Genomic DNA, 121,266 nt, shown 5'->3' on the forward strand with positions numbered 1-121,266 from the left:
AGAGCAAATAAAAAAGCTGCTTTTGCTAACTTATGGAGACAATTTTTTTTTTTTTTGGTCACAACTTCAGAGTGCTGCTGACATCTAGTGGGTTAAAACTCTGTCTTAAAAAAAAAAAAAAGATGCTTCTTAAACATCCCACAATGCTGGACAGGTTCCCACAACTAAGACTTATCCAGCCCAAATATTAATAGTTTCCAAGGTTGAGAACTCTGCCTTATATCTATTTCTTAGAGGAGCTACTACTTAACTTTCAGTTTCTCAAGCAGATTTCAGAATAGTTGCCATGTTTCACTTTCTATTTCCCTTTTTCTCTAGTTTCTGTGTTTCACATCTTGATAAGAATAAATTCAAAAGACAATGCGTTACTGATTTTCCCAAGAATGCACCCAATCCAACATTCTGTGAAAAAAAAATTTCATCTAGTAATTTTAATATGTTCAACACCCACCCACCAGTCAGGTCTTTGTTTCTCTTCAAACCTGAAAATGTATATTCTTTAAATTTTTTACAGATGGTTTTTGCCTTTCTGAATTTGAATTCCCAACAATATAAGTAGACATCCAGGATTTTTTTCCTTTGATGTTTACCTCTGATTGCTTAGTTGCTAGCCATTTAAACTTTAATAAGTAAAGACCATCTCTTGGCCCAAAAGTAGCTGAGAGAAAGGAAGGAAAAGAAGTAGGAACAAAGAAGGAAACACATGATCAACACACTGGAAATTAAAAAAAAAAAATTTTTTTTTTCATTTTAGAGAGAGCAGGGGGAGGGGCAGAGGGAGACAGAGAGAGAGACAGATAATTTTAAGTAGGCTCCACACTCGGAGTGGAGCCCAACACGGGGCTGGATCCCACAACCCCGGGTCATTACCTATGCTGAAATCAAGAGTTGGACAGTTGGATATTTAAACAACTGTGTCACCCAGTTGCTCTGGAAATTTTTTCAAACACTGGACCACTATCAGATTTTTCTAATTCCGTGGGAAGGAGAAAATTCTGGTTTTATTTTTCTGCCCACAGTAAAACATTCAGGGGAGAGGAGTTAAGATGGTGGAGGAGCCGGGGGACCCTAAGTTTGCCTCATCCCTCAAACACAGCTAGATAAATATCAAACCATTCTGAACATCCAAGAAATCTATCTGAGGACTGAGAGAACAAAACTGCAAATCTACAAGTAGAAAAATGACCACCTCATGGAAGTTGGAGCTGCACAGAGTCGATATGGGGGAGTTGATAAGAACTGTGGGACCTGTGGAGGGGAGAGAGCCCTGTTTACAAGACTACTGCAAGTTATTATAAGCAGTGGAGTGTAAAATCTGAAGTTTTAGAAGTCTGCACCATCACTGGGGTTGGGTCTGGCCAGCTTAGTGGTGCTCCTGTGGGGAAGGAGGGCCAAGAGGAGCAGGTGGTGTGGTCTGAGGATCCCCTGGGTCACACAGGGAGAAACAGTTCCCCAGTTTGGAGTGCCCTTGGGAGTGGCAGCATGGCCTATCTGGGGACAGAAGAACTGGTGGTGCCAATGTGCTACACTGTTCCCCAGCATAGGAATGGGGACACTGGCTGAGGTCAGTGAGCCTTGATGCCAGCTTTCTGCTGCGCTTTACCATAAACTCCAAACTGCTGCACGCTCATGCAGCTGCTTTTCTGGGAGAAACTGGCAAATGGTAAAAGTGTGGTGAGACCCTCCACCGGAGGATCAGTGAGGGGTCACGCTGCACAAGTCCCTAAAATTTGGAGTTTTGAAATCCAGCCCTGCGCCTGAGATAAAACACAGGAGTACTGTGCCACCTGCTAGGCAGACAGCTCATTCACAGACAGGGTGAAGGCAGGCATCTGATGGAAGCTGGGGACACAAGAGCGGTGATTGCTCTTCTGTGAAGTCTTCCTGAAGAGTGGTGGGTGGGCGTGAACTCTCCACTCCAGGGATGAGACACCCAGGCAATTGACCAACTTCAGTGAACAAAACAGCACCACCAAGACACACCAAACCCTGCCCCCTGCACCCTGAAGGTGCATCTCCACTAGGGCAAGTCCACCTGGGAATCAGTGCAATAGGCCCCTTCCCCATAAGACCAGCACAAACCCTTCACATGCACCAAGTTTACTGATCATAGAGTGCTGCCAGCTGTAGGGAAAATAGGATCTCGCTTCCTTTAGATTTTTATTTTTTAATTTTTAATTTTTAAATTTTATTTTTTGGATCTAGCTTCTTTTAGCAAGAAGACCAAAACACACCTAAGATCTAGATTTTTTTTCTTTTCTTTTTTCCGGACAAAATGACAAGATGGAAGGATTCACCCCAAAAGAAAGGACAGGAAGAAGTAATGGCCAGGGATTTAATCAATACAGATATAAGTAAGATGTCTGAACTAGAATTTAAAGCAATTATAAGGATATTAACTAGGCTTGAAAGAAGCATAGTAGACCTTACTGCACATATAAAAGAACTAAAATCTAATCAGGCTGAAATTAAAAATACTATAACCGAGGGGCACCTGGGTGGCTCAGTCGGTTAAGCATCTGGCTTTGGCACAGGTCATGATCTCACAGATCATGAGTTTGAGCCCCACATCGGGCTCTGTGCTGACGACTCAGAGCTTGGAACCTATTTCAGATTCTGGGTCTCCCTTTCTCTACCCCTCCCCCACTAGCACTCTGTTTGTCTCTCTGTCTCTCAAAAATAAATAAATATTTAAAAAAAATACTATAACTGAGATGTAAATGTGAATGGATGCCATGACAATGAGGATGGATGAAACAGAAGAACAAATCAGTGATATAGAAGATGAAATTATGGAAAATAATGAAGCTGAAAAGAAGAGGGAAATAAAGTATTGGATCACAAATGTGGACTTAGGGAACTCAGCGACTTTAAAGCATAATAACACTTGTATCATAGGAGTCCCAGAAAATGAAGAGAGAAAAAAAGGAGGCAGAAGGTTTATTTGAGCAAATTATAGCTGAAAACTTTGGGGAAGGAAAACAGATGTTGAAATCTAAGAAGCACAGAGAACTCCCCTTAAATTCAACAAAAGCTGAGACATACCATAGTCACCAAGACATATCACAGTCAAATTCACAAAACACACAGATAGGGAAAGAATCCTGAAAGCAAAAAGGGGAAAACAGTCCTTAACCTACAAGGAAAGACAGATCAGGTTCACAGCAGATCTGTCCACAGAAACTTGGCAGGCCAGACAGGAGTGACAGGATATACTGAATGTGCCGAATGGGAAAAATACGTGGCCAAGAATACTCTACCCAGCATGGCTTTCATTCCGAATAGAGGGATAAATTAAACAGTTTCCCAGACAAACAAAAACTAAAGGATTTTGTGACCACTAAGCCAGCCCTGCAAGAAATATTAAAAGGGACTCTTGGGGTGGGGGGTGAAGGAGACCAAAAGCAAGGAGACTAGAAAAGAACAGAGAAGATAACCAGAAACATGAGGTTTACAAGTAACATAATGGCACTAAACTAATATCTTTCAATAATCACTCTGAATGTAATGGACTACATGCTTGAATCAAAAGACATATGGTATTAGAATGGGTAAAAAAAAATAAGACCCATGTACATGCTGCCTACAAGAGACTCATTTTAGATATAAAGACACCTGCAGATTCAGTGTGAAGGAATGGAGAACTATCTATCATGCTAATGGATGTCAAAAGAAAGACAGAGTAGCCATAAGTATATCAGACAAACTAGATTTTAAACAAAAGACTGTAACAAGAGATGAAGAAGGTCATACATTATAATTAAGGGGTCTATCCATCAAGAAGATCTAACAATTGTAAATATTTATGCCTCCAATGTCTAAATATATAAATCTAAAATATATAAATAAAATCTAAATATAAATAAATCTATAAAAAATAAATAAATCTATAAATAAATCTAAATATATAAGTCAATCACAAACATAAACAAACTCATTGGTAATAATAAATAATAGTAAGGGACTTTAACACCCCATTTACAATAATGGACAGATCATATAAGCAGAAAATCAACAAGGAAACAATGGTTTTGAATGACACACTGGACTGAATGGACTTAACAGATACATTCAGAACATTTCATACTAAAGCAAAAAAATACACATTATTTTCAAGTGCATATGGAACATTCTTCAGAGTAGATCACATAGTGGGTCACAAATCAACAAGGAAAAAAGATTGATATCATGCATATTTTCAGACCACAACACTATGAAACTTCAAGTCAATCACAAGAAAAAATTAGGAAAGACCACAAATACATGGAGGTTAAAGAAAATCCTACTAAAGAATGAACAGATTAACCAGGAAATTAAATAAGAAATTTTAAAATACATGGAAGCAAAGGAAAATGAAAACAAAACGTTTGGGATACAGCAAAGGCAGTCCTGTCCTAAGATTGAAGGATACTGCAGGGCACCTGGGTGGCTCAGTCGGTTAAGCGGCTGACTTCGGCTCAGGTTATGATCTCACAGTCTGTGAGTTTGAGCCCTGCGTCAGGCTCTGTGCTGAGAGCTCAGAGCCTGGAACCTGCTTCAGATTCTGTGGCTCCCTCTCTCTCTCAAAAATAAACATTAAAACATTTTTTTAAAAAAAAGTAATACAGGTCTACCTCAAGAAGCAAGAAAGTTCTCAAATATACAACCTAACTTTACACCTAAAGGAGCTAGAAAAGGAACAGCAAATAAAGCCTAAAGCCAGCAGAAGAAAGGAAATAATAAAGATTAGAGCAGAAATAAACACTATAGAAACAACAACAACAAAAAAACCCAGAACAGATCAATGAAACTAAGAGCTACTTTTTTGAAATAATTAGTAAAATTGATACACCCCTAGCCAAACTTATCAAAAAGTGAAAGGACCCAAATAAATAAAATCATGAATAAAAGAGAGAAATCACAACCAACACCACAGAAGTACAAATTATAAGAGAATATTATGAAAAATTATATGCCAACAAATTGGGCAATCTGGAAGAAATAGACAGAGTCCTAGAAACATACAAACTACCAAAACCGAAACAGGAAAGGATAGAATATTTGAGCAGACCCATAATCAGCAGAGAAATTGAATCAGTAATCAAAAATCTCCCCCAAAAAACAAAAGTCCAGGGCCAGATGGCTTCCCAGGAGAATCCTACCAGACATTTAAAGCAAAGTTAATACCTATTTTTCTCAAATTGTTCCAAAAAATGGAAATGGAAGGAAAACTTTCAAACTCTTTCTACAAGGCCAGCATTATCTTGTTTCCAAAACGAGACAAAGATTCCACTAAAAAGGAGAATTACAGGCCAATATCCCTGATGAACATGAATGCAAAAATTCTCAACAAGATGCTAATCAAATCCAATAGTACATTAAAAGAATTATTCACCACGATCAAGTGGGATTTATTCCTGAGCTTCAGGGGTGGTTCAGTATTTGCAAACCAATCAATGTGATATACCACATTAATAAAAGAAAGGATAAAAACCAAGTGATCCTCTCAATAGATGCAGAAAAAGAATGTGACAAAATACAGCATCCTTTCTTGATAAAAACCTTCAAGAAAGTAGGGACAGAAAGATCATAACTTAAGATCATAAAAGCTATATATAAAAGACCTATCACTAATATCATCCTCAATGGGGAAAAACTGAGATCTTTCCCCCTAAGGTCAGGAACATGACAAGGATGTCCACTCTCACCACTGTTATTCAACATAGTGTTGGAAGTTCTAGCTTCAGCAATCAGACAACACAAAGAAATAAAAGGCATCCAAATTAGCAAGGAAGAAGTCAAACTTTGACTCTTCTCAGATGACATGATACTCTACGTGGAAAACCCAAAAAACTGCTAGAACTGATCCATGAATTAAGCAAAGTTGCAGGATATAAAATCAATGTACACAAATTGGTTGCATTTCTGTACACCAATAATGAAGCAACAGAAAGAGAAATCAAGGAATCTATCCTATTTACAATAGCACCAAAAACCATAAAATACCTAGAAATAAACCTAACCAAAGAGGTGAAGATCTATACACTGAAAACTATAGAAAGCTTATGAAAGAAATTGAAGAAGACACACACACACACACACACACAAAATGGAAAAACATTCTATGCTCATGAATTGTAAGAACAAATATTGTTAAAATGTCAACACTACCCAAAGCAATCTACACATTCAGTGCAATCACTGTCAAAATAACACCAGCATTCTTCACAGAGTTAGAACAAACAATCCTAAAATTTGTATGGAACCAGAAAAGACCCTGAATAGCCAAAGCAATCTGAAAAAAGAAAACCAAAACTGGAGGCATCACAATTCTGGACTTCAAGCTGTATTACAAAGCTTTACTCATCAAGACAGTAGGGTACTGGCACAAAAATAGACACATAGATCAACGGAACAGAATAGAGAACCCAGAAATGGACCCACAAATATATGGCCAACTAATCTTTGACAAAGCAGGAAAGAATATCCAATGGAAAAAAAGACAATCTCTTCAGCAACTAGTGTTAGGAAAACTGGACAGCAACATCCAGAAGAATGAACCTGGACCACTTTCTTACACTATACACAAAAATAAACTCAAGATGGATGAAAGACCTAAACATAAGACAGGAAGCCATCAAAATCCTAGAGGAGAAAACAGGCAACAACCTCTTTGACCTTGGCTGCAGCAACTTCTTACTTGATATGTCTCCAGAAGCAAGAGAAACAAAAGCAAAAATGAACAATTGGGACCTCATCAAGATACAAAGCTTCTGCACAGTGAAGGAAACAATCAGCAAAACTAAAAGGCAACCGATGCAATGGGAGAAGATATTTGCAAATGGCATACCAGATAAAGGGTCAGTATCCACAAAATCTATAAAGAACTTATCAAATTCAACACCCAAAAAGCAAATAATCCAGTGAAGAAATGGGCAAAAGACGTGAATAGACACTTTTCCAAAGAAGACATCCAGATGGCTAACAGATACATGAAAAAAATGCTCAATATCATTCATCATCAGGAAAATAAGATCAAAACCACAATGGGATAACACCTCACACCTGTCAGAATGACTAAAATTAGCAACACAGGCAACAACAGATGTTGGTGAGAACGTGAAGAAAGAGGAACCCTTTTGCATTACTGGTGGGAATGCAAACTGGTGCAGTCACTCTGGAAAATAGTATGGAGATTCCTCAAAAAATTAAAAATAGAATTACCCTATGACCCAGCAATTGCACTACTAGGTATTTATCCAAGGGATACAGGTGTGCTGTTTCAAAGGGGCACATGAACCCCAATGTTTATATTCCAAACTTTCACTAATTGCAAATGACACGATATTCTATGTAGAAAACCTAAAAGACTCCAGTAAAAATGTGCTAGAACTAACAGATGAATTCAGCAAAGTCACAGGATATAAAATCAAAGTACAGAAATCTATTATATTCCCAAACATCAATAATGAAGCAGCAGAAAAAGAAATCAAGGAATTGATCCCATTTATAACTGCACCTAAAACAATAAGATGCTTAGTAACCTAACTAAAGAGGTGAAAGATCTATACTCTGAAAACTATAGAACACTTATGAAAGAAATTGAAGAAGACACAAAGAAATGGAAAAGCATTCCATGCTCATGGATTGGAAGAACCAACATCTTTTAAATGTCTATACTATCCAAAGCAATCTACACATTTAATGGAATCCCTATCAAAATACCACCAGCATTTTTCACAGAGCTAGAACAAACAGTCCTAACGTTTATTTGAAACACAAAATGACACCAAAGAGCCAAAACAATCCTGAAAAAGAGAAGCAAAGCTGGAGGCATCATGATTTTGAACCTCAAGCTATATTACAAAGCTGTAATCATCAGACAGTTATGGTACTGGCACAAAAACAGACACATGGATGAATGTAACAGAACAGAAAACCCAGAAATGGACCCACAACTATATGGTCAACTAATATTCAACAAAACAGTAAAGAATATCCAATGGAAAAAAGCAGTCTCTTCAACAAATGATGTTGGGGAAACTGGACAGCAACATGCAGAAGAATGAAACTAGGCAACTTTCTTACACCATACACATAAATTCAAAATAGATGAAAGATCTAAATGTGAGACAGGAAACCATCAAAAATCCTAGAAGAGAACATAGGCAGCAACCTCTTCCACCTTCCAACCTTCTACCTTCCATCCACCAGTGGATGTAGCCACTTCTTACTAGACATGTTACCAGAAGCAAGGGAAACAAAAGCAAAAATGAACTATTGGGACCTCATCAAGATAAAAATCTTCTGTACCACGAAGGAAACAATCATCAAAACTCAAAGACAGCCTAGGGAATGGGAGAAGACATTTGCAAATGACATATCTGATAAAGGGTTAGTATCCAAAATCTATAAAGAACTTATCCAACTCAACATCTAAAAAACAAACAGTCCAGTTAAGAAATGGGCAGCAGAAGACATGAATAGTCATTTTCACAAAGAAGACATCCAGGTGACTAACAGACACATGAAAAGATGCTCAACATCACTCCTCATCAGGAGATCAAACCACAATGAGATACCACCTTACACCTGCCAGAATGGCTAAAATTAACAACACAGGAAACAACAGATGTTGGCAAGGTTGCAGGGAAAGGGAGCCCTCTTGCACTGTTGGTGGGAATGCAAACTCTGGAACACAGTATGGAGATTCCTCAAAAAGTTAGAAATAGAACTACCCTATGATCCAGGAATTGCATTACTAAGTATTTACCAGAGGATACAAAAATACAGATTTGAAGTGGCACATGCACCCCGATGTTTATAGCAGCATTGTCAACAATAGCTAAACTATGGAGAGAACCCAAACGTCCATCGACTGATGAATGGATAGAAAAGAGGTGGTATGTATGTACACACACACACACACACACACACACACACACACACACACACACAGGAATATTACTCAGCCATCAAAAAAGGATGAAAGCTTCCCATGTGCAACAATGTGGATGGAGCTAGAGTATATACTATGCTAAGTAAAATAAGTCAGTCAGAGAAATACAAATACCATATGGTTTCACTCATATGTGGAATTTAGGAAACAAAACAGATGAACATATGGGCGCAGAAAAAAAAGAGAGAGGGAAGCAAATCATAAGAGAACAAACTGAGGGTTGATGGAGGGAGGTGGCTGGGGGATGGGCTAAATGGGTGATGGGGATTAAGGAGGGCACTTGTTATAATGATCACTGGGTGTTGTATGTAAGTGATGAATCACTGAATTCTACTCCTGAAACCAATATCCCACTACATGTTAACTAACTAGAATTTAAATTAAAAATTGGAAGAAAAAAAAAACCCTTTCAGTACTTTTTCTAAAATGTGGCTTCCCACTTAAGATAAAGATTACAATAGCCTTCAGGCCCACCACATTACCTCTCTGATCTATATTCTTAGGATTTTTTCCTTGTTCTCACCACTCCAACCACACCATCCATGCATGCCAAGTGTGCTCCCACCTCAAGCGATTTGTACTTAGTGTTTCCCATTTCTGGAATATTCTTCTCTAGCTCCATATCTACAGTGTTCACTTCTTCACCCACCTCAGATTTTTGCTCAATTGTGACTTTCTCAATGAAACTGGCCCTTATGAACATATTTATTACTAGCAAAAATCACCCTGGAGTCAAAACCTCTCTATGCTTTTTCTCCATAGCACCATCTGATATATAATATTTTATTTGTTCTTTATTATTTCTATCTCCCATACTAGAAGATAACTTCCATAAAGCTAGGTCCTCTATCTTCATCATTGCTATATTGACAGTGTCTTGAACAATGGTTCTTAGCAGTTGTTCAATATAACTCGTTGAATGAATGAACGAATAAATCCAAGATGAGCAAAAATTTTGGTTTATGGGTATTTGGCATTTTCTGCTTAGACTACAAATACCACCCCCATCTTTACGAATCTTATTATACGGAGCACAGTTGGCAAAGGCACAGAAAGCAGGCACTCTCACACAACTGTGAGTGGAGGTGTATAAACCTCTTTGCAAAGGTATTCTCCAATACCTATCAACTTTTTAAATGTATATGCATTATACCCCCCAAATCTCTTTAAATTTGCCCAACGGAAATAATGGCACGGGTGCACAGCACTGCACCTGTTTTGTTTGTTTGTTTGAATCAAGACTGGAAGCAGGGGCTTCAGTTTCAGCTTAGGATGCGGGAAGCTGGAAAGAGCATCGCTGCCACCCTTACGACAAAAATAATGCTGAACGATCTCCTGGCGTTTTATTTAAAAATAAATGAAGTTGCTCTAGCGCCACGCAGGCTCAGCGAGACAGGGGAGAGCCCAAAGTCCAGAGGGCCAGCTGCAAATTCCACACCGAACCACCGCGAGGTCCGTAAACGTGCCCCCCACCCCCACCCTGGGTTCCTCAGCCCCGCTGGGGCCCCACTCAGCTCTCGCATAAGTTTCCGTTTCCTGGAACTGGACTCCGCCTAGTCCGGGATCAGATTCACTTTTCAGTTTCCTTTTCCCGCTCGGGTCCTGCGTTTAACAAAGCCCACGCCTGGGCAGCGACCTCGCGCCGCCGACGCCCCGCGGGAAGCGCGCGCCGCCCGCCCGCACTCCCCGCGCACGCGCACACGCCCGCCCGCGCGCGTCCCGCCGCTCGGCCGCTGGGGATCCCAGTCCTGAGGAGAAAGCCCGAGGGGACAGCCGCCCCTCTCCCCCCTCCCGGACGGCCCGCAGCGCCCAGCCACCATGAGGTGAGGGCTTTCCCCGCTTCTGCTCTCAGACTGCGTAGGCCTTTGTTTCAAGCCGGTGTTTTTCTTTCATTCCGTTGCCAGCGCAGCGGCACGGCCCTGCCGGGGGCCGAGCCCCTTGCGTCCTGCAGCCGGGCGTCGTGTTCGGAGCGCTCCCCGAGAGCCCTGTCCCGGTCCCGGGCGTCTGGAGTCGGGCCTGGCGGGGAGGGTGACCGCGCGCGCTTCCCGGGAGCTCCGACCCTCCAGGGCGTCCGCGGTCAGGACTGTCGGGTCGGGGAGCCAGGCGACGCGCCCCGGGAGCCTGTGCCCTCCCTGCGGCTTTTCTCCGCGGCGGCGACGGCCGTGCTTGGTTGTCGTCCGCCCCCGGGCCGTTCCCGGGCGGCTTCTACGTGGCACGCGTCGCCTGAGGCCCGTCGCCTTCCTCCCCTTCCCGGGACCGCAGCTGCCATTCCCCCCGAGGTGGACAGACGCGGTTTGGCCGCAGCCCTGCAGTTGTCACCTAGGTCTACTACTGCCATTTTGCCTTTCCGATTCTGGGTCTGAGTCCTTCCCTTCCTGGGAGCTGCCTTTGTGCCGCGTCCAGATTCTTATTGTTCCCCCCAATCCGCTATTTTACGGGGGTGTCTTCATCTGTCTCCTTTACTGCCTTTTGGTGGTGGGGTCCCGTTTCGTATCCCCGGGGGCTGGCACCCTGCCCGGTGCGTGATTAGTGAAGCAGTTAATAAGTTGACGGGTGAGATTTGGGGCTCCTGAAGCTGAAAGCCCTTTCTTCTCAATCCTGACTCTGAACATCTACTCGTTGGGTGACCCAAAGCAAAGTTGCTTCCACGCTCTGAGTCTGTTCCTTATCTGTGCAAATTACTGGCATCCAAATCTTAGGCCTGTGGGCTTAATGCACGGGGTAGTACCTAATATTTGCAAATGTTTACTATTATTTTAAGTAAAAAAGAAATTTAATAAGTGCCTCGCTTCTCACATCTGTAACAAGGGAGGGAGGTATCAGGACGGTGCCTGAAGAAATGAGGAGGAAAAGGGGGGTGCTCTGTATGTGTATGCAGGATGCCCTGGAAGAGGGGTGGACCCCAGTGGGGACTTTCTCCCAAGGACGATGAAAGACTGCTTCTTCCTGAGAAAAAGCCCCAAATTGCCTAAAGATAAATGTTGCCTTTTCAGACACAATAGCCTCTCTCTGCCAGCTTCCCAGAGACTGAATTTAAAAATTAAGCAGAGTTTAAAAAATAACATTTCTCGAGGCACCAAGTTGTGCATAAATTCCAGAGCCTGGGCAAGGCACTTCAGTGACTGAATAGCCCATTGAGATCTCACAACCACATTCGAATAACCTGAGGCAGCCCTCCTTATCGTTCTTGAGGGGGGGCTGGTGTAAACCTTCACAACAAAAGCAGATGTTCATTTTACTCTGTGGATGGACAGGGGGCTGGTTAGCCCATTTGTCACCCATCTGGGCAGGCTGTTAAGGAGATGTCTTGCCTCTGAGTTTGGTGCAGTTACACCAGAGTAAGGAACAAACTACCACGGGACAGCCATACCAGGTTTCCCAGTCAGCACCATAGGAAATAGTCCAAAATTTATTTTCAGAATCAAAACATGGAGCCAGACAGAGAGTATGCCAAGATATAAAGACAAGTGGGATAGGGAGTACTGCAGTGGGAGAAAAGTTTGGAGCCATTAGCAGGAAGCGAAGAACTAGTAAGAATTCCCTCCTCTGGAATCCAGGTACTTGTTATGCTGATCGCCTATACCTCTGGGCTGGACTTGCCAGAATTTGCCAGGATGTAACTACATTCATTCAACAAATATTTATTGAGCTTCTGTTAATTGCCTGGAATAATAGATTCCAGGGACACAGTAGTGAAATACAAAAATCAGAACAAGGTCCCTATTCTTATGGGGCTTAATTTAAAATGGGGGAAATAGGGGCGCCTGGGTGGCTCAATCGGCTGAGCATCTGGCTTCGGCTCAGGTCATGATCTCACAGGCCGGTGGGTTCGAGCCCCACATTGGGCTCTGTGCTGACAGCTGAGAACTTGGAGCCTGCTTCAGATTCTGTGTCTTCCTCTCTCTGCCCCTCCCCAACTTGTGCCATGTCTCTGTCTCTCAAAAATAAATAAACATTTAAAAAAATTGCCTTTAATGGGGGAAATAGATAAACAATAGATCAATACAGAAAGTGTTAAGAGCTACAAGGAAAATAAAATAGTGTAATGGGCTAAGAAAGTGATCTAGAATGGAGGGGGCTATTTTAGATAGTTCTGCCACAGGTGGCCTCCTGGGTAGGGAATGTTGGAACTGAGTTACAGGAAAGAACTAGTCATGTAAAGACTTAGGAACAGAACATTGCAAGAATAAAAACAACAGGGATAAAAGTCCTTGAATTTGATATGTTTGAGAGAGAAAGAAGGTCAATATGTCTAAAACAGTGAATGAGGAGGAAAGTAGGAGGAGAAAAGGTTGGACGGATAGATAATACCAAGTCCTTTAGGGACTTCTAGGACATGACAAGGGCTGGATTAATATTTAACGGTGTTGGGAAGCCATTGGGAGATTTTAAGCATGAGACTGACCTATCTGGTTCACATTTTCATAAGTTTACTAGTACTCTGAGGGGATCAAGAGCCAATGCTGGGAGACCAGATATTTGCTGTACCTCAAAGGAAAGGTGATTGTGGTTTAGACTAGGAAGAAATGGAGTAGAAATGGAGAAAAGTGGATGGATTTGAGATGTATCTGGGTGATAGAATTAACAGGACTTCCTGTTGTATTGGATGAGAGGTTGAGGGAAGAAGAGAAATCAGATTTCTCCTAGATTATTTGGCCTGTGGAACTAAGAGGTGCCAAAAAAGATGAGGTCCTGAGGCACAGGCTCAAGGAATCCAGATTTCTGGATTGGCTATGTTTGTTTGAGATGCCAGTTGATGTTTATTTTTAATGTTTATTTTTTTTTAATGTTTATTTTTGAGAGAGAGAGAGAAAGACAGTGTGAGAGGGGTAGGGAGAGTGAGAGAGGGAGACACAGAATCAGAAGCAGGATACAGGCTCTGAGCTGTCAGCATAGGCCCCAACCCGGGGCTTGAACTCACATCTGTGAGATCGTGACCTGAGCCAAAGTTGGATGCTTGACTGAGCCATCCAGGTGCTCCTGAGATGCCAGTTGAACTTCTAACTGAAGATGTGAATAAAAAGTCATTAAGTGGGGCGCCTGGGTGGCGCAGTCGGTTAAGCGTCCGACTTCAGCCAGGTCATGATCTCGCGGTCCGTGAGTTCGAGCCCCGCGTCAGGCTCTGGGCTGATGGCTCAGAGCCTGGAGCCTGTCTCCGATTCTGTGTCTCCCTCTCTCTCTGCCCCTCCCCCGTTCATGCTCTGTCTCTCTCTGTCCCAAAAATAAATAAACGTTGAAAAAAAAAAAAGTCATTAAGTTTGGAATTTAGGGCAAAGATCAGAGATCAAAGAAATATATTGGAAGATCATCAGGTCTACGTTAGAAAGTCTTGAATTGTGGGAAAAAAATATTTTAATTCACTTCTCTTAATAATGATGATAGTTGGATCTTGATAACTAAGAGTTTTGCCCTTCCTTTGCACCATTTCAAAAAAATGTTTTAGTCTTTATTTTTGAGAGAGAGAGACAGAGCAAGAGGGAGACACAGAATCCAAAGCAGGCTCCAGGCTCTGAGCTGTCAGCACAGAGCCCAACTCCTGAGCCAAAGTAGAACGCTCAACTGACTGAGCCACCCAGGCACCCCTGGTTCATTTTTAAAATATTTTTACCCAGCTTTTTTGTTGTTTGAGAGAATCACTAATCATCCTTAAGTAAATCTCTCTGCCACTCCTTATCTAAAGCACTGTGCACAGCAAGTCCTGGCGAGAAGTAGTTCATCTAAAACAACTGCAGCAATGTACAATGTTGTGACTTTAGAATGAGGGTTCGTATTTGAAACCATTGTTTTCTTAACCTGAGACCTTTCAGTAAATATCTGACATATCCTTTCTAATGGGCAGCCACACAGACTTCTTACCTGCTCTTTAAGCTGCTCTCTAAAATCCCTTTATTTTTATTTTTATTTTTTTAGGTCCTCCTGAGGCAAAGTGAATTTTAAATACATTATATATATCACATATTTTAAAGCAAGCTCTTCTGTAAACAACCTCTAATTTTTATATTAAAGAAGTAGTATACCATTATGGTCGAAAGGCATAAGCTTTTCAGTCAGGCAGAACTAGGTTTGAATCTGGGCTCAGCCAGTTTATAGCTCTGTAACCTTGGAAACGTATTTTAAACTCTTATCTCCCTGTCTTCATCCATAAAATTGGGAAAATAATAAAAGATTCTTAGAAAAATTACATATAATTCGTATAAAGTGCTTGGCACACTGCCTGGAATATAGTAAACTATCAATGGTAGCTTCAGGGTTGTTATTTTCTTTTTTTTTTTTTTAATGTTTCTGTATTTGCTTTTTTTTTTTTTTTAAGTTTATCCATTCACCTTGAGAAAGAAAGAGATCATAGGGAGAGGGGAAGAGAGAGTGAGAGAGAGAATCTCAAGCATCTCTGCACTGTCATTGCAGAGCCAGATTCAGGGCTCGAACTCACGAACTGTGAGACCATGACCTGAACCGAAATCAAGAGTTGGATGCTCAACCGACTGAGCCACCCAGGAGCCCCAGCTTCAGGGTTTTTTTGTTTCGTTTTGTTTTGAGTACTCATCTGATTCTAGATAGTATGTTAGAAATAATATAACATTCATACTAACAAACTGAATCTGCAGTGAGCCCAGGTCCTTTGTTTAAGTTGTTTTTTTTAAATATGTCCTTGTCTGTCATTTAATTTAGCTCTTCACCTTGAATAAATAGCAGAAATTTCAAGTTAAAGGAAAGCTCTAACCTGTTGGGCTTTTATCTGTTAAGCCCTGTAGGCCCAGTGTCTCTAACTCTCCCATCCCATATAGTAGCCATTAGTCATATATGTGGTTATTGTAATTAATTAAAAGTAAATAAAAAATTAGATTCCTTACCTGTACTAGTCAAATTTCAAGTAATCAGTGGCCACATGTGGCCAGTGTGTCATATTATACAGCACACATAAGAACATTTCCATCATTGCAGGAAGTTCTTTTGGAAAGCTCTGGTGTAGAACCTACTACATATGCTAAAATGTGAGACCTGTATATTTAATTTTATTAATTAATTATAAACTTAAATGCCCCCTAAATATAATATTAAGTCAATTATTTATGTTTACATTTAGTATTTATAAAAATTGGAAAACAATTCATGGAGTAGTATTTGAGTTATAAATATGAAATGGTTTTATTTTTCCAATCACTACTACTAATGTGTAATTAATTCAGTTCTCTAACTCTTCGGTTACTTTTTGCTATTAGGACAGCCCCTTTCCAGTTCCTAAAGACTCTGTCTGATTCCATTTAAAACCTCAATCTCATATTTTTTGGGTGTTTTTGAGAGAGAGAACATGCATCCACAAGCAGAGGAGGGGCAGAGGAAGAGAGAGAATCTTAAGCAGACTCTACACCCAGCACTAGCCTGGCATATGAGATTATGACCTGAGCCAAAATCAAGAGTCATACACTTAACCAACTGAGCCACCCAGGCGCCCCACCATATGTGATTTAAAGCATTCTTCTCCTCCTTCTCACCCCCCACCAAATATTGATGTAAGTGCTCTACAGAAACGGAAATGTGATAGACTAGACTTTAGGATGACTGGCAAGGTGGGGGTGCAGCTTTAGCTAAGGTGATTAGGGGTACCACTCTTTAAAGCGCTGACATTTGAGCCAAGACAAGAATTGTGAGAATAAGTAAGCCCTAGAACTCTCTTAGGAAAAGTTCACAGAATGTGGGAATAAAAAGTACATGCAGATGCCCTTAGGTAGATACGTACTTCGCAGAAGAAATAACATAGAAATTTTTTTAAAGGACTCTGTGGCTGGAGTGCAGTGAGTGGGAAGAAAGTTGTACAAAATGAGGCCAGAGAAGTAGTCAAGGGCTGGATGACATGGTTAGGAGTTTGAGACTGGAGATAAAGATTTGAATATTAACAATGTATAGCTTTGCTTCTGCGTCATGTTCTATCTTTCTTGCAGTTATCCTCACCTCTCTCCCCCAAGCATCATTTTTTCCCTTACTACTGGATCATTCCTATTGGCATATCATTAAGTTATTAAAAATATTGTGAGTACAAATTATTTTGACGATTCCCTCAGCCTCCTACCTTCCTTCCAGATACAGCTCTATTTCTCTACTTCCTTCATAGCAAAATTCCTTGATAAGAGTGGCCTGTATTCCCCATATCCACTTCTTTACCTTGCATTATCCCCTCAACCAACTCCAGTAATATTTTCATCCCTACCATTCTAGTGAAACACTTAACATGGTCCTCCACAGCTTTACTCCTGCTAAAACTGTGATCTCCTATCTGTCCTCGATTACTCAATCTCTTAGAATCATTGTACACTTGCATATTGATCTCTCTTTCTCAAAATAAACATTTTCTTCCTTAGGCTTTCATTGATACTAGGTTTCTTAGTTTTCCAGCTCCCTCACTGATTATTCTTTCTTGGCCTCCTTTCCTGGTCATTCTACTCTGCTTCATTTAGAGTGTCCTGCGGCTTAGTTTTTGACCTTCTCTGTCTATGCTCACTCCTTAGGTAATTTCATTCTAGATATTGTGCTTTTAAAGTTCATCTGCATGTGATGACTCCCAATTTTATATCTGTAGTTCTAACTTCACTCCTTGTTCCTGGTATTTTCTTCATTAATATCCAACTTCATACTTGGTATCTTCACTTGAGTGTGTAATAGACATCTCAAAATTAATATTTCCAGATAGTCCTCTTGATTTATCAACTTCCTGAAGTCAAAAGCATAGGCATCATCCTGCATTTCCTCTTTTCCTTATGGCCCTCCCTACACCCAGTCCATCAGAAAGACCTGTCAACTCTGCCTCAAATATAACGAGTCCAGTCCTCACTAACCCCATACTGCAACCACAGTGTAAGCTTGCATCATCTCTCCTTGGATTTCCTCTACAGCTTCTTTCATGTCTCCTTCAGGGAGATTTGCTCTGGCCATGTTCTTTAAATGTTAACCACTTCTCAGAACCCCTGCCAACTTTCCATTCCCCCACCACCACCCTTTCTGCTATATTTTTCTTTTTATTACCATCTCACATACTCTATACTTTCATTTATTTTTTTTCCATTTATTTTTTTGTCTTTTCTTGGTATACACCACTGCCCTATCTATTATAAGCTACATGAAGTCAGGTTGTTTTTTCACTTTTGTTAACAGGTGTATCCCAACACTTAGAACAGTGCCCTCTACATTGTAGGCTCTTAGTACATCTTGGTTGAATAAATAATTTCCCTATCAGTTTCCCAGCTTCCTCTCTTGATGCTTGATTGTCCATTCTCCTCAGAGCAGCCAGAGGGATTTTTTTTTTAAAAACTCTTACTTCAAATTGCCCCTTTCAAAAAGGCTATTCATTCACAATTATAACGGAAGTACTCCCCCAACCACCATCACCCTTAATCCCATTACTCTGATTTTTTTTTTTTCTTAGCTTAATTAACACTTACTACTATCTGGAATTATAGTGTCCATTTGTTTTCATATTGATTTGTTTACATATTTGTTTTCCATCAACTCCTTTTGTTCCTTCCTCTCCCAGAATGGAATTGCCACGAAGAAAGGGCCGTTTTCTAACTTGTTCACTGCTATATCCATACAACTAGAATATTGCCTGGCATATATGACATGAGGTGGTCAATAAATGTTTTGAGGGCACTATTACTATAATTCCCAAAGACATTTATATAACTATATATTTCACATACAAGTGGGTGGAGGATTCTGTGTGCATCAGAAAGGGAAATAAACATACATTCACACACACATGCCCTGTGTACTGTTCATCCCATAATTAGGGCATTTTCGTCTTTGAGAGAAGACTTAAGGAATTTATTTTCTGTACATTTCTTAATTATAGTTAATAGTAGATTTAGAAAGTCTTTCCTGACTGCCACACCACCACTATCAGCAAAACAAATGAATAAAGCCAAAAATTAGTTGCAGACAGTAGAAACCTAATTCAGAGTGGCTTAAGCAGACAGAGAGAGGTTATTTCCTTAAGTAAATAGAAGTCCAGAGTAGACAAGGTGATCCAGGCAAAACTAGTTACTGTCATGAACAATTTCTCTTTCTTCCCATCTAAGCTGTGCTTTCCTCTGTTAGATTGTTTCTCAAGCAGGCTGACTCTCCCCGAGTTTGGAAAGATGTCCACCAGCAAATCTAAGCTTATATCCTACCAACTTAAAATTTTTAGAAGGAAGGTGGATAGTTCTATCAAAGTCCCATTTCAGCACAATTGTATTTTAATTGGACTATCTCTGAATAAATCCCTGGGACCAGGTGATGGCCGGAATATCATGTGTCTTCCCAGACTAAGCAGTAGACATCCCATTTCAAATCACATAGATTGAGAGTAGAGGGAGATGTTCCAGAAATGGAAACCAAAAGAGGCATCCTTACCAAGTAAAAACCACAGATGTCCACAGCATCGGATTACGTATGTTTCCTGGGTCACTTGCAAGAAACTTCATGCTGAGTTGTAATTCACTACTTATAAGGTCTGTATAAGCAGGGCTGTGTCTTGTTCGCAGTTACATACCAAGGGTTATCTAGAAAATCTTACACATAAAAGGTTCTCAGTAATGAATAAATATTTCCTTGTCCTTCCTTTCCCCTTCATCTTCCTAGTTTCAGAGACAGTGTTTCCAGTGTGCCCTGCAGATATTCCACTGTGCCTTGCACAAAGGGAGCTCAACAAATATTGTAAAGTGAATTTTAGGGGCAATGATAGGGTAATAATAAGTATTAGCTATTGTTGCCCACGACCCCAGAATTCAGAAGGATGTAGCACTTAATATCAAATTTACTAAGCTTACTAAATTTCCTTTTGCCTTTTCCCCATCTATTTGGAAATATCTGTTACTCTCCTTTTATCTGTCTCAAACTTATGCTTCTCCTCATCTTGTGGTATACCAGTTACTGTGTGTTTCTGTGACTTTTCTCTCTGTGGGGTTTCCTTCCTTTCCTTCGTCTCTCTCTCCTTCTCGTCCTTCCTTCTTTCACAAAAATGATGCATTGGTATGGCTTCTGTGTCTCCTCCAGTGTGCTGCTTTTTCTTATTTCTCACCTCCTCTTCTCCCCCTTCCTACTCATAATACAGAAGTGTAATTTTTATATTAATTATTGACTGTGTATATAGTTATTATTCTTAATTTTTAAGGCAAGTAAATAAAAACATTTTAAATTCCCTTTTGTAAAAATTGGAGGTACTGGTGGGTTAGTGACTGCCAAAGGAAATATATATTCTGTAACATAGAAAACCCTGACATCTCTCCAGAGCTGCTTTTGCAATAAATAATGAGAATATTTCTAGACTTTAACTCTACACCAAGGAAATTAGTATAAAGTTGTAGGGGACTAGTGCTTGAACTGTAAGATCAAATAAAAGATAGAAGTGTTGTTAAGCAAAAAACAGTATTTAAGGTTTAAAGATTGATTATTTCCTTTATTTCTTCAAAGTTAAAAAGGATTTTATCTTTGCAGTGAAATTCCTAAGGACTCCTTGAAGGCCCTTCTGTTGGAGTTAGAATGTCACTTTACATGGAATTTACTTAAGGAAGACATTGACCTGTTTGATGTGGAAGATACAATTGGGCAACAGCTTGAATTTCTTACCACAAAATCCAGACTCACTCTTTATAACCTATTGGCCTATGTGAAACACCTAAAAGGCCAAAATCAAGATGCCCTAGAATGCTTGGAACAAGCAGAAGAAATAATCCGGCGAGAACATTCAGACAAAGAGGAAATACGAAGTCTGGTCACTTGGGGAAACTATGCCTGGGTATATTATCACATGGACCAGCTCAAAGAAGCTCAGAAGTATATAGACAAGATAGCAAACGTTTGTAAGAAATTGTCTAGTCCTTCTAACTACAAGTTGGAGCGTCCTGAGATTGACTGTGAAAAAGGGTGGGCACTCTTGAAATTTGGAGGAAAGTATTACCAAAAGGCTAAAGCAGCTTTTGAGAAGGCTTTGGAAGTGGAACCTGACAATCCAGAATTTAACATTGGCTATGCCATCACGGTGTATCGGCTGGATGATTCTGACAGAGAGGGGTCTATAAAGAGCTTTTCTCTGGGTCCTCTGAGGAAAGCTGTTACCCTGAACCCAGATAACTCCTACATTAAAGTTTTTCTGGCACTAAAGCTTCAAGATGTACATGCAGAAGCTGAAGGGGAAAGGTATATTGAAGAAATCCTGGACCAAATATCATCCCAACCTTATGTCCTTCGTTATGCAGCCAAATTCTACAGGAGAAAAAATTCCTGGGACAAAGCTCTTGAACTTTTGAAAAAGGCCTTGGAGGTGACACCAACCTCTTCTTTCCTGCATCACCAGATGGGACTTTGCTATAGGGCACAAATGATCCAAATCAAGAAGGCCACGCGCAACAGACCTAAAGGAAAGGATAAACTAAAAGTTGATGAGCTAATTACATCTGCTATATCTCATTTCAAAGCAGCTGTGGAAAGAGACTCTATGTTTGCATTTGCCTACACAGATCTGGCCAACATGTATGCTGAGGGAGGCCAGTATAGCAATGCTGAAGACATTTTCCAGAAAGCCCTTCGTCTGGAGAACATAACTGATGATCACAAACATCAGATCCACTATCACTATGGCCGCTTTCAGGAATTTCACCGCAAATCGGAAAGTACTGCTATCCACCATTATTTAGAAGCCTTAAAGGTCAAAGACCGGTCGTCCTTACGCACCAAATTGACAAGTGCTCTGAAGAAATTAGCTATCAAGAGACTTGGTCACAATGCTTCAGATGTGCAGAGTTTAAGTGCCCTAGGGTTTGTTTACAAGCTGGAAGGAGAAAAGAGGCAAGCTGCTGAGTACTATGAGAGGGCCCAAAAGGTAGATCCAGAAAACGCAGAATTCATTACCGCTCTCTGTGAACTTCGACTTTCTATTTAAACACATACTCTAGGAGATTAGTTATAAGCTTTTGTCTTCATTTTGGGTTGTATTTTTTGTTTATTATTTTAATCCATTGTTCATTATAGAGCCAATTCTTTTGAATGATTATTATGTACTAAGCATTATGCTAAATACTATTTTATATACGTAATGATGAATCTTTTTGCTGTTTTCTTCTCTTTTAAATTCATATAATCCTTTGAGAAACAGAAACATTTCAGCTCTTATAACTCTTAAAAATGGTTTGGTCATTATGACTTTATACCCTTTATCTTTGTTATTTATAATAAGTTTTTATTAAATTTTATCAAATTTCCCATATTATTCACACAGTGAGTATAATTCTGCATAAACGCTTGACACCTAGGTCAGGAATATTCTTTCAGCAGAATTATATTAGTTAAGCTTTTAACTGTGTAGCTTGCAGAAGATGAACCCTTCAGTTACAGATGTTCTCACTTTGAGAACCTGATAGTCACCTAAAGAATCCTCTTTGGTGAAAGAAAAATGTTCATAATAATAAAAAACTTGTTATCTATGGTGACTTTAATAAAAGAAAAATCTAGAACAGGAAAAAAAATTTCTTTAAATACAGAACTAAGGGACCCATGAGAAATCACAAGCATTATCTCCCAAAATGTTCATTAAGTAGCTAGAAATAGTTGTGAGAAAAAAAATGAATGGAAAATCATATCTCAAGTTTCTCTGGTTCTTTTAACTAGAAGAATGAACTTAAACTAATCTAGATGAAATTAATTTTATTCTTTCACATTAAAATTGCAGTATTTTTAGTTTAAAATCGTTAAGCTTGAAAGCAGACTAATTGGGAAATTGGGAGAAATGATAGACAAATGGGTAAAATAGATGTTCCTAACATACATCCCTAGATTAACAAGATTTCAGTGATTTGGGTTTCGGTCTGGACTGGATCATTCTCATACCCCCAATTTCTGATCTTTGGTTCACTATTTTAGTATTCTGAAGTTACTTCTGTGAATCTTTTTCTTTTGTCTAAAGTTTTCAGACTGACATGTTTTCCTATAGATCCTTTCAGTTTTAATATCCATCTTGAAGGGTCACTGCTTAAGGGCGCTTACCCCAGGGGACATTGTTAATTGGGATATTGCTAAAAGTAGCATATCTAATGTTGCTTCTTTGATTATGGACTACACAATTATATTTACCACCACAGTATTAGTGGAAAGTGTGCCATGTGATTTAATTCTCCATACCTCTACTGTAGCTCTGAAAACTACTGTATATATGTTTGTGTGTTTTTTACTTTTTGTTACTTTTTAATTTTTTTTTTCCTGTTATGGTTTTGATTATTATAAAAGTAATGAATTCTCACTGTAAAATTTCAAACTTAACAGAAGCATATGAATTTAAAATAAGAGCACTCCCCTCACCCTTCCCTAATTCTATGCCCCCATGGTAATCTGTTAACAATTTAATATGTATCCTTCCAGATATTTTTTCAATGCGTATTCAAACATACATCCATACTACAGTGTATTTCATAAATTAAATTTTTAAAAATGCTTGTTTTACTTAAGCCCCTGCTGTTTTTGTTTATTTTGCTCATTTGCTTATTCAAGAAATAAGAATGGGAAGGGAATGATCTTTACTTAAGTATTTCAGAAATTTGGGACTGAAGTCCTGACCTATCAGTAGAAGCTTGTGTTACACTCTGCAGCAAATATTTTATTTTGCAGCAAGTCATTTTCCCCCACTGGGAATAATGTAATTAAGGTTATATTCCCAAGTAAGGAATTTACACACAATGTAATACAGTTATGATATCAAAACAATGACACAACTATAAGCCTCTATTTAAATACTTAAATAGTCTATTAAGTGACTTTAAAATTCACTAGAGGGGCGCTTGGGTGGCTCAGTCAGCTGAGCATCTGACTCTTGATTTTGCCTCAGGTCAGGATCCCAGGGTCATGAGATAGAGTCCCACGTGGGACTCCACACTGAGTGTGGAGCCTGCTTAAGATTCTTTCTCTCTCTCTCTCTCTCTCTCTCTCTCTCTCTCTCTGTCTCTCTCCCTGCCCCTCTCTCTCATGCTCACTCTCTTAAAAAAATAAATAAAATTTACTAGATATTATAACATACCAACATATAAGAAGTCATAAACACCAAGAAAGTATAAAATTGGTATATGAAAAATACAACTCTATAAAACACTGAACTAAAATTAGTATGCTTATAATAACTGTAAGTTTTGTCACTAATTTTGGGCTTGCCTTCCTAAAATTTAAAACTATTTAGAGATAATTTCAGAGAGCCTTAGGTTTTAAAAAGACCTCAGAGTTCATTCTCCTTTATCAATTAACCATCAAAACTTGGAGGTTGAATTATCTTCCTAAATGATAATTTCATCTTCAGATAGTCCTAATCTTAGAAATTTGTTCCTTCCATTTAACTGCATACTTTTGGCCTGAAGTGTATACATTTTGGTCTGTCTTTAGGGGCCTCAAAGATCTAATCCTTTTTAGAGGTGACATTTTGTATCAAAACTCTTGATTGCAGGTGGCATAAAACCTAGCTCAAACTGACCTAAGCAAAAATGGGAATGTAATGGCTATTGTAATTTAATAGTCTAGGGGCAGTACTAGGTTCAGATAAATTTGAGGGACGAGTCACCAAATACATATCAGTGGCTATTATTGTAAGTCAAGTGATGCTGAGTAGCCAAAAACCAAGTGTCTACTATATATGTCTAAAAGTATTTGAAGACAATTGCTCTCTGTCCCCTAAGAATTCTTTAAGTTAAGCATGCTATTTTCTTTCAGCCCACCCCCATCTCCATCATGGTCAGTTTTAGTTCTCTCCAAATTGTCTCTATCCTTTGCTAATGGTTTGTGCTCAAAGTTTAACTTAATACCCAAACTGAGGTTTTAGGACTATAGTAGAATGATCCTTTCTTTTTTCTATGAACTATACTCCTATTAATGTGGCCCCAACCAAAATATCTCCTTGGTATCTACCCATGTGTAGGTTTTTCCACCCATGCCATTTAAAGGTATGTTTTTCATATCCTCTACCTGAGCATTTGGCTTTTAAAAGTGCTTTATGTCACTTGGTAGCATTCAGCACTTCAATTCAGATAACCCATACCTCTTTAAAAAGTTGAGGAAAAGTTTATATATAAAATGTTAGTCATTGCAAATAACAGATAATGGAATCCTAACTTGTCTTTAAAATAGTAGCAGAAATAAATCTTGTTTTCAAGCAAGACCTAATCTTAAGAGGTGTGACCAAGACATAATCACTCTACTCAGCTCTGATCAGATTTGGCTCCATTCTGAGAAAGCTCCATCTTTGTGATACTAAGATGGCTGCCGCATGTACTCTTATACCAATGCAGTGGGAAAGAGTGTATTTGCTCTCCCAGCCGCTTGAGAAGTCTAGCTTTGCTCTCTGATAGGACTGCCTTAAGTGATGTGCCATTCTCAAATCAGTCATCATGGCCAGGGAGGAAGTTATGCTCATTAGTTAGGCCTGAGACACATAGCTGACCCTGAACGAAGAATGGGGAGAAAATGGACTCTCCTAGAAGCATATGGATTGCAAGCTGCAGGGGTGAAATTTTCAGGAAAATTGGTAGTGGATACTGACAGCCAAAACACCATGGGTATATAGATTCAAATTAATACCTTCTAACTCCATACATTTCTCGGTAGCAAGTAAAATATTTTGGAAAGGAGTTAAGAGTCATTCTTATCACTGAAGCCCCCAGTAAACTTTCTGATGGGATCCGAAGTGCTGTGTCTCCTTATTCTGGTTCTCTTAATTCCTCTTCTTTATTCCTTCAGATCTGCACTCCATCTTGGCATCATAGAGGGCAGCCTGGTAAGGGGGTGGTATGTGGAAGATGGAGGAAAGGAAGAAGTCAAACTCACACTGTAGTGATGGCTACCAACTGTAATTCAGACAACTTCAAAAAATAAAACAACCAGAGGCATTATGGACTGTGTTAATTGAATAAACTATATCCAGTAAAGCTGAGCAGCCCTTGAAAGGGCCATCACCAGCTTATTCACCAGCTGCTGTGAGGTCTCCAGGTCTTGAACATGACTAGTTCAAATTCAAGGTGACAAAAGTAGAGAATAAGAGTGGGCATGGAAATATCTGGGCATCAAAGCGCAAACAGATTACATACATGAGATATATACTAAATTAGCATTATGGTTTTTAAGTTCCCTAGGTGAAATTATTGTACTGCAAAGTTTGAGAGCCTCTGGCCTAAAATATGGAAAATAAGGACAGAGAATATATTCTCTATCCATCATCTATCTATCTATCTAATCTATCTATATTAGTAAGCTACTAAGTGATGAGACTAGGACTTAAAACCAGACCCAACCTAAATTTGTAGTGTACTCTCTCTCCATCGTATCAGTGGTTCACAACCCTAACCCTAAATTAGAGTCACTGATTAAGCTTTTTAAAAATAAAATTCCTAGGTTCCCCCCACAGACTACTAAACTAGAACCTCTAGGGGTGAGATCTGGAAGTTTAAATATTTACAAAGCACCCAAAGTGATCCTGAGGATTAGCCAGGTAGGGAAATGGCTATTACAGCCTACAACACCACTGGTGGGTGGCCTTGTTGTTCTATATCCTATGCATTTCATTTGCAACTAGAAATCCTAAGGGCAACTGTATATGTGTTAGGTGAAAGTTAACAGTCCAAATTTAGACACAATTCTCAACCTGTTATGTGCAAGCTCTCCAAATAAAGAGGTTAGGGGAAATAACTGAAGGAAAAGCAAGAATAATGATCAATCGGGTTTGGGAAGGGTCTTGCCTCAGAATGTCAGCCTAACTTAGAATTCTGGAGCCACATCAGCTAAAGTAGAATCAGATAACCTAGGATTACCTTGAATCTCTTCCCAAAATTCTATCTCATCAATTATATTAAGAGTCTCTTCAAAATCCATCAGAGTTGCCCACTGAAACTTTCCATCTCTCCTTCTCTCTCACGTGCATATATACCTTAGCCCTTTCCACTGCGAAATTGGATTTTCAGGATCAGCTCTCTCTTTCCCCCTCCCCATGGCCTTTCTCTGGGACCTCAGTATGAACTATGGAGCCATCCTGTTCTTTTACCTTAAAGTACATAGTAACTCCAACATTTGCCACCTAATTTAGAAAACTCTCATATTCAGGGGCCATTGGGAGTGAGTCATAGAAAAGAGTATTCATTTCATCTAACTTGTTTTTAGAAATCAGCAAACAAGAGCTGCCTTATACGCAGAAGTCTTTGGGAAACATGGCCTACTGCAACACTTATCAAACTTTAATGTGCTTGCAAATAACTTGGGCATTTTGTTAGGTAGATACTGATTCTGTAGATGTCACAGAGGGTCTGAGATTCTGCAAGATCCCAACTAATAACAACACTGCTGTCAGGTAGGAGTGTACAAAACTGTTCGTCAAATTTGGCTACACATTGGAATCACCTGAGAAGTTAAACAAACTATTGGTGTGTGGGTCCCACCTCAGAGGCTGACTAAATTGACAGTATGATTTTTAAGTTCCCTGGGTGAAATTATTGTACTGCAAAGTTTGAGAGCCTCTGGTCTACAATATGGAAAACATAAACAGAGAATAAAATTAATTAGGCTAATAGACTTAATTCTGGGGATCCTAGATTTCCTCAAGTATCTTGCTTTTACTTGACTTTCTCAGTATATAACACAGTGCTTGGTATATAATAGGTCTAATAAAAGTTGCCTAAATTGAATTCCATAGTTTTTGTCCCCACCTCTGAAAGCTGGCCTTGCTAGTTGACTCAAAGCCTGTGAAATGGGTCTAAAATCAGACTAGTTAGATAAGCTCGTCATTTGGCCTGATAAAGTCCAGAATTATCGGGCCTGAGTTTATTTCTTTGCCTATTAGACAAACCAAAAAATACACTCAAGGAAAGTGACTGTAATTGATTTCAGGTAATTTGCCCCTTCAGGAAGACAGAAATGCTTCTCTCCGAGATGGAAGGTGCTCTTGGAAGCTGTTTTGTTCAGCACTAAAGCTATGCTACAAGCCTCACAAAAGCTGAGATAAACCCTTTCAACAGGCAAATCAGCTGGCAGGAAAACCAGCTTCAGAGTAATGGAGCTTTAAACATTTTCTGGGGGCACCTGGGTGGCTCAGTTGGTCAAGGATCTGACTTTGGCTCAGGTCATGATCTCACAGTTCCTGAGTTTGAGCCCCACATTAACAGCACAGAGCCCACTTTGGATCCTCTGTCTCCCTCTCTCTCTCTCTGCCTGCCTCTCTCTCTCTCTCTCTCTCTCTCAAAAGTAAGTAAACATTAAAAAACAAAACAAAACAAAACATTTTCTGTCCTTTCTGGGTGCAGAGCTGACTTTAGCAGTTGATCACATTCCCTCTGCTGGACTTTCAATGACAATAAAACCGGGCAATATTCTTTTCTAAAAGTCCAAGATGCAAATTACCACAGTTCAAGAAAAACTGCATAGACCCACAGAACTTTGGAACGAGGAGGACCCTGCTCTAACCAAACATATTGATAAGAAAGTTGGGATCCTAGTTGATGATGTCACTTAAGATCTCACAAGTTATGGACTACGATTTCTTCTCCTTGCTCATTGAAAACAGCAACACTCTTCACTGTTTGACAGTTTCTACCTATAATCAGTAACATTTGTTATACCAATTAAACTTTGACAGTTTGGCCATGATATGCCTATGCCTGTATGATATCAACCACAACACAAGCAGGCCCAAAGATGGTTCTTTTATGGAATGTGTTTATTGCTGAGATTAAAGAACATGAAAGAAATGTAAAACAAATGAAAATGTAGCATGCTTTTGTATAATTGGTTGATTATAAGAAATGAAAATCTATTTGGCCTTCACAATTAGAATAGTTTCCTCTGAATAGTTCAGGGGCAATAACATTGTAACCCTAGTGTGGTGGCCATGAGAAGCACCTCTAAGATCTCCAGCTACATGGAGACTGAGGGTTCCATCTGCTATACACTGACATCCATTATTGAATTTGCACGGAGGCCATTCTTGCTGCCATGGCAGGGACACCAACTCGGGCCCTGACCTGGGAGACGCACAACTCCTCTGACAGATGACTTCGGCTCGAGGATTCTCGATCAGCCTTGCCAAATTTTACTTAAAACTCTACTGTACCCCGGGGCACCTGGCCGGCTCAGTTGGTGGGGCATGTGACTCTTGATCTCGGGGTTGTGAGTTTGAGCCCCACGTTTGGTGTAGAGATTAAAAAATAAAATCTTTAAACAAAACAAACCAAACCTATACTGTACTCTAAGATGCTTCTGCCCAACTTTTCTTCCTTCTCTCTCTCCTACACTTGGAGACAGACATGAATCACAGTCAGATGGCTCTCCAGCCTCTCTTTGCTCCAGTTCATTTTCTCTCACATGTGTTTCCCTAATGAATTTTTTGTATTCAATCCTATGTTTTGTATTCAAAGTCCTAGGATTTTGTATTCAATCCTATGTTTTGTATTCCATCCTATGCTTTTGGAGGTCAAATTAACTCACCTATTGAAAGAAATACAATTAGATGACTCTAACTGGCTGTCGAGTAAATCATGTTTACCTAATATTAAATGCTTTTCAACTTTTTGGATCAGTAATATGGTTAAAGAACAGAACATAATCTTTCTAACCTTGTAATTTTTGAGTTGGCAAAGAAAGGGGGAATGAGGTTAGGGGAGGGTAGAAACCAAAAAAAAAAAAAAAAAAAAAAGACCTTATCTTGCAAAAAGGGAAGTCAAGACATTGAGTTACAACCTGACGGAAGAAATAAAGGTTTAAATATTTTATTGTACATTATAAAACTAATTGATAAAGTAACTAAGAATTGAGCCATAACTGTCTCAAAGCTGTGAGGAATTGGAATAGGAGTTCTTCAAATTCAATAATTAAGTCCTCTCTTAACATAGCAGGCAATCAATAAAGTCTACATTAAATAGATCAAGAAATAGCATTGTAAGCCCACCACAGGCACCCACTGTAGGTTAGGATGGACTCCTCCCCTAAACCTGACCTTCCTCTCTCCCTCCCCACAGAACAACAGAGTTATTTTATATCCAATGGCCACACCTTTTATCACTTACCTCTCTACTCTGACATTTCCTCCTCTCTTCTTCCCCACTTCTCCCCCAGGACCAAGGCTCTCGTGCCTCTCCAATTCTGTTCTTAGCCAAGGTTCTCTGCATCTTTGAGATGTGGTTTCTTCTCCTTAGCTTCCTCTTTCTCTGTGATCACGCCATATATCCCTCATCCTACCCCAAACAAAACTACCACCTTCTCTGGAAGTTTCATATTTCCTAAAATAAATTTGTTCATTAAGCATTTGTTGCCATTCACTACAAATGAATTAAAAAACAGCATCTAATTACTAGAAACATGCACAGAAATGCCATGTATGTATTCCCATATCTGCTCTGAACCTAGAGGTCTTTATAAGTGATGAGCTAGAATTCTCATCATCTCCTTTCATGTTGGCACCTAGGCAGAGTAAGCAATGAAATAAGGTGAGATGTGTAAGTTTTGGGGAAGCCGTATCTCATGACAGGACATAGACGCCTCACAGATAAACTCTGAAGGACAAGCATGGATTGGTGTCATTTGGATTGAATAGTGAAAACACTGAACATACTGGCCTTTCCTCTTCTTCAGGAAAAGCCGTTTCTGTCTAAGCTTCTTCCATTCCTACACCCGGGGTAAAAGGGAGTAAAGGTAAAGAAAGAAAGAGAGGAAATGCAAGAGTTCAGATGTCAGTCTACTGATGAGTTCCTTCTATACATGTCCCTAACTAACCATCAGACTGGAGCAAAGCCCTAAGAAAAAGGGAATGCCAGTTTAGCCAATCTGTAGATGCTGGTGACTCATGAATAATCACGGCTAACTCTTACTTAGTACACACTATGTACCAGGGGCTGTTCTAAGTACATTACATGTATTAAACATATAAAATCCTCACAAAATCCCTACAGATAGCATTTTTATTCCTTCCTTTGCATGTGAATAAACTGAAATTTGGAGAAATTAAGTTAGCCCACGATCACACAGCTAAGAAGAGGTGGAAAAGGGATTCACACCCTAAATGTCTGATTCTAGAATCTAGCACTTAACCACTGTATAGTGTTTTCAAGATAGTCTTAAAATTGGTAATGAAGGATGTGGGAAGATAGGACCAATTTTTACAGAGACTGTAGGAAAATGCTACAGAGGATCACACCGAGGTCAGACATTCTACAATCATAGGTCACCCAACACTGTTTTACATAGGGTCCCAAAACTCCCCAGACGGAATTATGAATAAAGAAGAACTGGTTGTTCGCATTAGCTGCCTTTGATGGTGGGATTCAAAGCTGCTCTCAAACTCCAAAGAATGGCCTTAAGAAATCAAGGAACTCAATCTAAGGGAGAGGCCTATCTCAAGGTGGATGTTGGAAAACAGAGATTTGGAATGAACCTACTTTGGAAGGCTGGAGAACCAGTAGACAATTAGAAGCCAGGACACCCAGTCCTTCGTCCTTGGGAGAAAGGATACGTCTTCCACACCAACCAGAGTCAGAACCTTCTCCCAGTGCGGAGAGCAGCACAAGAAGGCAGGGAAGGAGAGTGCTGTAAAAATGTAACAACCAGAGGTAGGCTAGGACCACCTCCCCTTTAAGATGGCCTGGGTTTGCCTTGGGCCTCCCAGCTGTGGATTTTGGAAAGTGGCTCTGAGCCCTAATTCCACTGAACATTGATTTAGTGTAAGAGTAGACTCACATGACTTTCCTTCACATCACATTAATTCCAGCAACCTTATGTGCCAATCTTACCAAAACACACAAACAACAACATAAGAACTAAAACAAATCCAAAAAATATATAAACCACTTATATATCATTTGTATATAAAAACACTTCATTGAGGATTCAGGAGGAAAGAATCTACAACTTAAAATTTAATATTAGATAATCCCCCCTTTTTTTGACAGAAAGGAGGGAAAGAGGGACAGGGTAGAGAAAGAAGTAAGGAAAGGAATGTGAGAGGGATTGAGGGACAGGGAGAAGAAGGAAACACCCTCAACCATTTCTTGATGACCCTGCCTCTTTCCATGATTCTGGGCCTTACCTCTTCCCTTTCTCTCTTCTCCCTCTGAAATAAGAACCAATTCATCCATTTTTCTTAAACAGCAATTCAGTTCTAACTCATCCTCATCCACAGACCCACTTAGACGTAGCCAAACTCATCAAGTTGCTTAGTTCAATAAAAGGGTCTTTAACAGAAATATACTTCCCTTTGAAAGCAATTGTTGTTATACACAAATAGCATCTCCTCACAATTTCATAGGAATTACACATTTTTAAGGAAATCCAATCCCTGAGTCTCGTAATTTGTGTACAATACAATAAGCATGATGTTTTACGTTTCCAAATTGACACAATACACTCCTCTATATCACTTGGTTTCAACATTTCTCAAAATTTGACTTCTGATAGGTGTTTGAGATTCTGTGTCTCACACTCTAACACTTCATTAACTCATATCAAAACAATTAACATATTAGTAGGGGACTGGCAAGGGGACCCAGAATGGCTATCTGGATTCCTGAGGAAGACAAGAAGACTCAGAAAACAGTTCCTCTACATTACATTTACCAATTGCTATCTTTAGTCAAATCAATCAAAAACCATCGTTCATATCAACTTTGATATTCCACACAGAAAACTGACCTAGACAATCAAAATGCTGAAAAATACAACATAGCATCTTTATACCTGTATTTATGTGTGCTGCAAGATACATGTGGGATGGGTAATGAGCAGGGAACTGGGGGCTGGAGGAGAAGGAAACAATAATAAACGTCAATGTTTATTTGAAGGCTGTCCTTGTCCAATTGAGCTATAATTGGAGGAGTCAGCAAATTCTGGGAGGTGCTCTCATAATTCCAGCAGATGGCAGTACCGCATAACATGTCAAAACAAAACAAAACCAAGCCAACAAAAAACTTCCGGAAGCTGTGGATCCTTTAAGATAGAAAACTTACAAAATGATTCCTTTTTACTTATTTAAGTTTTCATTTATTTAAGTAATCTCTACACTCAACGTGGGGCTTGAACTCATGACTCCAAGATCAAGAGTCACATGCTCTTCTGCTGAGCCAGCCAGGCTCCCCTAAATGGTTCCTATTCAGAGTTGAGAAGTGAACATCGAAGTATATAACCCCATTCCCTGAAAATTCCCGTTTTCAAATTAGAGATGCCAAATGCAACCCCAAATCCCAGCAATCCGCAAAGTCCCAGACACCGTTATGGATCCCTTCATCAGAATATTTGTTAGTGTTAACTTAGTGCTGCATTGGCCTCGGATATCTATCTGCTAGAACCTCAAGGAGCCACATGAAGCAGCTGCCCCATATCCCTTACCCCTACTCCCAGCTTCTTACCTTAAAAAGAGTAGAGGCCGGGGCGCCTGGGTGGCTCAGTTGGTTAAGCGTCCGACTTTGGCCCAGGTCACGATCTCATGGTTCACTGGTTAGAGCCCCACGTCGGACTCTGTGCTGACAGCTCAGAGCCTGGAGCCTGCCTCAGATTCTGTGTCTCCCTCTCTCTCTGCCCCTCCCCTGCTCATGCTCTGTCTCTCAAAAATAAACATTTAAAAAAAATTAAAAAAAAAAAAGAGTAGAGGCCGATTCCAACCCATTCGGTCCTATACCTGAGTTGCTTGGACCAGCCTTAAATTTCTCCAGCCCTTAATGAATTCTTCCTCTTCTAACTCCTTTGCTTACGGTGCCCTGAGCCTCGGGTCAGCATTTAACAACTTCATGGTGTTGTTCTCATGGTGATGGTTTCAATTTACCAATTAGGCAATTAACTTGAACTCATGGGGCTGTGTTCCATGTATTTTCAATTCCCCACCAGAAAAACACAATATCAAATCCTGATGAGGCGCTTAATACATAGCTTAGTTGATTAAATTCCTCTCACCAATTCTTAAACATATTTGCCAGCACGCTAATTTTCAGTAATGTCCTATGAGTTAAGAGGCCAGCCATAGGGACTGTGCAAAAGACTAATTGGAGACTTCTGCTCCTGGCCAAATACTGGTGTCATTTTCCAGTAAAGCAAAAGCGGCTTGTGTGGTGCCTGTTCCTGAAATCCCCTCTTCTCGTGCATGAGGCACACGTGCTCCACCTTTTCCTAATGTCCCAGGGCTCCTTGTTCATTGCCCCAGCCCCCGGGCCTTCCACTCAACTTGAACACAACCGAGCTTTCCAAGTAAGCCTGTCTGGGTTGAACACAATCACATCATTTTTACTTTCGGGCCTCAATCAAAAGGTTTGGTTATTTAATATACATCTGCCAACCCTGCTCTTTGCCACATTTATTTGCTTTCGCAAACCTGCCCCATGATACCCCGTGCTCTGGAGCTCTACTATTCATATGACACTTCTCACCGGTGTCTTACTGAGGCCAACGAATGGGGAACATCTAACATGTCCTATCTGTTTTGGGTACAAGGGCAATTTCAAGCAAACCCAACCCTTCAATCAGCCCCATCCCTGCTGTGTTACAATTCTCTTGAGCAGCTTCTTCATTCCTTCTTGTTTTCATCTGATTTTTTTTTTTTCCATTCATTGACTCATTCACCAAGTATCTATTGAGTGCCTGCTACATTTTAGGCACTGGACTGACCGGTGAATAGTCAGTCGTTGTGATCCCCATCTTCAGAAAGCTTATGGTTTTGTGGGGATGACATTTTAAACGCACAAATGAGTATTAATTATAATTAAACTCTATTCTTTAAATTTTTTTTTTCAACATTTATTTTTGGGACAGAGAGAGACAGAGCATGAACGGGGGAGGGGCAGAGAGAGAGGGAGACACAGAATCAGAAACAGGCTCCAGGCTCTGAGCCTTCAGCCCAGAGCCCGACGCGGGGCTCGAACTCATGGACCACGAGATCGTGACCTGGCTGAAGTCGGACGCTTAACCGACTGCGCCACCCAGGCGCCCCTAAACTCTATTCTTTAAAGGAAAAGAACAGTGTTATGAAAATGAGTAACCAGGGTGGTGATGGTGTGGATATGTAATTTAGATGGGGCAGTGGTTAAAGATGGGGTGTCTAGAAAGTGACATGACAGTGAAGGATCAACATGCGTGAAATGACCTAGGGCACCTGGAGAGCCGGGCCCTGCAGTAGAATGAGCAGCGAGAGTATAGCCCAACGTGGGGTCTGGAAGTTAGGTGGGAGCTACACCCCGCGCGACCTCGTAGGCCCTATTCCAGTGTGCGTACCCAGTGCTCACACCAGGCCTGTAACTTGTGATTCCAAAACAGGGTCTCCTCTCCCCTGTTGAATTTTGAAAACTAGAGTCAGATGTCCAAATTCTTCCACCTCTGCTTGGGCAGGGATCAGCAAATTTTAGACCCAGAGGCTTTCAGAGTCTGATGGAATCTCAGGTAACCACATGGCCCTTTCCCTCACTCGAATCTCCTTCCCCACCCTGAGCCACACCCAGACTCTGCTCAGGGCCAGTTGCAGAAACAAGTTATCTGGGAATAAGAATGTGTCTTCAGCACAGCTAGCACTGGGGCCTCTCTTTTTCTCCCGTCATTGTGTTAGTGAGAGAACACCTAACTTGCCATCACAAGCGAAACAATTTTATGGGAAAACTAAAAGGGTTGCCTTTTTATTTTTTAATTTTTGTTTTTGAGAGAGAGAGTGCGCGTGCATGCCAGAGAGCACAAGAGGGGGAGGGGCAGACAGAGGGGGCAGAGGATTCAAAAATTTTTTTTTTAAATGTTTATTTATTTTTGAGACAGAGCATGAACAGGGGAGGGTCAGAGAGAGAGGGAGACACAGAATCCGAAACAGGCTCCGGGCTCCAAGCTGTCAGCACAGAGCCCGATGTGGGGCTCGAACCCACGGACCACGAGATCATGACCCGGGCTGAAGTTGGACGCTCAACCGACTGAGCCACCCAGGAGAGGGGGCAGAGGATTCAAAGCAGGCTCTGCACTGAGAACAGCAAGCCTGATGTGGGGCTTGAACTCAAGAACCAAGCTGAAGAAGTCAGAGGCTCAATCGACTGAGCTACCCAAGTGCCCCAAGGGTCATCTTGTAAAATGTTAATTTTAATACCTTTTAATGTTAACTAAATCTTAAGTGGGCCATAAATAAATTCCTTAAAAATAGGGGCACCTAAGGGGCTCAATCGGTTCAGCATCCAACTTCAACTCAGGTCAGATCTCACTGTTAGTGAGTTCGAGCCCCACATCAGAGTCACTGCTGTCAGCCTATCAGTGCAGAGCCCATTTCGGACCCTCTGTCCCCCTCTCTCTGCCCCTCACCTACTCGCACTCTCCCAAAAATAAATACATAAATGAATAAATAAATAAATAAACATACGTATGTATGTATACACATATAGTGCTTTTACTTCTGAAAGAGGTCGCTGACACTTAAAATAACTAACATTAATAATCATCACTTTTTTCCAGAATTCAAAAGCACTTTCACTTATAGATACCTCCTTAAGCTTCAGGTGGATCGATCACGTGGGGGCTGGGGAAAGACAGAGGAAGAATTTTAACCTGTAACTTGGATGCCCAAAGTCCACAGAAAGAAAGCGGACCCAATAGCTTTGTAATGACGTGGTCCATTAATAGGTGATACTAAACCACCCAGACCCTCTGCTTGCAGGAATAAATTATTCTTGCCAGGTTCAGTTATTCCTTGGCAGCTGAAGGAAGACATACCCTGTCAGCATGTTAATGTATTTCAAATAGGTTCATCAAGGGGGAGGGTGAAAGATAGATAATTGTAGGTGCTGTGTGGTAGTTATGTCGAGTTCATTTTACTGTTCTTTTTTTGTACGTTTGAAAAGTTCCATAATAAAATGTTTTGTTTTAAATGTCAGTCTTTTGATCGTGATTTAGTATTTTCCCATTCCCCCCTACCAAATATTTCTCTGTGTTATGGGACAAAATCCCAGTCGTCTCTCACTAGTAGCTGCTCTGGCAACAGGTATAAAAATCTATTGTTTGGTTTAGAAAAAAAAATGAAGGCTCGAACTTTGAAGTATGAGAAGAGAAACTCAGATATCTACCTTGATGTTTCATACTATCTCAGCTCAGTAAACAATTTCAGAATTAGACCCACCGAGACGAGGAAGGTGAGTGCCAGATAGACATTACCATCTCCGTCATCACTGGGCAATGGTGCAGGCACTTAAGAAAGAATTCAACTGTTGACTGAGAAAGCCTGACTCTGGTAATGCAGAAGGTGGAACTCTCTTTTGGGACACAGTATGTTTCCCAACCTTCTCCTGCTCCCTGTTACACACACGTAAATGCTCCCCGAGAGAGGCCTGGATCAATAGACAGCAAATTAAACCACTTAGCCTGGAAGTAGTGGTCTTGCTAGAACCAGACTCTTGGGAAAACTCTTGGAAATTTCCATTCTAGAATCTTCCTATCTATAGGAATTGGTAGATTGAAGCATAATCCAAAGGTTTTTTTAAAAATTTTTCTCGAGGGAGGGGCGCCTGGGTGGCGCAGTCGGTTAAGCGTCCGACTTCAGCCAGGTCACGATCTCGCGGTCCGTGGGTTCGAGCCCCGCGTCAGGCTCTGGGCTGATGGTTCAGAGCCTGGAGCCTGTTTCCGATTCTGTGTCTCCCTCTCTCTCTGCCCCTCCCCCGTTCATGCTCGGTCTCTCTCTGTCCCAAAAATAAATAAAAAACGTTGAAAAAAAATTTTTTTAATTTTTCTCAAGGGAGGGCCTGTTTCCAAATGGCTTTTCAACACACATAAGATAACCCAGATAGGCACAAGGGGAAGGAGGCAGGGTCCAGCATCAGATAGATTCCTGGCTTTACCGGATTTCCCTGGAGGCAATGGAAATGCAGTGGTCATGTGATACCCCAGTTTCCACATCTATCAAGTGGTGACAATAGAGGTTATGGGGATTAGATAATACAATGCATAGGAAGTGCTTAGCACAGCAGCTAATACATTGAAAACACTCAATACATGGGTTTGGCTTTTGTAAATTATTTGATTGTTTACCACATCTTTATACGCCAGCTACCTTTTAGCATAATCCAGACAAGCTCACTCGCCATTCAATCCAAACCCCTTGTACAGGGAAAAACGTGTTTCCAAACACAAATATAAACTCATTTTATTACGCTTTTGAAATAAGAAAATATGAGCATAAATATCTGATCTACTAGTAAAATCACAATCTGAAAAAAAAAAAAAGGCCCAATGGTACAGTGTATCGATAGAAGTTAGCTTTTTTGCTTTTCTACTCAATTTCAAAGTAGAGCTCACAGTGATATGAAGAAATATTTTAAGATGCAGAATCATCCTACCACAATTTTGTTCTTGATTCCACAAAACACATCATTCCTACGAATCTCTCCCTTTTGGAAAAAACAGTATAGGCACATGGAACCTTAACAGTAAAATTTTGTGGAGATACAATGGTGGAGTCTAAGATCTACATTTTCCTTGCTGGTTTTCTAAAATTGCGCTCCAAATGGGCAAGTAAAATACAAATTTATGCATGTAGAAAGTAAAAATATCCCAAATACTTTAAACAGATTTTTTAAAGCTCTGGTTTCTATACTCATTTTTCAGGAACACTTAGAATACTTCAGAGAAATCATACTGCAGAACTGGAGAAAGAAAGTTTTACTCTGGCCGCTAGGAAAAAATATGTCTAGGAATATTTAGAACTATTTATATTTCAAAAAATCTTTAGGCTTGAAGATTCAAGAAACGATATCTAGTATAAAGTGCTATTCCAAACACACATAAGTTCATCATAACTTTGACTTTTTACAGATATTTTCCAAGTATTATTTGTAGATTGCAAATGATCTAGTAAGTGGGTTCAAAACTTAATTCTTGAGCTAAGTAAAAAGATAACAGGCGACATTCAAATTTATCTTTGGAAAGCAGCAGTGAAATATTACAGTTTTCTTCCATTAAATCAAGTCAGTATTTCATTCTGAAAGCAAGGTATTAAGATGCAATTTTATGAAATAATCCAGTTATAGGCGAAGACTCTTGGTGAACACGCTTCGTCAACCTAGGATCCTCCTCAGTGCCCACCAGGCATTTGTGAGACCGCCTGAGGGACAATGGATTAAATGGCCTTTAGGGTAAAAATATTTCTTTGAGGTTCAGATTTAAAATTTCTCTATAATTAAAATCCTTTTTCGATTGTGTAATTTTCTCCTAATTTACAGGTATGACACGATTTGGCGATTCAGGGCTATCACTCTGTGGATTTAAAAGCTATTGGAGACAAGCTGGAGGCTCTGGCCTTTCTCTTCTCTTTGATACCCTCCCTCCGAAGTGTCAGAAATTGTCCCAAACTATAGGAAAATAGAGTACTTGAGAATGAGTAAACTATTCTAATCCAAGGAGTGAAGGTATGTGAAAGAGTTCTATGAACTGTAAAATACCACACCTCTAGCCTTCTTAACCTTCTCCTCCCTCTCGCCTGAACAAAGCTCTGATTAATGAGAGGGCTAGGATGCTGAGGTTAACCCCTGAAGCCTTCTCATTCATCTGGAGAGGCCCATAAAGTTCCGAACGATTATCCATCAAGAGATAAAGGGCAGTGGACATCGGAACAAGAATTAACACAGGCAGAAAGGAATCTCACCTCTGGAATATCTCTAGAACAATCTTTTTCAGGCAAACCTCCCTTTTGGGTAATGATGAACCTAAATGTCTGGTCTGAAAAGAAAACTCCCGTCAGACCCCTGCTGATTTGAGAATTCAATTCCTGCCCAGTTGGAATACTGCCAACATTTTTCAGTTCCTAACGGGAATGTGTGTGTAAGTTCAATAAAAGGTTTGTTTCTAAAGACGTGTTGGTGTTAACATTTCAGGTGAGACTGAGGAATCACCCTTGTGACTTGGCGTATTCTGCTAAACTCAGTATTATATGTGATAGGAACAGAGGTGAGGGCCGGGTCAGAGGTGAGGGGCTCAGTCTTAGGAAGAAGGCTTTCAGTGGAGGTGGAGAGGTGAAGATGCCAACCCTTCCTCACAGTGGAGATTCTCGTCAGGGCTTTAAACAGAGTCGTTGAAGAATACTTTAGATTCTTCAAAAGGCAGTGATTCATACAGACCCCCTTCTCCAAAAAAGCATAAAGTAAGCTCACCTACACGTCATTGTTTCTCTTTACCTTCTGACTGAGGAAGATGGAGGGCCAGAGAGTTGGAGACAAAGCTTCCCAATGTCATCTTCTTTGGTCATGCCTTGAAATTACCCCCAATTACCACTAACTGCATCCGCTATGTCCTAACATTCTCCACGGAGTGATGCTCATTGCCTGAAAGATGTGAGTTCAATTGTGAGTACAAATCCCAAATGAGGAAACTCTGAGCCAGTCCAACGTGCTTTGTTATTTGCTATTTTCCCCTATAAACGCGTTAATAAAACAACAATAATAATTTCCTCGGAAGGCAGTGCTTCTGCCAAAATAAAAATGCTTCAGAGACACACACGGTCTGGTGGTCCCACCTCTCTCAGCCCTGAAGATTCCCAGGCTCCGGGCCACTGGTCATGTGGGCAACACTGCGACAGTGACAGCTTCCTCCTCTTTGTGATCTAACTCTTTTGCTACAGAGTAAGCCACCGATCCATTGGTCCAGAGCTGCAGCTTCGGATCAGACTCTTTGGCCAGGAACTGCAGCTGGGTTTTTTTCATCTTCTTTACAAGTCTAGCAAAGCCAAGCAACACAGAACTAAATATCATTGAGAATCCACAGAGCAGAAAGGCTGCAGTGTAGCTGCCCGTCGTATCCACAAGCCATCCTGTAATAAGCAACAGCGAAATTACATTGTGGAGTTGACAATTCAATTATTTACCTACTCTCAAATCTAATCATTTCTTTTTTTTTTTTTTTAATGTTTAATTTTGAGAAAGAGAGAGAGGGAGAGACAGAGTGTGAGCAGGGGAGGGCAGAGAGAGGGAGAGGGAGATAGAATCCGAAGCAGGCTCCAGGCTCTGAGCTGTCGGCACAGAGCCTGACACGTGGGGCTCGAACCCACGAACTGTGAGATCATGACCTGGGCCGAAGTTGGACACTTAACCAGCTGAGCCACCCAGGTGCCCCAAATCTAATCATTTCGAAGGATAAGAACAATAGATTGGTAGCACCACCATTATAATTTTGACATGAGAAGCAGATCTAAAAATATGGTGCAGCAACTGAAAATGCATTCTGTTTTCTAGGAAAAGTTCTTAAATGGATTGTCATCGCTGGGTAAAGTGCTTGGAAGAGTGTCCCATTCTTAGTAATCGCACAATAAATATTGTTATTAATCCTAGACAATATGGTAGAAAAGATAAAAATAGCATCAAATTATTGATGTTGGGATCACTTATCTCTGGTGTTAAGAGAATATAATTGTACCAAATGCTGGTAGTATTCCCAACACCCACATACTGTCTATCTTGAGTGACATTAACATGCTCCTGGATATAGAAGAATCCAAATTTTCGGCTGGATCCAGTCATTGTACCCCATACAGTGAAAATCAGAACTTTGGGCCATCTTAGATGCGGCCAACGCAAACATCACAAGATATCATTCTGCAATCATGGCTTTTTTTTTTCTTCTTTTCTTTATCTCCTTTTGCAACAAATTAATCCCAATATCAATTCCCGCTCTAAATTTTGAGGAGAACCAGGGCATATGATATGCAAAATATGGGCCACAATGATCAGAGAATGGATGGCATCAAATTAGACCTTGGCAGGCAATTATTTTACGATTAAAAAGTTTTTTAAAAACTCCTCTAAACTTCTATGCCAAGAAAATCCTCTGGAAAAGTATATGATTTTTCCTTTCACCCACTTCATTAGTCAAAAACGGTATGCAGAAATTGTTACAAGCCCCACCAAGTTTCCTGTAATTCAAACTACTCTCGAATATTTTAGTTATCCTGTGATTTGCTTATGCATTTCTGTAGCACCAAACAAAAGAGACTGAGTAGAGAGTTGTCATTTTAACAGTAATTAAATAAGAGAAGTATTATGGTAAGAACTTACACCCTAATCCTCCAATGCCTGGCAACGAGAATGTCTAATTTGCCAAATGAAGGCCATGGATCAAAAAAAAGGATCCAGGAATCCAAATTTCATTTATGCACTATGACTTTTTAACTGAATTACACTGCTCCCTCCAAGGTTGGTAAACACAAAAATTGGCTACCAAGGGAGGATTGGGGGACTTTTGGGGGCAGTTTCCAAAAAATGAAGCACTAAAAAGATGGTCCTGTATCACAGAATTTAAACTGACCAGGAAATTTTTTAAATGTTTATTTAGTTTTGAGAGAGAGAGAGAGAGAGAGAGAGAGAGAGAGAGTGTATAAGCAGGGGAAGGGCAGAGACAGAGGGAGATATAGAATCTGAAGCAGGCTCCAGACTCCGAGATGTTGGCACAGAGCCCAATGCAGGGCTCGAACCCACGAACCATGAGATCATGACCTGAGCTGAAGTCGGAGGCTTAACTGACTGAGCCACCAAGGCACCCCTGACCAGGAATTTTTATCTGCAGCTGTGAAACAGCCACAGTTTCCCCTAGTTGGCTGCTTTAGCAATGGCTGGGTTCGGAAATCATTCTATAGTTTCACTATACGCTAACTAATTTGGATGTAAATTAAAAAAAAAAATAAAATAAAAATACTATCCGTAGTCTCTTAAGAATATAGGGCCCCTTTGGCTCCTTTGGCTGGCACTCAAGACCCTCCACTATGACACCCACTTACCATTTCAGCCTCACTGCCCACTCTCCCCAAGTGGAATCCTGTACTCCCTCCAGACTTCCCTCTGAATGTGCCTGACTTATTTATAAGCCTGGACAGCTGCTCCATTCCATTGCTCCCATCATTAGTGTGGAATGGAATCAAGACCCTAATTTTGGACTTTTTCTTTCCAAGTAGGCTAAAGTCTCCACTTGGCTGGAAGAAAATGATAAAACAAGGACACAAGTGAGACCATGATACCTCGGTGGCTCTTGAATCCCTTTCTCTTTCGCTCTTCCCAACTTAACTTCCAGTCCCCATTGTCTGTGTGTGAGTTGACAGTTTTCACATCAGTATGACAAACAGAAGAGGCGTCTGGGGGATCTCTCTGGAAACTTACCTGCGATGGGTGGGCTCACCAAGTACGGCACTGCATGAAGGAAGTATACCACACCGAGGGCTGATGACAAAGACGTGGTCCCTACTATTTCTGCAGTCACTACTGGGATCAGAGTCACGTAGGCACCATCAAAGTAGCCAAAGGTACAAGAGAAAGGCACGAGGAGGGGAAGACTCTGGAGCATCGGGAGGCAGAGATAGCAAAGCCCATCCAGTCCCACGGCAAAGAGGTAGCAGACATACCGGTAATTCTTCAGGCACCTGTGGATTTGAAGACCAAGAATGAGTGCAGAATGCACAGCTTCTATCAAAGAGCTTTGGAACCAGGGCCATGCAGCGATAAGCACTGCAGTTATTTATAGAGAAGGCTTCCCGTTATCCATGTCGTCTACCTATCTTTCTTTTGGTATAGGAACACACAAGACTTCATCTTCCCAGGAAACATGGTGTGGCACAAAATACGCTCTAGAACTAGAAAGGCGGAAGTCTGAATCCAGTTCTGTCACCTACGAACTGCTTAACTCTAATCTCCATTTCTTTAAGCTGTATAATGGGAAGGTTACCTATCCCATACGGTCACCCTAAGGATAGTTGTAAACTAACAAGTCGAGTGTCAGGAGACTATTTTCTAGCCGTCTACCATATTAGATGCTTTCAGGTACGTCACCCATTGGTGTCTGCTACGTCATATGTGGTCAATAACCCAAGTTACACAAGGGAGAAGCTAGAATATGAAGACATTAAAATGACTGGCCAGAGATGATGTCAGTCTTGTACTAGGACTAAGTGTTATTTTCAAGACCTCCCCAGTGGTACTTCCGTTACCTTTTCCCCCTATGGCTCCAAACTCATCATTGATACCAGTTATTTCAAAGACTCGGTACAGTATCAGCCCCGGCCATTTATGCTTTACAAATGTTTTTCAACCCGCAGTCTCATTTGAGCCTCACAAAATGCTAAGAGGTCAACAGAAAAATATTGCACTCGCCTGTTTTACAGATGAAGACCCTTGAAGATCTGAGGGTCACTAATTTTCCCTAGGTCACAGGGATAGTAAGGGGCAGAGCCAGCAGAAGAACTTAGGTCTGGTATAGCCCCTGAGCAGAGATGCCTCTATCAAACCTACACTGGGGCTGCTTCTTGTGGTGTTAGTGGTCAAGATAGAGACCCCAGCTCTTCCCGCTTTTCCTTAACCATTAAATTTGGAATTAACTTTAAATATTATACTCCTAGCACTGGAGAATGGCTGTTGGACACTGAGTAAGTACCGAAGACATAACATGTGAGAAGCCACATGATGATTGCTCTCCCAGGTCACAGCTCGAGTGTGAAGAGAATCTGAGTATCTCACTCTTCTTCAATCCAAGCAGTAAGCATTAGCTTAAGAAACTACCTAGTAGATTTGTTACAACTTGGGTTTCTAAGCCTAAAATCATACTGTAAGCATTTGCTATCCGCATGGTCAAACACAAATGTGTGGCTATAAATAATGTGTTAGTTTTGCACTTAATCTCCCTGCCTGGACTCAATTCTGTTCCTCTCTCCATTTCCAGCCAGCCTCTGTGTTTTTTGTTTGTTTGCTTGTTTTGTTTTGTTTTGTCTTTAAACTAAAACCGCAACACCCAGCCTGAGCACTGACTTGACTTCGGATGGAATGAAATGTGTCACCAGAACTTGTGGTTACCACAGGTTTCTGCAATTTAGACATACCCATCATCCTGAACCGTCTAGAACAGAGGTTGGCAAACCATGGCCAAATCTAGATCACCACCTGTTTTTGCACTATCTGTGAACTCAGAAGCGTTTTCTATTTCTGAGTGGTTGGACAAAAAATCAAAAGAACAATACTATTTCAACGTGTGAAAATTATCTGGGAAATTAAAATTTCAGTATCCATAGTAAAGTCCTACTGGAACATAGCCACTCTCATTTCTTCACATATTGTCTATAGTTGTTTTGTGCTACAACAGCAGAACTGAATACTTGTGATCACATGAGCCATGGAGCCAAAAACGTTTACTGTCTACCTCTTTACGGGAAAAGGTTTCCAACCTCTACCTAGAAGAAACAGCAGGGGGGTTGCCCTCAGATACTGAAAACTCATTGACGTCACTCAGATGTAGGTTTTGTACAGGGTAAGGGGATGAGGGGGATCTCAAAGCTGGGAGTCCCCTGGTAGGGCGCCGACTGTGGTTTCACGGATTTTACCTTCTGTCAGTTAGCCATCCAAATGTGATATTGCCAATAATGTCAATCACCCCGAGTATGGACATAAGGAAAGCAGCTTGCTGGTGACTCACTCCGACACTCAGAGCATAAGGTACCAAGTACACAAAGAGAGGGCTGCAGCCATAAGCCATGAACAGAACAGAGATGGCTAACACAACGAAGTCTGACATCAGTAAAAAACTGTATTCCTGTTGCAAAGAGCAACAGAGGCAGGTCTGCACCCATTTTTTAGTCAAAGTTGCACAGGGAGACACTCGCTTAAAGTCTTGTTTCTGAGTTCTACAGATGTGGTCCTGCTCTGGAGTCGTAGGGTCCTCTTTCAGAGTAATAGGCCGCATCAAGGCGCCGCAAACACAGAGATTCAAAACGAAGCCCCCAAGAATGAGTAACGCTCCCCGCCAGGAAAACTGTTCAATAAGGAGTTGAACCACCGGAGCCAGTATGAAGGTGCCAATGCCACTTCCTGACATAGCGATCCCATAAGCAAGGGCCTTCCGTCTGCTGAAATATTTGCCAACCATGGCAATAGCTGGAGAGTAACAAAGTGCAAATCCGAGACCTAAGGATGAAGAGAAGTACATGAGTTCTGGTATACCGTGAGCAGCCGATGAAACAAAATATTTCAGAATAAATTTATTTGGATTAAAGAGAATCTGGCCTTCTGTCAAACCCTTTTAAAACTATTTTCTACACCAAGCTGAAGAGGAGTCTCCCTGACCCGTCATTCACAGTTTGGGAAGCATAGTATGTGTGGATGGATGGATGGATGGATGGATAGATAGATATCTACAGATATCTATATCTGCCATATTTTTTTAAGGTTTGCTTCCAAAGAAGAAAGTCATAGATATAGATATAGATATAGATAGATATATGAAATGAAATATATTTTAATATGTGAAATATTAAAATGAAAGGAAGAGCTTAAAAAATCATTACGCGAACTGAATTTGAATAACTGGAAAATGAAGATAATGCTGACCCCAGAAACTTATTCTCCCCACCCAATACCTCTTTTTATCTTGAATTATCCAGAGGATTACTTCAACTCTTCACTGCCTATGAAAACACAACTCTGATCATCTGGACCACTCATGGAATTTGGGTTTAAATAGCATATATGACCCCATGAAAGTTTCAGAATAATTTCACATAATGGGGAAACTTCATGCCAACTTTGTGTATGAACACAGCATGTACACATAGTAACCTGAACATATTCCTTAAAGTCAGCAGAAAGCCTTTTAAGGATTTTCAGTTTCTATTCCTTTTAAGTCAAGAAAATCTGAAGAGTGTAAAACCTTGAACTCATGGCATCTAAATGGAAAAACAGAACGACCTTCGGCTCCTATTCCCATCTGCAGTGCTGGGTGACCTATGATCCAGATTTGCCTGGACTGATGGGTTTCCGGGATATGAGATGTTCAGTGCTAAGACCAGGGCACTCCTTGGTAAACTGGGATGACTGGACACCTAGCAGTTGGGACTTTTGGGTTACATAGAACAGATACCTTTTTTTTTTTTAAGCGGACACAGCCAGATTTATAAAATCATTATGAGATTATGTCCTTCATTGACCAGATCATGCTACCCCTACGGCCCAGACTGAGTTAGTGCTATTCCACATTCCTTTGAGTGATGGAGCAAAATGCCACTCCAGTGCCACCGAGTGACCCCACCTTGATGCTTTGCAGTGCCCTTAGGTATGATTTATGGGATGCACATAGATTACTTCTCTTCTTGCAGGGTTCGTCATAATTCTCTAAAGCATAATTCCATCACATTGAGAGAGAATGCATAATGTAAAAATCTTCACAATAAGGGGCTTTCTTTTTTAAATTGTAAACCCCTATTTATTGGATGATGCTCCTCACTCACTATAAAGCAGGGGCAACTCAGGTCGAGCGCAGATAGTGTTTTGGTGTCTCGGCAAAGATGTTGGGAGAATGATGACTGCTGAAAATTTATGGTGCCCTGGCTAACATCTCATTGCTTCTGAGTACAGAATCTCAGCCATCCACTGCTACCAGAGGGGAAGCCGGAAATCACTTCTATCATGTGGCTGAATTGAAGGAGTGATACATTTTCATTCCAGGAGTGCAATCAATTGCATTTCCAGCTCTTTTAACTGCTAGGTAGGTAGACATAAGCTAAGTCAACTAAATTATGCAACTATGGGGCACCCAGGTGGCTCAGTTGGGCGTCTGACTTTGGCTCAGGTCATGATCTCACCGCTTGTGGGTTCGAGCCCCGGCTCTGTACTAACAGTTCAGAGCCCGGAGCCTGCTTTGGATTCTGCGTCTCCCTCTCTCTCTGCCCCTCCCCTGCTCATGCTCTCTCTCTCTCTCCTTCAGAAATAAATAAACATGAAAAAAATTTTACGTTACGCATCTAACAAGATGACTATTTTACGGAATACAGTTCTGTTGATTGCTTGACAACACCTGAAGGGGGTGGGGAGACAAGCGGTACAAAGAGCCCTTACCTGTGAGAACACCCAGAGTGAGGTAGAGATGCTTCAGACTGGTGGCAAATGAGCCCAGGATGAGACCAGTCGATGCAAGCAAGCCACCCAGCATGATTCCCACTTGACAGGATAAATGGTTACTGATGACACTCCCAAGTGGAGCTTCAAAAACAATAATAAATAGGTTCAGCAGAGAGGCCTTGAGGGCACTGTGGAAAGGCTGTGGGGTTGCGTTGACAGAACAGAGAATGGTTGACCTTTACGGCATCAAGCCCGTCTCGCTCATTTCACATATTTGGAAACTGAGAACAGAGGAAATGACTTGTCTATGGTCACACGGAGAACAAGTAGCAAAGCCGGAATTAGGATCGGTTCTGCTGAGTTGCATTTCCGTGCGCCCTTCGCTTCTCCATTCTATTATAGTCATAATTCCAGGGCTCAAGGTGCTTTTAAAATAGTGAATCAGCTCCTTATTTAAATTACATGCCACTTACACAGGGATGTGGATTGTATGTTTCACATAGTATTAATCATGCATCATTAGCAATAATTATCACAGTTAACTAGTAGGGAAGGAAAGTGGCAACACTGTGTGGCCACTAGTGTTATGCAGGAAAAGGCCAAGGAAAAAGACCATTCCACAATCTGGTACTGTTTTCAGGCTTTAGGAAACCCTGTGGATGAGAAATCAAAACCCAGAAAATCTAGCAAAATGCCTCACATCCGTAGCGACATTTGGGTTGGCCTCACTCTATTTGTGGTTTAACAATGTGTTATAATTGTGCCAGTTTTCAGGTTTATAGAATATGAATTAAGCTGGAATAGACCAAGGAGAAATTGAAGTTCAGGGGACTATGGCATGTCCAAGATCACCAACAAGTATAGCTCAGGGCACCTGACACCAAGTTCAGGGTTATTTCACCCTGTTACTCTGTCTCCTTGGGCCTCCCAGACTGATGGCAGAGGAGACATGGGGAAAGCATGAGAATTCTTCCTATGGAACAACTCATGCTGAGCAGTATTCCTAGTACGAAGACCAGAAGAGCAAGTTCTTTGGGTATCTGTGGAGTATAATTTTGTATTGGTCAGGTTGAAACTGGGGCCTGACTCAAATGTACGTGACAGAACCAGTCGTCAGCCTGATGTCTCCTGCCTAGTTAAAACAGTGGCTGTGTGCCTATATAATCTCTGGAGAACAGGAAGGAGCAAAACTCCTGAGAATATATCTAATTCTCCAGGCTACTGCCGCTATGGCTATTGGAAAGTGACAAAACTTACACTAAACTCAATGAAAAGTGCCCCCAGTGGGTGTCTGCAGCCTCTTCTCCATCTCCTGCCAGATGAGCAACATGGAAACTGGTACATGGAAACCGGATCCAACAGGCCTCAAGTCCTTGCATGGCCTCCAGTCCTTGAATTTTAAAATGCTGCATCTAATATGACCCAGCTTTATCACACAGTCACTGTGATCCTGTTGGTCACCGAAGGCCATTTAGTCTTCTTCTGGGGATTATAAATATTCTCCAAAAGATAACAGTGAGGGAAATGAGTCACCTGTGTCATCTGAGAAAGATAAACATGGCTCACTTGGCATACAAAGGCTGCGACTAATAACATGACCCTGAAAACCAACTGATAATCTTCCTGATTAAAAAAACAAACAAAACAAACAAACAAGAAAACAGGGTAGAAAACCCAAAGATATTATTTTCTGATCCCTTAAGACCTTCCAGGGTTATCAGTAGACAGAGTCAACTTAGCCTTCTCATGAAACGTACTCTTCGTCCTAGAACTGCTCTCAAATTCCTCCCAACAAAGGAAATACATTTCAGCACAATTCAACTTATTCCTGAGTATGTCCATTTTTTTTTCTAAAAATAAGTATGAATCAGTACCTAGAGTGGAATCAGTTGATGTTATTTATAAGTTATTAAATAATATGGGATTTCCTTTTTGCCACAAGACATGGCCTGAAGAGATAATAGTATTTTTTTTTTAATACTAAGGATTCATTTAAATGAAATGATTAAATGGGTCTAGACTGCAAATAGATCATTCCAACTTGTCCCAATCTCAGAAACTCTCTAAGACATTCATTTAAGAACTTTGGTTTAAAACGTTCGAAAAGAAAAATCTCAAGACTAGCGTTCCTCTACGACACAGATGGATTGAGAGATTCCATGGATTTTGAGACGACTCTGTACGTCCTCTGTAGTACCCTTGGGGTTTCCTGAATGAAATTATAGTGACGGTGAACGTGCTGATCACATGACTGTACCATCCCATCCTTCCCTCATACTTCTCTAAGAATGAAGGTTTACGCATGAAAAACAAAATCCATGAGCCACATTTTGAACCTCTGGGAAGGGAACAGAATAAGAACAAGATTTTGTTGGCATTTGCTTAAGGAGATCATATAGGAATGGCTCATAGTGCGATCCAATGACCGTTTTCATGACTGGAGAATGAGGGGCCATAGCATTTAGCAAAGAGAGGTCAAGCATATACTGTATGGTTAACTGTTTCCCAAATCAGGATGAGTCCTGTGAGGTCCAGCACCCTATCTCTATATGGGAGCACCAAATAGTATGTCTTTTTGAGAGTGTTAATCACCTGTTCTATCTGCCCTCAGCGAAGACCATTAATTCCAAGGGCAGGTCTGGTTGGGTTTGGTTGAAGGTAGGATCGGTCTTTTCTTTTTATATAGTCTTAGCCAACTTTTAGCAAAGCCCTTCTATTCATAAAAAGCTGGTAAACAGAAGCAGTGGAAGGCCAGTGTCACGTACAGTTCAAGAGTAACCAATAATTGTCTAGCCCTGGTGATACTCACCACAGAGCATGGTCACACAGTCTACAATGGAATGGATCCAAGCTGTTTGTGCATAATCCTGAGTGAAGTATGTCTGGAACTCCACAAAAAAAATGGAAATACATCTGAAAAATACAGTGCAAGAATTTTATACAAAAAAAAAAAAAATGAATGAGCATGGATCAAAACCACAGCTTCAAATTCTGGTTCAGCTGTTCAAATTCTGGTTCAGCTGGTTTAATTGGTTTTCAGTGGTACATTGCTGGACCATAGTAAGTAGGAAGTCAGAATGGCCCAATGGCTACGGAGCCACTCTAAAGGATGAGAAAGAATGTTCATCCACTAGAAGGGCTGCTGAAGCCAAGTGGATATGAGGATCACTGCTGTAGGGAAGGTTTTATGGGAAATATGGCAGGTCAAAAAAATGGGTTCTTTTTTATCTTCATATTTCACCAACATCTGTGACTTCTAAGAGGTTGTTACACAAGTTAAAATTTGACAATTAAGAATTATACATCTCTCAGGGTGCCTGGGTGGCTCAGCCAGTTAAGCATTCCACTCTTGATTTTGGCTCAGGTCACGATCTCACAATTCATGGGATCGGGCCCCATGTCGGGGCTTGGGATTCTTTCTGCCCATCCTCTGCTCTCTCTTTCTCTCTCTCTCAAAAAAAGGAGTTCTACATCTCCTCTCCCAGCAATTTCAGTTCTAGGTTTTAACAAAAGGTAATAATCAAATGATGATAATAATAGTAATAATAGATACACATAAAAGGATATATTTTATTTAAAAAAAATTTTTTTTCAACGTTTATTTATTTTGGGGACAGAGAGAGACAGAGCATGTACGGGGGAGGGGCAGAGAGAGAGGGAGACACAGAATCGGAAACAGGCTCCAGGCTCCGAGCCATCAGCCCAGAGCCTGACGCGGGGCTCGAACTCCCGGACCGCGAGATCGTGACCTGGCTGAAGTCGGACGCTTAACTGACTGCGCCACCCAGGCGCCCCAAAAGGATATATTTTAAAGAACTATTTGTAAAGGCCAAATATTGTAACCAACCTATTTGCCCATCAATAAGGGACTGGCTAAGTAAATTTTGACATCAATAACATGAAATATTTTTAGGTGTTAAAAACGATGATTTGATATGTATTTATTGATTTGGGAAAAAATTCACAATACAATGTTAAGTAAAACAAAGTAGTTTATATAGTAAAGGCTTATTTTGATAAAATCATAGTTCATATAAATAGAGAAAAAAACCAAAAAAGTACCCAGTCATTATACGTGAATGGTGACATTATAAATAATCACGACAGAGAGAGAGACAGACAGACAGACAGACAGAGACAGAGAAACTTTACACTGAAAAATTAATTAGGAAAAAAAAGATGTAAGTGATTTTAGAGCAATGATTTGTATCACTGTACAAGTTTGAATGAATGTCATACAGATTAGCAAGTTTCCCAATTCAGGGCAGGAGCTTCTAGTACTCGATTACAGCCAGGGAAGGATCAGGTCTTGGTGAGGATGAGATAGGAGGTCGTCTCTCTGGATAGGGCTACCGTCTAACCCATCATGCTTCAGCAGCCCGCAGTAACCTGTTATTTCTCTCCCCAGCCCTTTCCAGTTGCTGCTAGATGTGAAGGCGGGTGATGGAGAAAAAGAAGAAGGAGGAGAATCAGGTAGAACCAGGACAACTGTGTCAGGCAGGGCCAGCTTTCCCAGCGTGCATCCTCTGCAATCGCACAGAATCTGGCACTCAGAAGCATAGAATTTCAGCTGTCACGGTCTTAAAATTTCTAACACGCTCATCTTTGAATTCATGTTTTGTAAGTAAAGTCCAAAGGAGCAACAGGGCATGCACGCGAGCAGAGGAGATACACGCACCACGTGTGTTTGCGACTCTCCACCTTCCCATGGACACGTGTGGTATTAGACACGCAAACTCTGGTGGACTCACAATGTGTGGGCGTTGGGTTAGACTCAGAGTGTGTGCAAGTTATGTTACACTGACAACTGAATAAGCATGGGGGTAGGGAGAGGAAGGCTCTCACTCCTGAGAGAGGCCATGCTTTCCTTTCAAATCAGAACTTGTTTCAAATGCAGAAAGCAAGCAACAGTGTTCTAGGAAACACAAAGCACTGAGGATTCCCATATCCTTTCCGACTCAGGTTATGTCTCAGTATTTTACTAGCCAACCACTTACGCTGAAAATCATGACATGGAGGAAAAAAGAAAGGTAGGGCTACCCACTGTTCCTTTCCCTTTCCTTCTCTGTCTTCCCTTATTCATCAGGAAGTGGAAGATAGAGAATGTTGACAGAAAGTGAGTGCATCAAGAAACGAAGTGAAAACGGTGGAGGTTGTTTTGTTTGTTTTGTTTTGTTTTGTTTTGTTTTGTTTTGTTTTGTTTTGTTTTTTGGTGCAGGGTTTCCCCTGTTCTGGTGAAAATGAAATACATACACGTGCCTGAGCTCCAGTGATTCTGCATGAGTTCAACGCTCACGTTTGTGTTCAAAACTGGGATTGCAGGATGTAAAGATGAAAGGTAAACTCATGCTAGTAAGAACACCGAAGAGCAAATTAAAAACTCTATGAAGGGGCACCTGGGCGGGGGGGGGGGGGGGGGGGGGGCTCAGGTGGTTAAGCATCCGACTCTTGATTTCAGCTCAGGTCATGACCTCACAGTCTGTGAGATAGAGACCCACTTCGGGCTCTGCACTCACAGCGCAGAGAGCGCTTGGGATTCTCTCTCTCCCTCTCTCTTTGCCCCTTGCCCTTGTGTGCACATGCATGCTCTCTCCCTCTCTCTCTCTCTCTCTCTCTCAAAATAAATAAATAAACTTAAAAGAGAATAATAATTTCATAGACATCGCCTCATTATCAAAATAGTTAAGTGATCGTTAGCCTGGGTTTCTCAACCCAAGCACTACTGACATTTTGGCCATCATCTTTAACTAAGACAACTCTTGGTTTTAGGGGTTGTCCTGGGTATCATACAGTGTTTGGTGGCCCCTGGTCTCCACCCCCCAAATGTCTCCAAACATTGCCCACTGTCCCCTGGAGGTCAAAATCAGCCTGGTTGAGAACCACTGATCTAATCTATGGTCAGGTTTTATTCTACCTTATACATAGCTCTCAAATGCCTCCACAGCTCTCCATTCCCCTTATCATTCATAATGCATGCCCATACCTCTCTCCTGGACTGCAGCCCAAACCCTCCTAACTCATCTCCCTGAATTCACACTTGGCTGCCTTCTGTACATTTTATATGCAATGGTCAGTGACCTTACTAGAACGCAAAAGAGATCCTGATGCTTCAGACTCTTTACCATGACTTCTGAGACCCCGCAGGAGTTGACCCTTCTCAGTGTTTCCCCTAACCTACACCATGCATTCCTCATTTCAGCCAGACTGAACTTATTTCCATCACTTTCAACACACCACCCATACTTTTTCACACCTCTGAGCATTAAAGAGTTTTCTTCTTTTCTAGGCTGCTCTCTCAGCTGCCCTCATTCTTGTAGTCTAAAGATAGTAGTCAACTCCTCCAGGGGCACCTGGGTGGCTCAGTCGATTAAGCATCAGACTTCGGCTCAGGTCACGTTCTCACGGTTCAGGAGCTTGAGCCCCGCATCGGGCTCTGTGCTGAGAGCTCGGAGCCTGGAGCCTGCTTCAGATTCTGGGGCTCCCTCTCTCTCTGCCCTCACCTGCTCATGCTCTGTCTCTCTCTCTCACTCTCAAAAATAAACATTAACGGTCAACTCATCCAGGAAGGCTTCCCTGACAACCTGAGTCTGAGCTTAATACCTCTCGTAAGTGTTTACATGCCGTGCGGGACACCTACCACACTACAGGGATATGGCGATTCCCTTTGCGTTTGTTTGTATTCTCCACTAGACTGTTGCTCTGTCACACAAAGACCATGTCTGCACTGGATCTCATATCATTACCTGGGTGTTCATTAAATATTGTTCAAGGTTCAAGGTATCGCAGGGAGGAAAGAAAGAAGGAAGGAAGGATTAGCATTGGTAAAGAAGTGACTAGAAGTGAAGGAAGTAAAAAAGGTTGAACAGCAACTTCAAGGACATGAATGAGAAAGGGAAGAGGAAGACTGGAGGGTGGCTGACCAGGAACGTGTAGCCGGATAAGGTGAAGTAGAGATGTGAAGAATCTGAGTTCATAAGCTGGCAGAATGCAGTATCAGTAGGAGGAAGATCCCGAAGCTAGAGATGGGAAAGAACACGGGGTGACTGAGAAAAAAGGGTCCCAGATGATGAGAAGACATTTTGCGATGGTACGCCGGTCTCTTCTCTTCACTAAATCATTCTGAGGGATTTCATATTTGTGCGACTATGTTTGTCTCTTGTAACTTTTTTATCTTGTTTTATTGCTGTTTAGTTTTCTGATTGATGGTTTTCTTAACTGACCTGATTAGTCATATCAGTCAAACTTTAGGTATGCAAAGTTCAAAAACAATACCCGAGATTCTTATCTAACCATGTGAACAGGCTTGCCAGAGGCAAAATTTAATAACCATGAACATGCTTCTGATTGACTGCGACTTTCAAAAAACAAGTACCACTTCTTACTTGTTCTCAAAAGGGAAAAAAGTACTTTTCAAATGGAAAAGTTCCATGATTTATGGCTTCTAAACACAGGCATGACCTTAAAGAAAATAAATGTTATCGGGAGCACACGTGCTTCTCACTCCAGAAATGATTTTTATTGTCCTTTGGAAAATCTGTGCATCTGATGTGTCAGGAAAGCTGGGTCCTGATCGCTGATCCTCACACTGAGTAACTGAGAGTTTGGATAAAGCTTTAATCTCTCAGAGTCTCTTTTCCTCATTTCTGAAATAAGCAGTTTGATCAGCATAACTGGATCAGTCATAATGCATTCATTAGATCATGCTCAGTAGCAAACAACTCCTAACATCCTTCAGTGGTTGATAGGCTCTGTTCCTAAGAATAAGGAAACAAAATTATCATGCAAGTATCATCCTTCAGTGGTTGATAAGCTCTGTTCCTAAGAATAAGGAAACAAAATTATCACGCAAGTGTCATCTGTATGAAATACCATTCTCAAAGATACTCTCCCTCAAGGGGCCAACATGCCTAGTATCTCCATCTTGCCACTCTGCTATAAAATTCTTCTCAAGGCACCTGGTTGGCTCAGTTGATGGAGCATGCGACTCTTCACCTCGGGGTTGTGAGTTTGAGCCCCTTGTCGGGTGCAGAGATTTCTTAAAAAGAAAGAAAAATCTTGGGGCGCCTGGGTGGCTCAGTCGGTTGAGCATCCGACTTAGGCTCAGGTCCTGATCTCACGGTCCACGGGTTTGAGCCCTGTGTCGGGCTCTGTGCCGACAGTGCGGAGCCTGGAGCCTGCTGGGATTCTGTGTCTCCCTATCTCTCTGCCCACCTCCCACCCCCCACCCCACCACTTGAGCTCTCTCTCTCTCTCTGTCAAAAATCAATAAACATTAAAAAAAATTTTTTTTAAAGAAAAAATAATCTTAAAAAATAAAACTTCTTCTCTGGCTCCTATAGAGCTAGATGTTGACAACATCCGGTATTTGGGAAAGACGGTTCTCCAGTTGATGAAGTCATCCAGTGCATCAATGTGGAAGTGATCCACTGGCCAGTGTAGCCTAGTAGTTAAAAGCAGTACTACTGACTACCCTTGTGACTCTGGACACATTATTCGACCTCTGTGTGTTGTTTCAAGGACTAAATGATTTAATAAATGAAAAGTGCTTGGGACAATGTTAACCAGCACAGAACAAGTACTCAGCTAACATTAGCTACTATTTACAGGAATTCAGCCATTGTTAAAAGAGCTCCCCAATTCCACAGGACTCTAGACATCTACTGCAACGAAGTTAATTTGGATCCAGAAGATGTCAAGAAAAATAGGTCTTTTTTTAATATAACTTTTTAAAAATATTTAATTTGAGAGGGGGGGGGCAGAGAGAGAATAGGAGAGAAAGAATTCCAAGCAGACTCCATTCTGTCAGCACAGAGCCCAGTGTGAGGCTCGAACTCACGCACCATGAGATCATGGCCTGAGCTGAAATCAAGAGTCAGACACTTAACCAACTGAGCCACCCAGGTGCTCTTTTTTATAGAACTTTTGTTTTCCTTTTACTTTCTGATTTTTTTTTTTTTGATGAGCATGTACTACTTTTATTTTTTATTTTATTTATGATTATTTTAATTTGAGAGAGAGAGAGTGAGTGGGGGAGAGGGGCAGAGGGAGAGAGAGAAAGAGAATCTTAAGCAGTCTCCAAGCTCCGTGCAGAATCTGACGCAGGGCTCGATCCCACAACTCTGGGATCATGACCTGAGCTGAAATCAAGAGTCAGACACTCAACTGACTGAGCCACCCAGGTGCCCTGAGAAAAGTTAGGTCTTACAGCTGGAGGTTTTCTTTGAACATTCAAATCAAGTATTGCTTTTTCAACCATCAACTCCAACTCAAGCTGTCAGTTCACAAACAGAATGTCACATAATTTCACGAAGAAATGTGATTCCTAAAATAGAGAATGTGTTTGGTAATAAGATATCTTGAGGCAAAAAATAAGTACTCAACACACATTAATGAACAGAGAGTATAAATAAATGAGAGTGATGGCTTTAATAGCCTAGACAACTTCGAGCTTTATGTAAACTTTACGTGTAAGGCAGCATCGTCAGTTACAAGGCAAGAGTTGAAAGTTGATTTTAAAGTGGTCTGGATCATGACTGTATGGAGCATTGTTTGTAAATCAAAACCCAGGGAACAATGTAAGTCCTTCAATCAAAATGTGTTAAATAAATTATGCACACATCCTTGTGATGGAATCTTAAGCTGTTATTTTTCAGTGAGGTAGAGCTGTATGTGCTGAATATGGAAATACTTCCAAGAGATATTATTAAGCAAAAAATAATAATAAGTTCAAAACAGTGTGTACAGTATGATCCTATTAGTGTCAAGGAAAAGAATAATAATATGCTTTACAGATGGATATAAGGTTCTTAAATTGGGGGGGGGGGCACGCCTGAAGAAGCTAATAACAAGGTTAACTTTGGGCAGTGAAACTGGCATTCAGGAAGTGATGAGAAAAAGACTATTTGATGCATCTCTGTATTGTTCAAATTTTTAGCACCTGGAAGTATGGTTTAATTTTTAAGTATACAGTTTAAACAGGGAAAAAAAGACTTAATTGCACAATAGGCACTGATCCTCTGAATTGACAAATCACCCTAGGGGCCGCTTTCCTTGGCCCTATCTCCAGTCCTATTGGCTGCTGCCTGTTCACGACACTGAGTTCCAATGCTGGCCGTGCCTTTGCACTTTTCTCCTCTAAACTTAATTCGGCTCAGCTATGCCCCTCTCAGCCTCTCCCATTAACCTCTGAGAACAGGTCTTTGCTACCTGCCACAACGCTCTTCTGGTTTCTGGCTAAACCCTTAGCAGTTCAGGAAGGGGGACTGCCCACTGTTATCACAAAGTGAGGAAAGCAGATAAAGTACATGCACCTAATGCAGCTTGAAACCTCTCTCCCTCTCATTTCCTCCTGGCCAAACACTATCCACTCTTCAAGACTTCACTCCAGGGACAACTTCTCTTGAAAGCTGTCCTGAACTCCCAGATCAGAATTAACCCCTCTCTCACCAGCGTTATTTTACACACTGTTTTTATCCGATGTATACTTAGCCCATTTGGATTTGGATTTCAGTTATTTGTGCCCGAGCCTACCAGGCGGTGTTCCAGCATCTCTGTGTTTTTGGAAAACACCTAGATAGAGCACTGTCCTCAATGAACGTATAGCTAGATATTAGGGAACTTGATTTCCATTAACTTGAAGTTGAAAACGTAAGGATACAACCGAAAAAAATATGCAAGATGTTCAGCCTTGGGTGACAGTCATGGGTTCCACAGCAATTCCACTGTGATTGAGAAAAAAAAAATGAGATTCAATGTCCTGCCAAACAAGACAAGCCATATAAGGTGCTAATGAGCATAAAAGACCATCAAGAAATCAGAGTCCTTGAGGTAAGTCCTCAATTTTCTACAGACACCTGCCCCAAGTCACTTCCAAAGTTTCAGAGTACAACACTCAAACAATCCAGATGTCTCCAAGCCTTAATGTGCAGTTGTTTGTACATGAATTGGGGTGACAACTAACATGACTAATTGCCAACAGGACAAGGAGGGTAGAGAGCCTCCGTTAGACAAATTTAGAAACAGCTGTCCCCTGGCACCATGACTTCTCATCACTGGTGTGACAACCATATGGAGATTAGGAAGGAAGATCTTAAGACAACGATTCCACCACCAAGGCAATTTTTTAAAAACCTACGTCTGGTGATACCACACTGTTCTACAGGATAAGGTGCAGAGTGTTTCAGGGGACAAGGAACTGGCCACAGAACTTCCTCAAAGTGCCTACATCTTAGAGCAGAACAAAGGTGAAGACTGAAGTAGTCACTTCTCACAATGAAAAGGCACTAAGAGAGGATATGTGTGTGAATATATACATGTGTATGGAAGATGGGGCAGATACGGTGCATGTGTGAGAAATAATGAGGTAGGAAGATAATCTGGTTTGTGTTGGAAAGAGTTGGTGGATTATATGCGCACATGCAATGGCAAGTAAACAAGACAAGAAGTAAAAAAGACTAGAAATCCAGTACAGTTCTGTCCCACTAGACCAAAACTGTAGGGAAGTCACTTAACCTATGTTAGCACCAGCGTCCTAATCTATTCGTGGGGATATATAAAACTATTCCATCTAAGAGGGGTCATGAGGGGTGCCTGGGTGGCTCAGTCGGTTAAGCGTCCAGCTCAGGTCATGATCTCACAGTTCGTGAGTTCAAGCCCCGCATCGGGCTCTGTGCTGATGGCTCAGAGCCTGGAGCCTGTTTCAGATTCTGTGTCTTCCTCTCTCTCTCTGACCCTCCTCCGTTCATGCTCTCTCTCTGTCTCAAAAATAAATAAACGTTAAAAATAAATAAATAAATAAATAAATAAATAAATAAATAAAAGGGGTCATGAAGACTCCACTACCTCCTTATAAAGATATCAACCTCCTTATAAAGCACTGAAGTCACTTCCAGAACTTTTCCATGATGGAAATGATGGGAGCTTCCGCATGTAAGAACCAAAAGATTCCTTTTTAACTCTATGACTCCTCACACCCACAACACAAGACCCATGATAGAGATGGAAAAAAAAAAAAAAACACAACAGACCCAATACCATATTATGTTAAACAAATCTATAGGTTTCTATGATACATAATCAACCAACTCTTATTTAACCAAACACAAAGAGCCTGCTTATTTCCTGCGTTATATATTTGTTACTGATGCTTTTATTGATGATGTCATCAAATAAAGTTTTCAGGGCAAATTACGTTCGGTCACTAAGGGTGTGTTGCCAGAGAAGAGTAAAGAGTTCTACTTCAATGAAGGTATTAGTAGAGGGAAGAGCTAGCACATGCAGACCTCAAGCATACATTTACTCCAAATATAAGTGAGATGAATGAGTCCCAATGTACATGGGTTTAACTTAAGCATATTCAACAATAGGGCCTTGGATAAAAGAACGAGGAGAAATGAACAAGAATGAGAGAAGCCTGTACTTACGCTGTTACTTTCCTTCAACCTAGAACTTAGCCTCCAGCCAAATGTAAAAGGAAGCAGAAGAATTTAAATTCTAGGTATTAAGCTTTCCAACAGCTCAGTATCTGGTGAGCCAAGAGGTTTTCAAGGATTGTTTTGACCTTATGTATTTTTCTTTTCTGGGATGAGCTGTTTACGAAAACAAATGGCTGGAATAGCCACAACATTTCGTCTAAAAATGGCCTCACATTTCAGGTGTATGTGCCAGATATTATAGAAGACACCACTATCCAGGACTTTCAGGTATTAGAAAATCACATTCCTCGCAAAGAAAAAGACATCCAAACAAAGGAAATGCACACACACATACACGCACACACACAAACACACACACACACCCTGTACATATACACAGATATTTTCACAATGAGACGTTCAGAAATAGAACGAAGCAGACTTAGAAGAAAAGACAAGCCAGATCATCTTAATAAATCTCGAAGAAAATCCCACCTACCTGGTGACTGCCCGAGTACAGATGGTAACAAGGAAACAGCCAGCCACAATCATCCAGCCCCAGCCTCCATCTGGAGGAGAGGTAGACCGAACTCGGTTTCTTTTTGCCATGGCCTCAGCTCTTTTTTTCCTCTTTTTCGAGTTACTTCAATAGCCCAGTTGTGATCCTAGAAGAGGTTTGCTGTCCAGTGACTTCTTGCTGGCATTCAAGACTGGCACAGAATGCTACCTGGCACACGGGTTACTGGCCATCTAAAACCAAAAACCAGGACATATTTATATTTTATGGTCATAACCAAAGGCTGATTTTTCACTTGACAAAAATGATCATTCTTTTCCTGTTAAATACGGTTATTTGTAGCTATGGATCCTGGACCGGGGCAAAGGCCATTAGCTGTCCTTGATACCCCTTCTCCTTCTGTTTAATAACAGATCCTCCTAAATTTTAGCCAAATCCAGGTCCGCCCAGTTTGATACCATATTTCCTAACCTCTCTTGAAGGTGGATGTGGCAACATGGTTTAGCCTATTTTTTTAAATTTTTAAATTTTATTTAAATGCAAGTTAGTTAACATACAGTGTACTAATGATTTCAGGAGTAGAAGTTAGTGATTCATCACTTACATGTAACACTCAGTGCTCATCCCAAGAAGTGCCCTCCTTAATGCCCATCACCCATTTAGCCCAATCCCTGCCCAATACCCCTCCAGCCACCTTCAGTTTGTTCTCTGTATTTTTTTTTAAATTTTTAATGTTTTATTTATTTTTGAGAGACAGACCGATTGTGAGTGGGGGAGGGGCAGAGAGAGGGAGACACAGAACCCGAAGCAGGCACCAGGCTCTGAGCTGTCAGCACAGAGCCCGACGTGGGGCTCGAACTCACAAATAGTGAGATCATGACCTGAGCCAAAGTCGGACGCTTAACCGACTGAACCACCCAGGCGCCCCTGTTCTCTGTATTTAAGAGTCTCTTATAATTTGCCTCCCTCTCTGTTTTTAATCTTATTTTTCCTTTCCTTCCCCTATGTTCATCTGTTTTGTTTAACTTCACATGAGTGAAATCATATACTTGTCTTTCTGTGATTTATTTAGCTTAGCTTAATACACTCTATTTCCATCCACATTATTGCAAATGGCAGATTTCACTCTTTTTTATCACAGAGTAATATTCCATTGTGTGTGTGTGTGTGTATACACATATATATACACATATACACACACACACATACATACACACCACATCTTCTTTATAACATGGTTTAGTCTAAATGAAAGGGATGCAAGGAAAAATAATATGCCATTTCTGGCTCATGAGCTCAAAGGCCAAGGCACTTTCCCAGGACTTCCACCACTCCCTTTCCATAGACTGGAGCATGGATATAAGGGTGAGACAGCTATGCCTACACACAACAGGACAGCGCCCTGGGGGCTGGACAGCTATGGGGTGGAAGGACCCTGGGTCCCTAGATGATGGTGGAGAAGGGTTGCCTCTCTAGCTCTGGACTACACACAGCTTTGCACAGTTACACAAAATACCAAAACGCTTCAATTTTATTTGAGCCTCTGTATTCTCAGTCTCTCTGTTACCACAGCTTAGGCCACGTACTAATTATTACACTGAATGAGTCTGATAGTAACTTCTTTGGCATTTCTGATTGGTGATGCAATAATTTTTAGTTTTTCATGAAAAATTTTTTGTCAATGCTGTATTTTGTAAGTGTGTAATTAAAGCAAGAAGAGAATGGCAAATAAGTGAAACAGAATAGAGAGTCCAGCAGCAAGTATATAATAACTCAATATAGCTAAATAAGGTAGCAAAGATTAGTGGAGAAAAAAAGGATTACTCACTGTATCATGTTACAGCTCTCCCTCTAGTTCTAAACCTACTAGATAGGTCAGAGTTAAATGTAAAAAAAAAAGAACAATCATTAAAAATCTAGGTGAAAATAGAGGCAAATATTTATCTGATCTCTAGATAGGAGAAGGGCCCCTGGAGATGTAAAGTAACGTAACAAACCAAGGGAAAATTTGGTTGATTTGTCTAAATTAAAATTTAACCTTTCCTACATATCAAAACGTGTAATAAATAAAACCAGATGATAAACCACAGACTTGGGAAAAAGATAGCAATACGTGGTTCAAAAAGTAATGGCTGCAACATTAATTCAATCAACTACCAGCACTCACTGTGTACCATGCGCCAGGCAGTATTTAGGGCACTGGAAATCCTATGGCGGGCAGACTCTACCGTACCCCTATGGTCCCTCCTCCTGTGTTCTTGACTTTGTATCATCCCTCCCCTTGAGTGTGGGTGGGACCCGTGACTTGCTCCTAACCAGAGTAGGGCACAGGTGACTGGACAGGAATCCCACGATGATGGCATCCTGTGTAAGGCTCAGTCATGCTAGAAATGAAAGCTCTCATTCTCCTGCTTGCCTTGAAGAGCAAGTTGCTACACTGCACACTGCCTATGGAGAGGGCCACGTGGAGGGGACTGTGGCCAGCCTGCTGGGAGCTGAGGACGGCCTCCAGGAGACAGCAGAAAACTGAAGTTCTCAGTACTACAACAGAAAGGAAGCAGATTCTGCCAACATCCTAAGTGATCTCGGAAGCCGACTTCTTTTCCTCTATTCCTCTATTCCTCAACTGAGCCTCTAGTTGAGAACACAGACTGGCTGACATTTTGACCGCGGCCTGCGACACCCTGAGCTGAGGACCCCGTTAAGCTGTCCTGGATTCTGGCCTCACAGGAACGGTGACGTAAGGTGTTTCTCAGTGTGTTTTTTAGTATATTAAACAGACTTCTTAAATTACCATTAGGGATGAATTATTTAAGAGACGAAAATAAGAGTTTTGACAGGACAGATACATTTTCCACTGGACTGAGCAAATCACTCAGTGGTCGGTACGATTGTATCATGGTCACCAGAAGAAATCTGAAATAATATTAATTCAATGCAACACCATTTCAAATATGGAGAAGCCCGCATTGTTTGGAACACGGGCTATGTACCACTTGGTAAATGATGGGCAAATCAAACTAATAAGATATCTTTTACTTTAAAACCACAATTTTTGAAGGAAACGGCTCACGGTAGAACCTTACAGGTGTGCCTCTTTAAAGCCACCCGAACAAACCGGTGGCCTGTGAGTTCACAGTGAATGGGATCAGTTCCCTTATAAGAGAGGCCCAGAGAGCTCCTTTACCCCCTCTGCCATATGAGGACACAGCTTAAAGAAGTCTGTCTAGGAACAAGGAGACAGGCTCTCACCCAACACCAATCCTGCCAGCACCTTGATCTTGAACCTCCCACCTCCAGAACTGTGAGAAATAAAGGTCTGTCAACCACCCAGTCTGTGGTAGTTTTGTTACAGTCGCCCAAATGGACCAAGACACCTAAAACTTTAGATTTCCAAACTCTCTTGAAAAATTGGAAGTGCTAAAGATATGGAGCTGGCATTCCTTTGTTGAAGCTATCAGAGGGAGTCAAGTACCAGCACATTCCTGGATAAGGCCCGTATTCCCCACGTCACCCCGTCCCTGACCTCCTGTATCGCCCAGCCCTGCTGTTTCACTCGTATACGACACCTGACAGGCTCCTGCAACAGATTTTGAACGTCTGCCTGTACCACATTGCCATAACTCCAAGTTTCTTGAACAGCCACATGTGGGTCACATTTATGGGATACTTTTCGTCCAGCACGTCTCTCTCTCACAATTTTAATGGGACTGGCATTTGAAGTTCTGCCCACACCTGCACGCGCACAACGAAATAACTCACTGCTTAGACATAATGAGGTGGCAAGTGTCATGAAATGACAGAATCAATTGTACGAGTCAAGAAGCCAAACTCGGAAACCTCTGCCTTGGTTCGGTCCTAGCCTCTTCATAGGTTTTCCCATTAAAATAACCCCAAGGGTAAGCTGTGTTCCAATTTAAGGCTATACAGGGGCGCCTGGGTGGCTCAGTCAGTTAAGCGTCCGACTTTGGCTCAGGTCATGATCTTGCGGTTCGTGAGTTCAAGCCCCGCGTCGGGCTCTGTGCTGACAGCTCAGAGCCTGGAGCCTGTTTCAGATTCTGTGTCTCCCTCTCTCTCTCTCTCTGACCCTCCCCCGTTCATGCTCTGTCTCTCTGTGTCTCAAAAATAAATAAACGTTAAAAAAAAAATTAAAAAAAAAAAAGACTATACATCCACGAACCCATAAATGTCCAGCGTAAGGACCATCCCCAGTCAGTGCTGCCCAGTGCTGTTCAAAAATGCTCAAACAGGGACGCCTGGGTGACTCAGTAGGTTGAGCATCCAACTTCACCTCAGGTCATGATCTCACTGTTCTAGAGTTCGAGCCCCACGTTGGGCTCTGTGCTGACAGCTCAGAGCCTGGAGCCTGTTTTGGATTCTGTGTCTCCCTCTCTCTCTGCCCCTCTCCTGCTCTCTTTCTCTCTCTCTCTCTCTCAAAAATAAATAAACATTAAAAAATTAAAAAATAGAATGCCCAAGGAGGCAGTATAATACAGCGCGATAGATCAGGAATTAAAAAGTTGTTCAAATTCTTTGAACAGTCATCTCATTGCTGGGAAGTTATCCTAAGAAAACAATTTAAGAGAAGATGGACACTATGGGTGAAAAATAATAGTTGCATTATGAATAATATATAAAGCAGAAACAACTTAAGTGCTCAACAACTGGGAAGTGTTCGAGAGCTATGACACAAGCAACAAATGGAACAGTATCCACCCCTTTAAAGCCATAAACAAGAAGATAACATTGTAATATGGGAAAACATTTATGATGCAATGGTAAGGCAAAAAGCCGCTACTAATATTGTGTGTGCATTGGGAAGGAAGCGATATGAAACTCACGTAAAAGTTGTATATTCGTAACTGTCACAAAGAGTAGGAAGACTGTGCCAGAAGGAATGCAGTTGGAAAGACTATGCAGAAAAGTATACAGCCAGTATGACTGTTATGATTCACTTTCAAAACTGTATTTGATACCATTTTATATATAGTTTTCTTAGGTAATTCAGATCCACTCCTGCACCGTGGACATGCGCACGAAAATTCTTTGTATAGTTTCTCGAGGACTAGAAAGAACTGTATCATTTATTGATGCAACACAATGAAACTTAGGTGATTGTTCAGTAGAAGATATGATGTAGGTAACAAGGCCTGGCAAAAGAAAATGTTCCGTTTCATTACAAAAACATTAAGCATCATTAACTTTTACTTCGCCTCTGCGGTCTCCGTTTGTTTCAGCCGAGCAGCTTCTCCCTGGCATTCCCACAATCTAGGAGTTCAGGACCAACTTGAGAGGATCTCTCAAAAGATACAATTGCATGAATCCAAATTAAAGAGGGGAGTAACCCTCCCAAGCAGCGCCGAGCTGACGGCACAGCGAACAGAGAGGTCTGTTGTTAAGTTAAAGTCAACCTGGGTAACACCACAGACCCAGGAACATTCTCACGGGGTTCCAGGGTGGGGAGAAACAGCTCTGAAAGCATCGGTGTGCAGTCCTATGATTAATCAGTCCTCTTGAGCAGGCACACGTGAGCCTCCCAAGCCTCAGAGCTGGGCACTGGCTTCTCCCCTTCACCGTGATGATGCTGAAGCCCAGAGAAGAGAAGGGACTCACCTGGCAGCGCTATGCGGAGATGCAGGTGGAGACGTGTGGTCTGGCGGATTTTGGACGGTGCGCCTGCCCATCCACCCTCCAGATTTCAGAGCGGCTATTGGGCATTTCTTTCAACAAGCCGTGCAAATAATGGTGAAGGCTGAGCACCCATTCGTGTGAGTGCTCATGACGAAAGAAAGGGGAGGGAGCCCACAGGTTAATAACACAAGGGTATACTGCCCAAAAAATAACTCGTGTTTCTTTCAAAACAGGTCACTTACTAGATTTATACGCCTTCAGAAGAGCACAAGTTAGACCAGGCTAACCTAGTTTCATAGAGACTTTGGAGCAACCTGCAGGTCCCCTACAGTATTAGTCTGCACATTCTTATAAATAATTAACTGGCCCGATACGGCACAAATATAATGAAAAAGTCCTTTACTGAGCTAACAGTATACCTAAAACAGTATGCAAAGGAAGCATGTTACCATCACGTAGTTCGTCATTTTACTGATCAGCCTCTAATTTATTTTTTTTTGTTTTCTTTTTTTCTTTTTTTTTTTTAAATTTTTTTTTTCAACGTTTTATTTATTTTTGGGACAGAGAGAGACAGAGCATGAACGGGGGAGGGGCAGAGAGAGAGGGAGACACAGAATCGGAAACAGGCTCCAGGCTCTGAGCCATCAGCCCAGAGCCTGACGCGGGGCTCGAACTCACGGACCGCGAGATCGTGACCTGGCTGAAGTCGGACGCTTAACCGACTGCGCCACCCAGGCGCCCCAATCAGCCTCTAATTTATTTCATTTTGACGTCCAACCACTGAAATATAATTGCATTCTGCATCTCATTCTGGTTTCAGAAAAATCTTTTTGGAACAAAAGAGGCTCCATGTTATGATGTCCCACTAAGATTACTCCTTCACAGTACAAGTTAGGCTATATGCTCAATTTCACTTCATCCTCCTTGCTTTCAAAAATCTAGACATTTGCAAAGAATTCTTGCCAATGGTCCATGACTTTCCAATATGGCACTACATTTTGGGGGCAAATCTTTCATGTTGCCTTCAGTAAAGTTTTCTGAAGTGATCTCCTCTGTCAGAAGACCCACATATTTCTTACAGTCAGGACACTGCTAGAGAAAAGTCCACAGTGGTCCTGGAACCACTCATTTTGTTAGGCTCCCAACATGGTCTATTATTCTTTCCTTCCTCCATTCCCTTCTATGTCCAGTGCCTTAACCTTCATCAAGTACGCTTCTTTATTAATTGCTTTGCAGCCACAAAACAGATAAGGGTGTGTGGGAGAAAGATATCAAGAGCAGGAATCAAGACCATTGGGTCCAACTGATACTACTTAGTAATGACCCTGTGCAAATCACCTCCTCTCTGCTACCATTTCCTGATCTATAAAACCAGGGAGTTGAATTACTGATGTTTCAAACCAGGTGACTGATTATTAAGGACCTCTTCCCCCATAGGTGAGTTACCTGGTAGTCCAGACACTCTCAGTAAACTCGGATTGATTCTACTCTTTGTTTTTACTTAAGAATCATGAAATTTGCCAGTCTTTTTTTTTTTTTCGGCATTTCTAAAATATTCCTCTACTGCAGATAATTTTTGGAAATATCTGATATTAGGTTGGCAAGCTGGTTTTCTCTCATTGGCCCCGTTCTATCATTAAGGCTAAGCCCAGAAGTTTATTGTTGTAGGAAACGAGAAGATGCGTCCTGTCCATAATAACTTCATCCATAAATAAGGAACCATAGGATTTTGCTGTAGGGGAAGTTTCCACCACACAAAGGGAAAGTAGAAGCCTGCCCAGAGATGAAGGGGAAAGGTTTTTTGGTTTTTTTTAATGTTTATTTATTTTTGAGACAGAGAGAGACAGAGCATGAACGGGGGAGGGTCAGAGAGAGGGAGACACAGAATCTGAAGCAGGCTCCAGGCTCTGAGCTGTCAGCACAGAGCCCGACGAGGGGCTCGAACTCACGGACCGTGAGATCATGACCTAAGCCGAAGTCGGATGCTCAACCGGCTGAGCCACCCAGGCACCCCCTTTTTTTTTTAAAGGAAGAGTGATGAGCTGCCTTTCCCATTCTCTCGAGTCCTGAGCAGGGGTAGGTAAGTGGTACAGCGAAGAATTAAACTGGGTATTTGGGGCAGGGGGTTGCAATAAGGAGGCTTGTGCTATGTATCCTGTGGGTAACTGTGGAAAGACCCAACTTCATTGGGTGCCCTTGGCCTGTGATGTGTCAGGGCAGAGAGAAAGCCAAAGACAGTGCCTACTGACCGTCCCTCACCTCCCATGTGACACAGAAGTGGCCCAGATGCTCTTCCGTATTCTCAGTGGAGACATGAAATACATCTAAGCGATGAGAGGCAGGGCTGTGGCAAAGGGGAAACAGGCTGAGCCAAACGGAAATCATGGCTGATCTTCACACGAGGATCTGCAACAAGAAAGATGGGGAATCCCCCCAGGTCCTGGCCATAAAGGCAGTACGGACTGTAAGTTTCACCAGTAGCACATGCGTCAGCATGGTACACAGTGAGGACAGAAGCCAACACCCAGAGACCAGCCAGATGAGAGTCGTGGGCAGGACGCCCAGGCACCAACACCAAGGAAAGCTGTGCCTAGGCTAGTACGAACTCAGGGACCTGCATGCCAACCACCTCCTCCACCATTACGCATGAGTTCTCCCCGAAGCCAGACAGGCATAGAGGGGAGGGAGGGATAAACACCACAGAAAGGAGAAACAACACTTACTTAGAGATTAACCTTGGATTTGGCTAAATATTGATCCCAGAAGACTGAGCGAAGATGCAAGAGAGTACTTTCAACTTGCAAAGGCTGCTAGAAACGTGTTGAAATTGAGGTGCAATTCATACACAATAAAACACACCCATTTTTAAGTCTTTGTTTTGATGACTTTTTGATGTATACACTCACATAACCACAACCACCACAACCAAGATATAGAACATTTCCATCACCCCAAATATTCCCTCGTGCTCCTCTGAAGTCAGTCTCAACCAACCTCAGCACCACACCCCCACTGATTTGCTTTCTGTCCGACATAGATTAGTTTTGTCAGTCAAGAATTCCATAAAAATGGAACCACACAACAGGGACTATTTTGTTTCCAGCTTCTTTCACTCACGATAATGTTTTGAGATTCATCCAGGTTGCTGTGTGCATCTGTAGATTCCTTTTTATTATTGAATAGTAACCTATATAATGGATATACTGCGATTTATTTACGTAGTCATCTGTTGATGGACATGTTGTTTCCAGTTTTAGACGATTATGAACAAAGCTTCTGTGACATCACCTATACAAGTCTTTTTGTGGACATCTATTTTCGTTCTCTTGAGTAAATACATAGGAATAAAATTGCCGAGTCATGTTGTAAGTATATACTTAACTTTAGAAGAAACTGCCAAACTTTTTTTCAAAAATGGCTGTACAATATTATTAGTAATATATCAGAAGTCCAGATGCTCCGGTGTATAATGGATTCACATTGTAGTTTCTTTTTAAGTTTATTTATTTATTTTTGAGAGAGAGCACAGGGGAGGGGCAGAGAGAGAGGGAGAGGGAGAAAATCCCAAGCAGGCTCTGCACCAGCAGTGCTGAGCCTGATGCAGGGCTCGAACAGACGAACCATGAGATCATGACCTTAGCTGAAACCAAGAGTTGGACGCTTCACCAACTGAGCCACCCAGATGCCCCACACCTTTTAGTTTTAATTTGTGCTTCCCTGATGATTAAGGATACTAACCAGTTTTTTCATGTACTTATTAACTACTCATACATATTCTTTTGTCTATTCAAATATCGTGCACATTGGGGGGGGTGTCTTTTTATTGAGATATAAAAATTCTTTGTATGTTGTAGATACAAGTCCTTTGTAGACTTATGTATTATAAATATTTTCTCCCATTCTGTGGCTTGCCCATTCGTTCCTTAGTGGTGTATTTTGAAGAACAGAAGCTATTACTTTTGACGAACAGGAATTTATTATTTTGTCTTGTATAGTCAATTATAGTATTTCTACATATTAGGGTGAGCAATTACAAATTAAAATTTAAAAATGCTACTTTATAGTAGCATCAAAAACCATGAAATGTCCAGGAACAAACTTGACATAATATTTGCATTATTTTTACACTAAAAACTCCAAAACAGTGCTGAGAGCGGTTTATAAATGCCTAAAAGAGAGAGAGAGCTACCACGTTCAGTCCACGGAAGATGCCGAAATCTATCCAAGTTGACTGATCCTTTCAGTGGCGAGGAATCACAGAGGGCGCCAGGTACACCGAAGGGCAATCTTCCAAGTATGCCATGAGAGGATTCCAACACTTTTCTGCACAGCATTTATAGCCTTTATAGCAGTGGAGCAAAGCGTTCCAGCTGGTAACCCTGCAGACTTGTAGCCTGGGCCAGCTGGTAACCCTGCAGACTTGTAGCCTGGGCCAAACACAAGCTCTGACAAGGACTGAATGGGGAGGGAAGTTAAAGAAAGTCCTCTCTGCTTGGGTTTGCACAGTCTGTGGCTCAGGGACCCACCTATTTTTTCCATCGGAGTCTCTGGGTCTTAGGGATGACTCCTAACGCATATGGATTTATTTATTTTTGTTGCTCAATGATATCACATGTGTGCTATGAAAAATATTGTTCTTAGTAAAGAAAAACTAGTGATTCGCTTTTGCCCCCTCTCCTCTCTGCTTCTCTCTGCTTAGTCCTCCAACAGATCCTGGTAACAGGGGAGTACAACTACTGACTTCGACCAGAAAGCTGGGGCTGTCTCTTGGGCACCTTTGGGCACTAAACTGAGAAATTCTGACTTCTGGCAATGCAGCTGCTCAAGTTCCTACCTTGTGTGAGACTTCGGGGACAAGAATACGTTACAGAAGACCTAGAATAAACAGCAGAGCAATTTATATAGTATTTGGTCTACACAAGGGAGAAAAAGGTACGACTTGTGATTCCCGTAAGGCGCAGAGAGCAGAAAGCAACATTCTTTCTCTCGCCGCCAGCTCCTAACCCACAGAAGCTGCTGAGTCTAGGCAACGTCAGAAAAAATGCTTACTTCTGCGTCTAATAGTTTGTTGATGGTGCAACTCATAACCAGGAGCTTGCTCCCACTTACTGTTTTCTTCTGCAGTGACGGAGTTCTTTTCTCTCCAATTTGGAAGGGCATGTAAAAGAAGTGACAGGCCTGAGCTGTAGCCCTCTTTGATAAAAATATGTGGGGGCGCCTGGGTGGCGCAGTCGGTTAAGCGTCCGACTTCAGCCAGGTCACGATCTCGCGGTCCCGGAGTTCGAGCCCCGCGTCGGGCTCTGGGCTGATGGCTCAGAGCCTGGAGCCTGTTTCCGATTCTGTGTCTCCCTCTCTCTCTGCCCTTCCCCCGTTCATGCTCTGTCTCTCTCTGTCCCAAAAATAAATAAACGTTGATAAAAATATGTGTGTGTGTACATGTATGTATACACACACACACACAATATGCAGTCAGAGATGCCTGGGCCTGGGACAGTGTCTGGTATGAAGCTGGCGTTCAACATTTGTGTGGTTCAGTGAATAAATCCTGGAGTCTAACTCCGTGGCCTTGCGGAGTCTAATTTTGCACTCTTACGGCATATGGAGTTATTAGGTGAGAATATGTTATATCAGAGGCTTCTTGGCTGCAGAGGAGAACCTCGGGGCTTGTGATGAATTTCATAGGGTCTTTCTGTTAGCTGACAGAGAGCCTTTTATTGGAGCACAGTGCCGCCTGTCTATACCACAACATTTTCCTCGCTCTGTAATCGCTGTTGCTGCCATGTGGTTGGAATGGGAGGGGCGACCAGTCCGTTATTTTGGTGGGCTAGAACTTAACCCCTCAGGTCATACAGGGTCGTGGAGAATGGCTGTTTGAAAGCCACAGTGAAGTCTGCACAGAGTGTGAACTCCCTGGGAGCGGGGACCCTTGACGCTTCAGTGCCTTGGACACTGGCACTCAATAAATACTTAGGGGATGAATATCCCCAGTTCTCACGTTCTGGACATTTTCTCAAATCGCATGGGGAAGGGGGAAGGGGAGCTTGAGGAATGGGGGGAAGAAATTACCCATCATTCTTTGTTCTTTTTACCCACTGTCAAACCAGGTTGACCAGCCTTCCCAGCATCTGGGTAACAGAGCCTTAAGTGAATGTATCTCACTGAGTACACCAAGCATGGCCAGATCCTGACCCCCGACCAGGCTAAACCTGGAAACACAACTTCACTGCTAGTATAATATAAAAACGCAGATTTTTCCTTCCTGAGTAGGGAAAACCTGGTTCTTCCCTCTGGGTGTTTCTCTCCTATGAGTCTCCTTAACCTCCCACACAAAACACGCTTCTGTCACTTCTGGTCACCAGACACGTGGAGGTTTCCCCCACACCAATAAGAATTCGACTCAATTCTGATACTGTCAACCCAGAGAGAGTGTCAGATCCCACAGGTTGAGGGTTCGGGCCCAGAAGTCTGCCTCTCACCTTACCTCCAGACACCAGACACAAGCCTAGGATGTCATCTGAACTTCTGACCAACACACTGTAGACGGGCAGTTCTAATGACCTCTTCCTTGGGTTCAACTATTTTGCTAGAGCGGCTCACTGAACACAGGGAAACGCTTGCTCGCATTTACCAGTTTACTGTAAAAGGGTACAATAAAGGACACAGATGAGCATCCAGATGGAAGAGACACATAGGGCAAGGTATGTGCGAAGGGCCGCGGGACTTCCACGCTGTCTCCAGCCATGACGCTCTCCCAGCACCTACATGCGTTTGCCAAACCAGAAGCTTCCCGAACCCCACACCACTGGGAATTTATGGAGACATCCTCGCAGAGACAGGGTCAATTAGCTCCATTTTCAGCCCCTCTCCCTTCTCTGAAAAAGAGAGGTGGGTGTGAGGCTGAAAATCCCGCGCTTCTAATCAAGGCTTGGCCTTTCTGGTGACTAAGAGAGAGGCTAAAAATGCACACGGGTTGCTGGAGGGCTCACCTACAGGGCCTGGCACTCAGCCCACGGTCTGCCTCACACACTGCACAGGCCATCAAATTCCACAGGCCCTTAGAGATGTTTATTTTTGCGCTCCGCAGACTCTGCTCACTGCTTGAGCCACAGTAGGTCACGCAAAGGACAAGGTGTTGCCAAGGCTGAGAATGTGGTGTACTTTTTGGTTCAAGACCGAGGACCTGAGTTTCTTTCTGGAAATAAAAAAACTTGGAAAGGATTTTACAAAAATTCTTTCAAGATGTGGGTGGTCACCTCTGTCTCGATCCTGATAGAATGAGTTAGAACGGAACCAGTTCATTCTACTTTCTCCTAGTTTGGGGCCCAAGGAAAAGTCTGGTGAATTTTAACAGCAAAGGCCTTGGAAGTAGTTGCCAACTTCTTCATGTGTGAGTTTGCACTAAACGTTTAAAAATATTTCCTAAAATAAATCAATAAAATATTTCCTTAGCCAAACATGGCCACACACACACATATGTGCTGATTTTATCTGAGAGAGACCGAGCCCGAGTTGGGGAGAGGGGCAAGTGAGAGAATCCCAAGCAGGCCCCACGCTCAGCACAGAGCCGATGTGGGGCTCGACCCCGTGACCCTGGAATCATGACCTGAGCCAAAATCAAGAGTCAGTGTCTTCGGGTGCCTGGGTGGCTCAGTCAGTTAAATGCCCGGCTCTTGATTTCAGCTTAGGTCATGATCTCACGGTTCATGGGTTCAAGCCCTGCCTTCGAGCTCTGTGCTGACAGCACGGATCTTGCTTTGGATTCTTGCTCTCTCTCCCTCTCTCTCTCTACCCCCCCCCCCCACACACACACGCTCTCTCTCTCTCTCTCAAAAATAAAATAAATAAACATTAAAAAGAACAGTTAAAAAAAAAAAAAGAGTCAGATGCTCAACCGACTGAGCCACCCAGGCACTCTAGCAATGGTTATATTTTTAATATGTTTACTGATTAAGAAAATATATAAAGACAACAGTTAAAATGAATCTCACGGTATGTTCAAATATATTTTATTTTACAAATCACTAAGGCACTTACAAACATTTGAAAGAGCCTGACAACTGTGTAAGATATTACTCTGTTTATGGATGAGGATGCTGCGTGTGCATGTGGGTTTGCATATCTTGTACTAACTCTCTTGTCTCCTTCCAGGTCAGAGACCCCCCAATTAGAAGCCCCTCTCTGTCTATTAAGGGTAGGGTTGGTGCCTTGGAGACCATAAATTCCTTCTGGTCTACTAGGTGTTTTTTTTGGTTTTGTTTTGTTTTTTTATCCAAGGTCCTTTTTTATCCAAGGCCAGGAAGTTGGGGAGGCTTCCACAAAGACATTTAGAAAGATGTGAGCTGTGTTCATAAACTCTAACAAAGGTCAGTAGAGTCCCCAGGGGGTAGTAATAGTGGAAGATATTACCACCTCTAGGTCTGAAGGACAGTTACTGGAACCTTCTATAAAGTCACCATAGAAAATCCTGAGCAAAGGAAAGCAGCCAGTCCACAAGGATCATACAGTAAAAGAGCCAAGGACACAAATGCACCAGCCTCACACTCCAGATGCTTTCCAAGTCCTCTCAGTAGCTGGACTCAAGGGGGACCCATTTGATGCAGCCCACACGTCAGTCTCCCAGGGTGGAAATGGATAAACAGTGAACTTGGACAAATGGAAGCCGTCCGGCACACCAGTGTGGGCTGTAAGCTTGTGTCATGCACCAGGGCTCTGGTTAAAAGATGAGGTCAATTCCTGAACCGCAGCCAGGCTTGCCTTTAGACAAGAGCAAGTCGCTCAAGGTTACCAACTCCAACCTTTTGGCTTATTTCAAATACAAAACTCAGTTGTGAAACTGACCTCCTCCTTTGCTGCTCTTACTTTAGTCCCCCCTTAGTTTCAGCCAGCACTCACCCTTAAAGGGACAATGCCCAAATCTGCCTCTCTGCTGCCGACATTCCTCAACTTGTGGACTCAAACTTCCAATAGCCTCCGGGGTACCTCAAACTCACATGTCCAAAAGAGCACAGGCTATTCTCCCCTGGAAACACAGTGTGTGTGTGTGTGTGTGTGTGTGTGTGTGTGCGCGCGCACACACGCACACGTTTAATGCCTTCAGTATTTTCCAACTAGGCATACTAGAACACTCTGAGTCCCCTTGACAACTCCCCAGCTCTCATAACCAGCGAGTGCAACTCATGGCTTCTGCTTGTGTGCCTCTCACATCTGCCCTCCCTTTTGAATTTCCCTTTGTCTTGTACCTGAGCCACACTGAAGCCCACCCCAGTGTTCCTGGCTCCATCCATCACTTACAGAGTGACCCCATTTAGACTTCTCTGCTACTCACTAATCGCAACTCTTATTTAGTGTCTCAGTGCCCCAGCTGCCATATCTGTAGGACAGATCCATGTACAATACCTACAAATGGGGACAAAGGCCTTCTTTCGATTGATTCCATGTGTCAGGGACTCCAGCAGACGTGACATCCTTAACCTGTCTCAACCTCCTCACTTCCTTTTCTCCATAGGAGGAAAGCAGTTACCTGATTTGTGAGTTTGGGAGAAACAGATACAGTTGCACATATTCAGTTCCGCCTTTCTCACCCTTGTCTCCCCCACCCCCCGCCCCTCCACTTGGGATCTGCCTGTTAGCAGACCGTGCTCATCCTTCTCAGGTCTCCCACACTATAAATGAGATAGGGGCAGGTCCCCTTGCCAGTAAGCCTGTGGTTGTCCAGGGCTGGCAGGGACTGCGACTAGGTAAATCTGTATTGTTGATGGGGAAAGTATTGCAATCCTACTTGGCTGGTAGTCCCAAGCCTCGTTCCCCAATTATCGGTAATCATTAGCACGGGAGGTGGCATTTTGATCTTCTTCTGTTGGATATCCGTTTCTACCTGTACACTGGTTCAGAATTTAGGGAAAAGATGAGTGTTTTTTCTTGATCCTTTCAAATCCCAATGCCTACCTCGTGGAGTTATTTGGAAAATGAAATAAGTAACCCATATTATATCACGAAGCATAGACCCTCCCCACAGCATAAGCGTTCAAATAAATGTTAGCTATTACTACCCTAATTGTTACAGACTGCCTCCATGAGCCATAGGAGAGGGATAAGATTTCAATATTTTATGATAATTTTTTAAATGTTTATTTATTTTTGAGAGAGAGAGAGAGAGAGAGAGGGGAGGGAGGGGCAGAGAGGGAGACAGAGGACTGTCAGCACAGAGCCCTATGTGGGGTTTAAACTCACAAACCGTGAGATCATGACATGACCTAAAGTTGGACGCTTATCCGACGGAGCCACCCAGGTGCCCTGATTATTATGATTTTTTATATTGAGATAGCGTGGGGGGTATAACAGTTGTATCAAGTGGAACCTCAAAAACTGCAAAAGAAGACCTATCATCCTCCCCTCTCCAGAGACTTCACACTGGAGCACATATGTGTGTTCTGAGGCTGCGTGTGAAAAATGTTCTCAAAGAGCAGTTCCCTGAGAAGGAGGCTTACAAGAGGCTCTTAGGCCATGATGCAGCTGGACATAGTGACGTAACACGGTTAAAAAAAAATTTTTTTTTTTTTGAGACAAAGCGTGAGTGAGGGAGAGGAGCAGAGAGAGGGAGAGAGAGAATCTTAAGCAGGCACAGAGCCCAACGTGGGACTCGATCTCACGACTGTGAGATCATGACCTGAGCTGAAGTCAAGTCATGCTTAACCGACGAAGCCATCAGGCGCCCCTAGAAAAACATTTTTATTTATTTTTTAAATTTTTTAATGTTTGTTTATTTTTGAGAGAGAGAGAGAGAGACAGAGACAGAGCATGAGCAGGGGAGGGGCAGGGAGAGAGGGAGACACAGGGTCCGAAGCAGGTTCCAGGCTCTTTGTTGTCAGCACAGAGCCGGACTCGGGGCTTGAACTCACAGCTGTGAGATCATGACCTGAGCCGAAGTCGGCCGCTTAACCGACTTGAGCCACCCAGGTGCCCCTAGAAAAACATTTTTTTTAAATTTTTTTTTCAATGTTTTTATTTATTTTTGGGACAGAGAGAGACAGAGCATGAACGGGGGAGGGGCAGAGAGAGAGGGAGACACAGAATCGGAAACAGGCTCCAGGCTCCGAGCCATCAGCCCAGAGCCTGACGCAGGGCTCGAACTCATGGACCGCGAGATCGTGACCTGGCTGAAGTCGGTCGCTTAACCGACTGCGCCACCCAGGCGCCCCAGAAAAACATTTTTAAGAGAAAAAAGAAATCCATATTCCTCTGACAGGATCTCCCCCGTTAAAGGATTCCAGGGGTTCCCTCCTCCCTCTACTACTGACCTTGACGTCTTTAAAACTGCCACAAATACAAACGCTGGATCACATTTTTAAGCATGCACAACAGTGCGCTTGGGGCGGGGCCAGACATCTCCGGCTTAGAAAAACCCAACTCAGACAACTGCTGGCTGAGTGGCCTTGACCACGGGACTTAGCTTGTTGAATCACAGTCTACCGCTGTGTCTGTGGGAGTTAATAGTTCCTCTCTAATAGGGCTTTAATGAGGATTGAAGGGCGAAGTACACGTAAAAGCACCTAGCGCCGACCAAAAAATTCACGTATTAACACAGTACACACTCACAAAATACTTACCTAAGTTAAACTCATACCAGTTACTAGTTCCAGTAGTGACATGATTAGCAAATTATTAGTCAATGAGTATCTTCATTATAGCTGAAAGTACCCATGTTTCTTTTGCTAGAGTATCCAAAGGAAAAAAGCCAAGGAGCCACCCAATGACTTCACGTTGCTATGTCAACTTTCTCTTATGCTACAGAGACGATACAAAAGAGTAAATAATGGAGAGAGAGTGGCAGAGAAAATGAAAGAGAAAACAATACATCCAAGAAATACAATGTCTTTTGAACATGTAAGCCAATTTTCACTTCTTTGCAGTATTTAGTTGGTCCTTTTGAAGTGCACAGAGCAATTCTTTGCAGGCAATTACCTGTATAGCAAACATCCGTAGCCACATTCTCTTCCCTTTTAATGACTTTTCCTAAGAGGTACAGGGAGGGCACGTCCAAGCCATGGATTATTATGAAGCCTTTCCCAATGATGGTCATGAGGACTGGGGCAGCACCAAAAACACGCCTATGCTGGGCAAACCCAAAGTCAGAACACAAAATGTGCGTGCTCTGAGCACACCTACAGAAAATACAGATGCATACAGACAAAATGAGAAAGGAATGTACAAAAATAGAAAGTAGCTGTGTGAGGAAAGTAAGATGATGAATGGTCTTTTCGTGTATTTTTTGAAAGTCTCATAATACTCATAGCCTTCTTACAAACAGTAACAAAACCATTTTTACACAGTTGTAACTAAGTGAGCTGGGTTTTTCCATTTTCCATACATTTATATATGCTTTTTCATATATTTTACAGAGATAACATTTCCCATTTATTATGTTTCTCACGCTTATGTTTACTGTCCTTATTCAAACTTGTCAAGATCTTTCTCCCTCCAGTAATACCTGAGAGGGCTTTGCTTTGGGACCACTCTCTCACACATGAATTAAAGGGTACCTCTCACTTCTTTTCTTCCCAACAGGCTGAAAACAAGAAATCTATTTGTGGAAAGAGAAGCTTTCCGATCATATTTTAAGGTTGTCTAAGGAAACAATTCAATTGGCAGAGTTTAATTTTTATTGTTGTTTTTCTTTTCATGTATGTGTATGTGTGGCATGGGGTATGTGGTATGGTGTGGTGTGTGTATGTAAAATAAATTTATTCCAGCATGGTCTTTCACTATAATTTCCAAGTCTGTTCTCCTCTTACAAAGTGACGCAATATTTGTTGTTTATTTATTTATTTTGGGGGGGGGGGGGAGAGAGAGAGCCCTCGCCCACATGCGTGCCAGCAGGGGAAGGGCAGAGAGAGGGAAAGAGAGAATCCCAAGCAGGTTCTGTGCTGCCAGCACAGAGCCTGATGCAGAGCTTGAATCCACAAACCGCCAGATCATGACCTGAGCTGAGGTCGGATGCTTAACCGACAACCACCCAGACACCTCAGTGATGCAATATTTGATGAGTAAATAACAGGGAATGAACATGTCCACCTTAACAACTGTACTGGATGGAATGAAAATCGGACGTTCTTGCTCAGGACATTCTAGGCTCCCATAAGAATCTCATTCGGTCTTCTTTGACCTGTGTTTTGAAAGAATGTGGACAATGACAGAATTGTCTTCTCTGGGGGCAAGGGAAGGAGTTACTTAACATCTTCAGAGTAAGAATAAATAAAGGCTTGAGTTATATGGGATACTTGCAGGATCTTGGAATGAGAATAATCTGAACCAAGAAAATAAACATTTTGATTTCTACAAGACAATCGTCTATAAGATTGAGAAGTACGGCTTTGCAGGTACTTAATCACTCATGTCTTAAACTGGTATTCCTCACTTAGAATAGAGTGTTGAATAATATAAATTCAATTTACTTGGTTCTCATTTCTCAAAAATGCAACTAATTAAGAACACAGCAAAAAAGGCTGATGGGGGGGGGGGGCGCCTGGGTGCCTCAGTTGGTTAAGCATCCGACTCTTGATTTCAGCTCAGGTCACGATCTCACAGTTCATGGGATCCAGTCCCGCATTGGGGCTATCATCCCACGATCAGTGCAAAGCCTGCTTGAGGTTCTCTCTCTCCCTCTTCCTGCCCCTCCCCCGTTTGCTTTCTCTCTCTCTCAAAAAATAAATAAACTTTAAAAAAAAAAGGCTGATGAATGGCTGAAGTCTATGTTCCAAAGGCCAGTGTGTTTCCACTGTATCTTCTACATGAACAAGTTATGGGTTTCAGGCCCACCAACGGTAAGCAATAGTCATAGTGTTGGCGGGGTGGGGGGGTTGGTATCACAGACAAATCTGTAACCAAGTGTGAGATCACTGTTGACAGTCTGAGAGCAACAGAGACAACCTAGAATAAAAGAAACAAAGAGAAAAAGATAAAAAAAGAAAAGACCCAGAAAAAGTCAAGAGCCTGGAGTCATTTTGTAAAATTAACCAGAGCAGAGGCAGAAATCTCTAGCATTTGTGGCAATTAGCTGAAATAGTTCCTAATGAGCTATTTGGTCCCCAGAAGATGGAAGGGGAAGCTGATGCGTGTCTTGCAGGGTTGGTGGGCAGCAAGCTCACTGCCTGGCACGGGTGAGCATCTGGGGTTACATGGAAATGCCTCCTGTGGTTTATGAAACAAACAAGAAGTCCACAAAGACTGAGAAATGGACATCCCCTCAACCTCAGACAAAGAAGGAGGTTTAGGATTAAAAACAAACAAACAAAAAAAGGATCATTAACTCTTTCTGGGGAAGAAAGATTTGAAAAACCAGAGCCAAATGTAATTTGTAATTTACATATGTAAGTTATGTGACCGTGACATGTACTAAGTAGAAACAGAGGGAGGAGAGGAAACCAATGTTACAAAAACAGAGGCCTCCTAGATCCCTTATTTCTCCTCTTCTCGACTCAGCTTCTAGTATGGATAATGTAATTCTGAGGAAAAGTTCCTTTTGCAGTTGGCAGTTCAAAGGTCCTAGGTCAGAAAGCAGTAGATACACAGTGTTCCAGAAGAGATCCGTGTTGCTTCCTAGCAGTGAATGGACCCGTGCAGGTCAAAAGACGCTCAAGGATGAAATTTGGAAGTATGGGATGAAATGAAGACCTTCTCACTGCCCGGCGGCAGTGCTCCAGAAAGCTGCTGGAGGGCCACCATCAATCCCTTTCACAGCTGGCTGGGAAGATCTGTGGGATCTGTACAAAGGGTCAGATTCCTCCAAACGAGCATGGCCATCCTGGGCAAGGCAACAAGACTTCTCTAAGGGGGAATAACATTTGACCGACTAATTGGGTATTTAAAGGAAATACCCAGGATGGTGTGGCCAAAAGACAACTCAGCATTTTAATTCTATAGATGAATATCATCAAAATAGCAATAAGCTACTATTTTGTGAGCGCTGATCCACAGGCGAGGCACTGTGCTCAGGGAGTCACATACGCAATATAGTCTTTCAGAAGAGGATCTGGGTACCTGCTCCTCACTGTCGGTGGCATCATGGTACCTTGATTTTGCATAGCAGAATTTCCCTTTCCTTTCTGAATTAATTCCAAGCCTCCAGAAGTGCTGAGAGCTTGGCAACCAAACTCCCTCACCCTCGAATAGACTGTGCGAGAGTCAGTGAGGTTTGAAAATAACCTCGCTTTGGGGCACCTAGGTGGCTCTGTAGGTTACATACCCAACTCTTGGTTTCAGCCTAGGTCATGATCTCAAGGTTTGTGGGTTCGAGCCCCACATCAGGCTCCACGCTGGCAATGTGGAGCCTGCTTGGGATTCTCTCCCTTTCCCTAGCTCTCTGCCCCTCCCCCACACTCTCTGTCTCTCTCCCCATCTCTCTCATAATAAATAAATAAACTTAAAAAATGTTTTAAATAATCTAGCTTTAATTAATTTGGGCATTGCAATATGTACGCCTGGGATACCAGCAGCAACAAACCAATTACAATGACAGTTCTCCACCAAATGATGCCTCACAAATCTACAGATGCTCCTTTTCTGAGCAGTATGGATTCCCAAAGGACCACTTCCCACTTATAAAAGAAATAAGGAGGAAGGATATGTCCCAGGATGGAAAATGCTCAAGGGGAACTGAGATACAGGCGATAGCCAGACATGGCAAGGTCTGGTTGAGATCATTCTGCACAGTATCAGGGTAAGTAGAAGCTTTGATGTGACAAGAGTCAAAATGAGAACTGATATGTCAGGAAAGTGACTAGAGAGTGGCCCACTTCCCTGTTGGCACTAGATATCTTACAGCCTCATGGAAGGAGTCTTTCATGAGGAAAGAAAGAGTGATTATACTTGTTACTTTTAAACAGTTATCTCTACAAAATGTGGGTATATCAATATCAATGGAATTATCATTGTCAAAAAAGCCTTACAATTATTCTTGGTATTGTTTTCATTTAAATAAGGAAACCAGGCCCACCATTTTATAGACACACTATTTTGACCTTAACAGTACTGCTCAAATGAATAATCAATATCACACTCAGACGTGGTTTCCAATGATTTTTGATGTTTCCAAAAATCAGTCACTTTCTTGGAGTGAATAGCCATTGTTGAGGACATTCAAAAGAATATGCTAAAGATTTAAAGCAGTTTCAAAACATGAGGCTCTAAAATATTATGAACAATAGGCTGACCTTAAAAATTCCTAAGGTAGCTGCTTTTATGAGGATAATATCATTTGGATATATATTTCCTTTTGAGTCAATAGTGTATTACATGTATCTAAACCTGTGAACACATAATAATGTTTGTTATTTCAGAAATGATGAAAAAAAAAGGTGTAAATCTATTATTGAATAGTCCCTAAAGGTATCATCAGTTCAAGTGCTTCTGTGATCAAGAGAGTCAATATAATTTCTGGCCATCATCAAGGGGAAATAGGGACAAACTAAAAAAATGTAATTCCCCTTGTATCAAACATCAGCATCCATAATGCTACAGTTCCATTCACTTGAAAATCAAGAAAAATAGAACAATTTCAGAAGGGTCCACGAAAGATGACTACAGTGTCTCAAGACATCTTCATAGGAAGAGAAATGAAAACGTAGGGCTCTTCTTCAGTAGGCAAAGAAATAGATCAAAGGTTAATGGGCTTGAAGATTAAAAAATCACGACGAGTAGGTATGATGAATCTGGACTTGCAACAAATCTCAGAACCTGCCAGCAATTCCGGAAGGCTAGAAGAGACTGCGGTGGCTTATATGTAATACAGTATTCTCTGATTCTTAAGTCTTCCAGCAATCCTACACCAACGGCGTGTCCACAATTCAATTCTGACACTATCAACCCAGAGTTAGCATCAGAACTTACAAGTTAAGGGCCTCGTCTACAAGACTGCCCCTGCTCCAGACGCCATCTCAAATTCTGGGACACTTGTACTCCTGACTGACCGGCTAGAAACTCGAGTTCCTACGCCCCCCTCCTCAGGTTTGCTAATTTGCTAGAACAGCTCACAGAGCTCAAGAAAACACTTTACTTACATATACGGGTTTATTATAAAGGATACAGAGGAAACCGATGAAAAGGTACATAAGGCAAGGACCAGAAGGGTCCTGAGTTGGGCGCTCCCGTCAGTGGACTTGGGGCGGGCCACCCTCCTGGCAGATGAATTCATGTGGATGTGTTCACCAACCTGGAAGCTCTCTGAATTGCAAACAGCCGGATGAGAAGTACTGAATGCCTCACAGGTGCTGTGTTCGAAGGGTTGAGCGACAAGAACGAAAAACCCAAAAACAAAAAACAAGAACCAAAAAACAAACTCCCACCTGACTCACTACAGAGCCCAATCTCTAGCCCCACTTCTTGCTGCTCCCAGGAAATTAGTGAGTGTGGCTGCAAGTCCAAATCACATGGTCATTCTGGTGACCAGCCCCATCCTGAGGCTACCCAGGGCCCCACCCTACGTCACCTCCTTAGCACACTCCAGTGTGCTAAGAAGTGGTTCCTTATGAATAACAAAAGACATTCCCCTATCACTCAGGAAATGCCAAGAGTTTTAGGAGTGCTGTGCCAGGAGCCAGGGACAGAGACGGAAAAAAAAAATTTTTTTTTTATCATACTACAAGTCTGTTAACATTAAAGTCTTATCTGAAACACCCAAGTAAAATAAATGTGAAATTCTATTGTGACAGGCCAGATGACTGTCTTCGGAACTTACACACAAAAATCTCATCCCACAACTCTTGGGCTCCTCATCTAGCTTTGAAAATACAAAAGAGCTGAGAGTTAGAAATTTAAAAGAGCATTTTGAAGGGGGGGGGGGCACCTGGGTGGCTCAGTCGGTTAAGTGTCCAACTCTTGATTTCAGCTCAGGTCGTGATCTCGTTTGTGGTTATGGGTTCAAGCCCCACACTGGGCGCCCTTCCCCTGTTCACTATCTATCTATCTAAATAAATAAATAAATAAATAAATAAATAAATAAATAAATAAATAAATAGGAGTTTTTATTTTTTATTTTTTTTATTTTTAAATTTTTTTTTTTTTAACGTTTATTTATTTTTGAGACACAGAGAGACAGAGCATGAACAGGGGAGGGGCAGAGAGAGAGGGAGACACAGAATCAGAAGCAGGCTCCAGGCTCTGAGCCATCAGCCCAGAGCCTGACGCGGGGCTCAAACTCACGGGCTGTGAGATCGTGACCTGAGCCGAAGTCAGACGCTTAGCCAACTGAGCCACCCAGGCGCCCATAAATAGGAGTTTTTAAAGACAATTTCCTTAGAGATGAGGGGACACCCCCACCCTACCTCAAGTTTAGAAAAAGTAAGGTGTCAGTGAAACCTTGGTGGGGGGAGCTACTTGGACTCTGCATTTGAGAACAGAGGAGGGAGATATGAGTCCAGGCCCAGGGAATCCCAAGAGTGGCTAATACATGGGTTTGACTTTGGCATGAAGGAGACAGAACTCCCCCGTCCCTCAAGGTGACTCAACAGGTGCCACATAGTTTCCCCTGGGCCAGGTACAGACCCTGCTGAGGAAAGAACTGTCTAGAGCCATTACACTTCTGCCCAGGAGGGCCTCCTGATGGGAGATGGTTCTCTAACAGCAAAGGTCCATAATCCCTGGAGAACCAGGAGCCAAGGGGGTTGCAGGCAGCCAGATGAGAAGTATTACATGCCTCACAGGCGCTGTGCTCCAAGGGCTGAAAAACAACAAAAACCCAAAAACAAAAAACAAGAACTAAAAACAAACAAACATCACCCGCCAGATAAAGAGCTGACGAGTGTAACATTGTGCCCTATTCTCCTAATCCCCTCTCCTACTTAAGCCAGGTCCCAAGGAGTTAAAAAAAAAAAAAAAAAAAATTACAGCAAGCTAGTGAGGAAGAAACATTAAGCTGGGGAAGGGGAAAGAATCATACCTTCTTCTGCCACTACAAACAGCCAACATTTTAGTAGCCTTGCCTGGGGGAGGAGGTGAGGACTGACATTAAATTCAATTCTATGTTTCCACTACCTGCATGGGTTAGCTATTCGAATGTCTGAATCGAGACCATGTTCAGGACTTGAGGTGGCCATGGGGCCACCTGCTACCCAAGAATGAACAGAGAGCCATGGGACCTGTCCACGTTTTCATTTAGAGAGATGGCAGAGGGTTATTCCCTATGGAACACGTTCTAAAGGAAAACAGGAGATGAAAAATACAGTTGCAGCTTATTATATTCTGTAAATAGTACTCACTCAACATACCATCACACAAAATGAGGTGTATCGAAAGGACCCACAAAAAAATTATGGCTCTCATCTCCGGAGGCAATACCAATTTAGGTATAAGTAGATTCAAGAAAAGTTTAGATCAGTTCACGGATAATGTCAAGATTGGCTGCCAAGAGAAACAGGGAATATTTGGAAGATGCTGTCATACTTTGCACTAATATGATAACCATGTCCTCCCAATGGCTTCTTCTGTTTTCGGTGTCATACTAACAAGCAAACAAAAGGTCAACTTCAATGTTTTAAAACTGTGCATGTCTTAATTGACCATAACCATTATATACCAAGATAAAATAATCTATCGTGAGCATTATCTCATTGACCAAGGCATTAAAAAAAAATATTTTTTTAATGTGTATTTATTTTTTGAGAGAGAAAGAGAGGCAGAGCTCAACCAGGGGAGGGGCAGGGAGAGAGGGAGACACAGAGTCCAAAGCAGGCTCCCAGCTGTCAGCACACAGCCTGACACGGGGCTCAAACTCACGAACCATGAGATCACGACCTGAGTTGAAGTCAGACACTTAACCGACTGAGCCACCCAGGTGCCCCTGACCAAGGCATTTTAAACAAGACTCTATAAAGATGATGATAAATGCACATAGACTATCCACTAAAGGTTATTAACGTTCCCTTAAAGTTATCCTTCAGGTCATGTGGCCTGGGACAAGAGTAGTTTAGGAATAAGCATGAGGCCCTCCAGGCCTAAAAGAACTTGCAAAAATTAACTACAAATAATTTACGTGGGTTGAGTATCCATAAAATGGGACAAAAAGAATACTTTACTATGTTATATGCGCTATGGAGCTTATATTCAAAATATTACGGTATTTAAGCCTGAGACCATCCAGTGAGAAAAACAGCTCTCGTTTTCTTTCTGCCCAGCATCCTGTCCTTACCTGGAGGCGGCAGCAGCTTTCCTTGGGCATCTTATCTATTCTCGGTTCACATGCCTTGAGAACCTACACGCTCCTGGAGAGGCCCGGCCAGCTGGAGACACTGACTGACCAGACACTTACGTGCCAAGCTAGAGCTAAGAGTCAGCTGCGGGACATTTGCCGAAACAGTTGGGAAAGAGTGCTTTCTTTGCATGGGCTTCCCAAGACCCAGAATGGATATAAAGAGCTGCTGGCAGCCATTTTTTGTTTTATTTTAAGTTCGTTTATTTGTTTTAGGAGACAGAGAGAGCACAAGCAGGGGAGGGGCAGAGAGAAAGGGAGAATCTCAAGCAGGCTCCACACTGTCAGCACAGAGCCTGACGAGGGACCCGAACCCCTTAACGGTGACATCATGACCTGAGCCGAAACCAAGAGTCGGATGCCCAACCGACTGAGCTGCCCAGGCGCCCGTGGTAAGCCATTTTTCTCTCCACTTTGAGAGACCCCCACCTAAAATGAAGCCAACCCAGGAAAGAGAAGGAGCGAGAGGTAAAGAAATACATATTTCTGGAATTGTGTAAACATCTGAATTCGGCTATGTCTAAATTCTATCCCTGGGGTTCTCTGTTAAGTAAATAAATGAATTTGTTTTTTGATTTTAGTCATGCTGAATTTAATTTCTTTCACTGCACCCAAAAATCCTTACTAGTTTTTGTAACCATTGTTATTCTTGTCTTACATAAATATGGCTCAGGGCCTACATGATTTTCCAAGATCATGCAATGATCTGTGGCTGAGCCAGGATGCAAACCCAAAGCTGTCAAACTCCCTGTCTGTGGCTCTTCCCAATTCTCAGCTGGTTCTCCGTCCCACATACTTACACTACCAGCGTTCTACAGGCCTAACTGCATTTTTTACCTCTTTTTGCATAAGCACTCACGTAATCAGATAGGCCAGCAGCCATGTCAGAAGCAGAAGGATCAGGAGAATGAGTCTGTGACATGAAGCAGACAAATGAAGGATGCTCACTAAAGCAATTTTGTGAAAGCAGACTATTACCAAATCGATCATCAGTTCCTTTAATACTTAAAGTTCTGGAAGCCTATGAAACTGAAGTACTATGAGCCACAAGAATAGAGTAGAAATAAAGAAAATCCAAGCAATCATACTGGCTCCATTCCTGTTGGTAATTTAATCACCCACATGGTATCATTTTTTTGTCTTGAAGAACTATAATGTTCAGTATTGAATTTTTCGGTTACCTAATGCGAAAATCTGCCAAAATTATTAAATAGAATGTTTTCAACCCCACAGAGAAATCTGTCAGTCAAGGATCAAGGAGGACATATAGCTAGTTCATGAATAAAAACATGTGTTCTAAACTGAGGGTTGATGGGGGGTGGGAGGGAGGGGAGGGTGGGTGGTGGGCATTGAGGAGGGCATCTTTTGGGATGAGCACTGGGTGTTGTATGGAAACCAATTTGACAATAAACTTCATATATTGAAAAAAAATAAAAATAAATAAATCTTTCTGTATTTAAAAAAAAAACATGTGTTCTGTCTCACACTGTTGATAGGAGTATTAGTTGATTCAATTTTTTTGAGTCACATTAGGCAGTATCTGTCAAAACTTTAAACAAACTTAACTTCAGACCCAAGGCTTCTACAGTTTGTAATGTCATAGAGCAACACTCCCCCATGTGCTCAGATATGTTTGTATAAAGGCACAGTAGCATTATTTTAAAAAAATTTTTTTAATGTTTATTTATTTTGGGGAGACAGAGTGGGGGAGGGGCAGAGAGAGAGGGAGACACAGAATCCCAAGCAGGCTCCAGGCCCCGAGCTGTCAGCACAGAGCCTGACGCAGGGCTCAAACCCACAAACCAAGGGATCGTGACCTGGGCTGAAGTGGGAGGCTCAACCGACTGAGCCACCCAGGTGCCCGGTCATTAGCATGATTTATAACTCCAAACACAACGGAATAAGTTTCCATTAGCAGGAAATCAGTTGGATAAATTGTGGTACATACAACTTCTGATTTAATACAGCAGGTTGAAAACACAGGTTTATATCTGCTCTCTCCTAAAACACCACTGATAGTAAAGAAATTAAGAAAGAAGCCACAAAGATACAGGGAAAGGAGAGAAGGGAACAGCAGGTTAAAGAGGTGAACCACCTGGGGGAAGCTGGGAGTGACCCAACAGATGGTATATACAATGTAGCAAGACAGAGAACCGAACCAACAGGGAAGGAATACAATAAAAAGTAAGCCAACTGCAGAATCTCAGAAAGTGTCAGGCATGAAGGAACAGAGGATTTCTAAAGGCAGCCAGAACAGGATGGGGTTAAAAATAGGAGGATTAATGGAAGGTCTTTAAAAGTTCTTGCCCCCTAGACAATTAGCCTTCCCCTCCCTGGAAGAAAGCTAGATTTTACTCTGTGGATAGGCTGCACACCTACTGGGGATAGCAGACTACAGGAGAATAGAGCGGGGAGGCGAGGCACCACAGGAACACAGGGGATTAAATAGAAATCATGCTAAATGGTGAAACACCCTGGCCCCATTAGACTAGCAGTCAGCCTTCTAACCTCCAGGCAGAAGACTGAGCTCTATCTTTGGAGTGACTGACCACGCTGAGGAAAAAGGCACTGTCACTCGGGGGATGCAGGAACTAAGTCCAACAAAACTGCCAGATCCAACAAAACTCATTCACAATGCAGCTGCCAATTCATAAGACCTTCTGATCAGCTTCTTAGTGTCTCATTCCTAAATGAACAGACAACCAAAGATCACCAGATTAATTAAAAGCCTCTAATATAAGAGCTGGGATGGGGGATTCAGAAGGGGAGGAGGGTGGGGAATGAACTCAGGAAATAAGGATAATTCAGAGCTTAAAAGAAAAAGGCAAGGATGGGGCGCCTGGATGGCTCAGTCGGCTAAATGTCCGTCCGACTCTTGGTTGCAGCCCAGGTCGTGATCTCACAGTTTGGGGTTTGAGCCCGGATTCGGCTCTGCACTGATCGTGCAGAGCCTGCCTGGGATTCTCTCTCTCCCTCTCTCTGCCTCTCTCTCTGCTTGTGGGCGCTCTATCTCAAAAATAAATAAATAAACGTAAAGGCTTAAACAACTTAAATAAACTTAAAAAACTTCAACTTAAAAACCACTATAGTTACTATCCTCAGACACACAAAAAAGTGCATAAATGAAACAACGCAAGGAGTCTTTAAAAAAGAAACATTTGGGAACTAAAACCCTCTTGGAATCAAAAATAATGATAGTGGAAAGTTGGAATTTAGGGGCGCATGGGTGGTTGAGTCAGCTAAGCATCTGACTTCAGCTCAGGTCACGATCTTGCAGTTCGTGAGTTCAAGCCCCACATAGGGCTCTGTGCTGACAGCCTGGAGCTTGGAGCCTGTTTTGGATTCTGTGTCTCCCTCTCTTTCTCTGCCCCTCCCCTGCTCACACGCTCTCTCTCTCTCTCTCTCTCTCTCAAAACTAAACATTAAAAAAATAAAAAAAAAAATTTAGAATGTAATAGAAGAATTGGAAAGTAAAGCTTTGTCTACCCAAAAAGCAGACAAAAACACAAAGACATAGAATATTAGAGTGGAGACATAAGAAAATTATTGGATTAGTTCAGAAGATCCAATGTTCACAATAGGTGCCCCCTGAACACAGAAAATATATGATGAAAACATACCCCACATGTGAGTGTGCAAAAATCTTAACACAAAACCCCACAGCCCCCCATCTCACACTATTCACAAACATCAACTTCTGGTGTGCTATACAACTAAAATATGAAAAGCAAAACAATTAAGCCTTAAGAAGACCATGCTTACATCATTCCCCTTGCTTCATCTCAGCACGTAGGCATTTTACCATCTCATACTGTCATGAGGAGAAGATGAGTGCAGTACAATGTGATAGTTTGAGAGAGAGAGAGAGAGAGAGAGAGAGAGAGAAAGAGAGAGAGACCACATTCATATAACTTCTATTACAGTATACTATTATAATGGTTATATTTTATAATTATTGCTGTTAATCCTCTTACTTTGCCTAACTCATAAATTAAACTTTATCATGGGCATGTATGTTTAGGGAAAAACATGGTATAAATAGGGTTAGGTACTACCCTTGGTTTCAGGCATCCTCTGGGGATCTTAAAACGTATCCCCTGAGGATAAGGGGGGGGGGGGGGGACTACTGTATGGATATGCTGAGTCCACTCAGAACCCATCCATCTGGTCATGTGCCACATTGATCAACACGTTCTCCTTGGGTATCAAGCTTCTTCGGTTTTATTTATGTATTCTTAAAGAGTAGAAGTAGAAACAAAGAAATTCAGGGGAACATTTACTATTTATGCCAATAAGAAATGTATATCATTCTTAAATCAAACTATTGTATATTGCATTGTTTGCATCCGATTTCTGAAAACTCAAAGACCAGGTCTTTTCAGCTTCAGGAGGAAAGCACGATGGTGCAACAGGGGTCCCTGGCAAAAGCACAAGAGAGAATTCCTCATGGTGCAGGGGAAAGAGCACTGGGTTAGAGGCTCGGAGCCCCAATCTGTCTACGTATGCACAGCTGGTTAAAGGCAGAGTGGAACTGAATTCAGATCTCCTAACTCCTAATCTAGCATACATCCTACTATATGCTATTGCTATCCTGTGTGCAATTACTGATTTAGGAGTTAGAAGGGTACGGGGAGGGCGGTGCCTAGGTGGATCAGTCGGTTAAGCGTCCAACTTCAGCTCAGGCCATGATCTCTCACTCTGTGAGTTCAAGCCCTGTGTCAAGCTCTATGCTGACAGCTTGGAGCCTGGAGCCTGTTTCAGATTCTGTGTCTCCCTCTCTTCCCCTCCCTCGTGGCACTCTGTCTCTCTCTCTCTCTCTCTCTCTGTCAAAAAATAAACACTAAAAAAATGTAATTAAAAAAAAAAGGAATTAGAAGGGTATAGACATCAGGCAGAAAAAGAAAACCCAAAATTATTTCATTAAGAGCATGTCTCTGTTAATTAAAAAAGACCCTTTCAATAATACATAAACTAACATTTTCTTATTGAGGTCAAAACGATATTTTAGGTACATATGTTAACTAGGTAATTATTCCCTCCAAATAGTAAACTTGGGCACTCAGACGACATAAAACGAAGTTAGAAATAGATACAATTTTATTTTATCTAATTCTGTACTACTTAAAAATATAAGAACAAAAAACAAAACAAAAAATATAACAAGGAACAACTATTACTTTTATAACCAGAGAAAACAAAGACAGTAACCCTTACTAGTTCAATTGATTGGGGTTAATGACATTGGCTATGATGCATATGCGATGGACTGTAACATGTAATTACCGACCAGGGAAGTTGTTCCAGATATATAGATATGTGGATGAATTCAGTTGTAAAACTAGGCATGATCTCTTTTTTTTTTTATCAAATATATATAAGTATTTATAAAAAATCTGGAACATTGGGGCGCCTGGGTGGCTCAGTCGGTTAGGCGGCTGACTTCGGCTCAGGTGATGATCTCGCGGTCCGTGAGTTCGAGCCCCGCGTCGGGCTCTGTGCTGACAGCTCAGAGCCTGGAGCCTGTTTCAGATTCTGTGTCTCCCTCTCTCTGACCCTCTCTGTTCATGCTCTGTCTCTGCCTGTCTCAAAAATAAATAAAAACATTAAAAAAAATTTTTTTTTTTAATCTGGAACATTAGATAGTAAAAAGTCAGGATATAAAAAGGGAAGACTATAGACTATAACTATAAAGTTGGGTAGAAAGAAGCACTGTTTATCAGACCCTGCTTAAGACTCTCTAATGGTTTCTCCCTTGCCCGGAGAATATGACCTAATATCCTTATAACATAAGGCCTTGAATGATCCGACCCTTTTCAATCTTCAAACGTCACCTTCTAGAACTCTTCCTCTCAGCCATGGGAGGAGCAGTATCCTTCTTTCTGTTCTCTGAACTTGCCAAATTCAAATTCATTTCTGCCTCGTGACCTCTGCATTTGTTCCTTCATGCCTAGAAAGCCCCTACATGCCAGCAAGCCCCCTCATGCCGTATCTTCACATAGATGGCCCCTTCTTACCATTCAGATCTTAGGTCAAATGCCTCTAAGATAGCCCCTCCCCACCATAATAATTTACGACGTTCCCTGTCCCCCCAAATCCTAGTAACTCTGCACTAATTAGGCTTTTTCATTTTCATGTAGCTACCACTATTTGAAGTTGTCTCATTCATTAACTTGTTTCCTGTTTGTCTTCACTACAAAACTGTAAGCCCCATGAGGGAGCAAATCTCGCCTATCTTACTTAAATGCTGCTGGATTCCCAGCAACTAGAACAAGCCTAACATACAGCAAACCCCCAACCAACATTTATTGAAAATGCAAGATTCATTGCCTCATAAATAGAAGACAATTTGATCCTCACCGCGTTGCTTTCCATTTCAGTGATGTAGGTTGGCTACTCACAGATTCACAACTGCTTACAAGAGGAGTAGAGGCGGTATACAGCCTGCACAACCTCCATCTGATGCCGGGATTCAGGCAGGAGTGATGCCCACCAAAATATTCCTGGTACGACAGAGAACTGGATCCTGCATGCGTTCACCAGCGGACGAGCAACGCTCCTGAGAATTCAACCTCTTGCCCAGGGGCAGGGTTTCGGAGCCACACTCTGGAGGGCTATCAAAAATGTGTCAAGTGCCTTGAGCCCTTGGGATTACAGAAGCAAATAAACATCACTCATCTTAGCTCTGCATCTGCCGGGCATCGATAAAGTCAATACCCATTCCATAAGGAGCATGCACTAAAGTTTCCAGCTGCCAAATCACACGGGTTGCCACAGACTGAGACCAACATGACGCTTATGAATATTAATTTGGCAAAGGATCAGGAATTCCCCGACTTCATATCCATTAGACCTCCATCTGTCCAAAGAAGCCAGCAGTCGTCTCTCTTTCACCTCTTCAGCAGAAATTGAACAAATAAGAAGCAACAGTGCCTGGCAAAGCTTATAGGAAACACATGTTCTACCCACAATTAAAATTACTATCTGAGGTCACGGTCAGGGGGTTCCTGTTTGTACCTTGTCAATGACAGACAAGCACTCAGTTCATTTCTCTCCAGTGAATGTTCTCAAAAGCAGCCCCACATCATTCAACAACAGGCTTTAAAAAGGACAGGGCAACTCTCTCTTGGCATAACAAACGTTATTAAATTACAAATACATCGAAATGGCTTACTTCTCATGTAACCGGCTTCCACCTTTTTTCTCATTACTTTCTTTTTATATTAAAAATGTCTTACTTAAGTGGTGGGTCCGTGGTTAACCTCCACATGTAAACATGGCCTTGTTTTATTTTAAAAAGGTTTAAAAAAATTTTTTTTTAACCTTTATTTATTTTTGAGACAGAGAGAGCCAGAGCATGAATGGGGGAGAGGCAGAGAGAGAGGGAGACACAGAATCGGAAGCAGGCTCCAGGCTCCAAGCCATCAGCCCAGAGCCCGACGCGGGGCTCGAACCCACGGACCGCGAGATCGTGACCAGAGCTGAAGTCGGACGCTTAACCGACTGATCCACCCAGGCGCCCCTAAAAAAGGTTTTAAAATGAGGTGGTGACTTAACTTTGGTAAGAAGAAAACTCAGGAACAATTAATGTAATGCCATCTAACCCATAGTTGTTATCCCGATCCCACTTGGAATTATAAAAGGTCCCTGTACCCTCCCATCAACCTGTGCTGGACCTCTTTTCAATGGCTGCCTGCCTTCTCCCTGCGGATGCGCATAATGGTGAACAGACTAAAATGAGTGGTTACGCACTGTAGGGAGAGAGGGGAGGGAGGGTGCAGCGGGTGCTGGAGCACATGGATTCTAGATGTGCCTAGAGAAAAAGACACGAGCAGGTGAGTCAGAGGCAGTGACCTGAAAAAGACCACGGGGCCAGCTGGGTCAGGGGTGGGTGTGCCCAGAGTAACCAGAGATGAGCCCACAGTCAGGCTGTGGGCAGGCACGGTGCCTACAGTGGAGTCTGAAGTTGCCTCCATACGATCTGGGCCACTAAGGCCTGCACCAGGCTGGGGCTATGCTGACGGAAAGGAATGGCAGGCATGGAGGAAGCTGGAAGTGAGGGGAGAAGGTGGCAGAAAGCCAAACCCGAAGTTATCGACGGCTTCTCTCTTGAGAGGTCTGTGAGAAATCTGAGCACAGGGAAGAGATGTGGAGATAAAAGCAACAGCGATGCCTTATCCAGATGTAACATGATGAAGATGTGGAATTGCTCTCGCGCCTCCCCGATACACAATTTGTCCTCAGCTTCCACTCCTTCCATCTCTATGAGGCCCCAGGCTCAGTTGTCGGATCTCACCAGTCCGTCTCCTATCTGCACAAGATCAGCACAAGTGCTAACAGCTCAAGTTTGGACTGTTCCAACAGTCTCTTGGACTTTGCTTCAAAATCTTGGCCCTCGAACTCGGCAGCCAGAATCGTCCCGTCAAAGCAAAACAACCAAAAGAAGGTCCCCACGAAAGGTCATTGGTAACTGATTAAAACACCCAATTACAAGTACAGAGAGCTTTAACTGAAGCCTCTTTTTATACCCGTCCCTGGCTTCCTCTCCACCCCTAAAAAAAAAACAAGCAGAAAGCCATCCTTTCAGCTACCACATCAATAAATACAGTAAGCAAAAAAAAAAAGGAATAAATTATATTACTGTAAACTGGACAGCCCTTATTTTCATAAAGGTAGTAATTTGCTCCATGAAAGCTTTTCTTTTGGTTCTTTCTGAACTGGTACACATGCAACCCTCACTGCTTTTTAAGCCGACACAGAGTCAATCTTGTGATGTATGAGCCTTGAAACTCTTTGGAAAATGACAGAGCATATAATTCACAGAATAGGAAGAAAGTAACTTTCCCTTCCATTTGCAATCAGTTAAGACGACCGGCCCAAACCTTGCTGAGTAAACACCCCCAAAAAGGAGATTTCTTTGTGCTAAAAATCCAAATGGGGGAGGAAGTGGCCTAGGGCACCAGAAAGCTGACACCTGGTTATAATAGTTTCCTGCATCTCATCCAATGCCAAGAAAACCTGGTTCTGCTTCACTGGGCAGAGGAATGAGCAGCAGCCGGGCCCCAAGCACTGGAGCATCCGTGGAGGGCCTCAACGTGAAGAGTGGCAACGTGACAGGGGCAGCCTCAAGTCCAAAATCAGCAAGTATGAGGACCCACGTGAGCGCTGCACAGCCAGAGGCAAACAAGTTGCTGCCAACATCTGAACTGATAAACCTTGACTCTGAGTTTCAGGCATTTTTAATTACACGTATTATACATCCTTAATGCAGAAAAAGGAGAGCATAGAGCAAAAGGAGAACAATCATCTACAAAGATGACAAAAATCATCTACGTCCTGCCACCCAATAGGTACTGTTTTTATTTGGAGTAAATCCTTTGGAGAATTTTTTTTTTCTCTATTATGTATGCCTGTCAATACATCTTTTTTTTTTAATTTTTTTTTAACGTTTTATTTATTTTTGAGACAGAGAGAGACAGAGCATGAGCGGGGGAGGGGCAGAGAGAGAGGGAGACACAGAATGGGAAGCAGGCTCCAGGCTCTGAGCCATCAGCCCAGAGCCCGACGCGGGGCTCGAACTCACGGATCGCGAGATCGTGACCTGAGCTGAAGTCGGATGCTTAACCGACTGCGCCACCCAGGCGCCCCTCCATACATCTTTTTAAAAACAACACTGAGACCTCATATCCATTACAACGGCGACTATAAAAAACAAAAACAAAACCCGAAAATAACTAGTGCTAGCAAGGACACAGGGAAATTGGAAGGCTTGGGCACTGCTGGTGGGAATGTAAAATGGTGCAGCCTCTGTTGGAAGACAGTATGGTGGCTCTGCAAAATATTAAAAATAGAATTACCATATGACCGACCAGTTCCACGGCTGGGTATATGCCCAAAAGAAGTGAAAGCAGGGGCTCGAACAGATATCCGTGCAGCTATCTTCATAGCAGCATTATTCGTAAGGGCCAAGAGGTAGAAGCAACTCAAGTGGTAAACAAAATAAAGTTTATGAACATCATGGAATATTAGCCTTAAAAAGGAAGTTCTGACACATGTTGCAACACGGACGAACCCTGACGACATTATGCTAAGGGAAATAAGCCAGTCACAAAGTGACAAATACATGACTCCACTTATGTGAGTCAAATTCATAAAAACACAAAGAATGGTGGTTATCAGGGGCTGGACAGACAAAGAATGGGAAGTTATTGTTTAACGGGTATGGAGTTTCAGTTTGAAATGATTAAAAAATAATGTTCTGCAGATAGACGATGGTGATGGTTGCTTAACAATAGGAATGTACTTAATGTTATTGTACTCTTAAAAGGGTTAAAATGGTAAACTGTACATTACATATATTTCACCATACCTCAAAAAAAAAATCCAAAACTGGGGTGCCTGGGTGGCTCAGTTGGTCGAGTGTCTGACTCTTGATTTCTGCTCAGGTCATGATCCTAGGGTAGTAGCATCAAGCCCCATGTAGGGCCCTGCACTGAGCATGGAGCTTGCTTAAGACTCACTCACTCTCTCTCTCTCTCTCTCTCTCTCTCTCCCCACCCCCGCACCTCTTCCCCACTTATGTTCTTGCTCTTTTTAAAAAAAAAAAATACAAAACTGTAATCATTTTATCTTTACTTTGTTCTTTTCATTTAGTTTGACATCATGAATGTTAATAAATGTACTCTAATCATTGTAATGGCTGCAAAGTATTTGTGTGAATTTACTATAATTAATGTCCTCTGTTGTCAGACAGTTGCATTGCCTCTGACTTTTCTTGTCCCAAAAAGATGTTGGATGATTCAATCATGTGACATATCAGGTCACACTACATTCCCAGGGAACCCTACCTAGGGTCATTCACAAATATTCTGGAAAGCTTGCACTTCACTCAAGAGAACTTGATGTTTGCTCACCATTAAAAATATTTATTAAGTCCTAATACCTTTAATATGTTACAGTTAGTAACAAATATAATGAATAATACTAATTAAAAATATTTATTAAGTACCTGTATACTTTCAAGTTTACTACAGAGGGAGAAAGCTAGACAAGGTATGAATTGAACATGATACCTTGGGCAATATTCAAAATATTTAGCAAAGGCTGTTAGCTGCACGGATCACTCAGAGGAGAGGCCAGCTGAACAATGGGGTCAGCCGGATCAGAGCATATTGCCTATTAGATTAGCTCTCTTAACCCCAAAGGAACCATTTAACCAGGAGTATGAGGTTAAATGGAAGTTCTAAAGTAAAAGTTCCTGAAGACGGGCACCTGGGTGGCTGGGTTGGTTGAGTGTCTGACATCGGCCCAGGACAGGATCTTGCAGTTTGTGAGTCTGGGTCCCGTATCGGGCTTGCTGCTCTCCGTGCATAGCCACTTCAGATCTGCTGTCCCCCTCTCTCTGTCCTTCCTCCACTCGCATTCTCTCTCTCCCAAAAATAAACAAAACATTAAAAAACAATTTTGTTTAAGTTTTTGAAGAGCCCCTGTATTTTATTGGTTGCCCGAAGGAATAGGTGCTTATTTGGAAAAAGAGGAGCAAAGCTCTAGACAGGGAACATTTGCTATCCCTATGGGACTGGTCTAGGGCCCAGGGGAGAGGTCTGGTGTCCACATGTACACAGGTGCTGGGGAGCACCCTTGGTCACTGAGACGTTAAAGAGTAGGCCCTTCAGACTCTGTGAGTGTCTCCTGTTAAAGGCAGGTTCAGATTCGGCAGGTCTGAGGTGGAGCCTGAGATCCGAATTTCTGATAAAGTCACAAGTGAGGCCTATGTGCTGGTCCACAGACCCCAATTTGAGGAGTGAGGTGTCCTGACGGTAGGTGGAAGAGAAGAGAGAGTAAAGAGAGAGAGCAGGACTCTGAGGAATCTCAATCTCTCAAGGAGGGTCAGGAGAAGTAGAGGTTGCAAGGAAATTGAGAAAGGTAAAGATAAATCCAGGAGAGCACGGGGTCAGAGGTCAAAGAAGAAAGGAACAGCATTATCAACCCTACTGGCAGATCAGGTAAGACTCTAAAAAGAGGCACTTGAGCCCGTCCTAGTCCACTCGGGCTGTCGTAACAAAATACCACAGTTGTGGAGGCGGGAAGTCGGAGGCCAGGGTGCCAGCATGGTGGGGCTCTGGTGAGAGCTCTCCTCCTGGGGTTGGCAGGGGGCTAAATTCTGGCTGTGTGCTCACATGGCCTCTCCTCAGCCCTCCCGGTTCTTCCTCTTCTTCTAAGGACACTAATCTCATCACGGGGCTCCACCTTCACAACTTCACTTAAACTTAACACCTTAAAGGCCCCACCTTCTAAGACCACCCATTGCGGGTTGGGGCTTCGGCATATGCAGGGGAGACACAAATGTTGGGCTCCCAACAGTGCCCACTGGACTTTGTGTAGATGTAAAGATGCCCATGAGGCGTTTGGCAGCATTTCAGTGGGTGATGGGATTACTTGAGGGCACACAGATTCTCGGTAACAACCCAAGACCACTTCTGTAATACAACGTGGCCTGTCGGGACTCTCAGGTCCCCCCAGTGGAACATGCCCCAGGTCGGGACTGCTGAGATGCTGGCGTGGCAAAATCACTGGCTCCGGGCTCAGCACAGCACCCCCACATGCAAGGCAAGCAGGAGCTCGTGGGTACACACGCCAAGAAGTTCCTGAGACAGGAATCCGGGCCACAGTCATTCACATCCTTAATATCCATTAAATTGCTAAAGACAGTCTCCCAGGCATTGAAGGCTGAACAGAACAGAGGACTCTAATCCCTGCCAGTGGCCAGCGTTTTCTCTCTCCCAAACTATCAATTTCGCCTCACTTTGCAGACCCAGCAGAAGTTCCATCTGCAAAAATGAGATAAGAGCAGTCACAAATGCTCCTTATCCCCATTTTCCCACAAGAAGCTCAAAGAAAAGGCACATGGTTTCTGAGGTCCAAGCTCTCAAGCGTGTTATTCTAGTGACCTCATCAGAGTCACACGGCTCCCGGTGGGTGGGCGTGGGGATGGGGGGAGCTCCCAGCGCAGGGGAGCCCCGAGGGAGCTGGGGTGGTTGTCAACGGCACTAGGGCATCACCAATTAACACAATCCATGCAAGGACAGATGGCCTTTTTCCCAATGCTCTATTTTCAATTCAGTAGCAAAACTGGAACGAAATAGACCAGGGGCTGCCTTGTAGAGCCAAAAGTATTTTATAATTATGGTTATTTGGCAAATTAAGGCAACAGAATGAGCAGAATGCCAAAAATTAGCCACCTCAACGTCTATTGTAATTACAAGAATCTCACTTATCCAGAAACATCAGCTATGTGAAAAGGGCCTCCAGGCAAACAAAGCTGGGATCTGGGCAGTTTGGTTACAGGAACACACCAATGTGTCTGACTCATTGACTTTTACTCTAGAGAGAAGTCTAACTGGCTTGGTTATTTGTTTTTCAAGGCAGTGACAAATTAGAATGTAAACTCCAGAAGGGCAGGGATTTCTGTTGGCCTTGTTGGCTGATATATCCCTGGCACGAAGAACAGAACTTGAGGATCTGTCCAATGGCGAAAGAATGTTTTCCTCAATTTGGCGACAGCCCGCTCCCTCCCTATTAGGTCAAGACTCAGCTACTTCACGCTTGAGTTCCCAAAGAGGGGCGATTTTGCAACCCCTGGTTTAACTGCCATGACCGACCATTTCCTTGTGAACGGATACTGTAAATAACTGGTAAGATTTCTTTTGGAATAGATGTATTCTCTCTGTGATCTTGTTTCCAGGAGTTATTTGCTCTGCACCCTGTTTTTTACCTGGCAAGGTGACTGCCTACCTTGTTTCCTGCTAGATTATAAACTCCTTCAAACTTGTAATTAGGGCAGCTTGGTTGAATCAAGCTGGAAGGGGAAATTTAGTTCAGTGTCTACCAGTCTTCACTACTGGAAGGTTCTCAAACTGAACTCCACTTGGATAGGAAGAGAGTAATAGTTTTTAATCCCCTCCTATTAATTGGCAAATCACAGGAACTAAGTGGCACTGTAATTTCCCATTTGAATTTTAGCACTTCTTTTGGGTTAACCTTCTGTCTAAGGTACAAGACTTTGGGGGCCAACTGATATTTCCAATAAGGGTGAGGAACCCCCTAAATCCATGATAGGCAAATAGTTCTTTTTTTTTATTTTTTTTTTTCAACGTTTATTTATTTTTGGGACAGAGAGAGACAGAGCATGAACGGGGGAGGGGCAGAGAGAGAGGGAGACACAGAATCAGAAAGAGGCTCCAGGCTCTGAGCCATCAGCCCAGAGCCCGACGTGGGGCTCGAACTCCCGGACCGTGAGATCGTGACCTGGCTGAAGCCGGACGCTTAACCGACTGCGCCACCCAGGCACCCCAATAGGCAAATAGTTCTTGCCAAGGCCTAATTCGAGAAAAATTCAAGGGTTTAAGAGTCTTTTTAAGGTTTATTTAATGTTATTTATTTATTTTTGAAAGAGAGAGTGGGAGCGGGGGAGGGGTGGAGATAGAGGGGGCAGAAGATCCTAAGTGGGTTCTGCATCCTCAGCAGCAAGCCCAGTGAGGCTCGAATTCACGAACCATGAACCGAAGTAGGACATTCAACCCACTGAGCCACCCAAGCGCTCCAAGAGCCATGTTTTAAAAATTCAAAATGAAAATAGCTTCTTGAGTCCTATTGGTGGAAGGGGGAGATTTGAAAATGTAAACTGTAAACTTGATTCACTCACAATGTAGAATTTAAGAAACAAACAAGCAAGGGGGGACAGGGTAGGAGACAAGACAAGGAACAGATTCGTTTTTTTCTTTTTTTTAGTTTTTATTTATTTTTGAGAGAGAGAGAGACAGAGCATCAGCAGAGGAAGGGCAGAGAGAGAGGGAGACACAGAATCTGAAGCAGGCTCCAGGCTCTGAGCTGTCACAGCACAGAGTCTGATGGCGGGGCTCACACTCACGAACTGTGAGATCATGACCTGAGCCGAAGTTGGCATTCAACCAACTGAACCACCCAGGTGCCCCCCCCCTTTTTTTTAACATTTATTTATTTTTGAGAGAGAGAGAGAGAGAGAGAGAGAGAGAGAGAAACACAAGAGGGGAGGGGCAGAGAGAGAGGGAGACACAGAATCTAAAGCAGACTCCAGGCTCTGAGCCATCAGCACAGACATGGGACTCAAACCCACAAACTGTGAGATCATGACCTGTGACCTGAAGTCAGACGCTTAACCGCTTAACCAACTTAGCCACTCAGGCACCCCAAGAAACAGATACTTAACTATAGAGAGCACACTGATGGTTGCCAGAGGGGAGGTGAGTGGGACTGGGGGGGATTAAGGAGTGTGCTTGTCCACACTGGTAACATATGGGAGTGCTGAATCACCATACTGAACACCTGAAACTAAGCACTATATGTTAACTATACTAGAATTAAAATAAAATAATAAAAAATAACATAAGCCTCAGATATGAGAGAAGGTGGGGGAAGCAGTATGCCCTTTTGTTCCCTTCTGTGAAGTCTGAATTATTTTAGAGGTAATTTTGAAAATTCAAATCTGGAAAAAGAAAACAAAAAAAGCAAATAAAGAAGGTGCCATTTGAATGTAGAAAGACCTGGTTTGAAATCCAGGCTTTCCCACTGACTTGCTGTGTAACCAACCAGGTAGGAGTGGCCTCCTGGGGCTCCAGTGTCCTAAGGGCTACATAGGGTTGTCCTGGGCCCTCCCTCAAACCACTTAGTTGCTGCCACGGCACTCTCTGTGTCCCCTCCAGCCCTGGTCACACTGTGTGCTCTGTTGAGAGTCCCCTGCAAGGTCCCACTCTTTTGCTTTTTCCTATTATCCCACTCAACACACTAGTGTGAAAAACTAGCTGAGGAAATGCACAAAGAGCAAAATACACATACAAATTGGCTATGGTTGCAATTATGATTTTTTTTTAAATCTATTTAAGAATAGCCGTGGTTTCTTCCCCTGACTTTCCATTGGCTACGTAGCTTCATTCATCAATAGATCTGGTGGGGTAGGAAGAATTGCGGAGAGAAGTATTTTAGGAACCGTTGAGAGAATTACAGGGGAAGTCAAGTCATCCGAATGGAAGTCGTTCTATTTGCCCCACAACACCAAAATAGATTTTCCATATTCATACTGCATCAGCAAAAAAAAACACAGTATATCTCTTCATTTTCCCCATCAATTTGCTCACATATTGTCTAAGAGTATAGCAGAGCTCCCAGCATGAGGGCCAGAACTACGAATAAAAAGCAGATGTGCATCAAAGATAGCCCTGCAGGGAGTCTATTTGCATGCAGATCAAGAAGCCGCAAGAGCAGCAACTCACACACTAAGGAAAGGATAAATCAAGATGGAGAAGTTTAGTTTCTCCCCAGGATGTTAGGAACTAATAGGGAGGAACTGACATAGGCGGGACCTCCTCAAAATCCAGTAGGGGCTGAGCCACAGTAACACTGTTTTTATTATAATTGCAAGGGGGGACCCGGGAAAATGTAAGTTGTATGGTATTAGAACAGTTCAGATTTTCTGGAAATACCTTATGATCCCGGGCATAATAAAACACCGTAGAATGAGAAAACACATGATCCCCAAGTAACACTACAAGTGTGCCGGGGCGCCTGGGGGGGCTCAGTCCGTCGTTAAGCGTCTGACTTCATCTCAGGTCATCATCTCACGGTTCGTGAGTTCAAGCCCTGCATCAGGCTCACTGCTGTTCGTGCAGAGTCTGCTTCGGATCCTCTGTCCCCTTCTCTCTCTGCCCCTCCCTCACTTGCTCTCACTCTCTCAAAAATAAACAAACATTAAAAACCAAAACAAAACACTACAAGTGTGCCATTTTCACCATTCAAAAACCTTCCGTGAACCAATCACGCAATCTGTATAAAAAGTTCAGACCCTCTGACCCAGATTCTCCTTCAGGGAAACTATCTGAAGGACACAAAACCAAAATATGAAAAAAGTTCACTTTGCAATGATGTTCACAGCAGGGCAATTTGCAACATCAAAAAACCGATGCCCCACCACCTACAGACTTCATTACCTGAGGATCTCATGACCACTAAGCCTCAGTACAAATACAAAATAAGGCTTGACTTCATGAGGCTCAGATGAGGCAGCACAGACAAGCACCTAATAAACACTTATAAATCCCTCTATTTCAAGAGCAGAAACATGCAAATGCTTATAAAAGAAAAGCATCAAAAGCACATGCACACCTGCGTGCGGCAAATCCCCGGTTCAGGGAGCCCTGCACTAGTCAGCCGAAGGCCATCAGTGGCAGAAAACAGAGCAATTGTCAGAGGCACCACAAGCCAGCTGCCACTTCTCAGTCACGCAGTCCGAAAAACTGAAATCCGTACATGAAACGGAGCACCTCCCCCCCCCCCACCACTTCTCTGTCCCTAGCCTTACTGTTCCAGATCTCAGCTTAACAGAGATCAGAAATAAAGCACTTAGGAGAATGCCTTGAGTATAATGGTTGCTCAATCTGTGTTTAGTGAGTAATAAAGAAAATGCATTAAATGCCTTCTGCAAGTGCCTGGAACATGTAAGTGCTCAGTAAATGAAACTGTTATCCTTATTATCATCATCATTATTATTAAATGAAAAATTAGCATTTGTATAGCTCCTTAAAGTTTATATAAAGTGTTTTCGAGTCCCACGGTGATCCTGTAAGAGAAAACAGAAGCTCACAGAATAATTTGTCCAAGTCCTTACTGCCAGCAAATGTTGACTTGGGGACTTGACGGTCCTCCAAGGCCCCTTCCCCTTGAGGAGGCTGGAATTTTATAATAATGGCCTCAAGCCTTCTCTCTATCATGGACGTGATTCCCAACATCCCAGTCCATCCCAAGTGGTTAATCAAGAATCATAGCAATCCTGTTCCGCCAGCCAGTCATGGACTGATTTAAGGAAAGGGCAGTGACCCAAACTTTGCCAGTGACAACAAAGTCTTTCGGGAGCTTCTTGGAAAGATTTCATCACTACTGAGCAGACGTGAAAGATGCCGTCGCTCCCCTTCCATGTGGCCCTTCAAACAACCGTAGCCATCTGCGGACCATGGCAGGGGCAGAGCCAAGAGAATCACAGAGAACTAAAGTCAGAGCGCAGACATTTCTGCTCCTGGACTTTCCACCGCACAAAGAATCCTTTTCCTTACCAGTGAAGCCAGGCCAGGTTGGAGTTTCCATTCTTAGACGCCCAAACTGCCCACCTGATATACTCTCTACAAACGCCATTTACACATGGGGCCCAGCACACGTGTCCTGTCCCCTGTGCAGTAGCCCCAGATCCTCACATGTGGGTATTCTGAGCTTACATCAGATCTAATTTTGACTTCCAAAATCCTGAATGGGCAAAGGAGGAAAGCAGACAGTGGTATGCACAGCTGTACAAAGGGAATGCATATTGCTGGTTCCCATCACATGGCTAACTATAGAAGCAAAGACACCACACTGAGTCCCACTCAAGTTTCTGGCCCCTCTCCCATGACCCCCACCCCCACAAATCACAACAAAGCTCGACAGCTGGAAGCCTGATGATCCCCAGTTGCTTCCCCGCCCACAGAGTGCTGTACTGCACACTACCAGAGAAAAGAAAGAGGAGGGAGAAGGAAGAGGAAGAGGGGGTTTCGTGAGAGCACGCAGTCCTTTCTTGGCAGGTTGATAAGGACGATTTGGCGAAAGCATCAGAAGTTACTTGTGAAATGTGTTGTTTTGCCAACCGGTACTTGCAAGTTAGTTTTTCAGAAACGACAGTGCAAAATAGAAGCTATTCAACTGTCTTTTGACAATGTTCTATTGAGATCGAGTGATATTTATTGCATGCCGGATATCAGTCAACCTTAAGTATCTTTCCCTAGAACTGTAACATACTTGTCTTACAGCTTTCTAAAGTCCAGACCAGTCCACGGGGCTAGTGGGCACCATCTTCCAACAAGAGAAAGGATCTAGTCAACATGTCCCCAACATCTTGGCTGATCTCAGCCTCAACCTTGAGCTCATCACAAGCCTTAAGATTCACCTCCATTTGATAAAGAAGATGTGGGGCATTCTCGGCAGTATTACTGTATTGGAGTATTACTACGTGGATGGAATTGGAGGTGTTATGCTAAGCGAAATTAGCCAGTCAGAGAAGACAAATACCATATGACTTCACTCATATGAGGACTTTAAGAGACAAAACAGATGAACATAAGGGAAGTGAAGCAAAAATAATATAAAAACAGGGAGGGGAACAAAACATAAGAGATTCTTAAATATGGAGCACAAACAGAGGGTTACTGGAGGGGTTGTGGGAGGGGGGATGGGCTAAGTGGGTAAGGGGCATTAAGGAATCTACTCCTGAAATCATTGTTGCACTATAGGCTAACTAACTTGGATGCAAATTAAAAAAGATAAAGTTAAAAAAAAAAAGATTCACCTCCATTTAATTTAGCCATGTACTCCCAAAGCCACATCATCAATCATCACCAGTGCTAATCCTCACTTCTGGAATCTACAGTTGTTGTGAGATGTCAGTATCCCTCCCAAACCCCAACCTTCTATCCAACAGCAATTCCCTAACTCCTACTGCACCTAGCTTCCAACCTCCCTGAGCGCCCACGTCCCTGGTTTCTCCATTTTCTCCCATTTCCTCAGCTTGTCCCACTCCTTAGAGGCTAGAGCTCGTTCTCTGTTATGTCAATTGCCCTTTTTCTGACACCCCCACTCCTTCCAAACCACCAATCCCCAATTTTGAATCAATTCAGACCATCCAAATTTGTCCGTTCCTATAACTGGTAAGGCAAGTTTTGCTAGAGGAAATCTCTCAGCCTTGCAAATTAAATGGCACAGTTATGATTTCCAACACGTAAACTAAGTGCTCGAAGTGACTCAGCAACAATATCAGCACCTGCTCCATCTGCACAGTGGTTATTCAGAATCTTAAGTACTCCATGTACCCCTCAGCAGGATGGCGAACAGCTTTAGGGGCTTCCTGGTTCTGTTTCTTAGCAGCTGTACAACCTCAGCAAGATGCTGAACCCCTCCCGGCTTCAGTTGTCTTGTTTTTAAAATTGGGATAACAACTCCCTCCTCACGTGATTGTTGCAAGAACTCAGGGAGTTATTAACACGTGTAAAGTAGCCTTAACAAGGCTTAGAACATATAAACTGTCCCAAAAATGCTGTTACTATTTTAGAGGGAAAATGGGGGCTGCTTTTACTCCATTTTTCCCCTTCAGCTTATTCCTCCAGTTCATCCCTATCCACACACATCCTTGATCCCTTTTGTTCCTTTCAAAAGAAAGACATGTCCTTTTATATTTTTCAGGTTAGTATCCCCTCTTCTAGTTTCTATACTTTTGAACCTAGACTTTTATACTGGATCCTCTTTAGCCTACGGTTACTCAAGTATCTCTCATCTTGAAAGCAGGAAGGAGAAATGTGAGAGGGAAAAGAAGGGAAGAGAAGACAAGGGAAGAAACCCCCCTCCAACCGTGCCACCTTCCCAGGTGCCCCCAGTGGCTTTTGTCCCTTCACAAACCCAGCCTCTTAATGATCTGTCTACACTGTCTCCTCATCCCTCTTCTCACTCCCTCCTCAATGGAATGGAATTTGGCTTCTGCCTCCCCTACATACTGCTCACACCGTGTTAGACATCGTCACCAATGACTCCTAATTGCCAGTGATAACTCTGCCATCCGTAATTCATTGACCTCTCGGCAGCATTTGGCACTCTCTCGTTGTTGAAACTCTTTCTTCCTTGAATTTCCACGACAGGAGTCCTCTTCCCTACATACCCATGCTTCTTACTTTCTTTTGCTAGATCCTTCTTCCTCTGACCACTCATTCGATGGCGTATCATTTATTCATTCATCCAACAAACACTACTGAACTCTTACCATGTCTTAGGCACCGTGACAGCCGCTGGGACAAGTAAGGCAGGCACAGCTGAAGCACAAGTCCAGAAGACACTATTCACCGTGAGACGCAACTACTCAGACACGTGAGTGGCACTTTCTGGAACTGTGCAAGGATTTTTATCTTTGATCCATCTCACGTCTCTCTATAAACACTCTCCTTGGGTGCTTACTTCCACACACAGGACTTAAACCGTGAACAATGGCAGTGACACTGTAAAGAAGACATAGTCTCTGCCCTCACCGTCGGGCCAGTGAAAAAGATCAACATGTAACTAGAGTGGAAAAAGAAAGGCATGATGACCAAGAGGTGCCCTGGGTATAACACGAACGAACACACCCCAGTTATCCTCCACAATTTTTGGACCCATTTCACACGTCATCCTTTACGTGCTCCCCGGGTAATTACATCCAATTATGTCTTGTTCATCCAATCCTGTCATGCTCGACTGAGCCTATTGGCTGGTGATGCCCACCTTCTGGATTGCTTGCCCAGATTATCAAATTGCCTAACCAGCCATCTCCACCACATCCCTATAAGGGCAGCAAGCACGGAGAATATAAATATGAATAAAGCAGAAGTCTTACGTGAGGCATTAACCTTACTTCCCATCTGTACCATTTCAACAGGCCCCCAGTGTGTCACCCTCTGGGACCTTTCTTCAAGCCTCATTCAGACATACATGTTTGAAACACAAGCTAATTTTGTCACCCAACCCCCATTCCCACCCCACCCCCCTGTTTAAAGGCCTCCAAGGACTACTCTTAGCAACAAAAGCAAAACTGAAACTCAGTGGTGTGGTACACAAAGACCCTAAATGATCTTGCTCCTGCCAGTTCTTCTGGTCCTATCTAGCATCTAGCCATATGCATACACTGCAGGTCCGCCATACCTAACCGCCCTGAAGTCCCATCCACAGTGTGACTTTCCCACCCCAGTGCCTTTGCACGTATTGTGCCTGCACCTGTTGTCTGCCTCATGAATTTCTACCCTTCCTTAATGCTTTGATCAACCTAGGCAGCATGAAGTGTCTCTGGCTCTGAACCAGGTAGCAGGTGGTCTTTAGGGGGCTCTTCACAATGCCGTGACTATTTGTCCACACATCCGGATCCCCTAGGAGACTGTAAGCCTTTGGATAAAATCCTCTCTATTCTCTGTGGGCCTTCAGCACCTGACACAAGTACCTAGCACATGCACACAAGTACTCAGCACACACTTGCCTGAGGAAGCGGTAAACTCACTGAGTTATTTTAACATTACTTAATCCCAATATGTTTTTTATTAGGGGCTTTAAAAGTAATGAATTCCATTTCATCTAATTCAAATGTCTCTTCCCAGCTTAAAGACTATTAAAATTTAAAAAACCCAAACTGACGCATTACCTTAACGTTGCCTGTATATGCCACCCATTACGTATACCATCATGCAAGAGTTTATGAAGAAAGCAGAATGTGCCAGAACAATTCCAAGATGCTGATTTGGATGCAGCAGCTATTCAGTGTCATTTGAAATTTTAATTAGACCTTCACCTCTAATAAAATTAGAATATATGGTTTTCTGTACTTTATCTTTTTTGAGTGGGGAAGAAGTCAACCAAAAGAAGTAGAAATGAGAGGAAATAAATGTGTGGTGCTTAATTTTTTGACACAACGACCAACCTCCTTATTGTTGGAACCCCCTAACTATGAAGCAAAATATTTTTGCCAGTATCTTATTTATGAACATTTATTTATTCTTTACCATGGTACTTTGAGCTTTTCTAAGAGGGTTCATGAGTTAATAAATTATGTTAATACACCGTTGCCTGTTGAGACTTGTAAGTAAATTTGCCAAACAGCTGGCCAGCACTGAAGGCAGGGTCTGTGTCAATGAAACAGAATAAAGCTTCAGACCCTTTGGAATGCAGACTCACCCTGGGGCTTCAGTGGGACCTTACCGAGAGCCTAGCAGTCACCACTCTCGTTCCAGAGGGGAGAATGAAGACGTGGGGGCAACGTCTGGATTTTAAAAGTCAAGAAACCATAATGTTTCTTAACAAATCATTGTAGGCCAAAAATACTGCAATGGCTCTCTCACTACCAAATCCATGAGGCAATCACTCAAGTTTATCTTCTTGTTCTGTTCATCAACACACATACAGAAGGAGCCCTCTAGGTGGGGCACTTGGGCGGTTCAGTCATTTGAGTGGCCAACTCTTGATTTTGGCTCAGGTCGTGATCCCAGGGTTGTGGGATCAAGCCCCACGTTGGGATCCACACTGAGTGTGGAGCTTAAGATTCTCTCTCTCTCTCTCTCTCTCTGCCCTCCCCGCCGCCTCTCCTCTGCTTGCACATGCGTGTACACTCTCTCTCTAAAATTAAAAAAAAAAAAAAAAAAGAATAAGCCCTCTAGGATGTAGGGTATTAAAAGAAACAGAAAACATCCTTGGATGGTTTCCACAGTCTATGTGCTCTGACCTCATCCCCTACCCCCACCCACACACATATACAGCCATACTCCAACTCTTTTGACAGTTATGCCCAAGTATACGTGGGGAAATGGCAAAGTAAAGAGGAAACTCCATTGACCAAAATGTGACTACAGAGGGTACCTGACCCAGAACAGCCATTCCTCAGGATTTCATCTTTGACTCACCTCATGTCTCTCTATAGACGCTCTCCTTGGGCGACTACTTCCATATATGCGGGACTTAAACTGAGTCTCTACGCGGATAACTCCCGATCTATGCTTCTTGCCCAGAATATCTAACTGCGCATTTGGCTGTCTGTCTGCACAGGCACAGAGGATATAAAGTTAGTAAGACCAAGGTCTTCCCGTCCTGTTTCAACACAGGTGCACAGTAGCAGTTAGAAACAATAAGGAGCTACCAGAATGACATAAACCAAATTTGGCAGGGTTGCAGAAGCAGAAACTTACAAACACGTGGCCTAATCATTTACCAACTTGTTTTCACCAAGAAAGCCTTTGTTCAGATAAAATCTGACTTGGAAATCCAAAATGCGAAACCAAGAATAGCACACCTGCTCAGGTTGCAGTCGAGACCACCAAAGGGAACCCCAAACTGGATGCAGGACATCTTTCCCCCTCATTGTCCCCATGCCCCATAACAGCCCCTGCGATTCCTTGAAACTCCCAGAAATCTGCAAAACACAGTTCAAAAATGACCGGCCAACATCCATGAAGGTGCTAGTTTTAATACAAAAATCAACAGGGAAAGCACATTTGGGGACAGCGAACTGGTAACAGTGGGTGAGAATTCCCAACAGTATTAGAAGTAAAATAAGAACAAATGTCATTAAACATAAAGTCAGTTCTAAGAAGTGCACTAGATCAGCGTCTTTCACTGTGTCTATCAACTTATCATATTTTCTCAAAGACAGTAAATCTTAATGGTAAGGAAAAACTTAAAAGTAGACACTATTGGGGCGCCTGGGTGGCACAGTCGGTTAAGCGTCCGACTTCAGCTCAGGTCACGATCTCACAGTCCGCGAGTTCGAGCCCCGCATCAGGCTCTGGGCTGATGGCTCAGAGCCTGGAGCCTGCTTCCGATTCTGTGTCTCTCTCTCTCTCTGCCCCTCCCCCGTTCATTCTGTGTCTCTCTCTGTCTCAAAAATAAATAAACGTTAAAAAAAAATTTTTTTTTAAAGTAGACACTATTTTTTTAAGTTACATAAGGCAAGGTTTAAGCTGCTTGCTTCTACGAGTCTTAGGTATTTCTTACATAGAAACCATGTTTTTTCAAAATTTATTTTGATACAGTTAAACAAAAAGTATTCAGAAACAAGTTTGAACATTAAGATTCCTATCAACTTGAGGAAATGCATAATAAACAAGGACACATCTTTAAGTTATTATAGAGGAAACCGATTGTTGTAGAAAAGGCCAAATTACTGTCCTCAAGAAAAACAATCACCAAAACATAGAACAAGTAGGGTGACTGATCAATTATTGGTTGGTTGACTGTAATAACACCAACTTGGTCGATTTGTTTTTGGGTTGTTTTTGGGTTTTTTTTTGTTTTTTTGGGAGAGGGTGCACAGACACATGTGAGCAGGGGGGAGGGGCAGAGGAGAGAGAGAGAAAATTTCAAGCAGGCTGCGTGCTCAGCGAGGAGCCCTAGGCAGGGCTCAATCTCACAACCCCGGGATCATGACCTGAGCCAAAATCAAGAGTTGCATGCTCAACTGACTTGGCCACCCAGGCACCCCTTGATTTGGTTATTCTGACATTGTACAGACATAAGCTCAGTGAATTCCTCCCACAGGAGGAAAATCAGTGAAAATTCATTCGACCATTGGGAAAGCTTCCCATATACTGAGTGAGTACCATATAGAGAAATTGTAGTACTAATTAAAAAGAAGAAAAAAGTCTCATGTTTAGTATTTTCATCAAGTATGTTAAGAAATCGGGGCGCCTGGGTGGCGTAGTTGGTTGAGTGTCCGACTTCAACCAGGTCGCGATCTCGCGGTCCATGAGTTCGAGCCCCACGTCGGGCTCTGGGCTGATGGCTCAGAGCCTGGAGCCTGTTTCCGATTCTGTGTCTCCCTCTCTCTCTGCCCCTCCCCCGTTCATGCTCTGTCTCTCTCTGTCCCAAAAATAAATAAACGTTGAAAAAAAATTTTTTTTAAAAGAAATCATACTTTGTTTCAATAAAAGTTGTTCTGAAAAAGTGTAAAATTATTAAGTATTATATACATCAGGTTCACAACCCTGCCTACACAGGAGGTTCACCAGGGGAGACTGAAAAACCACTGGTGCCCTGGCCCTAACCCAGACCTAGTGAATCAGAATTTTTGAGGATGGGTCCTTGGCACAAATACTGTTCTTCCCTCCCAGGTGATTCTAATGTGAAGCTAGCGCTGAGAACCATTGATATAGTCTTGAATCAAGTGACTGATCACTCAGTAGTCAGGCCTCAACCTGGACAAACCACTTTTCTTTTTAATTTCCTTAAGTAATCTCTACACCCAACTTAGGGCTCAAACTCATGACCCCAAGTTCAACAGTCGTGTGCTCTACCCACTGAGCCAGCCAGGTACCCCTGGGACAAACACCTTCTTTTTGATGGCAGTGATGCCTGTGAGTGGGCTTCCGCATTCGTGACCCGTTAATAATGATGGTCAAGATTGCTTTTTGCTAGTTGTCTGGTTGACCAACATCAGACTGAAGAAATAGCACTCTATTCTCCCTTCAAGGAGATCTAACTTAGTTGTGAGTGTGGGTTTGGGTTTTGTTTGTTTGTTTTGGGGGGTTTTTTTGGGGGGGGGCAGTTCCTTCATGGGCTATGAATGCAGGTGTTTTGAAGTCACAAGTTTAGAACGATGAAATTACTATTTCAAGAAACACGACTGGTTTCAGTAGGTAAATATGAGCTTACTCCCGTGGAAAGTATTCCATCCAAAAAAGTAAAATTACAAAAATAACACCCCTTGGCCTCCCAGATAGGTAATTACAGCTTTAATCTGTAATGTGCTAAATAAACCAGAAAATGATGGATTGTACTCAGAAATATTTGAAAAATTATAAAGTTAACAAATGTTTAAGTATTGGGGTGGTTAAGATTTTATGTGGCTACTCTGTTTACATATTAGTAGTCATAAGATATCTTGGGGGGAGACAGACAGTGACTTTTATGGGGATTTAAAGCTTGAAGACTAGGTTCAGGTCCCCTTTATAAATAGGAAGTAACTAACATTACATCCATAAGAGAGGCTTATAAACATGGAATTTCTCTCCAGAAGCAGAGGGATGAGCTATTTTCAAGATACACGGGTACTCTAAGAAACTGAAAAATTAAGATCTCTCTTAACTGGGGCAGTCAGAAGTCAGTAAAAGCAGAGTCAAAAAGTTGATACGACATATTTCAAACATTATATTTCAACATTAGTCACATAAATACAAGCAAAATCACTCACTAACCTTTAGCTATCAGGTCACGACCGGAGTTCTGGGTTGCCTTCTTGGTGAAACCACACCCAGATTTCCTGCTTCTGTTTCTTAAAAGCACTTGTACCTTAAAGTCACTTGTGGAAAAACCTGAGTGCAAAATCTTTCTGGATTTGCTTTATTATAGTTTTCCAATCATTTATAGCTGTCGGTTCCATGCCTAAATAGTAGCAGCCTGTTTGCTGACTTTTCTTTCTCTATTTAGCTTCATTATCTTTGGGGGAGGAGGTTGAGATAAAATTTACTGTTTTAATCATTTTAAAGGCTACAGTTCGGTGCACTCACATACTACAAAGCCATCACCATTATCTAATTAGAGAACAAAGCCATCATCCCCAAAAGAAACCATGTAACCCTCACCAGTCACCCTCAACTTTCCCCACCCCCATAGCACGGCAACCACGAAACTACTTTTTGTTTCCATGGATTTGCCTATGGTGGGCGTATCGTACAACATGTGGTCTTTTGTGTCTGGCTTCTCTCATTTAGCATAATGTTTTCATGGTTCAACCGTGTTGTAGCGTGTGTTGATACTGTTTTTAAAAATAACTTACTTTTGGGACACCTGGGTGGCTCAGCAGATTAAGCGCTGGCTCAGGTCACGATCTCACAGTGCATGGATCCGAGCCCTGCATTGTCACTGTCAGTGTGGAGCCTGCCTGGGATTCTCTCTCTTTCCCTCTCTCTCTCTGCTCCTCCCCCACCTGCACTTTCTCTCTCTCAAAAATAAATAAATAAACTTAAAAAAAAATGACTTACTTTTATGCGCCTATACGGAAATCAATTTAGTTTTTATAGAAAAGGCATTCTTTGGCATTTCCATCTCTTCGCTTTATGTGACACGTCATTAAATTGCAAAATTACACTAGCAAGTTCTGCTGGAATAAACAGGACTATGAGCAAACGCCACTGTAAGCATTCAGTGGCATTATCAGTACTGATAAAAGCAAAGTACACCAGTTTCTTGTGATGATAGCTATTTGCCATAGTGGCCCCTGTGCTCTGAGCAGCAACCAACAGGTGTTTCAGAGGGAAGGAGGGCACTGGCTAACCCAATGTGTTGTTTTAGTGTGGGTCAGTACTCCATTACCCAGGAGTACTGGGAGGGGGGGGATGGAGGGGATGGCATGCAGAGGGGGTAGAAGTGATAAGTGTTAATTACTTACTCATTAAGTAAAGAAGGAGCACATTAAATAATTAATTAATGGCGTGTAACTTCCTACCTGGTTACAGCAACTCATCCCATTCATGAGTGTGGAGTAAAAGAAGGGGTAAAGGAGACGGGTACCTGATGGGTGTCTGAAGTGGTGGGCGGATGAAGAAAATCAACTCATCTTGGGTGCCTAGCAGCCGTCAGAAATCGTGACTCTCCTCCAAGTGTTTAACAGAGACCACTTTCAAATAGGACATTGTTAGATAATGACACTTCCCGAAGTCCTTTGATGTAGAACAAATTAGAAACAGACAGAGAGAACATCTTTGTACTTGGAATCTCCCAACATCAAATGTGGATTTGGTTTTTCTCAATTCAATTATTATACCCCTTTAAGGGGTGAGTTTTGAGATATACGACAAAGGTTCTCTCATAAGCAAATAGCTTCCAAATTAGCGATTTTTAAAAGCAAAGCAGTTGGTTAGTTAAGGAATGTATAAACAGCTCCAAAAGCTGCACTGAATACTTTTTTTGGCTGTATACGACTGAAAAACTGCCAAGTTCATTTTGATAAGCCTTTGTTAAAAACAATAAACATGCCTAAGCTTGCAAACCATGCCATTTTGAAGAAAAAGCAAGTGAGAGAATTAGAAAATGCTTAAAACTGGAATGTCTGAATAAAAACTTCCCTGGTAACGGATTTACCAAGAAGTCACAACACTGTGTGGCCTATGGGATAGTCAGGGGGATGGGAGACAAATGTAAAGTGAGAAAAAATGAAAGCAGAACACCATCTTCATAAATAAATAAGAAGCTACATCTTACAAACTAGTACAATTACAGTATGTAACACTAACACGGGTACCCTAACACTACTGAGAAAACTAATCCTTCCATGTTTAAGTTTAATGTCACCAAGGCGGCGATATCCCTGCACCAAAGATAATGTAATTTAAGAGACTCCGAATGAACATCCATAAAATAACCAAATGTGGGACTTGCTCTTCGTGAGTGTATAGGAGGGTATTGGTTTATAGAAGTCCAAGTAACTTCACTGAATTCGCTTCTTTCTTTTCAGTGATTATAAAATCAGCAGAATCATAGGATTGGAAGGAAGATAATCTGGAACATTTATGTCCATTTCCCTACTTTAGGCAAAACTGAAATTCTCTTTTTTTTTCAAGTAGGCTCCACACCCAGCACAATGCAGGGCCTGAACCAACGACCTGGAGACCAAGACCTGAGCTGAGATCAATGGTCAGATGCTCAACCAACTGAACCACCCAGGTGCCCCTGAAATTCTCTTCTAGCTGCCAAACAAAATCTGGAAAAAATTCTCATGAATGAATTGTAACTTGAGCTCCGCAGGAACAACTTTCTTTGTTGTGTTCACTGATCTATCCCAAATGCCCAGAATACACCAGGCACATAGTAGGCATTATATAATGCAGCAGGTAAATATCTGTTAAATTGAACTAAACTGAAAAACATAAAAAAATGTGCAATGCATAAAACACTAAAGAAGTCAGCTTAAAGTTCCCGCCTCAGCTCTACAATATGGTTGTGGTGTTCCTTGTAACACACAAATGATCCTCAAGTTGGCTCCAATATCATACATTACACCTTTTCCTCTAACCAATCGTCGCCATCAGGAGCTGAGAATCAGAAGACGTTCCAGGGAGAAATGGTAAATTCAGTCCACCTGTTTTGATTGCTTTGCTTTTCTGGATGTTCACCTAGGACATATCTGCATATTCATCGTTGTTCAGGTAGAATGTAAATATTATTTAAAATTAAGGGTTCACATTTTTTAAAATTGGACTCCAAATACAATTTGACTAAATCAACCTCTCGTTTATTTCAAAATCACACCAGTTAAAATAAATAAATAAGAAGAGGAAAAGGATATGATCATAAGTGATTCCAGTATTATCATTGTAGTTCAAAATGCCTAGCGGTTGGGGCACCTGGGTGGCTCAGTCGGTTAAGCATCCAACTTTGCCTCAGGTCATGATCTCGAGGTTCGTGAGTTCAAGCCCCGCGTTGGGCTCTGTGCTGACAGCTCAGAGCCTGGAGCCTGTTTCGGATTCTGTGTCTCCCTCTCTCTCTGACCCTCCCCCGTTCATGCTCTGTCTCTCCCCGTCTCAAAAATAAATAAACATTTTAAAAAAAAAATGCCTAGTGGCAATACGCTTTGAAAGTCTAAGGAAGTGGGAAGGAGAAAGCCTGGATTGTGGGCTTGGTTCCATCACCAGTTACCAGTAAGAGTTTAGCCAATCCTTGACCACCAGAATCTGAGCTTCCGGGCCTGCAAGGAGAAGGGTTTGAAGAGATGATCTCTAAAACCCTTAGCAATTTCCAAGATCCTGTGATTAGGTGAGCAAATCCCAGTCACTTAATTACTCCTTATTTAATCGTTTGTTTTCTTTAACAAACATACATTGGGCACCTTGGGAAGGGTCAGACACCATTAGCCCAGTCTGGCGTGACATTGGGGGAGGGGGGGAGGGGCGAGACAAACTCCGCAGGGTCGGTTGATTTTAAAAGCTAGGGACCTCAGATACCTATGGAGACAGTGTATTTCTAAATTTGTCAGGCCTGAAGTCTTTTCTTCCTGGGTTAAGCTGGCTGCGCCTTCAGAGTACCCCGCTCTCAGCCAAGAAACAAGTTAAGTTGCACAAATGAGAAGCCCATCAGAATGGAATGGTTTAACCAGTGTTCTAGTAGGTTCCATCCGTCTCAACATTTAAAAAAAAAAAAAAAGTTATAAGATGGTCAGAAAGCTGGGCTGTGAAGACAGAAGGCTAACCAAATAGCCCCAGGTTTTACTGGGATCGTGCTTTAAAATTGTGCTTGCCAACACTTGACCCTGAGTCCGCACTACTTTCCTTGAGGACAAGAAACAGCTGAAAAATTAAATTCAATCAACTGAGGCTGGTGTGTTGTTAGTACACCGCCCACGAGGAATAAATATTATTACCCGAGACAGACGAAGATTTAAAAAAAGACACTGAAAACCGAATCCAGCCGACAAACGGTCTCTATTATATCGGGCAGTCCGCCTTTGGAAAGCACAGGAGATGGAGATCAAAGCCGCTTCCTCTCCAGCCACCTGCCCAGAAACTGCCAGAGCGCTGGCCCGACACCGACACCGACACGACGAGCGGGCACACGTCCGCCTCCTAACCCTGCAGGCGTTCCCGAGGGACCCGGGTTGGGGTGGGGGCTCCCGGAGCGAGGCTGGGCGCGGGGGCCGCGGCAGCCGACGGAGCGCCCTCCGCCAGCTCCACCAAGCGCAGCCCGAGAGCCCCGCCGCGCAGGATGCCTGGGTCAACTGAGCCCCGCGCCGCCGGGGAGCTGGGAGAAGAAGAGCCGAGGGGGCTCCGGGCGCCAGAGCCGCCGGCGGGAGGGTGCCCCCGGTGCAGCCCAGCGGGGCCGACCCCGGCGCCCCGCAGCCCGCCCAGGGCGCGCGAACCCCCTTCCGCCCGGCCCCGCCGCGTCCTCACCTCGCGTGGACCGCTGTATCCCGGGCCGTGGCGCGCGGACATGCCCCCGGGGCGCACCCACCCGGCCGTGTCCCTGCGCCGTGGCCCCCGTCCCGGGCCCCAGCCGCCACGGTCCGCGCTTCCGAGGAGGGGCGGGGGAGTGCTCGGGGCGGAGGCGCCGGCGGGGCTGGGGCCGGGGGCCCCGCGGGCAGCGCGGGAGGAGGAGGAGAGCGCGGCCGGGAAGAGCCCAGCGCCCGGGTTGGGAAGAGCCCAGCGCCCGGGTGCCGAAGCGCACGGGCAGGTTCAGCCCCCGCCGCGCCAGCTCCGCCGCGGACTCTGTCGGGCGGGCGAGAGGGGTTTATCACTGCCGCCCGCTCTGCGCGCCGCGGCTTGGCGCGGGGTGAGGGGCGCGGGGGCGGAGGGACGCCTGGCGGTTATGTAACGGGTCGGCCCGCTGTGTCCCGAGCCAGCTCGCTCCAGGACTGCCCTACCCTCCCCGGGGTCCGCCGTGACCCTTAGCAGCCTTGCGCGCCCCTGACCTAGGCAAGCAGAGAGGGCCCGGTGTTCTCAAACAGAACTTTTCCCTGCAGCGTCAGCGAGCAGGGTCTCCAGGGGAAAATCGAGGGCTCCCTTAGACCATCTGGCACGGATCTGTATTCTGCCGGCCAGCGCTTCCCATTTCACAGCACCGGAAACTGAGGCCATTCGGGGCCTTGTCTCTTGGAGTTACGTGGACCTGGATTCAAATCTCCTGAAAAGCTTGTGACCTTGCACAAGTTACTTAAGTCTCTGAGCCTCAAGTTTCTTCACCTGTGAAACAGGAATAATAATAGGGCCCACTTCCTGGGTTTGCCTAGAGGACCGAACGAAGGAGGTGCAGGTGCCCCGTGTCTAACTCGCCCCCAGTAGGCGTTACTGCTGTTGATTATGTTGCGGTTCGCCCAGGTCCTCAAACTTCGCCTTGAAGGAGGCCGTCTCAAAGGCCTGAAGAAGCAGCTTCCCGAGCTTGCTCAGAGGTACCTCCACGTAAGGCAGATTCTAGGCTAACCTTTCTGGAACTCACTCGGGCAGAAGCAGGTTCCAGCTGCCAGTCTGATTCCAGCTTCTTGGGCTCTACACCGTTGCTACTCAACAACATCGTTGTCATCTGGGAGCTTGCTAGAAATGCAAACCCGGCCCCTCTAAATCCTAATCTCCATCTTCACAAGCATCCCTAGGTCATTTAGTCGGTTTCAGGAAGTTTCAGAAAGAGTTGGAGTTTTTGGAAAATTTGAGAAGGGGACTGCAAAGTTACTGAGCAGTAGCCACACGGTACTTTAGGATATTTAAAAAACAGGCTAAGTCAAGTCCTTCCTCATTTTACCCTCTGGCTGTTTTGTTTCTTCTCCTTCCCGCAATCGCCTGCTCTTTATAAATCTGGACTGACGTCCCATTTTCAGTGCAAAAACCTCTGGGTTGCATCTAAGTAATGATTAGCGAATCTACGTCTAAAACACACCTAAGAATTAGAAAATATGGCTCGTAAAAGAATTCATTAGCATTGAAAATGGACTTCTAAACGTAGAGCGCTGGAGCGCCCCGAGCTCTCATCTGTGAAGGTCTTTAGGTTCAAGGCTTGAGGGCTTTTGCATTTCAGAACATTGTTTTCAGTGGCAAATAAGGCCGATTCTCCATTTAAGTAATGTAGGACGACCAGTTCTTTTAAAAAGTTTTGGAGAATAGAAACAAACCTCACAGGCTTCCCTCTAACCAAAGTCATCACTTACAGAGAGGCTCTAGCAAAGCCCAAAGCATGCATTTTGTTTATTTCATTAAATGCTGTGTGTTTGGGTTTGTTTGTGATTCTTGGAATGTTCAGATTGAGTCTGCCCGAAGGTAGCTCTGGCAGAATGATTTCCGTCTTTTGCAAGTTAAGTAATTGCAGATTGTTGATGATGTGGAGGGTAATGCTGCAGGCAGGGCCTGATTCGGAAAGGTCACGCCCATCTGCCTACGCAGGGCGTTGAACAGGCTGATGCCATGCGGATGGGATGGGCCGTGTGGAAGAAGGGAAGATGGAAAGAAGAAAGGAATCTCCTTTCTCAGAGGCTGGGGGTTTGGAGTAGCTGGGGAAGGAAGGGGAGGAGAAAGACCTGTGTGCTTGCCCTGGAATCCAACCAGGGAGGAAAGGAAAAAGGCAGCATTTTTTCCTAAACAGTGCTACCTAATAGAACGTTCCTCCGGGGTGGGAACGTTCTGCATTTGCACGGTCCATACGGCTCTGGAATGTGGCTTTTTACCACATTTCATAATTTTGATTAAAATGTAATTGAAATGCATTAATACAAACGTAATTAAAATGTAATTACATTTTTAGTTAAAATTCAGAGGTCTCGTGCGTGTGTGCTTGTGTTTGAGTGTCAGTCTGTTGCACTAACCAAGTTTCAAGCGCTCCACACGAACACCGGACAGCATATCAAGCTTTTCCTCAGCGCAGAAAGTTTCAGTGTGCAGCAGGATTTTGAAGGAGGGAGTGAGCCCCGGTATTCCAGCTGTCCCAAATCCTTGTCAGAACCTCATCTGGCCCACGGTGGGTGGAGGGGTTGATAATTAAACCAAGATCACTGAGTCCTCGTGAGGGTCAGAATGGGGTAATCCATACGATGTGCTGGACACAATTCCTGCCTATAGTAAACGTGCAAAAAAATCTTAACCAGTATAAGCATTAATAGTCATTTTACAGTAAAAAAAAAAAAAAAGAAACAAAGTTGTTGCGGGGGGGGGGGTGCACATAGTACAACAGTTACATCCTTATTAGTCAATAACTTTTTGCTGGTGTGGTCAGCTGCTCTGGTACCACGGCTACCATTTATAGCTGCGCTCCAACCCCTCCCCTCCCCTCCCCTCTTCCCCCCTGCTCAGAGCTGGGCACTACCTGTACTATTCTAGCCCGGGGGCTCGGCATATTTGCTCCAACCCCTACCATTTGTGTCCAATAAGTAACAAGTGTGTTAACAAAACTCATACCGAGCGGTAGTTCAGGGGAATCAATTTTCAGTGGAGAGTCTCAGAAGCGTGACACCTTAGGGTACATCCGTTATGGAAAGAATTGTTTGTTCCTGTTATTTGGTCAAACAAGGATGTGTGGACTCAGCAGAGAGAAATGAGAACATTGGCTCCAGATAAGTAATATTTGGGGTGTCCACGTCAGACTGGAAGCTACCAGAAGCTTGGGGGTTGGGGCTGGCAGTCTGAGGCTTT

General features: G+C 42.7%; 2 protein-coding genes across 6 annotated transcripts; one reads left to right on the top strand and one right to left on the bottom strand.

Annotated features, from left to right (window-relative positions):
* The first annotated feature begins 10,468 nt into the window (after positions 1 to 10,468).
* On the top strand, positions 10,469 to 23,404 carry IFIT5 (interferon induced protein with tetratricopeptide repeats 5). Its single transcript, XM_047826301.1, has 2 exons — positions 10,469 to 10,761; positions 20,408 to 23,404. Exons 1-2 carry the CDS (start codon positions 10,757 to 10,759, stop codon positions 21,849 to 21,851), a joined length of 1,449 nt encoding a protein of 482 aa, XP_047682257.1. The 5' UTR covers positions 10,469 to 10,756; the 3' UTR covers positions 21,852 to 23,404.
* Positions 23,405 to 37,615: 14,211 nt separating this feature from the next.
* On the bottom strand, positions 37,616 to 121,053 carry SLC16A12 (solute carrier family 16 member 12). 5 transcript variants are annotated; one of them, XM_047825619.1, is made up of 8 exons: positions 118,048 to 118,442; positions 92,921 to 93,204; positions 60,676 to 60,926; positions 50,573 to 50,676; positions 47,761 to 47,904; positions 45,255 to 45,834; positions 43,048 to 43,307; positions 37,616 to 40,712 (listed from the first exon to the last, which is right to left on the bottom strand). In XM_047825619.1, the coding sequence occupies exons 3-8, from the start codon at positions 60,783 to 60,785 to the stop codon at positions 40,459 to 40,461; spliced, it is 1,452 nt and encodes a 483-aa protein (XP_047681575.1). In that variant the 5' UTR covers positions 60,786 to 60,926; positions 92,921 to 93,204; positions 118,048 to 118,442; the 3' UTR covers positions 37,616 to 40,458. The 5 variants fall into 5 exon arrangements, with proteins under 5 accessions (XP_047681575.1, XP_047681577.1, XP_047681574.1 ...); XM_047825621.1 differs by lacking the exons at positions 92,921 to 93,204; positions 118,048 to 118,442 and adding an exon at positions 121,033 to 121,053; XM_047825618.1 differs by lacking the exon at positions 92,921 to 93,204.
* Between the last annotated feature and the right edge of the window lie 213 nt (positions 121,054 to 121,266).

Source organism: Prionailurus viverrinus, chromosome D2 (assembly GCF_022837055.1).
Source record: "Prionailurus viverrinus isolate Anna chromosome D2, UM_Priviv_1.0, whole genome shotgun sequence".
In the NCBI taxonomy this organism is placed as follows: Eukaryota; Metazoa; Chordata; class Mammalia; order Carnivora; family Felidae; genus Prionailurus; species Prionailurus viverrinus.

What these genes read in the sequence shown, in the direction of transcription:
- SLC16A12 (XM_047825621.1), bottom strand. Translation starts at nt 60,785, where the DNA reads ATGGCAAAAAGAAACCGAGTTCGGTCTACCTCTCCTCCAGATGGAGGC. An exon ending in TGTACTCGGGCAGTCACCAG is followed by an intron (nt 50,677 to 60,675) that starts GTAGGTGGGATT and finishes TGTATTTTTCAG; the next exon opens with ATGTATTTCCATTTTTTTTG. An exon ending in GGTGAGCCCACCCATCGCAG is followed by an intron (nt 40,713 to 43,047) that starts GTAAGTTTCCAG and finishes TGCTTATTACAG; the next exon opens with GATGGCTTGTGGATACGACG.